The sequence below is a fragment of the Heloderma suspectum genome, chromosome 3, assembly GCF_057233095.1.
Source record: "Heloderma suspectum isolate Gila_16-S chromosome 3, 16-S_ref, whole genome shotgun sequence".
Lineage (NCBI taxonomy): Eukaryota > Metazoa > Chordata > Lepidosauria > Squamata > Helodermatidae > Heloderma > Heloderma suspectum.
The window spans coordinates 321,905,894-322,044,676 of NC_139460.1; the positions used below are offsets into that span (position 1 = coordinate 321,905,894).

The 138,783-nt window shown below is 46.0% G+C and overlaps 2 protein-coding genes across 8 annotated transcripts; both read right to left on the minus strand.

Annotated features, from left to right (window-relative positions):
- Nucleotides 1-4,972: 4,972 nt before the first annotated feature.
- DVL3 (dishevelled segment polarity protein 3) lies at nt 4,973-73,537 on the minus strand. Of its 5 annotated transcripts, XM_084847673.1 has the most exons (17): nt 72,966-73,409; nt 39,198-39,267; nt 25,122-25,243; nt 23,765-23,871; nt 22,852-22,987; nt 21,555-21,648; nt 21,244-21,313; nt 20,049-20,188; nt 16,565-16,641; nt 15,901-15,968; nt 15,214-15,264; nt 14,952-15,101; nt 13,545-13,676; nt 11,701-11,868; nt 11,079-11,291; nt 6,808-7,200; nt 4,973-6,390 (listed from the first exon to the last, which is right to left on the minus strand). In XM_084847673.1, exons 1-17 carry the CDS (start codon nt 73,130-73,132, stop codon nt 6,359-6,361), a joined length of 2,190 nt encoding a protein of 729 aa, XP_084703799.1. In that variant the 5' UTR covers nt 73,133-73,409; the 3' UTR covers nt 4,973-6,358. The 5 variants fall into 5 exon arrangements, with proteins under 5 accessions (XP_084703799.1, XP_084703796.1, XP_084703795.1 ...); XM_084847670.1 differs by lacking the exon at nt 15,214-15,264 and having other exon boundaries at nt 72,966-73,230; XM_084847669.1 differs by lacking the exon at nt 4,973-6,390 and having other exon boundaries at nt 6,619-7,200; nt 22,852-22,984; nt 72,966-73,537.
- A 10,166-nt stretch (nt 73,538-83,703) lies between these two features.
- EIF2B5 (eukaryotic translation initiation factor 2B subunit epsilon) lies at nt 83,704-138,519 on the minus strand. Of its 3 annotated transcripts, none has more exons than XR_014789638.1 (17): nt 138,286-138,519; nt 129,094-129,218; nt 126,354-126,539; nt 126,064-126,241; nt 124,228-124,308; nt 122,485-122,562; nt 120,596-120,908; nt 118,810-118,955; nt 118,175-118,313; nt 116,236-116,337; nt 115,392-115,499; nt 115,085-115,175; nt 112,355-112,478; nt 95,089-95,214; nt 93,383-93,493; nt 91,223-91,409; nt 83,704-84,391 (listed from the first exon to the last, which is right to left on the minus strand). XR_014789638.1 is itself a non-coding variant. In XM_084847681.1 (17 exons), exons 2-17 carry the CDS (start codon nt 137,778-137,780, stop codon nt 91,344-91,346), a joined length of 2,001 nt encoding a protein of 666 aa, XP_084703807.1. In that variant the 5' UTR covers nt 137,781-137,845; nt 138,286-138,374; the 3' UTR covers nt 87,657-91,343. The 3 variants fall into 3 exon arrangements, 2 of the variants coding, with proteins under 2 accessions (XP_084703807.1, XP_084703806.1); XM_084847681.1 differs by lacking the exon at nt 83,704-84,391 and adding an exon at nt 137,754-137,845 and having other exon boundaries at nt 87,657-91,409; nt 138,286-138,374; XM_084847680.1 differs by lacking the exon at nt 83,704-84,391 and having other exon boundaries at nt 87,657-91,409.
- Between the last annotated feature and the right edge of the window lie 264 nt (nt 138,520-138,783).

Consider the following 138,783-nt stretch of genomic DNA (forward strand, 5'->3'; position numbering starts at 1 on the left):
CGCCTCGGTCGGGCAGGTGAGGAGCCGGCTGCGGCAGCAGAAGGGGGGACAGGCCCCTGCGTCATCAGGGACCCCGGGCACGGCCGCAGTCCGTGCAGGCGGAATGGTGCAGGCCCTGCAGCAGGGGTGGGGGACCTCTGGCCCCAGCTCCCAGGCCGGCCCTTCTGGGGTTCTGCCCAGGCAGCCGCCCCAGCCCTTTCCCCAAGCACCCATCACTTGGTGGCTTCCCAGCGTACGCGCAGCGTTTCCCCGGTTCTGAAAGGCTGAGCTGCCTCACCCAAGGCTGAGGTGTTGGCAGGAAAAGCTTGAAGATAAAGCAGGCCGGTATTTTTGTTTTTGCCCCACCCACCATTGGAATCCCCCCCGCCGCCGCCAAGAGCTTCTCCAAAATTGAATTCTGCCCTGGCACCGAAAGGGGTTTCACACCCCTGCGACGCGGTATGTGAGCAAACGGTCTCTTAAAAGTTCCTCCAGCAGCATTCCTTGACCTGGCGCCCTCCAGACTTGCTGGATTGCAACTCCCAGCACTCCTAGCCAGCATGGCCATGTAGAAATGAAGAGAGCTTAAAGGGAACTAACAGAAGCTAAGACACCAATCCTAGCTTTCAAAACAGGGGGGAAAAAATTCTTGTCGATTTTATAAAAGCTGGGAAGTTACGAGTTTCTGTCACGCCTGCAGGTGAGAAAATAGCAGGATGGGATTCTCATTAAAAAAAAAAAAAGGTTTCTGAAATTCTACACATAGGAAACAACTTGCAGAGGCACTGCTGTGTTAATCTGTAGTTTATGCCACAATAAAAGTTAGTGCTCAAGACATGTTGGGTTTGCCCAGGGGAAAGTATCACAGTAGGTAGGTAGGTAGGCAGGCTGGAGGAAAAGAGCTCCATTAGGCTGTCTTTATTTTTAATGATCAACATAGGAAGCTGCCTTATACAGAGCCAGACCGCTGGTCTACTTAACCCAGTACCGACTGGCAGGGACTCTCCAGGATTTCAGAAAGACCTCCCTGGAGTTCCCAGAGATCTAACCTGGAATCTTCCACATACAAAGCATCTCCTCTACACTAATCTACGATCTTGCTCGTACCTCCATTCTGAAGCAGTGTGTTAACAGTTCCAGGAGGGCTGTACCATATGCTTTTCTCAGCATGTAGACTAGCACCATGAAGTTAATAAAGACACAGTTGGTCTGCGCAATCCTATGCACATTTATTCAGAAATAACTCCCACTTATTTCAAAGGGACTTGTTCCCTAGGAAGTTGTATGGGATTGTAGTCTCAAAGCTTTTACAGACTTGCTTCAGGACTCAGATCGAGCTACATTCAACTGTAGTTATGCAGAATAAAAGCTCGTACGAAATATGATCCAGAATTTACAAAAGCCCCAATGTTCTCCTGCTGAATCGTTTTAGACTACTACATTAAACTACTTGAGGCCCATCCAGTGCCCTCCTTAGATAGAACTCTCTTGAAATCAAGGAAGTATCATAGCACTATGTTGGCTGAGCAGGTTTATGGCTTTCTATATACTCGCCCTCACCCACCCATACCACTATGGCCGGGACAAGGCACATTCAGACATTTTAACATCGGACACAGCAGGTTGATTAGCAGTAGACTGAGAATATAGTGCCAGTGAAAGGAGGAACATGTCTTCTTTCCCAATCAGTTGAGCCTAGGATATGAAGTACTGCACATATTCATGGTATTTCACAGGAGATAGAATGCCACTACTAGGGACCAATACAGGCCAAGTTGATATGTTTCTGTGGATCCCCAAGTGCCCAAATAATGGAATGTAACTGTTGAGAACTACTTCATACTTGTCTGCCTTTTCAGGCTCACCCCTCCAAATTTACCATTACTTGTTTTCTTCACCATCTTTTAAAACACACATCCTTCTTAGTCACAAGCCCCCTTTCCCCTTCTATTCCTTTTCTCTTACTTCCACATATTTTCTTCTCCATTCCTTTCCCTCTTGGTTTTTAACATCTCCACATTCCTTTTATCTTCCCTTTTTTCCTCTTCTTCACCTGTTTGCTCCTTTTTCTACAATACCCCTTCCTGGGATACTGGCTTAAATCTGAGCCACAGCCTTCCAGGACACTGCTCCAAAGTCTCTTTCAGTGCTCAGGAAAAGGAAAGTTGAGATGTTAAAAACAAAGGAGGGAAGGAATGGAGAAGAAATTCTGGAGCAGAGCACAAGGAAGTAAAACCATTCATTTCCGGATAGTGTAAGAGTGTGTAGACATCAAAGCAAAATGAAAATACAAAAATGTGAAGTCCTTCTCAGGAAGCCATGCAGCACTTATCGTGCCAATAAGCTTGACAAGCCATAGATGTACAAAGTAGAAAATGAGCCACACGCAGACAACATAGAGTCCAATAAAACTATTTTATAAATAAAAACACATAGGATGGTTTCAATTTATATAAAATCGGGGGGGGGGGGAGGCAATATGTATGACAAGAGAGCACCAAAGTAGGAGGAAGAGGGTTGAAGAAAAAACAAGATGGGGATGTAGTACCAAGTAAGGGAAGGGGCCAGCAAGAAAGGAGGCAGCGGCAAGTCAGGATGGGACTGTAGCACCAGGAGAACAAAAGAAAGGGGCAGGCAACATGACAGAGGTCATGGACAACAGCCTGTCCGCTAATGGCAGACAGAACGAGGGCAGCCCAACTGGCTGAAGTTTTGAAAGAACAAATAAACAGGGCAAAGTGGCAAAGGTGTAAATTAGAAAAAATTATATCGCAGTTATAGGATAAAGCACTAGCAAACAGGGAGGAGCATGAGCCAATCCTGGACTGGAAGTGGAAAAGAAATCAGGAGCGAAGGTACATTTCAGTTTCCAAGAACAAACCCTGCCAGTACAAGATAATCCAAAAATGGTTGACATTGGCACAGAGGACAATGTACATGTCAGAGACTGCCCAGAACAGGGCAGAAAGGCAGAGTCTAATTAAGGACAGAAGGGGACTTGAGTGTACCGTCTAATGGGTGCTGCACAATCCTGATACAGTTAGGGGAGGGTGCTGCTCCCAAGCAGCTCTTTGGCAGGAGCACAAAAGCATGGGATGTTTGAGTAACTAAAGATGCGATGTGACAAATTGTACGCTTGTGCAGGAACAAGGCTAGAGCATGACAACCAAGGACTCTGGAATTCCCAGCTAAAGAGATCCCAACTGTTGCAATCAGGGTAGCTACATCTTCACACATGATGATTTCCTAAAGTCATAGCTGTATTGGGAATTGATTGTAAATTGTATAAAGTCCTACCCAGCAAAGTGTATGTGTGTGCTTTGCAGTTTTACGTAACTGCATTACTGCAGGCTCCACATGTGAAGATTTAATACATTTTGCATTCAACATATAATGTGCATGAGTGACTAAGGAGGATGGGTTAAGGTTCACTGAGGAGTGCTGGAAGGGAGGTATGGTTTATAAAGGGCAAGGGTATTAATTAGAAGCCACAGGGGAAGGAGGGCAGCTGTAGAATCATAGGGTTGGAAGGGACCTACAAGACCATGGAGTCCAACCCCCTGCTCAGTGCAGGAAGCCTGATTCCCAGGCGGTCTCCCATCCAATACTAACTAGGGCTGACCCTGTTTAACTTCCAAGATCAGATGAGATCGGGAGGGGTGGTCCACTATCCCTAGAATACTCAATTATGTCCCTGGACTTCTGGAATCCCTTCCCTCCACCATTTTTTTCCTGTGACTTAGCAAACAGAAACAAGGCTTGAAAAGTTTTCAAAATGATATATTCTCCAAGCAATGCAGACTTCCGGTCCCTGCTTACATCTGAGACCCCATACAATCACTGGGGTGGGGGTTGTTGATCCTCTACTACTTTTGAGCTCAAACCTGCTGCTCTTTCATTCATAATGAAAAGGGAAAGAGACAGTATGAAGTCCAAAAAGCAGCAAAGGTAAGCAGAGCAAAGGGGGGGGGCGCACACCCCATTCTTTTCTACACACACCTTCCTCACTTTCTTTTTTCTGATGTGCCAGAACTCATTCAGAGTTCGAGGACAGCAGAAGTTCTCAGCTCCTGATGTCACATTTTAAAATTTCTTTCTTCCTCACCACCAGCCTGAAAGATAAGTATCCTATTCAAGCCCCACTCAGCATTGGTTTGAGGTGGATTCTGATATGACAGCTGGCATACAATGTACTGGGCTGAATTAAAGTGTGGCTTTAGCCTGCCCTGGGAACCTTCAGGGTATATCTGGTCAAACCAGATCCTCCTAGATGAAGAAAAATAGCTCTACAAGGTCACCCCAAATGCCAGGAAAACAAGTTGTGGTAGGGTCACAGGTAAATAACCCATCTGTCCTCAACTGATAGGCAAACAAATCAAAGGGAAGAGTATGAGATTACATGAGTAAAAGAACAAAAAGCTATAGAAAACAGATGGCTGCCTCCACCGATCCTTAACATTGGCAACAGAGCTGTAGTGAGGCAATATGGCACTGGAGCGAAATAAGCATGTCTCTAGATACCATAATAAAGACATTAAAATGTGCAATCCATGATTTAAAAAACAGATCAGAATTCTGCACCAAGGTAGTCCCATTTCAGCAAGAAAAAATTACTTCTGCAACCCATATTACGCAGATTAAGACAATTTGCATGATTTCCCTTGATAAACACAATCATTCTCTCTGTTTCTGATGTTCAGGCTGCATGTCATTGCTTATGTAGCCAAAATGCCGCCACCTACACAACAGAGCAGGGCTGCCATCAGTACTTTGCATCCTTGGGCAGGTGGCAAGGCCCACTGCTGATGCCTGCCTTCTCCTACCCCCCACCCCCATTTTTCTGCCTCGGCACTCCAAGCAGTCAGGCTGCTAGACTAACCACCATTTACATTTCTGCAATTAAAAAAAACTACAGGGGGGAAAAACTTTTTAAAAGGGGGAGAACAGCCCACTGAGGACTGAGCATGACCACTGGCCACATTACATTGACTGGCTGTTGAGAAGAAAACTGGGTGGGATGGGGAATGGAATGAAGTTATGGGAGGAGACCAGAAGCACTCCACACTGCAACATTTTGTTGCAAGTCCCACTTGTTTATTCTGTTGCTACTAATCATGGTGCAGGGACTGATTGGGGCACTCCTCTAACTCACGGGGAAAAACACGCAGCAACTCTTCTGCAAACCCTGGTGGAGGAAACATCTGAGGCAATCCTCTAGCCCATGGAATACGCACACATGGGAACTCTTCTGCCTTAGGAGATTTCAAAGGCTTTGTCCACACACCTGCAAGTTTATCTTCACAACCATGTAGATCCAGAAACTTGTTTTGCTAAAAATATGAATTGGAAGCTGAATTATTGGGCCAATAGTGTTTTCAAAATTGCAGCATATGTACATAAGGGTTAATCATGCTCACAACCTCCCAGAAGGAAAAATAATTATGCCAGCAATAACTGCATTCCATAGAGATTAGGTCCACCCCCTAATCATTATGAGTTATTCTCTCTCCCCTCTCCCACCCTCTTCCCTCACTTTTTTCAGTTTTGGGATTGTTAAAAGAAAACAGGATGAAAGAGATGTCGTTCTCAAAGAAAAAAGGAGAAGAGGAAGCACCAATGTGCGCTGATCCCAGGATATGTAGTCAGGAGGCATGAAGTTTAAATGGAACAGTGAATGAGATTGGGGATGGGAAGTGACTCAGACCTCTCAAATGAAGAGACACGAGACTGAAAAGCTAACAAAAAGACAGATCTGCATGCAAAAAGGTGAAAAAGGGCTCTACTAGGACACCTGAAGTAGAAGAAACACAGCAAGAAGATGGCTGACTAGCAGTGCTGATGTAGGAAAAGCCTGGTGTATGGAGACAGAGGTTTTCTTTGTGTTTAGTTTGTGGTGATGTGGCATATCAGGAAGCCTTTTCCAGGAGGAGAGGATGGCGCTTGTGCCTGTGCTGCCTTTGGGAGCATGGTCTGACAGTCGATACAATGGGCTGGCACTCTCGCTATTGGCCCCAGTCAAGAGGAGGCAAAGAATCAAGGCAGACTGTGAGCCTCCCAGTAGCTTCTGGCGCTTCCCTGGAGAGGCCCTCAGCACAGAGGCCCTTTCAGCAGGCCTGCCGCAGAGAGCAGGGGCTCACCTTCCCCTCACAGCCTCATGTGAGTGGCCACCGAGTTGCTACATTTATCAGACTGAAGACAAACACAGCTGGATCTTAGCCCTGCTCCCCTTCCGGGGTGATGGACAAGGGGGGCATCTTCCACCTGTAGGAAAAGAAGCCATCTTCAGCCCCCGCATGGGCCCAAGTGCCTGCCCGTAGGACTCTGCGTCTTCCTCTCTTGGGGGGAGCCGCTGGGGCTCTCCCCACCACGGGCGGCCAGCTCAAAGGAAGTCAAACACCCCGTAATTCTTGGCTGCTCAACAGAAAGGAACACAAAAAGGGGCGAGAAGAAAGAGGGTATGTGTTTAGGGCAGGAACAGTGAGCTGGTGCAGAAAACACAGGCGAGCAGCAGAGGCCCCAGGCAGATGCAGATTAATGGGTTAGAGAAAGTGTTAGGGGACTGGCACAAGCAAGGCGGGCTCGCCTCCGCCATCAAGTCCGGGGTGGTCAGGAGAGGCTGCTGGGCCCAATCGCAGGCAGGGATTAGAATCAAAACTTTTAGTTCAGTTTATTTTGTTTTCCCTTTTCATAATTACCAAGACCAAAACAAAAAAGGACATCCCACACAGACTGCGTCTGGGCTGTTCCTAGGAGACACACTGATGGGGGCAGCAAACACGGGGACAGAGGAAAGGACGGTGTTTCACATTACATCCACAAAGAACTCACTGGGGTTGCCCATGGCCATTCGGAATGACTGTCTACTGGCCGTCAGTTCAGGGGGCACAGAGGCCAGGTCTCGGCCCGGGGGAGCACCTGGGGGCCCCAGGGCAGAAGGCGGCGGAGGCATCAGGAGCATGGGGGCGCTGTAGAGAGGCGGGAGGCCGGGAGGCCCATACGACTGCTGGCTGTGATGGCTGCGGATGCTGTGGGCCATCGAGTGGTGGCTGCGCTGGCTGGCCGGCACTGAGCGCTCACTGGCTGCTCGCTCCCGCCGCATGCTGCTGCGGCTGGTGTGGTCCGACTCGCTGCCACTACCGCCCGACTTGGACTCGCCGGCCTTGGGCTCTCGCTCCTTCCTTCTCTCACTGCCGCTGCGGTTTGAGCCACTGCTCCGACTTCCTGCACAGGGAAGAGGAATCAGGGAGGTGCCTGCTATGGAATGTTCTTAGCTGCTTAAGAGGGGTGGGGTGGGGAGAGGGCCAGGCTCACTAGAACAGGCATGAAGAATCTCACAGGAATGCAAGTATCGTTTGGCTGGATCAGACCAGAGGTCCACCTAGTCTAGTGTTCTGTTACCAAAAATGGCCAGCCAGATACTTCTGCATGCAAGGCATGAAGGCATCACTGCTCCTCTGTAACCCCAGCATCAGGCAGATATTCCATTTACCTACACCAGTTCATAGCAAATGACAGACCTAATTCTCCATGAATCTGCCTGTTCCTTTTAAAAAGCTTAAGGGCTTAACATGATCCATCATCCAGCCTCTGCCAAGTTCCCCACAGCAACCCCAACTGGGTTATTTAAAATTTTGGAATATTTAGGGAAAGCTGAGAAACAAATCTGGTTTGATCTACTTTTATAGATGCTTGCTGCTTCAACTTTGAATTTAAAACTTTCATTCAGACCATACTGGCCTGAGCAGAGGAGTGTTTCACAACATCCACTCCAAGTATATGGTGAGCTTTATTTGAAGCAAAGTTGATGGGATTTTTGCAAATAATGGGAAAAAAACAGTCAGAGGTAAATCAATTATTTCTAGATTTTACCCCCCAAAAGCATATGCCCTGAGTGATACTACTTCTGATTTTGGATGTTTTGGATCCATAGTGAAGCAGACATTTGAAGTCTTGTAAATCTGCCACTGAAGACTATCCAGTTGAAATGCATTTGGCAAACACCTAAATTAAATTGTACTATTTGCCCTTATAATTTGAAAGTATGAATAGGTTGTGAAATGTTTTGTCTGCCTTATAATTCGTCCATATTCCTGAGAAGTTGGTTCAAAAATTGACTTTTACTTGCACCCTCTGTTGTGCAATTTTAGCTACGTTTTTATAAATTTTTATAAATATTTTATAAATCTTATTACATTATTGTTACTTGTGTATATTTGCAGTTTTCTCCTGATCTCTTATTTCCCTTCAGTTTTTATTGGCCAGGAAATTATCTTCTTAGTTTTACTTTACGTTCCCCACAGCTTCTATTCACTTGTACCCATCTTACTGAATGTACCATCTCTGGTGGGTGTATCTATGGGCCACCGCCACCAAAGATGTCATTTGGCCCAAAGGGCATTTTCCCAGGGAGAGTACAGTGGAGGAAGGAGCCTCATAATTAGAACCAAGAAAACTGCTGGGTGCTCCTTAAACTTATGTCAGCTCTTGTGATGGGAGGGTAACTGTAATCATGCATATGTGCCCAAGACTAAATGCAACAAAATAGAGATGTCTGTGCTTACGAGTTTCACAGAGAAAGCAAGAAAGCAGGCATATTCTTCTGGAAATATGCACAAGCAGATCTTAATGGAACCTCCACTTTCTGAGGTAGTATATCTCTGAATACCATATGCTAGGGACAAACAACAGGGGAGGATGATTGCCTTAATGCCCTGCTTGTGCATTGTCTGAAGCATCTGGCTGGCCTCTGTTGGAAACAGAATGCTAGACTAAGGAGATCTTGATCTGATCCAGCTATGTCATGCTTATGTTGTCATGTATTTATTTGTCCCACTCATATCCCTCTTTACCAGCTCCCATAAGCTGTCCAAAGCAGCATACAACTAAAAACCATTAAGAAAGAGCCTTGTGGCACCTTAAAGACCAACACATTTATTTTTTGTTAATCTTTTATTATTATTACATTTATATCCCGCCATTTTTCCTCTTTCAAGGAAGCCAAAGTGGTTCACATGGTCATCCACCTCTCCATTTTATCCTCACAACAACCCTGTGAGGTGGGTTAGGCTGGCCCAAAGTCACCCAGTGAGCTTCATGGCCGAGTGGGGAAAAGAACCAGGATCTCATGAGTCCCAGTCCAACACTCTAACTGCTACACCACACTGGTTAAAGTCCCACAAGACTCTTTGTTGTTTTTGCTGCATTAGACTACACAGCTACCCTTCGGAAATTAAAAACAACGAAACACTAATTTAAAACAAATGCATGATCACACAGGAAGTAAAACATTCCCAAAGGGGCAAAAGGCAAATCAATCATAAGAACATAAGAAGAGCCATGCTGGATCAGACCAAGAGTCCATCTAGTCCAGCATTCTGTTCACACAGTGGCCAACCAGCTGTCGACCAGGAACCCACGAGCAGGACATGAGTGCAACAGCACCCTCCTGCTCATGTTCCCCAGCAACTGGTGTACAGAGGCTCACTGCCTCTGGTACTGGACCTAGCACATCGCCATCAGGAAGCCATGGATAGCCTTTTCCTCCAGGAATTTGTCCAACCCCCTTTTAAAACCATCCAAATTGGTGGCCATCACTACATCCTGTGGTAGCAAATTCCATAGTTTAACTATGTGCTGTGTGAAGTAGTACTTCCTTTTATCTGCCCCGAATCTCCCACCAATCAGCTACATGGGATGCCCTGGGTTCTAGTATTATGAGAGAGGGAGAAAAATGTCTCCCTATTCACATTCTCCACACCATGTATAATTTTGTACATCTCTATCATGTCCCTCATTTGCCTTTTTTCTAAGCTGACCAATGCCAGATGTTGGAACCTTCCCTCATTGGGGACTTGCTTTAGCCCCTGGATCATTTTAGTTGCCCTTTTTTGCACCTTTTCCAGCTCTACAATATCCTTTTTTGGGTGCCGTGACCAGAACTGTACACAGTATTCCAAGTGTGGTCACACCATGTATTTGTATAAGGGCAGTATGACATCGGCAGTTTTATTTTTTATTCCCTCCCTAATTGTGCCTAACATGGAGTTTGCCTTTTTTACAGTGGCTGCACACTGGGTTCACATTTTCATCAAGCTGTTCACCACAGTCCCAAGATCTCTTCCTTGGTCGGTCACTGCTAGCTCAGATCTCATCAGGTTATACCTGAAGTTGAGATTTTTTTGCCCCACCCTACATCACTTTACACTTACTTACACAGAAGTGCATTTGCCATCTGGATGCCCATTCTCCCACTTTGAAGAGATCCTTCAGGAGCGCCCCACAATTCCTTTTTGTTTTAACCACCCTAAAAATTTGTTGTCATCAGCAAACCTGGCCACTTCACTGCTCACTCCTAATTCCAGATCATTTATGAACAAGTTGAATACAGATACAGATTCCCTGTGGGACCCCACTATTTACTTCCCTCCATTGGGAAAAGGTACCGTTTATTCCTATTCTCTGCTTTGTGTTCTTTAACCCTCTTATTCCATGACTGCTAAGTTTGCTCAGGAGTCTTTGGTGAGGGACTTTGTCAAGAGCCTTTTGGAAATCCAAGTAAACAATGTCTACCAGATCACCTCTGTCTACATGTCTATTGACACTCAGGGTTGCCGAAATAAAAGCATTTAGGCAGCATCAAACCACCACCGAAGTAGGAGCCAAATAGATTTCCTTGGGCAAGGCATTCCATAATGTGGGAGCTACTACAGATAAGACTCTGTTTTCCTTTATTTCAGCAAGCTTCTCCCACCTAAAGGAAATCCCCCAAAGTCTAATCAATTCACACAGCCTTCAGATCAGCTACTAAAGGTTCAGTGTGCCTTTGTCTTCCAGGCCTTGATCATAAGATACTAAAAGAGGATCACAACTGAGCACATACAGGTTCTAACATACTCAGGATCTTGACCCTAATGGAGGTCTGGCGGAATAAAATAATCCAAAACAGACCGGGCCCATCACTCGTCAGGCAGAAACAAGGCTGCTCCTCAGAGGAAACTCAATTGTTCAAACTCAACAAGCCAAGTCAATTACCAGCAGATACAATGTTCTTTAGAGTGCAGGCAGAAGTCCTGTGCATGTTCTAGCTGGTACACATTTACCTTCACTGTGCTGGCTGCCTGCACTGCCCCCTCCATAGCTGTAGCCTGGATCAGGAAATCCAGGATGGGGGTTGTACGGATGGGGTGGCGGGTACTGGTATGGGAAAGCCATGGGCCACGGGGCAGCTCCTGGGTGGGGTAATGGAGCCAATGTGTCCTGGTCAGATGCACCACTGGATCCATCGTGGTCATGCAAGGACAGGCTGGCCATGTCTGCAAAAAGGGATAGAAAAAGGACAAAGGTTACTAGGAATTGGCAGTTATGCAGGGGCACAAGGCGGCCTTATCTTCATCTCTCACCTATTAAATTACAGCTGAACTAAAAAGTAGAGTGGGGAGGGACAAATGATATGGGAAGATGATTACTTCATGATGAGGATTAGTGCTTGGAAATTAAAGCTCTCCAGAGGGGGTGACTGCCACGTCAAGCTGCCATGAGGCTGGACAAAAGGGAAAGGCTTGAGCAATCTACAGGAGTCCGCTCTGTGTGCCCTTGTACTTCTGCTCACCCAGGAAACAGATTGCCACATGAGAGCTGGCAAGTACCACCCTCTGACGGGGTTTGCTCCACCATCATCCCTCCCCACACCACCCCAGCCCAGTGCCAAAACAGGGGTCATACTGCCGCAGAGATCGCCAAAGATGTAGTAGCATTGCTCCGAGAAGGTAATCTTGTTGACAGTGTGTCGGATATAGCCGGCCTTCAGCAGGTTGCTGGCATACTTGCGGGATTCTCGCCGGTCTGTGAACCCTTCCACATGATGGTACAGCCAATCTACCACATCAGACCCTGTCAAGAGACAGAAGCAACAGGGACTCAGCAAGGCAGGACGGGCACAGCAGGTCATCTGAAAGAAGGGAGGAGACAGGCTGCCTCAAGCCTCCTGTTGCTGCCATGGTTCAAGTCATTGGGTACTACAGCAGTGGAGTGGAAGACCGTGGCCCTCTGGATGTGGTTTAACCCCAGCCCCCATCAGCCCAAACCAGTATGGCCAATGGTCAGGGACTGTGGGAGCTGTAGTCCAGCAACATCTGGAGGGCCACAGGTTCCCCACCCCTGCTCTATAGAAAGATCCATTCACATGGTGTGTCAAGGAGTCCCACGGTCTCCATGCCCAGCCTGATATATGCACCCTTACTTGGATGTAAAGCCCACTGTGTTCAGGGTGTACAAAACTGCAGCCAAAGAACACTAAACTTCTGTCCTATTTTATTAGTGGTGGATATAGATACGGTTTAGGACTACTAAACATATACTACTTGCATGATTCATTCTGAACCTGAAGAATTTTGACTGGGAGCTCTGTGTTAGCAAAGTGGGAAGCATACGTCAGGTAGCAGTTAGTACACATTGGAACAGCATGGGAAGTGGTGAGGAGAGAATCATAGAATCATAGAATAGTAGGGTTGGAAGGGGCCTACAAGGCCATCAAGTCCAACCCCCTGCTCAATGCAGGAATCCAAGTCAGAGCATCCCTGACAAATGGCTGTCCAGCCTCGTCTTGAAGGCCTCCAGTGTGGGAGAGCCCACCACCTCCCCAGGTAATTGGTTCCACTGTCGTATTGCTCTTACAGTCAGGAAGTTTTTCCTGATGTTCAGCCAGGATCTGGCTTCCTGTAACTTGAGCCCATTATTCCGTGTCCTGCACTCTGGGATGATCAAGAAGAAATCCTGGCCTTCTTCTCTGTGACAACCTTTCAAGTACTTGAAGAGTGCTATCATATCTCCCCTCAAGTCTTCTCTTCTCAAGGCTAAACATGCCCAGTTCTTTCAGTCTCTCTTCAAAGGGCTTTGTTTCCAGTCCCCTGATCATCTTTGTTGTCCAAAGGTCTTGGCAAAGCAGCAGTTGATCCAGACAAGGTGCAGAAGCTCCTCCTGACTTGTTTAACCACACCTTGGCACACCTAGTGCAGTGCTGTGGCTCAGAGGGAGAGTTGTGAACTATGAATTTTGTGGTCCAAAATCTCTTCGCAGCCTTGAATTCAGTTTAGACAAGCCATTATTCTCTTCAGCCTCAGCTCCTCGCCCATTCCATCTCTAGACATAATATGGCCTACATAATATGGCCTACCTTACAGGGGTGTTGCATTAAGATGACATGAAGCACACTGAACACTTGAAATGCCCTAAACGAATCCTAAATATTATATATTATTATTTTTTTAATTATTATTCCTCAGCCTAATCACAAGGATTAGAATTATTTTTTTTTAAGAGTGAAAGCGGAGATTCTTAAGAATCCAAATTTAGCACCAGATTCCATGGATAATTCTGCAAGAGAAGCATCTCTGAAGATGAACAGATTTGCATGCTGTTCCCCAGAGTTAACTTGTCCTCCTTACAAGGTGACATTTCATTTATCTGAAATAAAAGTTAACACCGTAGCTGCCTGGGAGACACGCTGAACGACAAGCGTCCCTCCCACAACACTCCCGGGCTCCGTTTGGGCAGAGGCCAAGCCTTACCAATGAAAGCATTGGGGATGGTGATCTTCAGCCACATCCGGTCACGTACCTCCAACCCTGACTCTGGCGAGGCCATGGCTTTGACGATGGTGGCCATGTCGCTGTGGATGGACAGGTGAAAGTCATCGAGGCCTGTGGGTCGGACGGAGGGAAGGGAAGCAAAGATGAGAGGGGATGGAAAGGCAGAGGAGCGCATGGAGGTGCCACACACAGAGCGATGAGGGCCAGGCAACAATACATCACAGGCATGCCCCAAAAGCTATTCCGCTTCTGCAATCCCTCTCTGAACAGAACTCCTCCTGGCAGCCCACCTGCCAGTGCCTTTTGGTATGTACATCTCATACTGGGTGGGTGAGAAAGTTCAGGCCACCGTTTGCCTTTCTCTGATAAATCGTTAGCTGTAGTCTTACAGTCTCCAGTGCAGTCCAGCCTATTTATCCTTCTAACTCAGCTCTTCCTTTAGAAAGCTCAGAACAGGCTAGCCAGGCACAGATCAGGTACACGCTTACCTAACTGCAATAATGCCACAGCATCAGGTGATCCCACTATGCTGAAAGGTTAGCCCCTGGCCAAAACCCAATCAGAGGCCAGCACTGTCCATACCATTGCTGTTTTCTGCACAATTCACATCGTTTCCAACAATATCCTGTCCTCTCTTTGTTCCTGAGCTCTCTTTCAGAACAGAGGTAAGTTCTCCTATTCTGGTATGATATCACATCTACCGACATCTTTCAGCATGTGCAGAGTCATGCATTTGAGCAATCCAAGCTACTCAGGGTTGTTCTGCAACTCTTCCTCATCCTAAATCAGCAAGCCCTTTGTACAAAGGACTCCACAGTGCTTCAGCACCACACACAGTCATTATCTCAAGCCATTCATAGGCCACAATGCATCCCTAGGAAGGACAGCACTCCATCTCCCCCTGCGTTGAAAAGACGATCACACTGCTGCTTGCTGATGTGATGGCTTGTCTAAAGGAGACAAGTCAAGATGTTTGCAGGGGTTCTCTTCCCTTCGTGGAATTCACCTGATTCTCACGTTGATCATATAAACACATCAGGAAAGCTCATAATCCCAAGGTGAGCAATCATATAAACAAACCTGCTACCTTTTGCTTAGTTGAGCATCACACAAGCCACTCCTCCTGGCTACCTCCATGTGCCTCTCTCCTCTAGTTCCACATTTGAAATATTTAGCCCCTAAAGCATTCCAAATGCTTTACAGAAGATGAAACAAACACCCCACACCAAGGAGCTAAGGGGAAAGTCATCCTTTGGGGAGGAGCAGACCCTTCTTCCAACCCTCAAACTGGCTTTTTGCCCATGTGCGTGTATTGCTCCTATCAGGCATGGCGTGCGGGTGACTGGAAGCCAAGCGGGGTGGGAACACACAGGCACAAAGACTTACGTTCGGTTTCTGGGATGGAGCTGGTGATGGAGGAGCTGGTGGAAGTGATTGTGCTCATGGATGGGCTCATACCGTACGCTGGGTAGGTGCCAGTCATCGCTGCGGTGTGGGAAACCCAGGCTGCTGGGTCAATGGGTCGGATGGGCTCACCTAAAGGGAACACATAGGATGTGAGGAAGTCCCCTCCTCAATAGCCATCCCCCTCACCGAACCCAACACCTCTGGGCAGCCCTGTCCTTCCCCACCATCGGCCGGGACTCACCCGGATCGGAGCATGGAGAGTCTGGCCCAGCCCAGATCCGCTGGGGAGCAACTGGGGGAGAAAGAAGAGAGGGAGGATCAGCAACAGGGCTACAGAGGGAGAAGCTCCCTCTGTAGTTGTGGCAGGTGTGGATCAGGAGGCCTGAGAGGTATATGTGGGGTGTTGCTTCCATGCAGGGAATTGGCCGCTAACTTGGTGGCTCAACTCGGATGAGATGAGGGAGGAGAGGACTGACTGGGCACGGGGTGACAGAAAGTGGCAGCACAGAGGGAGATAGGAATTGACAGCAGCACAGAGGGTCAGAGAAAGAACGGTTCAGAACCTCCATAACTTTTCCAGACACTCGGAGCCCATTTATGCAGTCAGCAGAAAGAAGGAGTAAAGTTTCTCCAGGACTGTACCTCTACAAGCTACCGGGGAGGGATCACACCTCAAAGTCTCTCTACATATAGAAAACTAGCATCCCCAGGAAGAGGGTTCAACCTAGACTTCTCCCCAAAGTGCTACTTTTCTAGGTGCAAGGAGTCACCCCTCCACCCCAGAGAAGAAGCATTCAAACATTCAACCTCCATCTGCATCCTTGTAGTAGTATAATCCAGGAAAAACTTTATTACCACTTGATACGATACAAAATCAGCCCTCAAGCGCAACACTAAGCAAACAAACAAACAAAAGCAAAGCACTTACTCCTGGGTAATGAGAAGCAGCCCCTGGGGCTGGGATCCCAACACTTGGCAACTGTCAACGTGATGGGCCTGCAGCAGAAACACAAAGGCTGTCACTGCTACCAGCCTCGCTAAGCCTAGTTCATGGAGTGGGCATCCATGGTGGCATTTCGAGCCTTCACAGAACAAGAAAGAAGAAATCCCACCCAGTTTTCTGCCCACTAAAAATACTGTCTTAAAACTCAGTGCTGGGATACCCTGATAGAACAAAACAGGGAAACTGCTGAGAGACTCTTACTTGCTTTGGGGACTTTTAATAGTGCAGAAAGGGGAAATGAAGTGTCAAGGCCAGAGAGCCTGTCACTCAACATTAACAAAATTCGTAAAACCCAAATTATGGTGCATCTAGAACAAATGATGGCTGGTGACATTCTCTTTGCTCACACATGAATGGGTAGCCTTGGGCTATCTTTTCTGGCAGAACGGTATTTCTTGCTCTGTTATTTCATTAACTGTCCTCCAAGCATGACGCCCTGAGCCTGCTTTGCACAGCCAGCATTCCAAGATGGCTCTAGACCCAGAGGGCACTGCTTAGACAATGAGGAGGGGTTGCATCATCAAACCACAGCACTCAAGCCTGCATTGCAAGATGCCCTGGGGCTGAGGAGGGAGGAAAGGCCACCTACCCTGGCTTGTGCACAATCTCCCTAAGCACTCTCACAGCATCGTCGTTGCTCATGTTCTCAAAGTTGATATCATTCACCTGCAAGGATAGATAAAATGTGTGAGCCCGACAAAAGTGTATATGTAATATACAAACACACAAAGCTGCCTGATGCAGAGTCAGATCATTGACCCATCTAGCCCAGTATTGTCTACTCTGACGGGCAATGGCTTCAGGCAAGAGGCTTTTCCCATCCCTGCTACCCAAGATCCTTTCAAAGAGGAGATGCCAGGGAATGAGCCTGGGACCTTGTGCATGGATATAATGTTGACCCAGCTTGTGGCTGCTGTGAAATTGACAACCTCCTTGTTAGGCATAATTAGGAAGGAAATCAAAAATAAAACTGCCAATGTCATACTGCCCTTATACAAATACATGGTGTGACCACACTTGGAATACTGTGTATACTTCTGGTCATGGCACCCAAAAAAGATATTGTAGAGCTGCAAAAGGTTCAGAAAAGGGCAACTAAAATGATCAAGGGACTGGAGCAACTCCCCTATGAGGGAAGGTTCCAACATCTGGGATTGTTTAGCTTAGAAAAAAGGCAAGTAAGGGGGGGCATGATAGAGGAATACAAAATTATACATGGTGTGGAGAATGTGGATAGGGAGACATTTTTCTCCCTCTCTCATAATACTAGAACCCAGGGTAATCCCATGAAGCTGACTGGTGAGAGATTCAGGACAGATAAAAGGATGGACTTCTTCACATATTTCATAGTTAAACTATAGAATTCACTTCTACAAGATGTAATGATGGCCACCAATTTGGATGGCTTTAAAAGGGGGCTATACAAATGCATGGAGGATAAGGCTATCAATGGCTACTAGTCCTGGTGCTATATAATATAGTATATAATATACTATATGCTACCTTCAGTATCAGAGGCAGCATACATATGTACACTAATTGCTGGGGAATATGAGCACGAGGTCACTACTGCACTCATCTCCTGCTTGTGGGCTTCTCAAAGGCGGCTGGGTGGCCACCGTGGCCCCATCTACATGGCACCGCTTTCACCCCCCACCCCGTCACAACTGCGCAGCAATTCAGCCTCGAACTAGCATCCCCTACGATACACTCGCGATTTACTGCCCGCTTCCCTAACAGACTTGCCATGCCCATTTTTTGCCATTATACTTAAATGTGCAGCAGTGCAGTCCCATGTGCATGGGGGTGCAACACTTCATTGGCTGTTTTGTATTTTAGGGCTTCAGTTGTGTCTTTCCCTCCCTCGTTAAAAATTAGTTGTTCTGTGCTCCTTCATTTCCATGCCATCTGTCATTTCCCCAGCCTGAGACTCTCGCGATGGTTCGCACCCACAAGCGTGAGTGGTACGTGCCTACCTATCGCTCCAAAATGGTGGCCACTGAGTCTAAAGACAACCATTTGCGAATATACGAAGCTGCAAAAATGTGTGGAAGTGTGATTAAATAACTGAAAACACCCTCGCATCTGTGAAGGGCCGGGGGGAAAAGGGGCGTCACAGAGCAATGCAAGCAGTGCACACACCTACAACACGCCCACAACAAAATGCAAAGTCGGTTCGGGGAAAGGACAGATGATCTGCAACTAACCTGCAGCAAACGCAAAAAATCGCAGCAAAACGCCACCCTGGAAATCCGCAGTTTCTGGGAGAAAACCACGGATGGCTGTGAAGTGACGACTGCGTCATCTGTCCCGAGGGACCATGACTAACAGCCGCCCTGGAGTAAAAGGCTCATGTAGATGGGGCCTGTGTGAACAGAATGCTGGACGAGATGGACCCTTAGTCTTATCCAGCATGGCTCTTTGTATGTTCTTAACCATAGGCAGAATCCAATGGGGTGCCTACATTCCTGCTGATACCTTTATCCCCCAAATCTGGTGGATGAATTGCCAATTCTGTTGCGCAAACAGGACCCACCATGTACGCAAGGGACATTTACTGCTTCCAAGGAGAAGCCCCAAAATGAGCGGAAATGCTTCTTTCTGGAAGAAGGCAGGGAAGGTAGAGCTCCCTTATACAAGTTCCACCGACTTCTTTCCTTCCTTCCAGAAAGGAGCATTTGTTTGCTTGTTTAGGGCTGCCCAGGAAGTGCCAAATCACTGTTGTGCAAGCAGTGGGGGCTGCTTGTGCAATGGAATTAGCAGCGTGTAAGAGAATCAGTGGGGGTGTAAGCACCCCGTTGGATTCTGACCCATGTGTCTACTCCAAACTCTGGCCCCTAGGATCAGCAGTGTTTGGTCCTTGCCTCTCAACAGGCAAGTTTCCAGCTTCTGACGCCTCATTTGCACAATCAAAATCTAGAGGTCATCATCGTCTCAGATTTATCTTGAGATAACAACCAAACCATTTATGGACTGCTTACACAACAAGATATTCCATCAGCCATTGTGATTATCTGGGGTCATTCTGAATCCAAAGGGTTTACTGTATCTTAGCAAACTGCCATTAAAGAAAGTTACAGCAAAAAAGTAATCACTTTACAATTTAAAACTCTACTAGTAGACCATCAGAAGTCGAATAATTTTCCATACATCCTTGAAACTTCATAGCACACATCTATAAAGCACTGACAAGAAATTTAGATGTTCTGAAAGATACATATTTATCAGTGTTAGACAATAGGAAACAAACCTTTACAAAAGATGACCTTCCCTTCAATGATTTTAATGGATAAATATATTTGGTTCTAAGATCATTATAGACAGAACATTTTAAAAGTACATGGATAACATCTTCAGTTGATACAGAATTATAATCACATACTCTATCCTTCTTAGGGACCCCCTTATGCCAACCCACCCAATCTGCCAAAGGGAGAACATTTAATCTTGCCCAAGTGAAGGCTGCTCTCATTTTAATATTTGGTAGATCTACCAGATATTTTGGAAGAGACAGGTATGAAGGGATAAAAGAGGCATAGTATTTATTAGACTGACAAACCTTAATCCCAGCCACCTGAGATTGCATCTCAGTATCCTTAAGCCTTTGGAGAAATATTACTTTAGCTCTATCATATCCTTGAGTTAAGAAAGAAGAGGTAGAAAATCCCAAATGCATGACAACCAATTGCATTTTTTGCTTCCATGAGTTTGGACCCATCTCTTCCAGTACCATCAGAATGAATGCTGATTCTTGCTTAAAGATTATTTTTAAGCAAAAAAGGAAGGCTTTTGGGTCATTCATGGGTCACTGTGCTTCTCTATGGAACTGTCAATTCCACCCTCCAAAGATGCCAACACTGCACACTCACTCTCCCCATATATTCTAGGTATAAGTGAAAAGCCTGTCTTGCCAAGGCTGTTGACATACAATTCACTTCAACTTCTACTTTGTCCCTTGAATTGGAATTCAGAGGTTGTTATCACAGGATAACAGATACTACAGCCTGGCTTTTCCCCTTGAAAGCAAGCCCTCTTGGATTTCGAGCTCTCAGAGTAAAGCTTTAAAAAGATACCTGCAACAACATGTCTCCTGGCTCAATTCTTCCATCAGCTGCCACAGCCCCTCCTTTCATGATGGAGCCAATATAGATGCCACCATCACCACGCTCATTGCTCTGCCCGACAATGGAGATGCCCAAGAAGTTGTACTTCTCTGAAGAAAAAGGTGTGTGCAAGTAAGAAAAGCACCAGCCAATTAGCACCATCTAATTAACTAGCGAAGTGGAATAGATACTAAGTAGCTATACAACTTGTTGCTTATGGTATCTTTCAAATGACAGAAAACTGAGACAGACTGCAAACATTTTGGAGGATGGGAGGGTCATTCTAAATTATCTTGTTTTATTTATAAGCTAAAAGAAAACTGCTAAAAATGGGAACTTGCAAAAAAATGGCAAAGCCCATTTGATGCTGCATTATGAAATATTTTATTGATTACAGAAGAAATCCAAGTAGTTTGCTCTTCAGTAATTAGGTCTGAACTAAAATCAAGTATGTGTGGGCTAGGGCACAACATTTTAAGGAGGAAAAAACACAACCTGTATTGTATTCAGTGGAAATAATTAGGCTCTTTTGGGAGGATGGGGGCATGATAATTGCCCTGGCTCTCACACATAGAGGGGCCAGAACAGTACACTCTAAGAAGAGAAAGAAGGGGACTCAAAGACGCATTCAGTCCCTGGTCTAGTCAGAGCCTTTAAAAGGTCCTGGAAAGCACCCATGATGGATGAAGGAGGGTTTAGAATTCAAAATTGGCAAAAAGGGAATTTCAGAAATAGTCACAATACCTTTCTGGTCTAGTAAAACAAAAAGACTGGAAAAGGGAACAACTTGCAACAGAATCAGTTTTTTAAAACAACAATTTTTACCCTGCCCTGCCTATGTTCAAGGGAGCTAATGAGACTAGATTACATGTTTAGGTTAATATCTTCAGGGAATTTTTTAAAAGTTAAGCACAGCCTCCCGATTATATGAACCACTTGGCCACAGAACAAGCTGGAGAGGAAGGGGTGGGGAGCAAGGCTTGGGGGGCGGGGGGGGGGGGTGAGGGGAAACCCACCCAGGTGAACATCTGCCTTGGAAGCTTTTACACACATCTTGCCTGGGTACTGGGTCAGAAAAATGCCAAGGTCTTTCCTAGCCTCAGTGTTATGCAAATCAGCTTGCCCATTTCCTTCCAAAACACTTTAAGCAACCACCTGTACTTACCCATGTTGAGGGTGACCGTGATAATATTCAACGACATGGTAGAATCCGTGATGCTGCTGAAGGACGAGGACTACAACAGAAGGAAACAGAATAAAACCCAAGACATAACAACTTACCCACCAGCCACAACAGTGACGGCAACAGTCTCTGGATCCAGGAACTGGGAAGAGGATGGGGCAACAATGCTCTCAAAGGCTCTCCCATCTGTGATCACACCTACCCCATTCTTAGAATTTGGGCCAAGCCCTAAGGTTTGTGAGGCCACTTGTGGCACCGATCCTTGCCCCAAACACCCTCCCACGGCATCTCACCCGTTCTATACGTGGCACTTTTTGTTTCCGCCGACGCCGTTTGTGCCTTCTCATCAGGCGGGAGGCGCTGCTCTGCTCTGTGGAGCTGCTGAACCTACAATGTAGAAGCAAAAGCATGATTCACAAGCTTGCCAACAGGACAGGGCACAAAAGCCTAGCAGCCATGGAAGACATGAGCTCTGGGTTCTAGGAACAAAATTAGAAGAGTCTGGAGAGCCATCTCCTGCACAAGACAGGGTTATCTCATCCACTAACACACCCAGCAAACACAGATCAAATGATGCAGTAGAAACAGGCAGAGATGTAGATCCATCACAGAAAGGCGTTCCAAGAGCAAATATACCAACTTGGATAATCTGGCGAGAGACAAGCCACCTACTGCAGGGAAAGGTATTCTACACTATGGGACCAATATGACTCCACAGGGAAATTCCTTCCCCAAGCATGGTGATCCATCAAGCCTGTAGGAATTGTGGCAGTTTGGGGCAAGAGATTCTGATAACTCAATGTGGTTGACAATAACTTAGGACATCTAATATAAAGAACCCATTTTAGTCCTGAAAGCAATTAGGGTGGGTACATTGACAGGACCGCAGGGAATCTGCAGGCCTGTCTTAGGATAGTGCTTAGGTGCCATGAACAAGATTTTTCAGAGCCTCACCCCAGGAATATTTGTAGGAAGTACCAGCAACAATCCTGTGTGTGCCACCTTATATGTTAACCTAATGTTCACCTAGGATTAGAATGTCTTTATCCAATGAACAAATCACCATGTTACACAGTAATTTACGTACACAATGCCGAGACATGCCCCAAACTTGTATGAGGTTTGATTAGTTTGATTAGTTGATTACATGGGGTTTTGATTAGTTACTTTGCTTAATACATATTAATATGAAATGCAAAATCCATGGTCAAGCAAGACCTTTATTAGGAACAACCTAATGGAGTTGTGGGCAAGATCTCACGATCTCTTCATTAGACAAGATGTTACAAAAAGCAGGTTCAGTGGAGGAGAGGGAAGGGGAGAAAAAAGGCTGACTTAATGTAGAGGTCATGAAGTCTGTGTGGTCAGAATCTTAAGATGGAGTAGAGCAAATGGAATAGACTTAAATGAGTTATACTCTACTAGGTTTCATGCAGGTTTCAGGTTACACCTACGACTGTTGAGACAACTCAACAGCCCAAACCAGTCCATATCATCAGCCTATGCTCAGAAAGGGAACTGGAACTGAAGTGTCTCTATCATTTCACCAACCTGCAGTCACTTTCTCCCAAACCGTGCACCCTCCTGTACCTGCTGGTGGAATCATCGTCATCTGAGTCAAAGAAGCTGGTGGTCTCCAGTTCACTACTCATAAGGGTGGAGGAGCTTTCATAGCCACCTAGTTCCCGCCGCCGTTCCCCCTTGGCTGCTCCATTCACCCTGGCTGCTGGAGTAAAGGGAGGAGAGGGTCAACAGTTGAAGGGACAATACAAAAGAGGTAGCTTTCCAAACATTAAACAGAGGCAACCAACCACTGACTGTCTGGAAAAGGAGCTGTGGTTCTAGCTCTGAGGAATCACAACCTATCTGGGGACAGAAAGTGTGGTGGGCCTGCAGATGATGGCATCTTCACAGAACACTGTGCAAACTGGACTGCCCTCTGTAGCAACTGCAAACAAAATTAGTCAGCATGCAGCAGGAAAACTATCTGTCTGAGTCTACCCAAAGGGATGGGGAGAATGGCATAGTCAAAGTTTGGGGTGGGGGGGAAGGGATACAACAGCATAGCAACTGATATAAGCAAACTATTTCCACTAGGAGAAAACTAAGTGAACCCAACTTTCACTTCAAACAAGACATGGCTCCAAGGGAGGTTCACTCCCCACACTGGCTTGTCAGATTCATTTTTCGTCTCTATTTTAAAAGAGAATAATCAGCCTGCCCATTTGGTAACATGGCCAGCTGTGTAAGGAGGTAAGCCTTGAAGGGGCATGGGGTTGCTGTAGCAGATTACAGGGTAAGACCAGAGCAAAGACACTTGGGGTGGGGTGGGGGCAGTAGACGTGGAGCTCCCAAGGTAAAATAATCCTTTGACATGGAGATGCACCTCTGTCCTTCTGACACAGGCTCACAGCAACACAGTCCAATGCACAGGCTGCAGAAGAGAGCAGAGCTGTGCGTGGGGCGGGAGACCCTCTGGGAGAATTCTAGGAGAAAACCTCACCGTGCTCAGGCCCATCTTTCCTGCGTGGTCGTTCCCTCTGTATTGACACCACCGAGTCAGTCTCTGTCTCATTATCCAGGTTCTCTCGACTCCCCCCAGTGTTGGGACTGCAAGTAAAGACATATCTAACAGGAAACTGTACATGTACATGCTGGCACCTCCTGCAAATCTGCTCAAAGAAGCCTGGAGCTTAAAAGAAAGGCCAAAGGGCCAACTCAGACAGGCAGAAAGCATGCCATGCAGTCCTTTCTGGATTATACTACTGCAGACTGCAGGATGGGGATTGCATATTTGACTTCATACTGCCCACACCACGTTTAAAAAAAAAAAAAACAGAATCCAAACACATGCTATCCTTTCTATATGTGAAAAGCTAGCATATCAGGGAGAAAGCTAACCAAGACCCTTCTGCCTGCTAACGTTCCATGTACAGAGATTTTAAAAAAAAACTTGGGAGAGCACTCAGACAGGTGAACCCACACTGGCTCCTTGAAGTAGTAGAGTCTAGAAAGGGTGGTACCACACATGATTTCTGCATGTTTAAATTGGCCAGGGCTGATGCCAATGGTTAGCCAAGGGGTCCTCCAGCTGCACCTATACACATCATATTGCGCCGCCAAGAACTACATGCCTACCTATCCCTTCCCACAGGCCCAGTACACTCCAAAGGAACATATGGAAGGAATATTTCCCATCTCTACCAACCTCAGATGTTCTCCCAGTTATACAAATATTCCCTAAAAATAGGAGGGCCCTTACTGGCACCCCCCCTTCCTCCATTCCAGCAGAGTAGGCCTGAAGCCAATCTATGTTTTGTAGTGTAAGGCAGAAACATATGAAATATTCTTATGCTGTGTCAGGCCTTTGGTTCATCTGGCCCACTACTCTTTACTCTGACTAGCAGCAACTCTCCTAGGTCTTAGGCAAGGACATTTCTAGGCTCTCCTACCCAAGACCCTTTTTAACTGGAGTCACTAGGAAATGATGGGACTTTCTGCATACAAATCTCATGCTCTGCCACTGAACTATGGCCCCTCCTATATGTGGCAGAGCTGGGAGTAAGAGCCCAGCATCCCAGAAGACTTGCATCATGCTTGGTGCCTAAAGAGAAAAGCTGCCTGATAGGTGCAACAGCTTTCAGGTTCCTTTGCTGATCCAGTGATAGACAGCAAGAGTTCCTGTCATAAGGCTGACCATTACAATGGCACCCTGCCTCAGGAATGATCCCTGCTGCTTGCCTCAGGCAACGGCCCTGCTTGAGGAGAATGGGATCCCATGCCTACTTCCTGCAGGGAAATCTGCTCAACCTTCTCCCTACTCAAACCAAGACTTCTCCTTGCGCCCCTGCTTTACTTACTGAAAAGAAGGAGGCCTGGAGTCCCCTATACCTCCGGTACGCTCAATGGATGGTGGCAGCTCTGGCTGATTGTCGGCACAGACAGACCCGGCATCTGAATGAGATCCTTCAGCAGACACCAGCTGTAAGGAGAAAGGGCACAAAAGATAAATCAATCTAGACAGATAAGCAAGTTTACCATTTTGGAGGGCAGGGGAAGAGGTAAGGTTCAAAGTTAAGCAACCTGTTAGACCAGAGCATCTATTTAGTGATATCACATGAACAAAGATGTCACTCAGAGCCTGTGTAGTTGGGACAGGAGCCAAGGTCACTCTCTGATATCCAAAGTCTAACCAAAGTATAATGTACTAACAAGGCCCAACCAAAGCCAGTAAACGATCCCACAGTACTCCCAGAAGCACCTGCAAATAGTGGCTTTGTAGGAGGACAAACTAAAAATCAGCTCAGGAAAAATAATCAGATCAGATCGAGGCACTCTTGGATGAACTGTATTTTCAAGATCTGTTTCAATTCAGGTTTAGGCCTGGGTTTGGCACTGAAACTGCCTTGGTCACCCTGTGGGATAACCTCTGCCAGAAAAGATCCTGTTAAGATCCTGTCAGCCAGTGTGGTGTAGTGGCAAGAGTGCTGGACTGGGAGCCGGGAGATCTGGGTTCTAGTCCCCACTCAGCCATGGAAGCTCACTGGGTGACTTTGGGCCAGTCATGGACTCTCAGCCCAACCTACCTCACAGGGTTGTTGTTGTGAGGATAAAACAGAGAGGAGGAGGATCGTGTAAGCCACCTTGAGTTCCTTGCAAGAGGAAAAAAGGTGGGATATAAATGCAATAAATAAATAAGTAATTATCTTGGACCTCTCAGTGGCTTTGATACCATTGACCATGGTACCCTTCTGGAGAGGTTGTCTGGGTTGGGCGTAGCCGTACAGCTTTACAGTGGTTCCACTCAGAATTGAATGACTGTTCCCAGAAGGTGGTGCTGGGTGGTTTCTATCCAACCCCATGGCATTTATGCTTAGCCCCCATGCTATTTAACATCTACATGAAACCACTGAGTGATATCATCAGGAGATTTAGAGTGCAGTGCCATCAGTATGCTGATGACAGAGAGCTTTTTCTCTCCCTTTCATCAGGTCCAGACGATGCAATGGAAGTGCTTCGTACTTCCATTGCTTCGTACTAGCACGTAGTTTGTCTGTCCAAGTGAGGATGTTCAACCTGTTCTGGAAGGGGTTGCACTCCCATAAAGAATCAAGTTCATAATTTGGGAGTGCTTGTAGATCTAGCTTTGCCATTAGAGGCACAAGTGTTCCCTGTGGCACAGAGCTCCTTTGAATGAGTTCAATTCTCCAGCGCCAGATGAACAGCATCCTAGAGTAATAAAGGAACTGGCAGAAGAACTCTCGGAACCACCGTCTATTCTCTTGGAGAAATCATGGAGGACGGGGGAAGTGCCAGATGACTGGAGGAGGACTAACGTTGTCCCTATCTTTAAAAAGGGCAAAAAGGAGGAACCTGGGAACTACAGACCAGTCAGTTTGACATCAATCCCTGAGAAAACTCTGGAGCAGCTTATAAAGCAACCAGTCTGTAAGCACCTTGAAAGCAATACAATGATTACTCGAAGTCAACATGAATTTGTCAAGAACAAATCCTGCCAGACGAATCTGATCTCATTTTTTGATCAGGTAACCTCCCTTGTGGACTGTGGGAATGCTGTGGACATAATATACCTCGACTTCAGCAAAGCTTTCGACAAAGTGCCCCATGATATCCTGATCAGCAAACTAGGTCAAAGTGGGCTAGATGAAACAATGATCAGGTGGATCCATTATTGGCTACAGAATCGGACTCAAAGAGTGCTTATCAATGGGACCTTCTCAAACTGGGGAGAGGTAACGAGTGGAGTACCGCAGAGCTCAGTCCTGGGCCCAGTGCTCTTCAACATTTTTATTAATGACTTGGAGGAGGAGGTGCAGGGAATGCTGATCAAATTTGCAGATGACACAAAATTGGGCAGGAGCTAATATCCTGGAAGACAGAAACAAAATTTAAAGTGATCTTGATAGGCTGGAGCACTGGGCAGAAAACAACAGAATGACATTTAATAGGGATAAATGCCAAGTTCTGCACTAGGAAAAAGAAACCCAATGCACAGTTACAAGATGGGAGATACTTGGCTCAACAATACTACAAGTGAGAAGGATCTTGGAATTGCTGTAGATCACAAGCTGAATATGAGCCAACAATGTGATGTGGCTGCAATGAAGGCAAATGCTATTCTGGGCAGCATTAATAGAAGTATAGCTTCCAAATCCCGAGAAGTACTAGTTCCCCTCTACTCAGCACTGGTTAGGCCTCATCTGGAGTCCTGTGTCCAGTTCTGGGCACCATACTTTAAGAACGATGCAGACAAGCTGGAGAGGGTTCAGAGGAAGGCAACGAAGATGATCAGGGGACTGGAAACAAAGCCCTATGAAGAGAGTCTCAAAGACCTGGGCATGTTTAGCCTTGAGAAGAGAAGACTGAGGGGAAATAGGACAGCGCTCTTCAAGTACTTGAAAGGTTGTCACAGAGAGGAAGGCCAGGATCTCTTCTTGATCATCTCAGAGTGCAGGACACGGAATAATGGGCTCACGTTACACGAAGCCAGATTCCAGCTGAACATCAGGAAAAACCTCCTGACTGTTAGAGCAGTACGACAATGGAACCAATTACCTAGGGAGATGGTAGGCTCTCCCACACTGGAGACATTCAAGATGAGGCTGGACAACCATCGGTCAGGGATGCTCTGACTTGGATTCCTGCACTGAGCAGGGGGTTGGACTGACCCTACATATAGAATAGTAGGGTTGGAAGGGGCCTACAAGGCCATTGACTCGATGGTCTTATAGGCCCCTTCCAACCCTTCTATTCTTTGATTCTAAGATTTTATCAGCTTAGGTTGGTATGCCAGTTACAACCCTACTTGGATAGACACAGTCTAGCTTCAGTGATCCATGTCATGGTAAACTCCTGTTCAGATTACTGCAATGCACTGTATGTCAGGCTACCCCTGAAGACATTCCAGAAACTTTAGTATAAAATATGGCGGCCAGGGTACTGACTGGAATTGGGTGTAATGATCATATGACACCAATGTTCTATTATTTTCACTGGCTCCCAGTGTATTTCCAATCCCAGTCCAAAATACCTGTGTTAACCTATAAAAAAAAGGTAAAGGTGTCCCCAACCAGTCGTGTCCGACTCTAGGGTGCGGTGCTCATCCCCGTTTCTAAGCTGAAGAGCCAGCGCTGTCCGAAGACGCTTCCGTGGTCATGTGGCCGGCATGACTGAACACTGAGGTGCACGGAACGCTGTTACCTTTCCCGCCGAGGCGGCACCTATTTCTCTACTTGCAATTTCTTGCTTTCGAACTGCTAGGTTGGCAGGAGCTGGGACTGAAGACGGGAGCTCACTCCGTCACGCGGCACTCGGGTCTCGAACTGCTGCTGACCTTCCAGTCTGCAGTTCAGTGTCTTAACCACTAAGCCACCATGGCAAGGTCTTCATTATTTGGGGCCACAGTATCTGAAGGAGCACATCTTCCCATATATTCCTACCCAAGGCTAGAGATTGTCATCCCAGACCCTGCTCCGAGGCCCCTCACATGCTGAGAAACAGCAGGTAGCTAGTTGGGAGTGGGGTCTTTTTGGAAGGAGTAGCTCCTCAGTTATGGAATATTCTCCTCAGAGAGGTCTGACTGGCACCCACTTTGTGACCTTTTCAGCACCAAAGACCTTTTTATTCTCTCAGGACTTTTACCCCACTGTTCATTTTCACTATCATTTTGTACTTTTAAGTAGTTTTATTTCTGAGATACTTTTAAATTTTCTTATTGCAATGCCTGTTTTAGCCTCTGCAGCTTTTAATTTGTTTTATTATGCTGTTTTTGTTTCGACTTTTATGGATTGGATTTTGTGTTTTTCCTGTACATCGCCCAGAGTACTACCTGCTATAGGACAGGAGTGCACAATCTGGACTCCCCGCAAGACCTTAACTGCAGCCCCCCAAGGATGCCTTGCCATGGCCCCTGCCGCTGAATTCCCTCCCCCAACAATCCTGATGCAGATCACTTTTTCCTTGTTGGTGGCAGCAGCAGCAGCAAGGATAGAACAATCTGTATCAGGTTCGCTGAGGGAAGGGAGACTCTCTCCTCCCTTCCCCCAGCGATCATGAGATAGATGGAGTGCTCTGTCTTAGGATCAGTGGGATGTGCGCACGTGTGCTTGCATGCGCGTGAGTGTGGTCCCTGATCCCCAAGCCAGCATCACATGCAGCCCCCCTCAGGGCTGAAAAAGTTGTGTGCCTTTGCTAAAGGGCAACTAACAGAAAGAAAGTAATAAAATCACTGCTGCTGCAACGCTCTCCCATACGTCAAGGACACCTTACAACTGCTAAATCATCGCTAATCAGCAACCGCTTAGGGGATCGAAGACCATCAGTGGTATAGTTACTATGCTTAAAGAGTGGGAAAGGATCGTGTAACCAAGGGCCTTAGAAGCCAAAGCTGCCACTACAGGAAAAAAAAGGAGATAAGATCCATTCTCCCAGGAACAAGAAGCTGAAGCAGCCTCCAGAGAATACGCCCACCAATATGCCTAAGGCCAGGATTCCTTGGAGGAAGAGCCTTGCTAATCCCCCAGCCTCTTGAGCCATCTGGACAAACTCTGGCTGAACTCCCCCCACCCCCACTGCTCCTAAAATTAGAGTCAAGCTCCTGAAATAGCTCATCGCTGTCTGGCCCCAGCAGCACGCACGATTCTGAAAGTCATGGGGGATACTGGAGCAGGAGGCAACAGGCACAATGCACAAAGGAAGAGGCCACTCTTTGCTCAAGAGTCCCAGCTGTCCTGCCAAGGAACAGATGGCCGCAGAGCTGTCGAGGATTCTGTGCATACGAAGCCAAGAGGCTGTGCCTAGAAACTTCAGCATTCTGTGACTGCAACAAACCTTGCTCATTTGGAAAGCGGAAAGTCTGAATCCAACATTCTCCTTGGAAAATGTGCAGGGTGTGTGTGTTACAGAATATGGGATCCTTTGGCAAGGGATGGATGGATGGGACCTCTCAAACATAAAAGGGAAACAGTGTGGTGGGGAGATGGTTAAGGGCCTTGCCAGGAGGCAGATGAATCCGTGCAGAGATCTCGTAGCCGGCACTACAAAGCACTACCAACACTCCATCTAGCACAGGTGGTTTAGAAAATTAATACAGTCATATGATTGCATGTGTGTGTGTGTGCACGCGCGCTCATGTGTTTTCCTATCACAGGAACCAGAAGCTTTGTTTATTTCTTTAAAAGTCAAGGCTTCAAGATTCAATACTGGAAGACATATTTGTGGAGCAGCCATTGCTATCCAGGGATCACATGCTACTAAGCATTGTTAATACATTATACCGATACCCAATACCTATTTATTAGCAAAGTGTCTCAACAGGACATGCTACAATTGCTTTAAGAATGAATGGCTGCTGTTGACATCTGTGGGAGAAAACAGTAAGACTTCCATCAGTCACCCTATTGAGGTGAGGCCACCAGATTCTAAGAGTGGGCAGGTTTTGCCACACACGCCTGCCAAAGTCTTCTCAGCCGCAGCCCTGTCAGCATCTCCCGTGGCAATCAATGGGAGCCACTGGTGTCTATGGAAGGAAGAAAAGGGGTCTAACTGGTGCCAGCTAGGACTAAGATTTGGGTTGCTTCCATAGGAGAGAAGGGCTTCTCCCATACCTCAGCTTATGTCTCTCATAGCTTCTTGACTTTCTCCCAAATGCTGACAATGTATTTATTTAAAATATTTCTCAGCTGCCTTTCAGGTGGGGGGGGGGGGCGACTTTCAAAGCTGATGCAGGGGAACACCTGGTCTGTCCCTACTCCCACCCCAGACAATGGCAACTCCAAGGTCAGGTGAGCCAGGCAGGTTTTGTCCCCCAGCTTAACCGTCATCCCAACTGCAGTACCATTCATTTTTCTCACCAATGTCAGTGGGAGTCACTGACTTCTATGACAGAAGGAGATAGCAGGCAAAGTCTGTGATAGGTGCTTGGGAGCAGGGGTGAGGAAAAGAGAGAGAGAATGAACAAACAAATGTGATTTTCCTTTCCTCCATCCTCTGGATCCTTCTCACTCTGGGCTTCCAGCGGTGTGTGCATGTTCTCCCTGCTGCAATGGAAGCTGGGAGGCTATGTGGAGTAGTATATTCAGATGTCACTTTCATGTGCTATCTGCTATCCATTCTTTTGGTTGCCCTCAAAAGAACTCTGATGAGGTACATCACTATTTTCCCTAGGTCACAAGAGTGGAACTGAGCCTGACAGGGCCTTTCCCAGGTTCAAACCAGACAGATATTTGATTGGAACTTAGTTCAAATTCAGGAAATATGTCACTGAGGCTCAGGTCCAATGAACACAGATCAGTCCAAAATGGTTCAGCTCCCTTATCTCTAGCAGCCAACTGCTCCATTAGTCAACTGTTGCCTCCTAGAACAGCCATTTCATCAGTTTTGACTGGAAAACTGAAAAGTGGTTTGCCAAGGCATTTGACTGGATTATCTAGCCAATAGCAGCTCTGTGATTGCCCCAAGAGATAATCTTGGGAGTACTTAGCTAGAAACATCCCCAGTAAAGCCAGCCATGCAAACTGCCACTCTAGAACAGGCAGGGCCAGCATCAAGAGTAGGCATGGTTGGGCATGTGCCAAGGACCCACAGCCCAGCAGGGGCCCAATGGCAAGAACCCCCTGAAGTTGCTCATCTTCGTTACCACTGCAATCTGCTTATTTACCCGACTCTTGCTTTGGCCCAGGCAATGGTGGTGGTGGTGGTAAGGAGCAGTAAAAGGAACTACGTGCTGGTTCTCTGTATGTCAAGCAAGTAGTGCCAATGATGAGAAAAAGGAAGAGGAGTAATAGCATCTGGTGAGAATGGCAGTGAGAAGGTAGAGTTAGTGTGTGTGGGGGGGGTGGCATTAAAGGTGTCTGCCCCAGGGCCCTCAAAAACCTGGAGCCAGCACCTAGAAGAGGCCTGTATAATGTGCTACCTATTAAGCTGACCCAGCCCACCAGCCAGGTACTGTAGCTTTCCAGGGCTTAACCACTCCCCTCTCCAAGTTTTTCTAAACTCAACAGGCATCCAAACATGATTCAATGTCTTTGGAGCCACAATACATAGCTGGAGCGGTGTGTTCACCTTGGTGGGTTGTAGAGGCTGTCACTGAAACCAGAGGAATAAGACTCATCTGGCTGTAGTTCTCAGCCATAAAAGGGGCAACAGACATCGCAGCCCCCAGAATCCAGTTCTAGCATCAATGGCAACCTACACCTGGGCTTATTAGCTCACAGAGCTAACACTTTGCTAGGAACAATGGTATTAGGAGAAAGAGACTGGTTTTCACAGTCAATTCCAGACACATTTTGCTCCCTAAAGCAGAGCACCAAATGGCGCCCCACCACACCCACTGGCTGTCGCAAATCATCGTGGTACTTTTGAAAGCAGGAATTCAGATCATAGCAAAAATTTGGATGTGTCAGAAACTAAGGACATGATTGAGCTGATAAAGAGAATGCTTAATTTGTTGTTGTTGTTCAGTCGTTCAGTCGTGTCCGAGTCTTCGTGACCCCATGGACCATAGCATGCCAGGCCTTCCTGTCCTGCGCTCTCTCCCGGAGTGTGCTCAAGTTCATATTCATTGCATCGGTGATGCTATCTAGCCATCTCATCCTCTGTTGTCCCCTTCTCCTTTTGCCTTCAGTCTTTCCCAGCATCAGGGTCTATTCCAGAGAGTTTTCTCTTCGCATTAGGTGGCCAAAATATTTGAGCTTCAGCTTCAGTATCTGTTCTTCCAATGAGCACTCAGGGTTGATTTCCTCTAGGATGGACTGATTTGACCTCCTTGCAGTCCAGGGGACTCTTAAGAGTCTTCTCCAGCACCACAGTTCGAAAGCATCAATTCTTCGGCGCTCAGCCTTCCTTATAGTCCAGCTCTCACAGCCATACATTACTACTGGGAAAAACATAGCTTTGATTAGATGGACCTTTGTTGGCAAGGTGATGTCTCTGCTTCTTACTATGCTGTCTAGGTTTGCCATAGCTTTCCTCCCAAGGAACAAGCGTCTTTTAATTTCATGGCTACAGTCACCGTCTGCGGTGATCTTGGAGCCCAAGAAAGTAAAATCTGTCACTGCTTCCATTTCTTCCCCTTCTATATGCCAGGAAGTGATGGGGCCAGATGCCATGATCTTAGTTTTCTTAATGTTGAGTTTCAAACCAGCTTTTGCACTCTCCTCTTTCACCCTCAACAAGAGGCTCTTGAGATCCTCTTCGCTTTCTGCCATTAGGGTGGTATCGTCTGCATATCGGAGGTTGTTGATAATTCTCCCAGCAATCTTAATTCTGACCTGTGATTCATCCAACCCAGCGTTTCTCATGATGTACTCTGCATATAAGTTAAATAAGCAGGGTGACAATATGCAGCCTTGTCGTACTCCTTTCCCAGTTTTGAACAACTCGGTTATTCCATGTCTGGTTCTTACTGTTGCTTCTTGACCCTGGTACAGGTTTCTCAGGAGACAGGTAAGGTGGTCTGGTACTCCCATCTCTTTAAGAATTTGCCACATTTTGTTGTGATCCACACAATCAAAGGCTTTAGCGTAGTCAAGGAAGCAGAAATAGACGTTTTTCTGGAATTCTCTTGCTTTCTCCATGATGCAGCGAATGTTGGCAATTTGATCTCTAGTTCCTCTGCCTCTTCGAAACCCCGCTTGTACTTCTGGTAGTTCTCAGTTCACATACTGCTGAAGCCTAGCTTGTAGGATTTTGAGCATAACCTTGCTGGCATGTGAAATGAGCGCAATTGTGCGGTAGTTTGAACATTCTTTGGCATTGCCCTTCTTTGGACTTGGAACGTAAACTGACCTTTTCCAGTCTTGTGGCCACTGTTGAATGTTCCAAATGTGTTGGCATATTGAGTGCAGCACTTTAACAGCATCATCTTTTAGGATTTTAAATAGCTCAGCTGGAATACTGTCATCTCCACTAGCTTTGTTGTTACTAATGCTTCCTAAGGCCCACTTGACTTCACACTCTAGGATGTCCGGCTCAAGTTCAGTGACCGCACTATCATGGCTATCAGGGACATTCAGATCTTTCCTGTATAGTTCTTCTGTGTATTCTTGCCACCTCTTCTTAATCTCATCTGCTTCTGTTAGGTCCTTGCCTTCTTTGTCTTTTATCATGCCCGTCTTTCCACAAAACGTTCCCTTGAGATCTCCAGTTTTCTTGAAAAGATCTCTAGTCTTTCCCATTCTATTGTTTTCCTCGATTTCTTTTCATTGTTCATTTAAGAAGGCCTTCTTGTCTCTCCTTGCTATTCTCTGGAACTCTGCATTCAGTTGCATATAGCTTCCCCTTTCTCCCTTGCTTTTCACTTCCCTTCTTTCCTCAGCTACTTGTAAAGCCTCATCAGACAGCCACTTTGCTTTCTTGCATTTCTTTTTCTTTGGGATGGATTGAGTTGCTGCCTCCTGAACAATGTTACGGACCTGCGTCCATAGTTCCTCAGGCACTCTGTCTATCAGGTCTAATCCCTTATATCTATTCCTCACCTCCACTGTATATTCATAAGGGATATGATTGAGGTCATACCTGAATGGTTTAGTGGTTTTCCCTATGTTCTTCAATTTAAGCTGAAATTTTGCAACAAGAAGCAAAATTCTTTTTTTAGTGTGTGTGTAACTTTTTAGTGTGTAACTTTTTTTAGTTACACACTTGCTAGTGTGTAATTAAGCATTCCCCTTCATGGATCGCTGCCTTGTTGTGGCGAAGGGGCTTGCGTAACTCAGTGAAGCCATAAGCTATGCCGTGCAGGGCCACCCAAGATGGACAGGTCATGGCAGAGAGTTCTGACAAAATGTGGTCCACTGGAGAAGAAATGGCAACCCACTCCAGTATTCTTGCCAAGAAAACCCCATGGAACGTATCACAAGGCTAAAAGAGATGACGCCGGAAGATGAGCCCCTCAGGTCGGAAGGTGTCCAATATACTACTGGGGAAGAGCAGAGGGTATTTCCAAGTAGCGCCAGAAAAAGTGAAGCGGCTGGGCCAAAGCCGAAAGGGCACACAGCTGTGGATGTGTCTGGTGGTGAAAAGAAAATCCGATGCTGTAAAGAACAATATTGTTTAGGAACCTGGAATGTCAGATCAATGAATCAAGGTAAGCTGGAGGTGGTCAAACAGGAGATGGCAAGATTGAACATCGACATCTTGGGAATCAGCAAACTCAAATGGACAGGCATGGGCGAATTTAATTCAGGTGACCATTATAGCTACTACTGTGGACAAGAATCCCATAGAAGAAATGGAGTAGCACTCATAGTCAACAAAAGGGTGGGAAAAGCAGTACTGGGGTACAATCTCAAAAATGATCTCAGTACGAATCCAAGGCAAACCATTCAACATCACAGTAATTCAAGTCTATGCCCCAACCACTGAGGCCGAAGAAGCTGAGGTTGATCGGTTCTATGAAGACCTACAACACCTTCTAGAACTAACACCAACAAAAAATGTCCTCTTCATCATAGGGGATTGGAATGCTAAAGTAGGAAGTTAAGAAATCACTGGGATAACAGGCAAGCATGGCCTTGGTGTACAAAATGAAGCAGGACAAAGGCTAATAGAGTTTTGCCAAGAGAACACGATGATCATAGCAAATGCTCTTTTCCAACAGCACAAGAGGCGACTCTACACATGGACATCACCAGGTGGTCAATATCGAAATCAGATTGATTATGTCCTTTGCAGCCAAAGATGGAGAAGCTCCATACAGTCAGTAAAAACAAGACCTGGAGCTGACTGTGGCTCAGATCATGAGCTTCTTATCACAAAATTTCGGCTTAAATTGAAGAACGTAGGGAAAACCACTAAACCATTCAGGTATGACCTCAATCATATCCCTTATGAATATACAGTGGAGGTGACGAATAGATTTAAGGGATTAGACCTGATAGACAGAGTGCCTGAGGAACTATGGACAGAGGTCCGTAACATTGTTCAGGAGGCAGCAACGGAATCCATCCCAAAGAAAAAGAAATGCAAGAAAGCAAAGTGGCTGTCTGATGAGGCTTTACACGTAGCTGAGGAAAGAAGGGAAGTGAAAAGCAAGGGAGAAAGGGGAAGCTATATGCAACTGAATGCAGAGTTCCAGAGAATAGCAAGGAGAGACAAGAAGGCCTTCTTAAATGAACAATGAAAAGAAATCGAGGAAAACAATAGAATGGGAAAGACTAGAGATCTTTTCAAGAAAACTGGAGATCTCAAGGGAACGTTTTGTGGAAAGACGGGCATGATAAAAGACAAAGAAGGCAGGGACCTAACAGAAGCAGATGAGATTAAGAAGAGGTGGCAAGAATACACAGAAGAACTATACAGGAAAGATCTGAATGTCCCTGATAGCCATGATAGTGCGGTCACTGAACTTGAGCCGGACATCCTAGAGTGTGAAGTCAAGTGGGCCTTAGCAAGCATTACTAACAACAAAGCTAGTGGAGATGACAGTATTCCAGCTGAGCTATTTAAAATCCTAAAAGATGATGCTGTTAAAGTGCTGCACTCAATATGCCAACACATTTGGAACATTCAACAGTGGCCACAAGACTGGAAAAGGTCAGTTTACATTCCAAGTCCAAAGAAGGGCAATGCCAAAGAATGTTCAAACTACCGCACAATTGCGCTCATTTCACATGCCAGCAAGGTTATGCTCAAAATCCTACAAGCTAGGCTTCAGCAGTATGTGAACTGAGAACTACCAGAAGTACAAGCGGGGTTTCGAAGAGGCAGAGGAACTAGAGATCAAATCGCCAACATTCGCTGCATCATGGAGAAAGCAAGAGAATTCCAGAAAAACGTCTATTTCTGCTTCCTTGACTACGCTAAAGCCTTTGATTGTGTGGATCGCAACAAACTGTGGCAAATTCTGAAAGAGATGGGGGTACCAGACCACCTTACCTGTCTCCTGAGAAACCTGTACAAGGGTCAAGAAGCAACAGTAAGAACCGGACATGGAACAACTGATTGGTTCAAAATTGGGAAAGGAGTACGACAAGGCTGCATATTGTCGCCCTGCTTATTTAATTTATATGCAGAGTACATCATGAGAAACGCCGGGTTGGATGAATCACAGGTCGGAATTAAGATTGCCAGGAGAATTATCAACAACCTCAGATACGCAGACGATACTACCCCAAAGTGAAGAGGATCTAAAGAGCCTCTTGTTGAGGGTGAAAGTGGAGAGTGCAAAAGCTGGTTTGAAACTCAACATTAAGAAAACTAAGATCATGGCATCTGGCCCCATCACTTCCTGGCATATAGAAGGGGAAGAAATGGAAGCAGTGACAGATTTTACTTTCTTGGGCTCCAAGATCACCACAGACGGTGACTGTAGCCATGAAATTAAAAGTCGCTTGCTCCTTGGGAGGAAAGCTATGGCACACGTAGACAGCATAGTGAGAAGCAGAGACATCACCTTGCAGACAAAGGTTCGTATAATCAAAGCTATGTTTTCCCCAGTAGTAATGTACGGCTGTGAGAGCTGGACTATAAGGAAGGCTGAGCGCCGAAGAATTGATGCTTTCAAACTGTGGTGCTGGAGAAGACTCTTACGAGTCCCCTGGACTGCAAGGAGGTCAAATCAGTCCATCCTAAAGGAAATCAACCCTGAGTGGTCCTTGGAAGGACAGATACTGAAGCTGAAGCTCAAATATTTTGGCCACCTAATGTGAAGAGAAAACTCCCTGGAAAAGACCCTGATGCTGGGAAAGATCAAAGGCAAAAGGAGAAGTGGATGGCAGAGGATGAGATGGCCAGATAGCATCACTGATGCAATGAATATGAACTTGAGCGCGCTCCGGGAGAGAGCAGAGGACAGGAAGGCCTGGCGTGCTATGGTCCATGGGGTCACGAAGAGTCGGACATGACTTAACAACTGAACAACAACAACAACAGGAAAAGAAAAGGATCCGTTTTTGCTAGGAGCAAATTAATAACACCCACCCACTTCCTGTTTAATCTTTCCCCCCTTCCTTCCATTCTAAGAGTGCAGTTATGCACATTTACCTGGCAGTATGTTCCGCTGAACTCAGTGGGGCTTACTTCTGAGTAGACATACACAGGATTGCTTTACTAGGCAATCTTCTTGTGGGTCTCCCATTTGCGATTTGGATTCCAAGGAGAAAGCCAACAGTGTGTTTTCTGGATTTCATCCAGCCTGATCAAGTGACCCAGAGCACGTAATGTGATCCCCAGCCTCCTTACTCTGTAGTGGCCCACTTGATTGCAAGTGAACCTACACAAAACATTAATTCATTCCCTGGGAAGGAAGGCCCTTGCACTGGACAAAAACCTTTTGAGGAATAGTGGTGGGGTGGGGTGGGGTGGGGGAGTCCTGAATCCTCTGACATCGAAGTACATGCAAGGTGGGGGCAGAACAAGGAGTTGCTTCAGCTCAGTGCTACAGGGAAGCCACATAGCCACTGCACCCACTCATATCCCCCCCCCCCCCCGCATTCAGCCTCTTGCTATCCTCCTCCTCAGACTGTTGGTGTTGGGCTGGGCATGACGTGGGGTGCACAACCTGGTGGGCCAGCCAGTCACTGGGCAGGCAAGCAGATGTGTTGCTTCTCTAGCCATTCCTTTTTCTTTTCCTGGCCAATCCAAGCTCACTGCTGCTATGCCCTCCTCCTCACCGTTAAGGAGAGCATAGCAGCACTTGTGGGGAAGAGGAAGAGTAGAAGTTGGCGAAGGAGGCAGGTTGCCCAGAGATTGAGGTGGGTGGCCACAGAGTCAAAGATGGACCCAGACAGGCAGAGAAAATCTGAGAATCAGGCCCTGCAGCTACAGGCCCTGCATGGGGAGGGGGAGGTGGGTGCTGCACCACTTGAGAGGCACTCCAAATCCATAACCTGAAGAGGCTACTTAACCTTGTTGCATGGAAGAGCCAGCCCTATTCACAGCTGTCTGCAGAGGGAGACTCAGTCAGGATTCCTGCTTACCCAAGACACCACCCGGCCATTGAAACATGGAAGCTTTGCATTGTCATCAGAGATTTCTTCCTTCACAACCCTGAAAAAGAAAGAGAGGGGGGTCAGAGTCCAGGCCAACACACGAGCAATGGTAATGGAGCAGGTGGCCTGATTTTAGAGCAATAATATAGGACCCTGACGTGCTACCATCCTAAAAACTTCCTACAGATATATCTTAAGAGGCAGTGACAGAGCATAGTAAGGAAAAGCATCTATACTCCATATCCTTCAGAGCAGATACACTGAGGCACTGAGGATCAGAAACCCAAGATTCTGCAACTGAAACAAGTTATAATCTGCATGCGTTTTGTTTATGAACATAATTTTGGAACTTTCTTGAAAAACACTACAGAGAACAATAGAGACTTAGAAGCACTTGAATGAGGTGAGGCACAGGATAAAGTGGAGTGGGTAGGGGGAAGCTTCTGTTGAGGAGGAAAGTCCGGTATCCATAACACTGAAAAGCCACACACGTGCGCGCGCACCCATGATAGCTCAGCACTTGCCAAATTTGGAATCAGTTTGAAGTCTCTTCGGAATCGGCATGGCTCCCAACTCTGGTGCCTGCAGCTCTGTAAAAGGAACAATAATCTAATAATTCTCAGAACACTGACAAAGTCTGAGGTGGTGTGACGGTTATGGTATATTTTACTGATAGACATTTGTGCTCAGTTTTCCAACAAGTGGGTAGAGTCACCACTGTGCATTCCTGACAGTAAATGTGCATTCATAGAATCATAGAATAGTAGGGTTGGAAGGGGCCTATAAGACCATCGAGTCCAAGTCTGGACAGCTTGAGTTTTCTATAGACTCCTGTGTTTCTGATGCTGTAGCAGTCATTTAATGTAGTTCTAATCTATTCAGACAATAATTAAAAATTTACCACTGGAGTTTGCTCATAAAATGATAATTTTATGAGCAAACTAAGTCACACATAAAATAATTTTAGGAACAGAAAAGCACCCCCCACCCCAACCTGGTGCCCTCCGGATGTTTTGGACTATAGTGCCCAGCGCTCCTGACCATTGGCCATGCTGCCTGAGGCTGCTGAGAGGGGAAGTCCAAAATATCTGGAGGACACCAGGTTGGGGAAGGCTGTCTTAAAGCAACAAAGTCACTTTAAATCTGTAAAAAAAAAGGTAAAGATGTCCCCAACCAGTTGTGTCCGACTCTAGGGTGTGGTGCTCATCTCCATTTCTAAGCCTAAGAGCCAGCGCTGTCCAAAGACGCTTCCGTGGTCATGTGGCCGGCATGACTGAACACCGAGGTGCACGGAACGCTGTTACCTTTCCCGGTGAAGGGGTACCTATTTATTTGTAAAGAGTGCTAAAAAGTTAAGTATTGCTTATTTTTCCAAAATTTCCAATTTTTCCAAAAAAAAATTTTTTCCCCCAAGCCCCAAAATTTCCGGAAATGTTACATCTCTAGTGCCAATACAGATCCTTGGGGGATCCTGCTGTTTACATCTCTCCATTTTGAGAACTAACTATTCATTAACAAACCTGAAGCTGAGATCTTAGAGCCCCTATCAGGCACAGAAGGGAACAGAGGCATGCAACATCAGGCCCTGCGATTGGCAGACAGCAAGCACCCCCTGGATTGGCTAGGCCTGATGCAAGTACAAGGACCCTGGGATTCTGCCCTTGCCTGGTCAACCGAGAATGACTATCTGCCTGCTCCACTCCAGTGTTCAGCTCAAGCCCTGCCTCTGGCTTAAGCCTCCAGCGCCAGCCACTGGCCTCAGGTTCCCTTGGCTGGAGAACACTCCAGGTCTGAATTTGAGCATGGCTGGACTCTACCTTCCCCTAGCACAGAGCAACAGAGTCATTTGACAAAAGACTTTTAAACGCTTAATATCAAACATCTTCAGCCGACTCTTATTTAATCACTTTATTTACTTCCATGCCAGCAAATAATAACAGCATAGTGTTTGAGCATCCTGTTGCATGAGACAAGACAGAAAATTTACCTTCCTCCCTCAATTTATGGAGAGCCTGTATATATGAATGAAAGCAATCATGCATGTATGTTGAACAGTAGCTGGGACACTGCCACTGCAAAACTCCTTTCTTCAGGGACGGGGGGGGAGACCAGGGTTTAAAAGGTACATTTCTCTCTCTCTCTCTCTCTCTCTCTCTCTCTCTCTCATGCCTGACAAGCTTCAATTTCTTTTATCTACACATACCATTATTAGGCACACCCCTTGTCTCAATACACCAAAAGCACCAGGGTGGTCCAGTGGTAAGAATTTGGGGCTAGGAAACCTAGGCTTATGCCTCACTTCTACCATGATCTCCCTTACTGTATATAATTTATTCCAGATTTATTTATTTTTTATTTTGCATTATTTAGGATTCTAATAGGAAAAGGGAGAGACACAGACATTGGGAAGCCATCAAAAAGAATAAGACAGAAGGAATAAAGAACAATTTGGGAGGGCTTGGAATATTATTTAAGTTGTCACTACGATTTTTATTTTTATTTTTATTTTTTATTATTAAATTTATTAATCGCCCATCTGGCTGGTCACCCAGCCACTCTGGGTGATGTACAACATACAATAAAAACAATAAAAACATTTTCTAAAATACCCTAACCCACCCCAAATGCCTGCCTGAACAGCCACGTTTTTAATGCACAACGGAAGCTCATTAAAGAGGGGGCATGACGGAGTTCCCTAGGGAGGGAGTTCCACAGAGTGGGGGCTACCACAGAAAAGGCCCTCTCCCTCGTCCCCACCAGTCTAGCTGTCCTGGCTGATGGGACAGAGAGAAGGCCATCCGAGGCTGATCTTGTTAAGTGGCCTGTCTGGTGCTGCTGGAGGCGCTCCTTAAGATAAGCTGGGCTTTATAAATAAGCTTTCTTACCACCCCTATTCCCCCGACCAAAAGAAAGGAACCAGGTGGGTTCCAGCTCTGGCTTGTCAGGGGAGAGACAAGCCAGAGTTCTAACTGCAAGCCATACCCACAACGTAGTTATTAAAAAAACACACACAACTTAGGGCACAATCCTATGGCTGCTAGTCAGCGGCTAGACGGCCATAGGATACGTCGGTTTCTGGGAACTGACCTCGGAGCCTGCTTTCTGAGGTTGGTTCCCTGAAAACCGAACTTCCTCCCCGCCACGCTGCCTCATAGGCAGTGCGGAATGGCCCCTCACTTGGAAGAGGAGTGCGGAGTGTCGAAAACGGGGCGTTCTGGTGTGGGGAAGGTGGAAATGCTGGTATGACACATCCAACGTGTTGTCCAACAGCTGCTTTCGCTGCTCCACCTTCCCATGGCTAGACAGCCGAAATTGGCTGTCTAGCCGCAAATGCGGGGCAGCTGAAGCGCAGAGGGGATGATCCCCTCCGCACTTCTGCCCTGCGTTGGATAGGTGGTCGCCTCCGAGTTTGGAGGCGGCCACCTATCTTGGTAGGATTACTCCCTTGGTGCTTCCTTAAGAAAAACACAACAATTTATATTGGATTTTATTTATTTATTATTTATTTATTATTAAATATATTAATCGCCCATCTGGCTGGTCACCCAGCTACTCTGGGCGATGTACAGCATACAATAAAACAGTTTAAAACAATAAAATTCTACAGTAAAAACATTTTCAAAAATACCCTAACCCACCCCAAATGCCTGCCTGAACAACCACGTTTTTAATGCACGACGGAAGCTCATTAAAGAGGGGGCATGAAGGAGTTCCCTAGGGAGGGAGTTCCACAGAGTGGGGGCCACCACAGAAAAGGCCCTCTCCCTCGGCCCCACCAGTCTAGCTGTCCTGGCTGATGGGACAGAGAGAAGGCCATCCGAGGCTGATCTTGTTAAGCGGCCTGTCTGGTGCTGCTGGAGGCGCTCCTTAAGATAGGCTGGGCTGGAACCATATAGGGTTTTAAAGGTCAAAACCAACACCTTGAATTTGGCCCGGAAAACAACTGGTAACCAGTGCAACTCCTTCAGCACTGGAATGATGTGATCTCGCCGGCGGCTGCCTTTAATCAGGCGAGCCGCTGCGTTCTGTACCAGCTGCAGTTTCCGAACCGTCTTCAACGGTAACCCCACATAGAATGCATTACAGTAGTCTAAACGAGAGGAGACCAGGGCATGTACTACCGATGTGAGCAGATGGTCGGGAAGGAAGGGGCGCAGCCGCCGTATCAGATGGAGTTGATACAGCGCTGTCCGGCTCACAGCTGACACCTGAGCCTCCATGGGCAGCTGGGAGTCCAAAATGACCCCCAGGCTGCGGACCTGGGCTTTCAAGGGTAGCCGTACCCCATTCAACACCAGGTCAACATCCCCCAGCCTCCTCTTGTCTCCCACCAAAAGTACCTCTGTCTTGTCAGGGTTCAGCTTCAGTTTATTCCTCCCCATCCAGCCACTCACCGTCTCCAGACATTTGGACAGGGATTCTACGGTCAACCTTGGTGAAGATTTGAATGAGAGGTAGAGCTGCGTGTCATCCGCATATTGATGACACTGCACCCCAAACCTCCTCATGATAGCCCCCAGCAGCTTCACATAGATGTTAAATAGCATTGGGGAGAGGATGGAACCCTGTGGCACCCCACAAGTAAGTGGCCACGGGTCCAAAACCTCCTCTCCCAGTGCTACCCTCTGGTACCTGCCGGAGAGAAAGGACCGGAACCACCACAATACGGTGTCTCCAATGCCCAACCCCTCCAGGCGGTCCAGGAGGATACCGTGGTCAACGGTATCAAAAGCCAATGAGAGGTCGAGAACAAGGAAGGAGCATTCGCCCCTATCCAGAGCCCTCCTGGATACGATCCCTCTGTATAAAAGGTTCTCCTCCTATAATCGTCATGACAGCCTGTACTAAGGAACTGATATGAAGAAAGTACAAGGCACTGGAGCCCCACCCCAAGCTACTGGAAATTATAGCCACTCCTCTGGCTTTGAAGACTTTATCAGGCATTATCATGCACTTTTAAGCATAATGGCTAGACACTTGCTCTTAAAAAAAAAAAAAAAAAACGGTTGCGATCAGCAGGCAGCTGAACTCCTTGTCAAATACCATCTTATGTGGCCTTTCTGTGCTCCTATAAAATCATGGCACACATGAGTCTCTAGCTATGTGAACTGACCAGGTGGCCCTTGAGTTCTGTAAAAAAGGAACAAGTAACTTCATGCTGAGGGTTGTTCTGAAGATTAACCCAGCATATACAATCTTATGCTGTATAGCATAAGGCTGATTAATAAATGCCTACCTTCCTCCATACACACCTCTCCTGGTGCTCCAAGGATCCTTTTACCAAAATGAGTTTGGAAATAAACAAGCTGACCTTTAACAGCCATTCAGCTACAAGAGTTAGTAAAATCAGAGTCAAGGAAAGGAGGGTTAGAAGCCAAATGGGGGCACAGACCCAAAGTCAGGAACTCTTATTTTTGCCTCCAGTAGCGGAACTCCTCTGCAGGCAGGACTTTTCTGCCTATCTGACTAAACAGTGATGGAAAACAAGGACAGAAAATTCCAGGAGGCAAATAGAGTTTTCCATCCTAATTAAATCCACTCCACCCAAACAACGCCTTCCATCCCTACCCTGATGTTTAGATAGATCAAAGAAACCTGTTCCTTGAGCCCTGGAAGGCTCAAATGTACTTTTTAAATCAGAATGGAGCATTTTACAGTGCCACCATTTCTCATATTCTCTGTTCCAGCCAATCAAATACTTGTGTTTAACCAAGATGCAGGAAGGAGAGGTTACAAGAGCTCCAGAAGATACTGTGCCAAGGACTAGATTTAAAGCCAGTATGCAATTCCTTACTCACAAGACCAGGGAGGGTAATTTGTACAGGACCAAGGGACTACCGTGGTGTAATACTACATGATAGAAGCATACAGCAACTCCGCTTTTGAATTTATGCCTAATAATCTGCATTACACATTCATGTACAGGCTTAAATGCTTTGTACTTCTTCTGTAATGACCTTTGATGTTTTTGCTGTGAAACTGCTCACACAGTATATATTTTCGTGGCAGGTATCATGTTAACAGAGTCAGAATAGTACCTGCTGAAGAAACTGACAACCAAAGGATTTCCACTTTCGCTTAGAAATAAACTTTCTACCCTCGTGGATACAGAGCACGGCAGAGAGGGGCTGCCAGACACACACTATTGAGGCTCATCTTCATAACTGGCATGAAATATACCCAAGGAGAAAATTAAGACGCCACTTTTACAGCCACAGAGTCAGGGGCTAACAAGGGCACAACCAGCTTTGTTAGTGTGCATAGGATGGCAGCCTTAATTTTTCAAGGGAGATGTACTGTTCCTGTTGCCTTCCCGGGAGCCCTTCCCATCAACCCCAGAGGAAGAGGGGGTGAGTGCAATTAGTTATTTTAAAACAGTTATACTCTGCCTTATTTCTGAAGAGTTAAAGGCAGCTTAAAACAAGTCAGTAATTTAATTAAAAATATACTCCCAATTTAAAAAATAACACAAAAGCAATTAAAATATTTTGAATAATAAAAAGAGACCAATTAAAATGGCAAAAGTTATCGACATCCAGAAGGGAGGTGAGACAGGCCTCCCTCAGAAGGGAGTTCCAGAGCCTCAGTGCAGCTAATGAAAAGGCCTTCTCCTTAGTCCCAATTAAACATATTTCAGGGGTCAGTAGCAAAGGAAAGGCACTCCCCACATGTTCAAAACCACCTCCTGGTAGTACTTTTCCCATGCTCAGGGGAGCGGGGGGAACCATGGCACAAAATCTTCCTACCGATTAGTAACTGTTCATATTTCAGGAGGTCTGTCCATAGTAAATAGGTAACTTAACATGCCCCTTCATGGATCACTGCCTTGTTGTGGCGAAGGGGCTTGCGTAACTCAGTGAAGCCATAAACTATGCCGTGCAGGGCCACCCAAGACGGACAGGTCATGGTGGAGAGTTCTGACAAAATGTGGTCCACTGGAGAAGGAAATGGCAACCCATTCCAGTATTCCTGCCAAGAAAACCCCATGGAACGTATCACAAGGCTAAAAGAGATGACGCCGGAAGATGAGCCCCTCAGGTCGGAAGGTGTCCAATATACTACTGGGGAAGAGCAGAGGGATTTCCAAGTAGCGCCAGAAAAAGTGAAGCGGCTGGGCCAAAGCCGAAAGGGCACTCAGCTGTGGATGTGTCTGGTGGTGAAAAGAAAGTCCGATGCTGTAAAGAACAATATTGTTTAAGAACCTGGAATGTCAGATCAATGAATCAAGGTAAGCTGGAGGTGGTCAAACAGGAGATGGCAAGATTGAACATCGACATCTTGGGAATCAGCGAACTCAAATGGACAGGCATGGGCGAATTTAATTCAGGTGACCATTATAGCTACTACTGTGGACAAGAATCCCATAGAAGAAATGGAGTAGCACTCATAGTCAACAAAAGGGTGGGAAAAGCAGTACTGGGGTACAATCTCAAAAATGATCTCAGTACGAATCCAAGGCAAACCATTCAACATCACAGTAATTCAAGTCTATGCCCCAACCACTGAGGCCGAAGAAGCTGAGGTTGATCGGTTCTATGAAGACCTACAACACCTTCTAGAACTAACACCAACAAAAAATGTCCTCTTCATCATAGGGGATTGGAATGCTAAAGTAGGAAGTCAAGAAATCACCGGAATAACAGGCAGGCATGGCCTTGGTGTACAAAATGAAGCAGGACAAAGGCTAATAGAGTTTTGCCAAGAGAACACGATGATCATAGCAAATGCTCTTTTCCAACAGCACAAGAGGCGACTCTACACATGGACATCACCAGGTGGTCAATATCGAAATCAGACTGATTATGTCCTTTGCAGCCAAAGATGGAGAAGCTCTATACAGTCAGTAAAAACAAGACCTGGAGCTGATTGTGGCTCAGATCATGAGCTTCTTATCACAAAATTTCGGCTTAAATTGAAGAACGTAGGGAAAACCACTAAACCATTCAGGTATGACCTCAATCATATCCCTTATGAATATACAGTGGAGGTGAGGAATAGATTTCAGGGATTAGACCTGATAGACAGAGTGCCTGAGGAACTACGGACAGAGGTATGTAACAATGTTCAGGAGGCAGCAACTCAATCCATCCCAAAGAAAAAGAAATGCAAGAAAGCAAAGTGGCTGTCTGATGAGGCTTTACAAGTAGCTCACGAAAGAAGGGAAGTAAAAAGCAAGGGAGAAAGGGGAAGATATATCCAACTGAATGCAGAGTTCCAGAGAATAGCAAGGAGAGACAAGAAGGCCTTCTTAAATGAACAATGAAAAGAAATCGAGGAAAACAATAGAATGGGAAAGACTAGAGATCTTTTCAAGAAAATCTCAAGGAAACATTTTTGTGCAAGGACGGGCATGATAAAGGACAAAGAAGGCAGGGACCTAACAGAAGCTGATGAGATTAAGAAGAGGTGGCAAGAATACACAGAAGAACTATACAGGAAAGATCTGAATGTCCCTGATAGCCATGATAGTGCAGTCACTGAACTTGAGCCGGACATCCTCGAGAGTGAAGTCAAGTGGGCCTTAGGAAGCATTAGTAACAACAAAGCTAGCGGAGATGACAGTCTTCCAGCTGAGCTATTTAAGATCCTAAAAGATTATGCTGTTAAAGTGCTGCACTCAATATGCCAACACATTTGGAACACTCAACAATGGCCACAAGACTGGAAAAGGTAAGTTTACATTCCAGTCCCAAAGAAGGGCAATGCCAAAGAGTGTTCAAACTACCGTACAATTGTGCTCATTTCACATGCCAGCAAGGTTATGCTCAAAATCCTACAAGCTAGGCTTCAGCATCATGTGAACTGAGAACTACCGGAAGTACAAGCTGAGTTTCGAAGAGGCAGGGGCAGAGATCAAATCGCCAACATTCGCTGCATCATGGAGAAAGCAAGAGAATTCCAGAAAAACGTCTATTTCTGCTTCCTTGACTACGCTAAAGCCTTTGATTGTGTGGATCACAACAAACTGTGGCAAATTCTTAAAGAGATGGGAGTACCAGAACACTTACCTGTCTCCTGAGAAACCTGTACGAGGGTCAAGAAGCAACAGTAAGAACCGGACATGGAACAACCAATTGGTTAAAAAGTGAGAAAGGAGTACGACGAGGCTGTATATTGTCGCCCTGCTTATTTAATTTATATGCAGAGTACATCATGAGAAATGCCAGATTGGATGAATCACAGGTCGGAATTAAGATTGCCGGGAGAATTATCAACAACCTCCGATATGCAGACGATACCACCCTAATGGCAGAAAGCGAAGAGGATCTAAAGAGCCTCTTGTTGAGAGTGAAAATGGAGAGTACAAAAGCTGCTTTGAAACTCAACATTAAAGAAACGAAGATCATGGCATCTGGCCCCATCACTTCCTGGCATATAGAAGGGGAAGAAATGGAAGCAGTGACAGATGTTATTTTTTTGGGCTCCAAGATCACCGCAGACGGTGACTGTAGCCATGAAATTAAAAGACGCTTGCTCCTTGGGAGGAAAGCTATGGCACACCTAGACAGCATAGTAAGAAGCAGAGACATCACCTTGCCGACAAAGGTCCGTCTAATCAAAGCTATGGTTTTCCCAGTAGTAATGTATGGCTGTGAGAGCTGGACTATAAGGAAGGCTGAGCGCCGAAGAATTGATGCTTTCGAACTGTGGTGCTGGAGAAGACTCTTACGAGTCCCCTGGACTGCAAGGAGGTCAAATCAGTCAATTCTAAAGGAAATCAACCCTGACTGCTCATCTGACAGATACTGAAGCTGAAGCTCAAATATTTTGGCCACCTAATGTGAAGAGAAAACTCCCTGGAAAAGACCCTGATGCTGGGAAAGATTGAAGGCAAAAGGAGAAGGGGACGGCAGAGGATGAGGTGGCTAGATAGCATCACCGATGCAATGAATATGGACTTGAGCACACTCCGGGACAGAGCGCAGGACAGGAAGGCCTGGCTTGCTATGGTCCATGGGATCACGAAGAGTCGGACACGACTGAATGACTGAACAACAACAACAACAACAACAACTTAACAACATGCACCAGGAACACCATTCTATCACCCAACCATAAATTTCACACAAATGATAAATCGCAAGCAATGTATTTGCTACTTTGACTGAATCCATCTATCTGTCCTCTAAATTGTAAAGCACAATCTGCATTATTGTCAACTCAGGTCATTTCGATGATATGTTGCCAGCTAGGAAAATCTGTTTTTTGTTATATCTCAAGTTGTAACCCACAAACAAGCCTGCACATGTCTAACTATATTAGCTTTGGCCTGAAAGGAGGGGGGGCATCTTTTGTAAGGCTGGAGGCAATTCTTACTCACCACAGGTGAGTGGCTACTTAGAAGCCTGCCACACCCTCTCCAAAAACTGAAATTGCTGTTAGGATAAAAAGAGGCTGCAATGGCCATTACTAAACACATTAATGACCTGTTTTCAAGCTCTTAATGTAGTAATTAAAATAGTTAAAATGTTGTGACTAGACGTGATTATACTGTGGCTGCAATAAGCCCTTTAATACCCTCTGTGTTTTGCCCCACTAGCATGATGAATGGCTGCAATTTGCCAAGTGAGCCTTCATTCAAATGCATCCCTACCCAGACTCAGAAACTGGCCTGAAGATGCCTGCTGCAGTCCCATTACTGAAGCTAAACAGCTCTGAGGCTGGCCTTACATACACACCACATGGAGATTCATAAAGATAAAAGGCTCAGACACAACTATAACAAAACATCTTTTTTAAATTAAAGCCCTCCACACTTGGCCTCCTCCAGAGTAGTTTATTCATGCCCAAGAGAGCATACTAAAGGGAATGTCAGACTTCCTCATACATGTTTGTCTGGCCAGAGAGCGCCTGGGGGAGGGCTCCATGTTCCCCAGAGACTGAGGCCTTCACAGGGGTCCGGGCAGAACAAACCACCACGTGAGGAGCTGCACAGAGAACCTCTAATAGCTGCTTTGGATCCCTCTAACCCCAGCCCTTGCAAGAGTGTTGTCACGTTGGTCCTGGCTCTGGCTGAACAGCAGGCAAATGCTTCTGCCAAAAAGGAACTGAGGCTGTGGAATGTGCTTCGCTAGCAGAACAGCTCATTCCTGGAAAAGCCCCAACACAGCAGGAGGGCAAGAAGGGACTAGGGAGAAAAAGAATGCCTTGAGCTCCATCAACTCTGTACACCTAGGAGAAAGAGTCACCACAAAACAGCTGCCTAACCACCAGCCCAGTAATGCCAAAAATATTGTCAGTTTGGTTAAAAAAAAAAAGAAATCCAGAATATCTGGTTCAGAATACAGTGTGCCACGTTAGCAGGATTGTGCCAAATAAATAAAATGTTTGCAAACTGGCTTATTTTGCACAATTTACTTGGAGCACAAAGACTGGGCTTTCTTCATGCAGAATTACCAGTCCTGGTCAGAGTCTAAAATGGCAAACACAACAGCTGGGCCACATGTGTAAGATTTTGATGGCTAGTATGCCTATAAAAGGTCTTACTATCAGCAAAGAGCAAGCCAGCCTTGGTCATTAGTAGCAACCAGCTTCTAAGCCACATTCTTGGATCCTGGAAAGCATTTTTGTGAAGCAACATCAAGAGAACAGGCTCACAGTTTTCAATCCTGGCAGAAGAATTCCACTCCAGTTCTTTCTCAAACAGACCCCTCTTTACCAGTCAGCTACAGTTTTGCTTTGTCCATGACCAGTGAAAGGCTTAGTAAGGCAATGAGTGACATGTGTGGTAGACAGCAAGGTTGTCTCCATCAACAGAAACCACAAATTGCAACGACAGCCACAACAGACATGTGCCTCAGTGGATCCTCTCCCCAGAAAGCTCCAAGTGTTGGGTACATTATGTGACCTTTGAACTGTTTCCCACACCTCACAACTAGGGTTGTCAGAGAAATCCAAAACAAAGTCAATGACTTCGCATTTCTGTGAATTCAGCCTGCAGATTCCACAGCAGACCAGCATCTTCCAAGTCACTTGGACCTGCGGACTGGTTTTTTACTTCCCGGAATTGTACACAAATGTAGCTCTACAAAAGTTAGTGGAAAATGTGCAAATATATACACCTTTTTTTTAACACACACACACGTACATTTTATACATCTCTGATCTTTCTTCAGCCTCTGCTGTGTAGCACTAAGAAAAATACAGAAAATATTGCATACCAGCAAAAGTTATGTAAATTGCAGCAGACTTTTTTGCTGATTTTCCTGAAGGGGAAAATAATCCAATTCCGTCAATGAGCGGACGATGAAACAAAAGACGCCTGACAATCTGCGAAACACACACGGAACGGATTAAACAAAATCCATAAATCCCTACTCACAACCCTGTTTCTCTCACCACATCCCTATCTCTGGGCCACGCCACAGAAGATCAGAAGTCTCTGTGTTGGATTGTATGTTAATTACAACGTACCAGTAGAATAACTGAACAGAAAACAGGCCCATATACACGTCACTCACAAAAACCCATACCCCAACGCAACGGGGGAGATCCCTGTGTGCAATCCAGAAGGATAGGCATCTGCGGTACACACCTAGTTCCCACTGAATTTGATGAATTTGTCAGATGCACTAGAAGATGCACTTTCCCATCCAGGTCAGCTATCTTTTGCAATAAAGCATAACTAAGTACCAGAGCTCAGTAGTAGAGTGCATGCTTTACAGGCAAAAGTCCCAGGTTCAATCCCTGGCATTTCCAGGTTGGGCTTGAAAAACTCTTGTTTGAAACTGTGGAGAGCCACTGCTGGTCAGTGTCAACAATACTGGACTAGATGGATCAAAGGTCTGACTGAGTATAAGGCAGCGTCCTGTGTTTTATAACTAGAGCTAAATCAGGGCCATGAGGCTTCCACTTGTATTATTACTTTTATTACAAATATAAATGAACTTAACGTAACTGATCTACAACTGATTTTTTAAAAACAAGATGAATGATTAAAAGACTTAAAAGATTAATGATTAATCAGTTGCCAGTCAAGTCATGGCACTTCAGAGACTAACAGACTTATTGTGACATGGGTTCTCAAAACTTTTGATGGTTATCAAAACTGAAGGTGAAATGGCTTATAAGCAAAAGGTTCTATCAACTGAAGGTGACATCTTGCACATCAACCCCCTCTCCCAAGTTGTTTGGCATCTACTAAATCTTGAGTCTTTCAGGTCAGGCACACACATATCAGATATATGCTACTCTCCAAAGCCACTCAGAATCTGTACCCCCCGCCGAAATAAAGTGCCATTTATTCTTCAATCTTACTACCCCCCCCTTCACTCACAACCCAGCCTATTTAAATTCTGCAGATTCCAAAGGCAGAGAGAGCTCAGCATCCTACTCCAGTCCTGAGGAATAGGTTCACTCTCTGTGTGTGTGTGTGTGTATGTGTGTGTGTGTGTACGAGTGTGAGTGTGAGAGAGGGGGTGGGGGAGGGAGAGAAGTTGGCATTATTTTCCTTAAAAAGATGGGGAGGCAGAGCCAGAATGGAATACCTGGTATTGAGAGACTAGGATTCAAATGCCACCTCAATTTTTATTTTATTTATTTATTAAAGTTATATCACACCTTTTTTCCTCTTACGAGGAACCCAAACAAGCTTACATGATCTTTCTCTTCTCCATATTATCCTCACAACAACCCTGAGAGGTAGGTTAGGCTGAGAGCCAGTGACCAGCTAAAATCACCCAGTGAGCTTCATAGACAACTGGGGACTAGAACCCGGATCTCCCAAGTCCCAGAGCAGCTCTTTAACCACTAAACCACACTGGCTCCCTGTGTCAATGTGTCTGTCTTGTACAAGACACTAAGCTTCAACCACCTCTAAAAAATACAGGGCATTGTTGACCAGCCTCCTGCGACAGTTGCAGACACAAATGGAATTCGGATAGGGCTCTTCATTAAAACAAAGTTCTGGGCCAAGATAACACAAATCCTGCTCCAAGAAAAGCTGAATTCTACAAAAATTAAAAATTAAACATGCTTCCTTAGTTGACATTATTTACTGCTACTCATGAAGCCCCATTCTGGACTACTGGAAATCATACTAAGCCCCTGCTGAGATTTCACTAGGCATTACTGACACTTTAAAAGGTCACCTTTGCAGGTATAAGCACTATAAACTCTTTTATTTTATTTTATTTTCAAGGAAAGCAGAAATTCTCAGGAATGCTGAACTGTGCGGCCAATTCCAAATTTTGCTGCATGTCAGTACTTGTGCAGAATACACACCATCCTGAAATGCAACAGAAAATATAGCAGCAATAAATCGGGGTGCAGATTTCTAAAAACCAGGAGTGCCCTCCCATCCAAGCTTTGATTGCTGCTATGCCATCAGTTTGCTAATGGCAAGCCCAGTGAATAAAAAGAACTTGAGGATTTTCTGAGTCAGCTAGCAAGCAACAAAAATAAGTGACAAGTATGAGCCAAGCAGCCCAAACTACAGACCCTCAAGGGTTAGCTGATTGCACCCTTTAGATCCTCCACTGAAGGCCAATGCATGCTGTTCCAAGCAGCACAACCAACCTAAAATAGGGCAAAGACACTCCCAGGTGACGTGCTCTGAGCTTTCGGACAGCTACACTCTCTCTGCAATACATGTTTCCTGCATGATGCCAAAGCCCATCAAGCTCTTCCTAAATCCTGTGGGGATCAGAAAAGCCCTCTGAAACTAGAGAAGTGACAACAGATAGGCGCTACAGTTTGCTCTGAAATTCCCAAACAAAACTATTGAGTTTGCTCTGTTTCTTAAGGCACCATTTGGTGGAAAGGTAGGATACAAATTTAATACATAAACAAGGAGAAACTTCTAATCAGGACTAGCTGGCCAGCTACCACCCCATCTTAAGGGCATGTTGCAAGGGGCTGCACCGGACCCTGAAGTGGAAGGTGCCACTATCTTGCCCCGATAAGTACAGAAGGCCAAGTTGCTAGTATTTATACAGAGACGTACCCAATCAACAGGCTACTGCCCACCAATAACAGGGGCTGATGTTGCATTCCGTTATTCACTTCTACTCCTGAAGGGGGCTCTGAGGGCTAAGCATGCACAGTCTCAGGGACTCATACTAGGTCTCTCTCTCTCTTTCTCTCTCTCTCTCTCTCTCTCTCTCTCACACACACACACACACACACACACACCACCTCAAGAAATAGATGTTCCCCTTCTTCCTCTCCAAAATACTGAAAGAGCTAGAAATGGTAACCAAGCCTAATCCTGAATCACAGAAACCCAAGCTGTTGAAAGAAAAGTGTGCATGGCTCCAGCTTGGACTCAGGTCTTCCCTCTAAAAGGTTTTAGGAGCAGGGGCTGGCCACATTTCAGCTTTCAAAAAGTGAGTGTTTCATCCAAAGTCAATAAGCAGCAGCTAGTTTGGAAGCTCCCTAGCTCAGAGGATAGGATAGTGCCAGATCAACAATGTGAAGTGAAATTACAGAAGCCTCAAAATAGTAACTGCCACAAAACTGGCACATTATGAGAGAAAACTCTTTTGCCAAACATGTGCACCCTGGCATGTTACCTTGCTTGGGGCCTTGCCACTCCAAATAGAGGCCCCACATGCCCATAACATTCAGATTTCATTGCAGAGCACAGCATGGATGGAGCTTGCATACAAAATGGGTGGGACCCACTGGTGGTACACATATTTAATTTTTAGAAGATTTTATTCCTGATGCTAAGCTCCACCTATGCTGCACAATGGGACCCATTGCAGCAGAGACTGGGCTAAAATGTCAGGTGTGAGTTTTGACAAACAACTGAATATAGTATGACCCACCCACACACCCCACACATCACCCACACCAGCTACTTAGCTCCCTGGGCTGGGAAGACTGGCTTGGTACAACTGGCAAGTAGTCTTACGGCTTCAAGCCAAGAAGCTCTTGCAGTTGCCAAACTGATTTGCTGCTCACCAGCAGTAAATAGGATTTTCCACATGTTGCTACAGCTCTATCATACATCTGGATACAATTTTGCAATACCTCTGGCTTAATATGAGGGCAACATGTTGTTTCTCTACTAGGACTTAAATCTAGGAGAGCGTTGTCACAAAATTGGAGCATACATCCTGACTACTGTAAACATGAAAGCATGGGCATGCCTTTTCTCAGCCCCACCTTGCTTTCCTTCCTTCAACCATTAGAGGGTTAGGTTTCACCTACTCTCTCTCAACAACATATATCACCCTCTCCAATGGAAGTTCCCTTTTACCTATTAAGTTGCTTAAGCAGCAACCCAAGATAGCAAACTTATCTCCCTTTCATGCAACTATTGGCATCAATGGCTTTTACAGTGTGGACTAAATGCCTTCCCTGACAATAATAGCCCCCCCTTCTGTCATTAGTATCCACGTGATTAAGACCGTGTGGAGAAAGCAGAGCTGTGCTTGCCAGCTCTGTCCCTGCCAAAGCTGCCTCTATGCTGTATGGCCATTCGGGCATGCCTGAAGAAATTCATGGTGAGAGTCAATGCAAATTCAGAAGGCTTCCTGATTGCAGACATGTCCCCAACGCATGGAGGCAGGTCTGGCAGAGGACGTGACAGTGAAGGAAGCACCAGCCGGCATAGCCCCAGTCTCCATATGCCCTTAATCACATGGAGACTTACAAGCGAAGGGGGCTAAAAAGAGCCTATTACAGGGATGCAAAACCATTCTGAGGTTCTCCCATTTTTGGATAGGGGGCACAATTGCCCACACTAGGCCTTCCGTGGAACAGATGAATTCAGTGGACATGGCCATACCCATTGTCATCTCTCCCCCTCCCACACACCCTCTTTTTGCCTCTCTCTGTAGCCGAAAGAACTTGACCAGCACTAGGAAGGGCAGCTGCTCCTACCAGCATCAGCGGAGTCCCCTGCCACTGGCATCCCCACGTTATCTTAAGATCTTGTATGTAATGTCTGTCTTCTTCTTAGGCCTGTGCCTTTCCTGATGACCATAACAGACCTGTTTTAGTGTTTACTTATCTCCATTTCTGAATTGTAATTGCCAGCGAATACTTTGTAACTGAAGTATCTTGGACTTCCATAGTACTTATACCTGCTTGTTGCATTATCACACAGGACACGAATCACAATCATATAGTTTCTTAGATGCAATGGCAGCACAGCATATAGTGACTAAGAAACTAAACACCTCTCTCTTAACTTACTAACCACAGAAGGCTACAGCAAAGACTGTAGAACCCTGCAAAACACTCCCTTGCTTTTCCTAATCTAGTCTGCCAGAGTTCTGCTTCAAAATCCAACTCCTACCCTATATAACGTTTCTTAAATTACCCCTCTCACACAAACATTCCTGACCCACCCCAATTAAAATGAAGCCCCATCGGTACTGTAAAACAAGCTACCCATTCCAGAAAACAATATGTATTAACAAGATTTAACTGGAAAGATATGGTCTGATGTTACCCGCTCCTCAGATCCCCATTTTGAAACCAGCATTAGGTCAGAAACAATTACACCCGCTGGGGCTTTTCAGCCCCCCACCCTTCGCAGCCCAGCAGCCATCTGAATGCATTCATGGCTGTTGGTAACAGATGCCACCCTACACCCCCTCCCCAACAGAAAACCAGTAGGCAGAGCTGGAGGCCAGGTCACCTGGGCACAAAGGCCCATACCACGGTTCCACAACTGGTACTCGGTACTTGCAAACAGCTAGTGAGATATGAGGGCTGAGTTACATACTGTGGTGGTAAGTAAGGCCTGGAAAATAAGGGCTCCTAACCAGGATTTCCCTTTGTGGGAAGGGATGCTGCTATGAGATGTAAGCACCACACAGGAGGGGTCAGTTCATAATCAGTGACAAACACTTAATTTTGTTTTTTCTGCCCTTCTCCCCCTCCCCCCCATCAAACTGATGATCTCACCAAGCACAAAAGAAGACCCAAGCATTGCATCATTTTGCACACTGTCAGCTGTTTCCTTAATTACCAGGGAATGATGCCATGAACAGCAACAGGGGGGGCTTAGAAACTGCCTTGAATCACAGGGTCCATTGTGCAGAGGACACATTGCCTCTCAAGGGCATGCAAGTGGCTAAGAAAAGAATGATTTGTTCTACCCAGCTGCAGCACTTCAGCCTTTGGTCAGGATCACCTAAGAGCTGAGAATATTTTGAGAAAAAGCAGGAATAGATTTAAGGAAAATTTATTATTTTATTTTACTTATTATAATAATAATATTGTAAACTTGGTAGATTATTTGGGGAGGGGAGAATACTCAGAAAGGAGCAAATCCATGTCCAAGTTTGATTACAAAAATCAAAGGACGGCTTTAGAACCCAAACTGTTGTTTGAGTTTCCAAACATATCGGTATCATTGCAATTCAGATTTGCTTGTCTGATTTTTTTCCCATTTGGAGTGGCCTCTGAAGGCAAAGCAATGGCCCCAACTACTGTTTGTCAGTTCAGCCATGAGATATCACATCAAACCATAGCTGCCAAAAACCACAGTTTACAAGCCAACTTCAAGCCATGGTTTATGATTTTGGTTTGTTGGCCAATCACAAGCCATGGTTCATCACTTCATACATCACGCCAAACTAATTATTGTTTCTTAATTATGGTTTGGTAGGATATCTCAATTGAGCCTTTGTATGACCAAACACTAAGTCTTCTGTACTAAACTTCAAGCAAGCTCTTTGATAGAATGTTGTTGCTAGAGAAGCCCTCTTAGCAGTAAACAGAGGTTCCAGAATAGGTGCTTTAACTGGCCAATATGTCCTGCTGGGAAACAAACTATTGACATTTAGACCCAGTTTGTGTGCCAGGTGAGTCTGAATATTCAAGCTGCAGCTTGTCATGTCATCCAAAACCAGGCAGCAGGGGTTATGTGAGGGTCAAACAACCCTTGCATAACCCTAGAAAAGGCCATGGGTTATGCGAGGGCTGCTTAACCCCTGTACAACCACTCCTGCCACCCAGGTTCAGACAACACAACTAGCCATGTCTTGAATCCTCATAAAGCACTGCAGCACACCATGGCTTAAATAATCCATAGTGGCTTATTTGAACATGTGAACCAGCTTTTGCTCTCTGTTCGCAACTGGTGCTTAAGACTCAAATGGCAATCAGCCCAGATCTGAACAAAGTCCTCAGAAATTAATCTTAAAGATGCATCAGCAAATCAAACAATTGCTGTGATAGCTTCATTATTAGCTTAAGAATAAGACAGGAGAGTTCAGGCTAAACCAGAAAACCACGCTAGTCCTCTCCAAGTAGCCAGAGGCAGAGGAGGATGACTCAGTGGTTTAACAAAGGCTGACCTGGCACAGGGTCTATTGGCAATCCTTTGCAACTCTGAAGCTGCCAACTGTGCAGATTTGGTCTAGATGGCCCCCTCAAAAACCACCAAAATATACAGAAACTGAAGCAATCCTTTTCAGAACTGGAAAATGCCTTGCATCAGTAATACACAGTAAAGCACTGTGCTCCCCAAGTTAAATCCGAATGTCCGTTATTTAGAGATCAGGTCGGGCACAGAGGTGGAAGGCAGCCATTTTATTGCATCACAAAGGAGAGCTCCAACTTGAAAGTACATCTCCAGTAGCTAACCCACTTTTAACCTGATGTAAGTGTTACGAACACTGAAAACTGCATTAAAAAAAATCTGCCAGTACTAATTCTCTTTCATATAGCAAAGTGCTTCACAACAATGTTGCATACCCCATGCATTTTTAAAAAATAATCATCATTATCTCTCTTCCAGTTTATAGAAAACAATCCAACCTGGTTGACTGGAGATGATTTGAGCTTGTCACAAACAACTGGCTGTTTATAAGGCTGTTTTTCTTGCAGTGCTTAAGTAGACACTTGAAAACTCAGAGAGAGCTTGCGGCAACGGGACCCAAGATTTGTCTGCACTACAGAGTGATTAATTGTCATGGCTCCCCCTCAAGGCAACCCAGAGAACTGTAGTTCTATGCAATGGCTGAAATTCTGTCTCTAACCAAATTCTCATCACCTGCATAAATCTACAGGTTTCCTTTCCCTACATTCAGATGGATCAGTTCTTTCAGATATACCTTCCCATGAAGCGTCACAGGAAAAAAAAACCCAGTAATTATTTACGAAGTGCCTGTCAGGGGTGTTTCTGAGCGCAGGGAGTGGGATAGCAGTTCAGATTCTGAAGGAGAACCATCAGACATGGGGGAGCAGTTTTCCCAGGCTAGTCCAGACATGAGTAGGCCGGTTTCTCTGGTTACAAACGTACAGATGGCTGAGCTTGAGGGTCCCTCCTCACCCCCCCCCACCCCCCGGTGAGAGGCAGCGACCAGGAGGCTGACCTAATAGATGCCAGGCGCAGGCGCAGAGCAAAGAGAGAGAATGCAAGGGTGGAACTTAGACGGTCTACCCAATTAGCCTTGTGTGAAAAGCTGTTCTTAGAGACCTCGTGACAAAAGAGGGACCTCCCCCGGCTTAAGTTAGGCTAGTGAGACGCCTCCCTTGTCAAATGGCAGGCAACTCTCATAAATTCCATTTGGATCCCTGAAGGCATTCCTTTGTAGATGGAGCATTCTCTAAGAATTTTCATCTGTATGACCCTGTGAAGTAATGGATTAAAAGCTGTAGACTCTCTCATCTGTGTATGTTTAAGCATTGATGTGAAGTGGGGGCCAAGGGAATCCTGACAGTGCCAAAGTACACAGCCATTTCATAAACAAAAAAAACGGTCCTTGCCCCAAGGAGCTTTCTCCCCACAAATCAAAATTAGGGTGTAAGAGGGGAGAGGCAAGGGCAACAATGGATAAATGTGCGCATCCTTAGGCCTTATTTTAGTAGGAGGGCTAAGAGGCTAAGCTAAATGCTTCACAGAAAAAGTGAGGTTTGAGAAAAGATTTGAATGAGAGAGAACTGGCATCGCATTGTTCTGTTAAAAAAAACAGGCCAAGTGCACCTGAGCAGGCATGAGCAGCACCAAAGTAATTAAAGGACAGAACATTCCTGGCTGTTTTAAGGAGCCAGACGACAAAAGTTGGGTGGAGTCAGCAAGTCAGTGCCTGGAGCTCAGAAGCAAGGCAGTCCTGCCACTTAGCCAGACAAGCAACAAGGGAAAAATTAGCAAAACAAACAAGCCATACAGCACATCCAATGCTTGCAAACACTGTTGTCATTTGCTCTCAGCTCTCCACAAAACCCACTCCAAGTGCCAGAGGCATCTATCATCTGCTAGGAATATGGCACAGCCAATGGGCTCCTGCAAACAGCCATCAGTACAAGGAAATGTCAACTTGGGATACAAACAGCTGGCAGTCCATGAGCCAGGGCAAGATTAAGAGTGTAACAACAGCCACTCTTAATAGGCAGGAGATCCATCCTCTATTTGGAAAATATATGTGCTAGAAGGACAGAGGCTCCTGGCACGGATTTCAAACAGGACATATAACAAAAATAAATCAATGGATGTTCTGCCCATGTCAACACATTTCCCTCACACACATGTGTGCGAGAGAAGGCTGCCAAATCCCAGCAGCGTCTGGCTGACACAATAGGAATTCTAGCGGTGCTTTCTTTGTTCTCTTCTCTGTAAAGTCCTGCAAAGCTCAGCCTTGGATGCATCCCGTGAAACCTGGGTGATAATTAAGCAGCCCTGGCTTAATAATCAGACCAGAAATTACTTGGGATACTAATTTTCACTCACCAGCTGAGACCAAGGAATCGCTCAGAACTTAAATCTGGAAACAGCAGCTGCAAACGGGAGATGTAAGAACCAGGAAAGGGAAGGAAGCAGCCGCCCCATTGCTGTGTCCCACTAATGGAAGAAGCTGTAGCCCCATAGTACAGTGTTTGTTTCACAAGAGGAATGAGCCTCAATCCCTAGCCAGGGTTTGTCAGGGCCATATCCAATCTAGACCCAAGGTGAGGGGCTTGCAACACAGGGGTCCTGCTATCCTTTGCTGAAACTGGAAACTTGTGCTGGAGCCAGAACAGGAACAGACAGAAGTTGCCATTTTGATGAACAGGAAGGGACAAATGGCCATTTACACTAGGCCTAGCTATCCAGAGGCTTCATACAGTATGCCAGTTGCAGGGAGCTTAAATAAAATTCACACAAATAATATTTTCTTCACACAAATGTCTTATTTTAGTGCATTTTTAGGCCATCCTTCCTCCTGAAAGCTCATGATAGCATGTATTGTTCTCTGCACTCCATCATTTTAGCCTCACAATCCTTTATAATAGAGACAGTGATTGATGCAAGGTCACTCAGTGTGCCTCATGGCCAAGTGGAGATCTAAAACAAAGGCTCCCTGACTGAAGTCCCTCCTACTAGCTATTATAAGTGGAGCACTTATAGGCCTATGCACCTCACGAAGCTAAGCCCCAGCCTCAGTCCATGAAGTCCCTCTTTCAGCTCCAGAGTCCCTAACTCTGTTGATCTTCATCAAGAAGGAAGTAAAGAAAAGATATGGGAAGCAGGAGAGATGGAGGACCCCAGTGGAGCAACACTGTTGGGGGTGGGGTGGACTTTGGCAACAACTAAGTCTGGGGTGAAGGGGCAGGGGCATCAAGTGTGGTCCACCACTCACAGGATCCTTCCCCATTACTGATAGCAAAACAATGGAATGAATACTACTCCACCTACTTGCATGGAAAAGGTGATGGGTCTGCATCTCTATGCCTTACCCAGCATCCCTAGGCAACATGCTCATCAGTGAGTGCCACATTCAAGACACAGGGATCTGGAACTCTGAGAATATGGCTCCAAACTAGATAAAACTAGACAGACACCCTCCCTACAGCAGATTAACATACCATGACAATAAGTGCAGAGTGACACACATTGGGAGTGGAACATCCTAATTTAACATGCAAAGTCACAGGGCCTAAACTGGATGTCACTACCTAGGAAAGAGATCTTGGGAGTCATGCTGGGAACCCCACTGAAAACAGAGGGACTCAGAAAAACCTCCATACATAACTGCCTTGAATGCCATTTTTCTTGGTAAAAAGGCAGGGTACAAACCAAATAAATAAATAATAAAATACTTAAAGCATGCATGGTGGGACCACGTGGCTGCACAGGCTAGGCTTGCTCCCCGCCCCCAGGCCTGCCAGCTGTGCATGAAGTGGGTGTGTGAAGCAGCCCTACGCATGTATGTAGACTGCCTGCATGCCAAAGGAGGATCCCGGGCCAAGCAGGATCCCCCTTCTCATGGAAGTGGCCTACACGTTTATGTTAGTAAACATATAGGACCACTTCAAAATGCAGATGTATAAAATCATGAACCATATATAGAGAAACAAACTTTTCTCCCTCTCACATAGTACACTCAGCATGAACAAAAGGAAATATTTCTTCACAAAACACATAATTAAGTCACAGATGTCACTAAGCTACTAGCCATCACAACTGAGGGTAGAGGGCCTTTTAAAAAGAATTAGGAACATCCACAAAAGAAGGCTGGTCTATTAGGCCCGAGAGCTACATAGAACCGTCGTGTTCACAAGCATGAATACTGGACACTGGGAACAATCCAGGGAAGACCCTCACCATCATGCCCTATTTACAAGCTTCCAAAGGCATCAAGCTACCTACCATTGGCAAAGAAGCGAGGAGTCAATGGATCTCCAGCCTGACCTTGCAAAGCAATTCTTACATTCCTATGAGATTCATCGTACCTGTTACAGTAGCCCTGTTCCCTTTCCCAGTGGCTAGAGACAAGTTTATAAAGTGCAAGTTTGCTGTACTTTGCTCCAAATATCAAGTGACCCCACAGATGGAGAAAATACTCACAGCCCTGCTAATTTCTGATGATGCATAGGAAAGGCAGACCTTGCCTCATTTCACACACACACCAGCCCACCCACCATTTCTGCACAGAACTCTGAATCAGCAAGGACAAAAATTATATTTCAGGAAGTGATTTGCGCAGAAAAGATTCACTTATGTCAAAACTATTTTCCAGAATGGGTCAGGTTGCTATAGCCAGAAGGCAGGAGAGAAAAGGAACCCAAGTCCTTGTCAGAACCCCATCTGCAGCCTCACTGACCAAAGAATCATCATCTCACCATTACCCTGATAGATCTCAACCTATCCCTCAATTCTGTACTTTCCTCCCATCATTTGCCAGAGACTCCAAAATATGTCCAGAATGTGTCGCCGAAAGCTCATAATTCTTTTTAAAGAGCATCTGACTGTAAATACAAAAGTTGTCACCACAGCAACATAAAGTTCAGGAATCTGATTACTTTGGGGAGGGGCCCAACACACAGGAAGCCCCCCCCCCCGTCTCCACAGGAGAGGACAGCAGGCAGCACAGATTAGTAGCAGCTGAGCACAGATCCACAGCCGCTGTGACCCTGCACTATCTGGCAGCTGTCTGGATAACGAACAGGTTTCCCTACCCCGAGACCCTCACTAGCTTAAGGGTGTGTCACAATGTCTCTATTAAAACATGCCCTCTGCTCCAATTTGCCAGATTTATTGTTTCTGAGCAGGTCTTTACACCTTGTGACCCCAAAACCCAAGCATGACCATGCAATATGGCCTGACAAGGCAAAAACGTTGACAAACCACCTGGTTTTGCTGCCTCCTTGAGGTTGCAAAAACAGGGGCAGGGGGTCGAGCATGTGGCAGGACCTAATACCTAACTGGTGGACTGTGTTTGGCTTGGTGGGCCACAAATTGTGCAGGGCTGTTTTCAAGCTTTCCTCCTCCCCAAATGTGGAGTTGTTTCAGCCCTCTTTTTCTTTTTGTTTTTTCAAAAGCTGGAAGGTAAGATGCTTCTCTTTATCCTGTGAATAGTAATTTTTCTTTCCTGCATATTAAGTGGAAAAAGTAGAAAAATAAGTAAAAAATCCAGCACAGAGAGAGCAGCTGTGCTTGTCTTGTATAGTAGGGATGCTAAATGGAAGGTTAGATAAAGCTGCCTTACACCATCAAACCAATCTAACCTCACATTTGACAGCCATGGCTGTCAGCTGCTTTCAAGGGTTTCTCAGACAGGAACCTTACCAACCATGTGCCTGAAAGCCTTTAAGTGGACCGAGCCTGGGACTTCATCCATGCAAAGCATATGATGGGTGAGGCTATGCCTGAGGAATAACAGGGAAAGGCTGAATATGGGAGGTGCAAATACATCTACCTATGCCTCCCTACTGTTGCACCTTTTTGTAATAATACATGTATTGTTACAGCAGTGTGATCCAAGGAGTTGGAATGCCATCTTGACCAAGGAAACCCAGTGTCAAATTAGCCACAAATATACTGGGAGATATTAAGAACGTCACAGTATGAATCCCCACACTGGTTAAATGTTTTGGAATATGCTCCCGAGGGAGGCTCACCTGTGAGGGACTGTAGCTCAGTGGGAGAGCACCTGCTTTGCACACAGAAGGTCCTAGGTTCAATCCCTGGCATCTCCAGGCAGGACTAGGAAAGAATCCTGCCTGAAACCCTGGAGAGCTGCTGTCAGTCAGTGTCAACAATACTGGGCTAGCCAGACCAACAGTCTGACTCCGTACGAGGCAGCTTCCTATGTTCCTACCTTTTTACTGCCAAGTGAAGGCTTTATTTGCCTTGGTTCTTGCTATGTTTTATCTTCAGTATGAATTTTATAGAAGGGTGTTTTTTTTCTGTTGCTGATCTTTCTTGTGTTTTAGTGATCTTTTGTTTTATTACTGTAAACCAATTTTATTTATACCTGGTATAAGTAGTATATAAATGTTCACAATAAATAAATGGGGGGAAATTCAGCAGCAAGGGGAGGGGGGAGACCTAGACATTTGTAGTTTGCTTTTTTAAACAACAACAACAGCAACCTTTAATTATAAAATCCAAAACTGCAACTAAGGTAATTCAAATTAAGTTAGGCATCTTGGTATAAATGTATGTGAACTACATGCTTGACAGTTTGCAAATGTACAATTGTGGTAGTGGGGTTCATTTACAGAAAGAACAGCGTGTGCCTATGTGGGGGGGCGGTAAGGACAAGGAAAGAGGGCTTCTGGGGAAAGGGGGGAAATGCTACATTTGCAGATTTTTCTCAGCAACCACAAGGACTATCATTTATTTTTAAATGAAAATTGGACTTTTCAGCATACTGTATTAGCAAGCATAGGCTACACTTTGTGGCTCAATTACCACTGTGTAGATTACTAAGCTCCTAACAACAGTGCTGTGCAAAACAGGGCAGAATCGGGAGGATAAACAACGTAAAGATTTATGAAACAGTGTGAGCAGTAAGATTTCTGGAGAAATTACTGTCCATCGTAACAAGATCCCAACACACTATTCATCTCCCTGAGGGAGGGAATATGCAAGGTGAGCAGCGAGCGTTTTAAAAAAATAAAAATAAAAATGTATTTCTCACTCTGAATTAAGCTGGCATATTATCCTTACAGGAAGGACCACACAGCCTGAAGCGAAAGGCAGATTGTATGGAAGAATGAGGAGCTGGTGGTTGTACACCACTCATATAATATCTGTCTTGCTTCAGCTTGCCACAAAGGACCCTAAAGAAAACAGGTTACTGCTAGCACAATAGATAGAAAAGTTGTGACAGCAGATCTGCAGCCAATCCATTACTCTGGGATCCAATTCAAAACAGTTTGCTCACTGCCTGGCATGCTTCCAACGGTAGTTCTATGTACCTTCCAAATTTGCTTAAGTTCTTTTTGTATACTATCATCTTAGACAAGGAGATTCCTTTCTATCTATCTATCTATCTAACCATCTATCCATCCATCCATCCATCCATCATCCATCACATTTGTATTCCACCCTTCCTCCAGTGAGCTCAGGTCAGGGTAATGTATTTATCTTCACAAAAACCATGTGGAGTAGTATAGGCTGGGAGAAAGAGGCTTGCCCAAGAACACTCAATGAGGTCACGGCCAAGTGGAATTTTGGAATCACCGCCCCCCCCCCCCCAGATCAAGCCCAACACTCTAGCCTCCACATCACACTACCGCCCATCAAATTCCACTTTTAACACACTCTGACTGGGTTCACACGATCATGACAGGTAAAATAAGCCATGCCGCCCATGCTGGCAGAACTTGTTTAATTACCCTCACCGGCGTTGGTTGCCATGTCACGTAAACCTGGGCACTCACCATGGTAAGCTGGGCACTCACAGGTGCCCGGCACAGTGCAACAACCCCCACAGCTAAATTAAGCCACGGTGGGCTGTCATGTCATGCAAACCAGCCCACTGTATCATCTTTATTTCTCCTAAGAGAAATCTTTATTTAACCTAAGATGCTTAGCCCAACTGAGACCTGGGTGCAGTTCCCAGTTCCTCCTTGAGCAAATACTTCTCAGAAGTGAACAGGAACCCCCATCTGTAAAGCATGAATTCTTGCAAGTAGCCCCACAGGATTGCAACAAGTACAAAAACAGATACAAAAACGCGGTCCATCCTAAATCTGGGGAGAAATTGAGATCAATACATTTGCAAATCTGCACTTCTTTTTTTCTTTGTCCCTCTCAGCCTCCTAGCCAAGCCAGCCTCCGTTTTTATGTTAATCTCAAGTAGAGACATCAGCAAGCTCTTTTCCAAATTAGTACTTAATTCCTCTTGTGCAAGGAGCCCAGGCCTGAACACAACAGCATTCCAGGCCTGGTGTCCCTATTGTCATGTAGAGAAAGATAGATTCTCCTCTGAATAGGCCTAGGCACAGGCAGTCTGGGCCACATTACACATAACTGACTATTATTACTCATACACGGGCCATTATTAAATTGGCATCTTATAAAGTTTGCTTTGCAATCATCCCTCTTCTTGAGAGGATTAGGGTATGGGATGAATTTTTTCCACAGCTGTTTTTATCCTCGTTGGGTCCCAAATCAGTGTGGTTTGCTGTCCATTCTTAAGTGCTTCACATTTGCTCTCCCATTTGTGACCAACACGGTCAAACCCATCCCTCTCTGTGGAATACATTATAAAACTCCTAACACAGACCTCTTTCCAAAATTTACTACTGCCTATTTTTTATATAGCACCTTTTCAATTTGTCGTGTTTTAGCATCTTTGCTTAAATATTTCACCATTAGTGAAATCTGAAAAACAATTTTATTTGCCTTACTTAAAAGAACATATGTAACAACTTAATGACCCAGTCTGCACAAACAACCCATGGTTTGATAACCATGGATTGTTTGTGAGCACACAGGAGCAAGCAAGCATGCTGGTTCCTGCTTGTTCACCAACTTCCATTTTCAATTAACAACCCAGGAACACCCCATTCCTGGGTTTCTCTCATGACATGTGAACTCGGAAATTCTGGGTTGTTTAGGGGTTCAACAACCAAGAGTTAACCCAATGTTTCCAGATTCACACATCTCAAAACAACCCTGGGTTAACTGAAAGCAGAACCAGTTGTTTTCCGAGCCAAATTAAAGGTGTTGGTTTTGACCTTTAAAACCCTATATGGTTCCGGCCCAGCCTATCTTAAGGAGCGCCTCCAGCAACACCAGACAACCCACTCAACAAGATCAGCCTCGGATGGCCTTCTCTCTGTCCCATCAGCCAGGACAGCTAGACTGGTGGGGCCGAGGGAGAGGGCCTTCTATGTGGTGGCCCCCACTCTGTGGAACTCCCTCCCTAGGGAACTCCACCATGCCCCCTCTTTAATGAGCTTCTGCCACGTGTTGAAAACGTGGTTGTTCAGGCAGGCATTTGGGGTGGGTTAGGGTATTAGGGTTGCGGTGGCGACCAGGGCCTCGGTGGCTTAGTGGTTAAGACGCTGAACTGCAGACCGGAAGGTCGGCAGGACAGCAGTTCGAGACCCGAGTGCTGCGTGACGGAGTGAGCTCCCATCTTCAGTCCCAGCTCCTGCCAACCTAGCAGTTCAAAAGCAAGTAATTGCAAGTAGATAAATAGGTACCACTTCGGCGGGAAAGGTAACAGCGTTCCGTGCACCTCGGTGTTCAGTCATGCCGGCCACATGACCACGAAAGCATCTTCGGACAGCGCTGGCTCTTCGGCTTAGAAATGGAGATGAGCACCACACCCTAGAGTCGGACACGACTGGTTGGGGACACCTTTACCTTTTAGGGTATTTTTAGAAATATGATGTTTTTAACGTAGAATTTTATTGTTTTAAACTGTTCTATTGTTGTAAATCACCCAGAGTGGCTGGGTGACCAGCCAGATTGGCGATAGATAGATGGATAGATAGATGGATGGATGGATGGATGCAGGCAGGAGGCGGTGCCCCTGTTCGCTCCCGCATGACCCCACCAATTCCTGGGTTAAACAACCCAGGAATTGGCCATAACAGGCAAACCAGGGGAGTCTTAAGAGAATTGGCCATGGATCTGCAACACTTGCGAAGAGAAAACTCTCTGGAAAAGTCCCTGATGCTGGGAAAGACTGAAGGCAAAAGGAGAAGGGGACGGCAGAGGATGAGATGGCTAGAGAGCATCACCGATGCAATGAATATGGACTTGAGCATGCTCCAGGAGAGAGTGCAGGACAGGAAGGCCTGGCGTGCTATGGTCCATGGGGTCACGAAGAGTCGGACACGACTGAACGACTGAACAACAACAACTGCAACACTTGGCCTCAAATGCAAGCTCTGCCACTGATTCATTCTATAGCGTCATTTCTCCTCAGTTTCAGTTCCCCAATCGTAAAAGTGTACCTCATAGCACTGTTACAAAAGTAAAGGTTGATTATGTAAAACACTTTGCAAATTATTCTAAACAACTATGCTAATTAAATTTAACCTCTCTGTTTTCCAGAGCTTTCACAGCCAATTATCCATAGCTAGTGACACAATTCTTTGGTTTATCAATTCTAGCAGTTGTTAATACAATTATAATTGTTTCTATATTGTCTCCTTAGGATAATATTGTTCTAGTAATGCAAAAAAAATATTAACAGAAGGTCAAATACCCAACTACATTGTATATTACAGCTATTACATTTTTCTGATATTATTTACATTATTTAACACCCTGGCAATCTAATTGCTAACACTGGCCCTTTCAAAATAAAAAGAAAATGCCAAAAGATTACCAAGATTTTGTAAACACACGGCTCTCCCATTCACAACCAAGCACGCAAATTGAGCAAGTATACAAATTTATATCCTATTTATTTAGATAATTCCTTCTGCGTGCAGAATTTGAGCTTTGGGGCCCAAATTTAGTATTTTATTATTGTGTCACATTTGTATTCCATCATTCTTCCAATGAACCTAGAGTGGAAAACGGCGGCGGGGGGGGGGGGTCTTTCATTTTATCCTCACAATAACCACGCAAAGTAGCTTGGACTGAGATATAGATACTGGCCAAGCAAGGGTTTGAACCCAAGTCTCCCCAGTCCAAGTCTGGCACTCTAGTCACTTCCCGCCCTGGCTCTCTGTTGCTCTAGTCCAGAATACAAATGAAGGCCAACATTACAGTATGATTTGTTTTACAGGAGCCCCCCTCGTGCCCTCCAGATGTTTTGGACTCCAATCCCCATCAGCCCCAGCCAGTATGGCCAATGATCCGTTAAGTTGGGAGTTGTCGTCCCAAACATCTGGAGGGCATCAGGCGGAGAAGGCTGGTTTATAGCTATACATTTTCAGCCCATATGGCAGGGTTGCAATGAAACTGTGTCAATTATTTTCCAGTGTAAGATTTCAAAGATCCTAATGTGCTGGTTTATAAACAATATATCCACATCATGTCCTTCACTAATGAAGAGGCAGCCCCACTGTCCAGAAGACAACAACTGTTTAGCAACATACAGCTGAAATACTAGAGGCTAGGAAGAAACATAAAATATACTGAAATCAACAGAAATTGAGAATGACAAATCCACTCCCAGCAAACACTAAGAGACACAAATTTTTCATCATCTCTAGACCGTGTGTATCTTGGCAAAACATCTCATACAGAGTAAAACCAGCATATCAAGGCTATCATTTATATGGGACTAATAAAATTACCTCTCACTGATTTATTCCCTACACTTTCCACAAGTCTTTAGAGATTTCTGTACATTTCTTGTTAGGTCCAAACCAGTCTTTGGGGCCATTCAAAGAAAACTATGAGCCTGCATATCATTTCAGAATGCAACTGAGGAAAGTTATAGCAACAAATGAAGCACGTATCAAATGCTTCCTGCTCATGGAAAGGTAGATGATCAGGAAGAAAGATTCTAACTTAGCCTTCTTGCTGTAATATTTTTTAGATGGAGGCACATAATACACACACTTTGCTATGAAGCAACAGAGTACCAAGAGTGCTGGTTCATACACTTTTTCTGAGCTTGTAGATCAGCCCTTGTAACAGGAACTTAGGGGAGGATACAGCCTGGGATAGGCAGGAGTGGCTGCAACAGGAATGTATCTGTTGGGCTACAAAAACTCTAACCAGCTTGTTGCCCAGTTCACATAAACAAGACATAGAGTAAGTTATAAGCCGGCGTACAGAACCTCAGGCCCAGGGGAGCAAATCTGGCTCTCCGTGGGGAGCAAATCTGGCCCTCCATAGTTTCCCAGAGGGCCACACCCTCTTCGCCTGACCCCCACCCCCTTTTCCCCAGCCACTGATCGCTTGTTGGTTTCCTGCCTCTGGGGCATTTTTCCCTCCATCTAAAAAGTTGAAATGACCCTCCTAAGACTTTGTTACTAGCAGTAAGAACGTTAAGCTTAAATATGCTGGTATTTTGGGCTCTACCCCATTTGCCTTCAACTCCACCCGCCACTGGAATGTGGCCCCCCAAAGCTTCTCTGAAACAGAATTCAGACCTTGGGCTGAAGGAGGTTCTGCACCCCTGTTGTAGGCTTTAAAAAACAAAAGCTCAACACTTGAATCTTGGGAATACCATGGCAGCCAGCATATTGGAGTTCTAAGAGCAAAAGGAAACTAGAAGACATTAATATAATAGAAACTGAATAATCTAAAAGACAGCAAGATGTGAGGTATGTGTGTATTTCCAAGAGACAGAACAATCCTACAAAAGGGAGGAAGGAGAAAATAAGTGTGTAACATGGAAAGAAAGAAAAAAGGTCAGGGCAGGGGGGAGTGAAGCAGCAGCCATACATGGCTGATTCCTTAAAGAGGAATTTATTTGTCTCTTAGGACATACAATCAAACTGGAAAATTACAGGGCCTTCAGAATAAGGAAGGACTGTGGGAGGAGCCACAGAAAAAGCTAGGGTCCCTTAGAAATAGATTCTAGGAGACTAGACTAGCCCAAGAGAAACAACCTCTTATACAGGTTTCTCAGAGATAGCAACTCACTCTGCAAAACATTAGTGTGCATAGGGAGAAGAGAGAATGGTTAACATCCCCTGGGATGTCAGGGCCTCAACATACCAAGGTTGTGGAAGGGAGTGCTACAGGACTAAAAGAGTAGGAGTTGCTCCTTCTGATGAGTTTTACAATGTGGTGTACAACAGGCCTCAGGATATCCTCCTCCTCCAGACGGTGACACCACCCAATAGAAGAAGAGCATCCCACAGTGTAAAGCAGGGGTGTTGAACCCCTTTCAGCCTGAGGGCTGCATTTCAGTTCAAAGAAGCTCTTGGAGGGCACATTCCGGGGTGGGGTGGGGCAAAAGAAGGCAGGGCCAAAATACCAAAAATACCGGAATATTTTATTGGAGAACTCTTACTGCCAGTAACTAACCCTTAGGAGAGGCATTTCAACCTTTCAGAACGGGGGGGGGGGGGACTATACAAAAGCCAGGAAACCACAAAACATCCAGTGGTGAGGGGAAATGTGTTGGCCACCTGGGGACCCCTGGAGGGCCAGGTTTGGTTCTGCACTCCTGTTGTAAGGATGCTAAGAAGGAGCAACTTTTGAATCCGTTCCCTTGATGCAGCAAGGGATCCTGGGAGCACAAGTCTCAGGTCACATGCTAATTCACCGGTGCCCCTAAAGCAGCCTTCCCCAACCTGGCGCCCTCCAAATGTTCTGGAGAGCACTAGGTTGGGGAAGGATGCCCTAAAGTCTTGTCACTTGGGTGAGAGACATCGGAAGCGGCCACACAGTGAGTGAGTCACAACACTGGTCCCTCTAGCTCAGTACTGTCCACACCAGAGGTAGGCAACCTGGTCCCCTCCAGATGTTTCAGACTACAACTCCCGCCAGCTTCAGCCAACATGGCCAATAGGGATTATAAGAGTTGCCCTCCAGGTGTTTTGGACTACTGCAGGTTGCCTCTCCCAAGCCTACACTGTGTTTCAGGCAGAGGGTCTTTCCCAACCCTACCGAGCCGTGCCACGTCCTTCCCCATGCAAAGCACGGGCTTCACCGGGGAGCTGCGGCTCTTCCCCTTGTGAGCAGCCAGCTGGCCCGGGGGGCTCTCCCCTCCTCCAGACCGAGGGGCCTTGGAAGAAGGGGGCAAACCCCCTTCTCCTGGGAGATGGGGCTTAACCATGGTGGGGACTCCGGACGCGCCGCATTCAGCTTCTCCGGGGAAGCTCAAGGGCCCTCCTCGCTGGGGTGGGGATTCTCCTCTGCGGGAGGGGAGTGGGGCTGGGGCTGGATACACCGAGTTTGCTGCCGGCTGGCCCTGGAAGGGCCGCCCCAGCTGGGGAGAGGATTCACGGCTCAGCGGACCCTCCCCGGGGGAAGCGGACGGGGCCTTGCCGTTCCCCCCCGGCGGCTGGGGGAGGGAGAGGCGGGGTTGCCCCTCGGGGCGCCGGCTGGAGATGGGCCCCCCCGGGGGCGCCGTGCGCGGGGAAAGCGGGACCAGCGAAGGGGGGCGGCGGGAGGAAGGCGAGGGGGACGCACGGGACCGGCCACCGGGGCCATTCGCGGCACAGCCGAGGGGCGGCGAGGGCTCCGCGGGCGCGGCCGGGCGTCCTCACCCGAAGTCGTCGTCCATAGACTTGAAGTAGAACTTGTAGCTGGGCCGGTTGAGGAGGGCCTTGAAGTCGCCCAGCGTGACCCGCTCGGCCGGGATGGGCAGCTTCACCAGGTACGGCGTCTCCTGGTCGTCGAGGTGGTAGATGATCTTGGTCTCCGCCGCCGCCATGGCCGTCGCGGCCGCCGCCGCCAGCCAGGGCCGCGCCCCTCGAGCACAGCCGCGCGCGGCCGGCCGAGCCCGGGCCCGGGCCGAAGCGCAGCAGCCCCGGCGGGCGCCTCCCGGCCTCTCGCTCCGGCGGCGGCGGCTGCAGCCAGGGGGCGGCTCCGGCAGGCCAGGCAGGCCTCGCGCGCCCCGGTCTCGCCCTCCGCCTTCCTCCAGCCGGGCTCCAGCGCCGCCGCAGAGCGCAAACTCCGGCCACGGCAGCGCCTCCCGCGGCGGCGGCGGCGGCGGCTCCTCCCCTCAGCGGCCGCCCGGCGGCCCTGCGGCCAGCTTCCCCGCACCTCCGGAGGGCCCGCGCTCGTCCGCCCGGCCCCCGCCGCCCCACGCCTGCCGCGAGGGCCGGCTTAGTTGGCCGGCTTCTTCTCGGGAACAGCCACGACGGAGGGGAGGTCTTCTCACAGCCCCCAGAGAAGGGGGCCGAACAAGCGCGAGCTGCTGGAGGGGCGGCCGGGCGGGCGGCAGCGGAGGCCTCGGAGGCGCCCTTCTCATCCTCGCGCCGCGCCACCCTCGGTCGCCTTTATGGCGCGCCTTGCCGAGGCAGCTTGCTTTTACCCCCGACCCACCTCGCACAGCGGCCCTGCGAGGGAGGCTGGGCTGAGAGAGGGGCAGGCCCCAGGCCGCCCAGTGAGCGTCGCGGCTGGGCAGCGATTCGAACCCACCTCCCCTCGCCCCTACTCCGATGGTGTACGGCAGGGGCGGCAAGAGGTAAATCCCTCGCTGAATCGCAGTTCACAAGAAGAGCCCTGCTGGGTCAGGCCAAGGGCCCGTCTGGGCCAGCATTCTGCTCGCACAGTGGCCAACGAGCCACTGAACCGCAGTTCACAAGAAGAGCCCTGCTGGGTCAGGGCAAGGGCCCGTCTGGGCCAGCATTCTGCTCGCACAGTGGCCAACGAGCTGTCGCTGGGAGACCCCCAAGGAAGACGTGAGTGCAACAGCACCCTCCCACCCATGTTCCCCAGCGATTGGTGTACATAGGCGTACTGGAGGTAGCACGTAGCCATCAAGACTAGTAGCCATCGATAGCCTTCTCCATGAATTTGCCCGGTCCCCTTTTAAAGCCATCCACATTGGGGGCCATCACTCCATCTTGCGGAAGTGAACTCCATAGTTTACCTATGTGCTGTGTGAAGAAGTCCTTCCTTTTACTTGTCCTGCATCTCCCACCAATCAGCTTCAGGGGGTTAGGAGAGAGGGAGAAAAATGTCTCCCTATCCACTTCCACACCATGCATTATTTTGTACACCTCTATCATGCCTCCCTTTACTCGCCATTTTTCCCAGCTAAACAATCGCAGCTGTCATAACCTTCCCTCATGGAGTTGCTCCAGGTCCATGATCATTTTACAGTGCACTTTCTTCTTTCACCTTCATCATGGGGTTCCTCAGCTCCTCCTCGCTTTCAGCCATCGAAGTGGTATCATCTGCATATCGGAGATTGTTAATGTTTCTTCCAGCGATTTTAACTCCAGCCTTGGCTTCATCAAGCCCAGCACGTCGCATGTCAGTTCTGGTACTCAAAACAAATTCCTGGGCTCAGAATTCTTTAATTCTATGTCTTTTGCATCTGGCTGCAGTTTGTGGCCCTCAAGTCTGCCCATCTCTGCTGTAACCACAAGACCACACTGCCTCCCCACCGCACACTAGCAGCTTTGAGCACTTCTGAAATTAAGCTGAAATCTGAACATCCACCACCACCACCACTATTCCTCTCCATATTTGTATTCACAGTTCCTAGAGAGGATTGGAGACCCTGCTTCTCTCCATAAGTATTCATTGTAGCAGGAAAAAATCAAATCCCACCATTATTGTGAAAGTACAACACAGAAACTAAGCAGTTAGCTCTCATCAATGTAAGTGTAGACATATGCAACATTCCTTCTGGCACTCAGACCAGTTACTTCCCTCACTACGCTTTCATAAAATATATATACACAAAATTACCCAGAACCCTATCCTGGCTTTTCCAATATCCTCCCTTCCAATTTCCTTATTACATCTCACCAAATGTTGTGAGAGTGTTGGACTGGGAACTGGGAGATCCAGGTTCTAGTCCCCACTTCGCAGTGGAAGCTCACTGGGTGACTTTGGGCCAGCCACAGACTCTCAGCCCAACCTACCTCACAGGGTCATAGAATCATAGAATAGTAGGGTTGGAAGGGGCCTACAAGGCCATCGAGTCCAACCCCCTGCTCAGTGCAGGAATCCAAGTCAAAGCATCCCCGACAGGTGGCTGTCCAGCCTCGTCTTGAAGGCCTCCAGTGTGGGAGAGCCCACCACCTCCCTAGGGAATTGGTTCCATTGTCGTATTGCTCTAACAGTCACGGGTTTTTCCTGATGTTCAGCCGGGATCTGGCTTCCTGTCACTTGAGCCCATTATTCCATGTCCTGCACTCTGGGATGATCAAGAAGAGATCCTGGCCTTCCTCTCTGTGACAACCTTTCAAGTACTTGAACAGCGCTATCATATCTCCCCCCAGTCTTCTCAAGGCTAAACATGCCCAGTTCTTTCAGTCTTTCTTCATAGGGCTTTGTTTCCAGTCCCCTGATCATCTTTGTTGCCCTCCTCTGAACCCCCTCCAGTTTGTCTGCATCCTTCTTAAAGTGTGGCGCCCAGAACTGGACACAGTACTCCAGATGAGGCCTAACCAGTGCTGAGTAGAGGGAAACTAGTACTTCCCGGGATTTGGAAGCTATGCTTCTGTTAACGCAGCCCAAAAGAGCATTTGCCTTTTTGGCAGCCACATCACATTGTTGGCTCATATTCAGCTTGTGATCGACAACAATTCCAAGATCCTTCTCGCTTGTCGTGTTGTTGAGCCACGTATCCCTCATCTTGTAACTGTGCATTTGGTTTCTTTTTCCTAGTGCAGAACTTGGCATTTATCCCTATTAAATGTCATTCTGTTGTTTTCTGCCCAGCCCTCCACTCTATCCAGATCACTTTGGATTTTGTTTCTGTCTTCCAAAGTATTAGTTGTCCCGCCCAATTTTGTGTCATCTGCAGATTTGATCAGCATTCTCTGCACCTCCTCCTCCAACTCATTAATACAAATGTTGAAGAGCACTAGGCCCAGGACTAAGCCCTGCGGTACCCCACTCGTTACCTCTCCCCAGTTTGAGACGGTCCCATTGATAAGCACTCTGAGTCCGATTCTGTACTGTGGATCCACCGGATCGTTGTTTCGTCTAGCCCACTTTGAACTAGTTTGCTCATCAGGATATCATGGGGCACTTTGTTGAAAGCTTTGCTGAAGTCGAGGTATATGATGTCTACAGCATTCCCATGGTCCACAGGGGAGGTTACTTGATTAAAAAATGAGATCAGATTTGTCTGGCAGGACTTGTTTTTGACAAATCCATGTTGGCTTCGAGTAATCACTGTGTTGTTTTCAAGGTGCTTTCAGATGGATTGCTTCAGCATCTGCTCCAGAATTTTCCCAGGGATTGATGTCAGACTGACTGGTCTGTAGTTCCCAGGTTCCTCCTTTTTACCCTTTTTGAAGATAGGGACAACATTAGCCCTCTTCCAGTCATCTGGCACTTCCCCCGTCCTCCCATGATTTCTCAAAGAGAATAGACAGCGGTTCTGAGAGTTCTTCTGCGAGTTCCTTTATTACTCTAGGATGCAGTTCATCTGGCCCTGGAGATTTGAACTCATTCAAAGTAATGAGGTGTTCCTTGACCATATGCCTATCTATCTCAAGCTGCAATCCTGCCCCTTCAGCCTGTACTTCACCTTTGCCCGGGGGGCCATAGTCTTCATAGGAGAAGACTGAGCCAAAGTAGGAATTGAGCACCTCTGCCCTTTCTTTGTCATCTGTTATCATTTTGCCATCCTTATTTAATAGCTGAACCACCATTTCTTTCCTCTGCCTTTTACTATGCATGTAGCTGAAGAAAGCCTTTTTGTTTTTAGCATCCCTCGCTAACCTAGCTCGTTCTCAGCTTTAGCCTTCCTGACCCCATCCCTGCAGTTCTGTGCTACCTGCCTGTACTCTTCGTTACTTGGCCTTCTTTCCCCTTCCTATATGTGTCCTTTTTTGTTTTCAGGTAATCCCTAAGCTTTTTGTGAAGCCACATTGGCTTCTTCTGTTGTCTTCCACCTTCTTGTTGGAATTGTTTGTAATTGCGCCTTGAGAATTTCCTTTCTTAAAAGCTCCCACCCATCTTGGACACCTTTTCTCGTTAGCGTCGCTTGCCATGGGACCTTACTGATCATTGTTCTGAGTTTATTAAAATCAGCTTTCCTAAAATCCAGGGTACACGTTTGACTACACTCGGCTTTTGCTTCCCTTAGAACCTCAAGTGCAACATGGTTGCTTTCCCCCAGAGTTCCTGTAACTGCTACTTTATCCACTAAGTCATCTCTGTTGGTTAGGATCAAGTCAAGGATAGCCGATCCTCTAGTTCCTTCCTCTACTTTCTGTAGGAGGAAGTTATCTGCCACACAAGTCAGGAATTTCCTGGAGGGGTCATGTTTTGCAGAATTTGTCTCCCAACAAATATCGGGGAAATTGAAGTCCCCCATTACTACTACATCATGCTTCCTTAAAACATTGGCTATTTGCTTTTCAAAAGTTTTATCCTCGTCTTCTCCTTGATTGAGTGGCCGGTAGTAGACTCCGACCACCAGGTTCCTTTTATTCTTTGCTCCATTTATTTTGATCCAGATGTTCTCGATGGGGCTACCAAGCTCCTCCTCCTGTATTTCTGTGCAGAGATATGTATTTTTCACATACAGTGCAACCCCACCTCCCTTTCTGTTCCTCCTCCTGTTTTTGAACAAGTTATATCCTTCAATTGCTGTATTCCAGTCATGAGAGTCATCCCACCAAGTCTCAGTTACACCTATCAAGTCATAATTTCCCTCTTGTATTAAGAGTTCACCCCTTCATGGATCACTGCCTTGTTGTGGCGAAGGGGCTTGCGTAACTCAATGAAGCCATAAGCTATGCCGTGCAGGGCCACCCAAGACGGACAGGTCATGGCAGAGAGTTCTGACAAAATGTGGTCCACTGGAGAAGGAAATGGCAACCCACTCCAGTATTCTTGCCAAGAAAACCCCATGGAACGTATCACAAGGCTAAAAGATATGACGCCGGAAGATGAGCCCCTCAGGTCGGAAGGTGTCCAATATGCTACTGGGGAAGAGCAGAGGGTATTTCCAAGTAGCGCCAGAAAGAATGAAGCGGCTGGGCCAAACCCGAAAGGACACTCAGCTGTGGATGTGTCTGGTGGTGAAAAGAAAATCCGATGCTGTAAAGAACAATATTGTTTAGGAACCTGGAATGTCAGATCAATGAATCAAGGTAAGCTGGAGGTGGTCAAACATGAGATGGCAAGACTGAACATCGACATCTTGGGAATCAGCGAACTAAAATGGACAGGCATGGGCGAATTTAATTCAGGTGACTATCATATCTACTATTGTGGGCAAGAATCCCTTAGAAGAAATGGAGTAGCACTCATAGTCAACAAAAGGGTGGGAAAAGCAGTACTGGGGTACAATCTTAAAAATGATAGAATGATCTCAGTACGAATCCAAGGCAAACCATTCAACATCACAGTAATTCAAGTCTATGCCCCAACCACTGAGGCCGAAGAAGCTGAGGTTGATCGGTTCTATGAAGACCTCCAACACCTTCTAGAACTAACACCAAAAAAAGATGTCCTCTTCATCATAGGGGATTGGAATGCTAAAGTAGGAAGTCAAGAAATCACCGGGATAACAGGCAGGCATGGCCTTGGTGTACAAAATGAAGCAGGACAAAAGCTAATAGAGTTTTGCCAAGAGAACACGCTGATCATAGCAAACACTCTTTTCCAACAGCACAAGAGGCGACTCTACACATGGACGTCACCAGATGGTCAATATCGAAATCAGATTGATTATGTCCTTTGCAGCCAAAGATGGAGAAGCTCCATACAGTCAGTAAAAACAAGACCTGGAGCTGACTGTGGCTCAGATCATGAGCTGCTTCTTGCAAAATTTCGGCTTAAATTGAAGAACGTCGGGAAAACCACTAAACTGTTCAGGTATGACCTAAATCATATCCCTGATGAATATACAGTGGAGGTGAGGAATAGATTTCAGGGATTAGACCTGATAGACAGAGTGCCTGAGGAACTATGGAGGGAGGTCCGTAACATTGTTCAGGAGGCAGCAACGAAATCCATCCCAAAGAAAAAGAAATGCAAGAAAGCAAAGTGGCTGTCTGATGAGGCTTTACAAGTAGCTCACGAAAGAAGGGAAGCGAAAAGCAAGGGAGAAAGGGGAAGATATACCCAACTGAATGCAGAGTTCCAGAGAATAGCAAGGAGGGACAAGAAGGCCTTCTTAAATGAACAATGCAAAGAAATCGAGGAAAACAACAGAATGGGAAAGACTAGAGATCTCTTCAAGAAAATTGGAGATCTCAGGGGAACGTTTTGTGCAAAGACGGGCATGATCAAGGACAAAGAAGGCAGGGACCTAACAGAAGCAGATGAGATTAAGAAGAGGTGGAAAGAATACACAGAAGAACTATACAGGAAAGATCTGAATGTCCCTGATAGCCATGATAGTGCGGTCACTGAACTTGAGCCGGACATCCTAGAGAGTGAAGTCAAGTGGGCCTTAGGAAGCATTACTAACAACAAAGCTAGCGGAGATGACAGTATTCCAGCCGAGCTATTTAAAATCCTAAAAGATGATGCTGTTAAAGTGCTGCATTCAATATGCCAACAAATCTGGAACACTCAACAGTGGCCACAAGACTGGAAAAGGTCAGTTTACATTCCAATTCCAAAGAAGGGCAGCGCCAAAGAGTGTTCAAACTACCGCACAATTGCGCTCATTTCACATGCTAGCAAGGTGATGCTCAAAATCCTACAAGCTAGGCTTCAGCAGTATGCGAACCGAGAACTACCGGAAGTACAAGCTGGGTTTAGAAGAGGCAGAGGAACTAGAGATCAAATCGCCAACATTCGCTGCATCATGGAGAAAGCAAGAGAATTCCAGAAAAACGTCTATTTCTGCTTCATTGACTACGCTAAAGCCTTTGATTGTGTGGATCACAACAAACTGTGGCAAATTCTGAAAGTGATGGGAGTACCAGACCACCTTACCTGTCTCCTGAGAAACCTGTACGAGGGTCAAGAAGCAACAGTCAGAACCAGACATGGAACAACCGATTGGTTCAAAATTGGGAAAGGAGTACGACAAGGCTGCATATTGTCACCCTGCTTATTTAACTTATATGCAGAGTACATCATGAGAAATGCCGGGTTGGATGAATCAGAGGTCGGAATTAAGATTGCTGGGAGAATTATCAACAACCTCCGATATGCAGACGATACCACCCTAATGGCAGAAAGCGAAGAGGATCTCAAGAGCCTCTTGTTGAGGGTGAAAGAGGAGAGTGCAAAAGCTGGTTTGAAACTCAACATTAAAAAAACGAAGATCATGGCATCTGGCCCCATCACTTCCTGGCATATAGAAGGGGAAGAAATGGAAGCAGTGACAGATTTTACTTTCTTGGGCTCCAAGATCACCGCAGACGGTGACTGTAGCCATGAAATTAAAAGACGCTTGCTCCTTGGGAGGAAAGCTATGGCCAACCTCGACAGCATAGTAAGAAGCAGAGACATCACCTTGCCGACAAAGGTCCGTCTAATCAAAGCTATGGTTTTCCCAGTAGTAATGTATGGCTGTGAGAGCTGGACTATAAGGAAGGCTGAGCGCCGCAGAATTGATGCTTTCGAACTGTGGTGCTGGAGAAGACTCTTACGAGTCCCCTGGACTGCAAGGAGGTCAAATCAGTCCATCCTAAAGGAAATCAACCCTGACTGCTCATTGGAAGGACAGATAATGAAGCTGAAGCTCCAATATTTTGGCCACCTAATGCGAAGAGAAAACTCCCTGGAAAAGACCCTGATGCTGGGAAAGACTGAAGGCAAAAGGAGAAGGGGACGGCAGAGGATGAGATGGCTAGATAGCATCACGGATGCAATGAATATGAACTTGAGCACGCTCCGGGAGAGAGCGCAGGACAGGAAGGCCTGGCGTGCTATGGTCCATGGGGTCACGAAGAGTCGGACACGACTGAACAACAACAACAACATTAAGAGTTCAAGTTCGTTCTGTTTGTTTCCCATACTCTGGGCATTAGTATATAGACATCGAAGACCATGTGCTTCATAGTCTGGCTTTCTTCCTACATGTGTCTGAAGACTATTATTGGGTGCTATCAGAGCTGTTCTTGTTGTTGTGAGGATAAAATGGAGAGGAGGAGAATGTAAGCCGCCTTGGGTTCCTTGCAAGAGGAAAAAAGGCAGGAGATAAATGCAATAAATAAATAAATCTTTCTCAGTTTTTCTTCAAGCCCCACAGCTCTGACAATAGCCCAATTACTGCTTTTCAAGTGCCATCCACTCCTTGTTGTCATATCCTCTTCCTTATTCCGTAGGGACCTTTATTTACAAAATTGGTCACCTTTGTATACAAATTGGGCCCAAGGGCATTCCTTGATAAGCCAATCACGTTCCCCAAAACCAGTCATGTTTACAGGAGTCCTTTCCATTAACACTTCTGCTGCCCTTATTGAGGACTGGTTACTCAACACTTCATGAATGACTGAACTAATTCAGACTGAAAAACATTTGGCTTGAGGTATATAAAAGTTCTGTGGTGTGAGCTGCGATATCTCATTCACACATGCAAGTCATCACCTTGAGATGTATATGTAAAAAAAAAAAAAAATACCTTTGACTAAAAATAATGTTGTTGCATCTCAAAAGGGACAGTCTCCCAGTCATGGAGATGTACAAATATGGTCTTTGGGCTTTAAAAGAAATTGGGGTTCTTGATCAACTACAGACCATAACACTGCTGGTAATTTAGGCAGGAAATCAATCAATGAAAGTTTTAGATTAATAGATGAGACAGTGAATATCTTGCATAGATATACAAATCACCTGAAGTTAAGACCCAGTTAGCAAGCCCATAGCTGCTGACAAGATCAGGCACACCCAACCCTTTTGCAAGCTGAAGCTGACTCTGAGACTGCACAGCCCTGCATGTGAGGGGATCAGTGTCTGTGATAAACTCCAGAGGAGTAATTACATTAGTCTGTTGCAGAAAAAACAGCTGAGTCCCAAGCCTGCAGTCCTATAGTTGCGCCCCCACCTCACAAAAAACAGGGCAGGGAAATGTTATTACAAAGTGAAACTAAGCCCAGCAATGCGAGAGATAGGCACAATCCTATTTATTATGCAAATACAAACAAGATTAAATAAAGAGTAAAAGATCAAATCAGAGTAGATAGGATCCACTCACAACTGGAAAAGAACTGGCAATTCCAGATGAATAAGACCTAAAAAAGAGACAATTCCTTTTCATTCTGAGCTAGCCCCTTTCAGTCTCAATTCAGTGGCAAATCTAGACGTACAATCCAATTTAGCAGCTTGAGTCTTCATCGCCTGCCCACAAAAGCTTATGCAGTTTGATAGTCCCTAAGGTGCCCCAGGAGTCTTTGCTGCTTTTGCTGCAGCATGGCTGCCCCACTGGAATTTGTTACAACCTTACATAGTCTTTTTATCATTTCTACTCCAGAACATGACCAAAAAAAAGCCCTTCATTCTCTCTGTCTTCAGGATGTGCTCCTGTATAGCTTACATTTACCTAATAAAAAAGATGCCGCCCCATTCAGATATATATGTAATGTCCAACACCTTCAATCAACACTTCATGCACCTGATGAAGCAAACTCCTGCCAGTGAAAGCTTGCGCTACAATAAATGTTTGTGTCTGTAACTGCCTTCGTTGCCATGCTGTCTGGGAATGATGGCAGTTGTAGTCCAACACATATAGAGGGCACCAAGTTGGGGGAGGCTGGGCCTGCGATGTCAAAGGATTCTTAACATTATCGTCTGTATCTTAAAGAAATGTTATAATTCCACAAACACGGCCTCCACTAGGATAATCTCTCTAATAGCCCAAATCATACTATGCACTCTATGCATTGGCCACAATTCAGAGAACTAAACAACTAATTTTGGGTATTTAATAAGGTATTGGATTCCTCCCACCCACCCACCCCCAAACCCCAGATGACAGCTACTCATACAACCTGGCACACTGCTTGTGTCACTCACAGGAATTGTACCAATTTGTGATGGGGGCATGAGGAGTTACTGCGGAGAAAACTATCGGAGTTCGTGGAGAGTGGACCCAAACTCTTGGCTGCTCCTACAAGAGCTATCCGAATTGTGGCCATAAAGCCTCGAAGTTATGAACGGTACTGCTTTAGGACAATCCACAGGGCTAGACAAATGGTGAACAGCCTGCCCAAATTTGTTTGGATTCTAGAGACCAGCACCCAAACCAAATGCACCTTTGCATTCTAGTCCAAGTTTTTCCTCTTTGTATCTCAAGCTGGGATTCCTGTAAAAGCTTTTTAATATATTCATCAAATACATACAAGAGAGGTTATGTTAGCAGAATTCTCAGCCCAAAGTTCACACTGTCCAGAGGCTACATTTGGGAGGAGGTTTTTTTGTTTGTTTTAATTGTTTTTGTAACTGATAAATTCAAGGAAACTTAAAATGTATTTGTAAAGAAAGGTAGGATATATATACTTAAAATAAATAACATGTTGCACCAAGGTGAATTCAGCAGTCTGTTTAAATTACGCAAATTAGGCACAATTGCATAATTTCTTGCTTTGCATAATTCATCCTGCTTCGACCAATCATGTAGTAGGACAAAAAGATATGTGACTCTGAAGAGTCTTCCCTCACCACAGCAAATCTTATTTAGCTACACCTCTGGCTATGATTTCATCAGGCTTTACATACGATTTGAAGCACATCTTCAAAACCATGAAGACTAAAACCTTTTTAACAAACAAACCAACAAACAAAAAGAGCAAATGTTCTCAGGAAAGCAGTATTATATGTCCAATGCTGCACACACATTCATTCATTCATTTGCAATTGTGTGGAGCTCCAGTTTTCACACAGCCCCAAGTGTAAACACATCTGTGTTTTAAGTGTGGTTGATATTGTAATTCATTGTCACCATTGCTACATATCCATCCCCCTAGAGTGGATTCATTCTGCCAATGAAAACAGGCGGAAAGGAAGGAGTCTACTCTCTAGTCCACACTCCATTGCTGACCAAAGGGATTTCAGCAACTGGTCTTGCTTTCTTCTGTTCTTGCATTGGCAACTGTATGAACAGCAACACAGAAACAGTTGAATGTGACTTCTGACCTCATTAATACATTTTATATTAAATTGTATGCTTATGTACTTTTAGTACAAGCTTATGATACATCTACAGCATGATTCATGTCCAAAACTATTCATTTTTTTTCTCGACTAGCAAAATGCTTAAGGTGTTGACAGGGCCATGGCAGAGATGGGGAGGAGGCCCAGATACTGCAGGGAAGCGGGGGGGGAGGGGTCGGGGGGTTATATCATTGTGCCTTTTGCTCACTTACAGATTGTACATAAGTAGGTTAGGCCCACCTGTGGTTGATCCTGTTGTATACCAGCCTCAAGTAGCAATACCAAGTCTTATTCAAGTACAACGGTAAGTTTAGCTTAATGTTTTAGGTTTAAAAATCAAGATTTTAGGCTTGGCATTGGGTTTCAGGAATGAAAGAAAAAAGAGTAAAGAAAATTGGTACTTTTAAAAGTATTATTACGGGACACAATCTAGCAAGTCCAAAGGTCTTCTGATATTCTGAAGCTATTCATAATGCCTTCTTTTTCATACTAGCAGGCTGCTGTCCTAAATATACTTACTTAGGAGTAGGTCCCATTGAGTTTAGTAGGATTTATGTCTGAGTAGACATGCATAGGATTGCACTATCAGCTTCTTTTGTTCAGTGAATCCAGAGGAAGCTCCAACCCCAGCATGATCCAGTGTAATAACCAACACTTAATAAAACATATTCTGTTGTTTTGGGCTCTTTCCAATACACAAAGGTTATATTGCTCTGGCATTTCTCATGATGGTGATGATTAAAGCTTCACTACCCAGGCTGAGAGCAATGGAACAAAATAGGAGACAGGTTGAATGCAGATGGAGGTAAACTATTGACAGATGCAACTGAACGATAAGCGGCAGTGAAAGTGGCAAAGAAACAGTATCTCTGTGCCTCTGCTGATGAGCTGCCTAGAGGAGCTTTTCAGGGCTGTCTGGGGCATATTACATGATGGCCCTAAGGACACCGTGGAACTATCAGAGGCTCACTATATGTTTGCAAGATGAAGATAAAATCTCTTGCCTCCACCAAGACTTAGACTCCAGTGTTACAGCAGATGAATCAGGTGAGGTATCTAGAGCACAGCTTTGTCCAGTTTTGTTGGATGAGTTTCGGTTGGCACAGCTTGGGGACATTGACAAGGTGCTTGGACAGGTTTGAGCAACCACTTCCATATTGGAACCTTGCCCCTCTTGGCTCATAAAAACTGGCAGAGAGGGAACAGCCAGCTGGGCCAGGGAAGTGATTAATGCCTCCTTGCGAGAGGGGGTGGTCCTGGGCTGCCTGAAAGAGGTGGTGGTGAGACAACTCCTGAAAAATCCTACCTGGAACCAGAAGACTTTAACAGCTTTAGGCCAGTAGCAAATGTTCCTTTCCAGGGCAAGGTTCTTGACTGGGTGGCTGCACCAGCTCCAGACACTCTTGGATGAGACAGATTATCTGAATCCATTTGTCGGAGTTCAGGCCAGGTTTTGGCTTGGAAACAGCCTTGGTTGCCTTGTATGATGACCTATGCCGGGAGAGAGATGCGGAGTGTGACCCTATTACTTCTCTTTGACCTCTCAACAGCTTTCAGTACCATCAGCCATGGTATCCTTCTGGGGGAATTGTCTGAGTCGGGAGTGGGAAGTACCACATTGCAGTGGTTTCACTCCTGTTTGGATGATCAGCAATAGAAGGTGGTGCTTGGGGGATATTGCTCAGCCCCATGGATTCTCCAGTATGGGGTTCTGCAGGAATCGGTTTTGTCATCCATTCTATTTAACATCTACATGAAACCACTGAGTGAGGTCATCGGGGATTTTCTAGTGTCATCAGTATGCTGATGACATGCTGCTCTATTTCTCCTTTTCATCTTCATCAGGTGAGGCTGTGGCTGTGCTAAAATCAGTGCCTCATGACAATGGACAATAAACAGACAAGACTGAGATGCTGTTCATGGGTGGTTTCTCTGACCAGATGGAGGGTTTTCAGCCTGTTCTGGATGGGACTGCGCTCTTCCTGAAGAAGGTGGTTCATAGCTTGTGGGTTCTTCTGCAGCCACCATTGTCACTTGAGGCTCAGGTGGCCTCAGTGGCAGACTGCCTTCTACCAGCTTCGGCTTCAGCTACACCCCTATCTGGGATAACCTGGCTTCAGCAGTCTATTCTCTGGTAACTTCCAAATTAGATTACTGCCACGTGTTCTGTGTGGGGCTGCCTTTGCTACAGCTTGTGCAAAATGCAGCAGCCAGATTGACAGAAGGGACCAGGAGATCGGAGCATATAACACTGATTCTGGCCCACTTCCACTGGCTGTCTGTATATTTCTGAGCCTGAGTGAAGGTGCTGGTTTTGACCTATAAAGCTTTTCTAAGCCTGTTTAGCTTAGAAAAAAAGGTAAGGGGAGACATGACAGAAGTGTACAAAATTATGCATGGTGTGGAGAAAATGGATAGGGAAACATTTTTCCCTCTCTCATAATACTAGAACCCAGGGTCATCCTATGAAGTTAACTGGTGGGAGATTCAGGACAGATATAAGGGAGGACTTCTTCACACACCACATAGTTAAAGTTATGGAATTTGCTACCACAAGATGTAGTGACAGCCACCACTTTGGATGGCTTTAACAGGGGATCGGACAAATTCCTGGAGAAGGCTATCAATGGCTACTAGTCTTGATGGCTATGTGCTACCTCCAGTATCAGAGGCAGTATGCCTATGCACACCAATTGCTGGGGAACATGGGCAGGAGGGTGCTGTTGCGCTCATGTCCTACTTGTGGATTTCCTGTGGGTAGCTGGTTGGCCACTGTGTGAACAGAATGCTGGACTAGATAGACCCTGGGTCTGATCCAAGATGGCTCTTATGTTGCACAGCTCAAGATGGCAATACCTGACAGACCGCTTCTCCTAGTATAAACCTACCCGTACACTATGATCAACATCTGAGGCCCTCCTCCAAGGGCCTCCTCTGAGGAAGACTCAAGAGGAAGCAACAAGGGAGAGGGCCTTCTAGGTGGTAGCCCATGAATTATGGAATGATCTCTCCACTGAGGTCTACCTGGTGCCAAAATTGCCATCTTTTTGGTGCCAGATTAAGGCTGTCCTCTACTCACAAGCTTTTGATTGCATATGATGGGATTTTAATATCAGCTTTATCAGGTCCCAGTATCTCATTGTAATTGCTTTTAGCTGTTTTAAATTGTTTTTAAATTTTTTGTGTTAACTTTTTTATATTTTGAAATTTTTGTGAATGCCCAGAGAACTTTGGCTATTGAACAATATAGAAATGAAATAAATGAAATGAAAGTCTACAATGCCAAAGAATGACCCAGGAGAGACTAGGGAGGAAAAAATCGAGTCAAAGCCAGCCGTGTATGAATTCCTACTTTTGAAACAACTCCTATTTGCATGTGTCCCTAATCATAAGAGTGTGTGACTTGCAAACTGACAAACCTGCACTTTCAGAGCACAGAATTCAAGCAGGGGAATGAAGACAGAATTATTTGTTACTTGGTAGAAAATATGCTCCACCCTAGCAAAAACAAATCAGATCTAGAATTACAAGCCAAGCCCACCTTCAAACCATCTTTACACTGCTGAAAGAGAAAAACCTCAGCCATCCAGATAATTTTTTTTAAAACCTGTTTTATATCAAACTTGTAAGCATTTGGGGGGTTAAGAGGACTTTGTTGTATTTGCCTCCCTAAGCAGGATTGGGGAGGGGGAGTGACAACAAGCAAGACAACAGCACATATATTGTCAGCTTGTAAAGAGTAGCAGGAGGAGTAAGTATTTTATCAAGTCTGAAAGGTGCCCTCTTTTCACGTTAATGCTGAAAGAAGGACATTTTAATAAAACCAGACATCTCCAAGAACTAGGGGAGAAGAAATTTCAAAACCAGGAAAATTCTTCCCTGGCTCCAAGATTTCTGGCCATTACCCTTGTTTTCTCACTGGACCAGTTAAATATTAATAAGGAGCACTATATTTAGTCATAAGGTCAGTTTACATTCCAATTCCAAAGAAGGGCAACGCCAAAGAGTGTTCAAACTACCGCACAATTGCGCTCATTTCACATGCCAAACTCTCTGGAAAAGACCCTGATGCTGGGAAAGACTGAAGGCAAAAGGAGAAGGGGACGGCAGAGGATGAGATGGCTAGATAGTATCACCGATGCAATGAATATGAACTTGAGCACACTCCGGGAGAGAGCGCAGGACAGGAAGGCCTGGCGTGCTATGGTCCATGGGATCACGAAGAGTCGGACACGACTGAACAACTGAACAACAACAACAATATTTAGTCATAGTAAGCATAAAATGTATATCACAGCATAGCAGGAAGAAACCTATCTTCCAATTCTAGAAAAATCCATCACAAAGGAAAACAATAGCCTATTCCACATGTTATCCTGGCGTATGGCTACCACCAGGAATCTGAACTGGGTCTGCCTAGATGGTGAGCTGCTGCAGCAAAGCCATGCCCATGAGGTTTGGTCCAATTTCAACTACTCCACAGAAACTCCTGATTTTTAGGGACCTAAGTTACAAAACTAATTGTGAGTCAGCAGTCGTCACATGAGGGCATGTTGGCTCATATAAGAGATTCTTCCAAGATTAATTTCCATTCTTTGTTGTACTGGACAACTCACCATTAATGTTATCCCAAACAGGCTGGCTAATATAGGTCATCTAGCAAAAGCACAGAGGAAAATTGATCTCACTTAATTCAGCCATTTCCCCCGCATCCCTATCACGCAGTTAGAATGCCTGCTAAATTACCCACTGGAATCCACTCAGAACATTTTGGAACTGCCAGAAAAAAACACAAAACAAGCAACGGACAGTAAGACCCCCACTATACAGGCCTGGATCAGTTAAAGACTTCCACCCACATAGTTTAGCTTCCTGACATGCTTACTAACCATGGACTAGTAGTGGACCTCCCAAGGGTTCAGACTTCACTTGTGTGGCTTGTAAACCTGTCAAAGAATTGAATCACATTGGGTGGAAGTCTTTACATGCACACATGCTGATGTGGAAGCATTCTCAAAGGTAACAGCAACCACATCAACTGAACTATGTGAAAAGGAGAGTTAAGAGAGTCTGCTTATCTGGGATAAGCTGTGAGCCTCATTCTAGTGCCTACCGAAACTCAAGACTTTTGCTCTGATTCCAACATATTACAGAACAGACAGCCCATTCTTTAGAGCAGGGATGTTTAATTGCTCCCCAAATTAAATACTGGCAGGCACAGAAAAAGCACTTCTTTCCCAACATTTACAAGAGGATGGGATGACAAGAGAAGCCCAACACTGGTGCCAGTGTTCGAGCTCCTCCCTCCCAACAAGCAATGTTTCCTGACACTTTCATAACTTGACCTGTGCCCACATGGAGCAACAGCACTGTCCAATGGCTACAGCTCCCCCAGACTAGCAGAGCTGGTGTTCCCTTCCTCCTCAATCTGCTTCAATCCTTTTCCAGAAGTGACACGATCAGCTTAAGCCAAGCTGTTGCCCACTGTACCCTCCTTGTTCCCATTAGCAGAATGATGGATGCTGAACTGCAACTCTCAGCGATGAGAATGGTGCATGGTGAAATGGAATGGAGAGAACATGCTACCACGCACTCTTATGCCAAACCCAGAACCACAGACCTTCTAATGTCAACATGTAAGAGGAAACAGAAATGTTTCCTAAATTATAAAAAGCACTGTTTGAAAACTTCTAGAATTATCACAGGAGCTTACGTGGGGAGCATGACTGACCTAATTTGCATCTGCACTCTGCCAGGGTGGTCACAGAGGGCCAAGGCAGAACTCAAAAAAGGTTCTGAAGTGATATACATACTTGTCTGCAGTCGCAGGGGGACAGACTCCAGCAGCTTCTTGATAGATACCAAGAATATCTGTTCCCCTACAACAGGGTGGGGAAATGGACCCGCCCTCCCACATCCAAAGAGTCAGAATAGTCAGGAGGATGGACGGACCTGGACAAAAGGCTCCCACCATCAGGAGCGCAAGAACACTTACTTGTTACCATTTTTTTCAATTATGAACATACTCCTTGTGAGGTAGGTGAACATTTTCCTCATTTTGTACAAACAGAAGCAAAACAGAAAAAGCTCCATGATTTTGGCAAAGGCTGCAGTGCCGAGTGGACATCTGAGCCAAAACAGAAGCTAGTCTGACTGTAAAATCAAACCTTTTCTTCAGGAAAGGTGACCGTTTCCCATGAAGCTGAATCTCTCAGCATCAAGAGACAGCTCTGCTGCCGACAAGAGCACCTTCTCCTATCAGTCTGGAGCTTGGGCTTCTGACCTGTTTTTCCATCTCTCCTGCTTTACACCAGGCGGCCTTGAACCACAGAGTGGGACATCACACAGCAGCACTCCAGGAAGGCCAAGGGCCTCCTGTAATGCTGATCTCACAGGACCTCTTTTACACAACTCAGAAGTGGTTGAAACCCCAACAGTTAAGGCTGACTTAGAATCTGCTTGTATTTGCCTCTGTCACCAACTACATCAGCAGCCAGCCCCCCCCCCCCGCCCCGCCACCCCCATGGATAGTTTATTTATACATCACCATTTATGTATGTGTGTGTGTGTGTGTGTGTGTGTGTGTGTGTACGCACACGCGCGCGCGCATCTCAGAAAGATCTTAAACATTATACAGGTCTCTGCCTCTTCCAAACAGTTGCTCCCTTGCTGTCCCACGTGAGGTGACTTTCCAGGGATAGCTGCTAAGTACACAGATAAACAACAATGGGATTGTCAGTCAACTTGGACTTTCAAGTCCTACACGTACACGCCATGCACTGGGTCTTGCTCTTGCTCTGCCACCTCATCAGGCAAAGCCTGACGCTGTGGCACTTTTTCCTCTTGGAAGCAGGCAGCAGGGGCATCACTTTCTGACAGAGGTTGCCAAGTCAGTTTTGCTCTCCCTCAGACGACTCCTCTTCAGCCTCCTCCAACCACTGGATGAACTTCTGAAGCTGCAGGAAGGAGATGTGGTAAGTGATTATAAAAATCAGAGGTGGTAGCTACCCAACAAACCATCAACAGTTTCAGACATCTTCATGATAAACAGCTGGAACGGAGAAAACCAAGGGTGGCGTACATAGAAAGGCTGATAAACACACACATGTACATCACTCAGTCTCTCATTGTTTGATGATTTGCCACTCGATGACCCACTACATCGAGTATGAATATACAGAATGAGTTGGCAGAATGGATTGCACCATTTTAGACTACAGAGAAGAGTGTATACCACATTTTAATGCTTTAAAGACACCCTGTAAATAGAAGGCTAGTACAACAGGGACTGAGCTAGGACAGAACTTTTCTCCCTGTTGTGTTAAGTCATTTTATGTGAGGAACACATTATTTAAAAATGTGCTCATCTTTGGCTTAAACTGATACAGTCCACTTTTACCATGTCAGGATTCCACCACCTCATTCTGATGCATGTGCAGACCAGGCCAAATGTGTCAACAAACTCCATTTAAAAGTATTGTGCATCAGGTGAGCTGAAAGTTCAGTCAACGGTGTTTTATCTGTAATGGCTGTTTTACACGAGAACCATTACTTTGTGCTGCAGTCAGTAAGAGGGGAAGATACAAATGTGGGCTTATCCCAAGTGCTGTGTACAGCAGACTTTTTAGACCCAAAAATGGAACTTCATAAAGACTCTGGTGAAGGAAGTCCACACTGAAGATGTTGAACAGTTTGGACCCAGAGAAGCCCCATCAGCAGAGGGCACAAAGCATCTGGATCACAGGCACACAAAAATGAGTTCTGGCTGGCCAAAGCATACAAAACAGTAGCTGATCTCACGTGCCTTCTGCCAGAAAGCAAACCTTGATGTAGAGCTCTCCACCAAAAATGGGATGGCCTCCACTCCGTGTCCAGCATGTTTCTTCAAATGGAAGTCTCTTCCCATTGTAATAATACTCCAGAGTGTGACAGCAATGACACTCACATGCTTTAGAATCAAAGGCAAATGCTATTTTGGGCTACATTAATAGAAGTATAGCTTCCAAATCCCATGAAGCACTCGTTCTCCTCTACTCAGCACTGCTTAGGTCTCAACTTGAGTACTGTGTCCAGTTCTGGGCGCCACACTTTAAGAAGGGTGCAGACAAACTGAAGAGGGTTCAGAGGAGGGCAACGAAGATGATCAGGGGACTGGAAACAAAGCCCTATGAAGAGAGACTGAAGAACTGGGCATGTTTAGCCTTGAGAAGAGAAGACTGAGGGGATACACTAGCTCTGTTCAAGTACTTGAAAGGCTGTCACAGAGAGGAAGGCCAGGATCTATTCTCGATCATCCCAGAGTGCAGGACACAAAATCATGGGCTCAAGTTACAGGAAGCCAGATTCCGGCTGAACATCAGGAAAAATTTCCTGACTGTTAGAGCAATACGACAATGGAACCAAATACCTAGGGAGGTGATGGGCTCTCCCACACTGGAGGCGTTGAAGACGAGGCTGAACAGCCATCTGTCAGGGATGCTTTGACTAGGATTCCTGCATTGAGCAGGGGACTCATGGTCCCCTGCTGGACTTGATGGTCTTATAGGCCCATTCCAACCCTACTATTCTATAATTCTATGAAATCCCACCCCAACAGCCAGGCTAATGTACCAAAGCTACAGTCCTGAGCTGACATTACTGGCACTAACAGGCTTTGCTTACATAGGCACAGAAGTACTTCCAAGCAGCACTTTCAAACGAAGAGGGCTCAGCTTTCTTGAACTGCAGACCAGGGGTGGGCAAAAGGTAGATCCACAGATGTCTTGAACTTCAATTCCCAACATTCCTGACCACTGGCCATGCTGGCAGGGACTCCTAGGAGTTGGTCCAAAATATGTGGAGATCTACCTTCTGCCTACACTGCATCTAGACAAAGGAGTGACCACAGTAGCTGGCAAAAGCTTACTCCCACCCCACCTCAGAGACTCACCCGCTGGTTTTTACGAAGCTGTCTGCCTTTATCAGATGTGTCCCGCTGAGAAAACCAGGTGAGGATCATCTCTTCCGCTAAGATTTCCAGCTGGTAGAAAGTCATCAGTACCTGCAACAACCAGAGCACAGGCACTTGGATGCAATAGGCCATTTATTCTGGATCAGATACTATTATGGTCAGAAGGCTACAGCAGTCTAATTTCAGCATCTTAGCTGGCTGGGTGGGAAAGGCACTGGGATGCAAAGCGACGAGGCTGAGGCAAGAAGGGAAGGATAGCGAGTTGCACACAATAGAAAAGACTCACACAAACATATTCTAACTTCTGAGGCTCCATAGAACAGTCAGCTTATTAAACACACACACACACACACAGAGTATTCTCCCAACTATCAAATGCTAGTGTGAGAGCAACTGGTAGCAGAAAATGGTTGTCTCCCTTGTGCTGTTGGAGGGGTACACAGCTCAATTACATTATCGGCTGTTGAGACAGCTGGGATCCTTGGAGGGAATATGAGCTTCCTTGCCAAATATGTGAAAGGAACAACCCCTCCCCACTCCAAACCCAGAAGGCAAAAGTACTCCCGGAGAATAAGGCATAACTTTGCTTCCCAGCAAATCAAAGATGAGATAAATGTAGGCCCTGGAACTCAAGGGTGTGGGTGTGGGAAGGGTAATGGCAAGGTGAAGGCATCCTCTCTTCTGCAAGGCGATAGGGTATGAGTTCTGCAAAGAGGGTCGCTGGGTAGTCATACCTTCCCTTTATTTCATGTAGGTACAATGCCTGCCTAGAGGAGAAAAGGCCTATCTAGCTCATCACAGGAAATCAGCTGGGGAAGGTAAAGAGTTAGCACAGGGGCATTTCTGGCCTGTATAGAGAACTTTAGGCTGCAAGTTCTAATTCAAGCTAAACGTAGCTAGAAATAGCTGCTCTCACCAAGCCAGTCTCATCCAGCCCAATACTGACAGCAGCCAACGTCTTCAGAGACCCACAAGCAGAAGAACTTCCCTGACTCTTACCTGAAATCACTTAAGTGGGGATGGTAAGCACTGACCCTGGTTATCATACATAGCAAAGCAGACCCTCTACTACCAACTCCAGCCCACCCACCCATGTCCAAGAACGTAAATCGAGGAATTTAGAAATATACCCAAGAACACACACATGCGCAAAACATGGCACTCGAAAAAAAATCCAGCAATGAGGAGAATCCCAAAAGTCTCAATTTTCACTTAACACCCCCTTTTCAAGCTTCTAGTCATTGTAGCTACAGAAAGTGTGGTTGCTTTTGCTAAAAGATATAGTGCACCCCGACGATTTTATACAGACTCTTGTCACCTGAGTAGCTCAGATCTCCGAGTCTTCACAAAAACTTGCTTTCCGTTTTGTGATCTGATCTGAAGTTGGTGTTTTCTTGCTATGGAACAGGGGTTTGAATCTGCATGTCTAGGAAGCAGCACACAGCAGCACTAGTCTGCCGACTGCACTAACCAAGAGCCTTGGCAGCACAAACAAGGCCCTTTCGATAATCAGCAAAGCAGCTTCTTAATCAACTCCTGCTGACAGGCACACGGGCACTTCCTTTCCTGATAAGAGGCAATGCTAGGCGCTGGTTCAGAAAACAAGTCATAATTCAAGCAGACCTCTACCTCTGTGGCGGAAACACAGACACACGGACACCCTTCCAAGTGTCATGGAAACTTACTTTGGCCATGGACATGCACAAGCCTTCATGTTCCAGGAAGAACTCTTCAATGGCGCGCAAGGCATCCAAGTGATCTGACGCCCGCTTTATGTAGTTCTTGAAGACTGGAGCCCAGTTCTTCAGTAGCTGGTAGGGGGAGAAGAGAGACAAAAAGGTGGCCACTTTAACAAATGTATCTTATTACTAGAGAATTTGGCCCTGCTATGCTGGCACCAGCTCCTGACCCTGACATTGTTAAAATTCCTGGAAAATATTAAGGCTAAAACACCCTGTCTGTCACATTTTATGCATTTACAATGCAAAAATCTAGCTACTTCCTCAAAAAGATAAGACAGTTTGAGCCAAGAACTTTGAATTGCCCTTACAAAACAATGGTTGAATTCTTCGTTAGCATCTGTAGCAACGTCCACATTTGATAGCAAGATTAAAACTCATACAATTCAAGATTGCACATTGGTCCTGTTGGACCCCAGCTGGGGTCCTGTCTAAAGGGTTGGCAGCTCATGAAAGAAGGGGCCCTAACAGCACAAATCTATCACCTATGTTTAGCATTATTTTAGCATTATGGCAGGTAGTTAAATAAATAAATATGTATGTATGTATGTATGTATGTATATACCTGATGCTCTCTTCTTTTGAGTTTGCAGTACAAGGACTCCTATCAGGAGCCAAAAGAAATAAAACTACTTTTAGATTAGCCCTTATAGCTATGAACACTATTTTTAAAACCTCAAAGGCAGCCACCAGAATAATACTTCACTTTCTTCCACGTATCAGAACTGTTTGCTTATGAACAGGTATCCTGTAAAATTCTAATAATACTTGGACTATTTGGTTTACTTTTTGTTTGTTTGTTTTTTAAATATCTTGATAGTTTATCAGGTTGATATTTATTGTGTAAACTTAAATATGGATGTTGAGTGTTTTTTGGCATATCCTATAAAAGTGCATTTTTCTAATTGGGGAAAAAATAGAAAGAGGGTATGTTTGGCATGGCAACTCAGAATTCATTCTCAACCTTTGTTTACACTCAATGCCCTCCACATTGCAAGAACGAACAGCAAGTTCTAGGTAGCCAGCCTCATTTTAGACGTACCATGAAAAGGCATTTAAAAAAATATTTACCGATGTTTCACCTTTTGCAAGTAGTCAAGCCAATATGCAAGGAGTGGAATAAAACCAGTTAGACATGAAAAACACTAAGCTGATAGAAGCACTCAACAATATCAAATATTAAAAGAACTGGAAAAGAAACAAAACAATGAAGCTTTAAAAGGTGGTTCCTCCCTGAAAAGCGAAGTGAAGCAAGGGCCTGGCTGCCCTTCTTGAGGAGGAGACTATTCTGTAGTTGCAGTGCCAGTACTGTGAAGAAAGCACTACTCCAAATACCACTCAGCCTAATCTCAGAGCATACATGAGTTAAAGAAGTGCTGCTAGACTGTAACAAGGACCCATCTAGTCCAGCAGCCCATTTCCAAGAGTGACAAGCTAGATGCCTTCAGGAAGCCCACATGGAAGGCATAAAGAATAGCAGCCAGAACAAGATATTCCCAGATGAACCTAACGTGGGAGCTACATGGAGGAGAAGCCTCTACTTTTAGTAGCTAGGTTGGACGGAACTACCTCAGAAAAGGTCTTAGGGTGAAAGAAAGCTCAAATTGTGCTGTTAAGTACTGCTATTTAATAGGGGCATAATAATATTCTAGGGCAGGGGAACGTCAAAAGCCCTCTGTAGCATTCAGTTCAGACCCCTGAGAAGAGTGGAATATTAGAAGAACAGAGGTCCTTAAAATGTTGACTCCAAAGACTCTGTAGACATTTTCAGAGATGTTACCATTTCTCCTGCAGATGACTGAAAATGACCCTTATAAAACACATTAAGAATGCAAGCACTGTTAACGCACAAGATGCAGACAATCTTATGCTCTTGCTTTTATCTCAGTTTTTCCCCTAAGCCAGGGTCCCCAACATGGCACCCACAAGCATCTGCAAAACTGTTTACATTATTTTTTTGTTTTTTTAATAAATGTATATGAGTTTGTATATATCCATAGCAATGAATACATATGAAATTCATACAACTGTCTAGCAATTATACATAGCCTTCGATAAAAGTGGACCAAATATCAAAATAAGTATCCATTTGAAGGTGGCGTCTATATGCCACCCGTTCAAATATTGAACGTCTTGTAGGGTCCTCAGTCCATTGCATTACAGGAGGTTTTATCCTTCCAATGTTGTAATGTCTTTTGCCTGTTAAAAGGGCATGGAGAATCCATTTATGCTGACCAGTCATTAATTTTCATGAAGCAGGTAAATAATTTAAAAGGGCATGTAAATATTCAAGCCTGTGAATATAAAGACTGTTCCAGTACAAAAGTTATCTGTGTCATGAAGTCTTCCCCCAAACAAGCAACTACTGGACAATGCCAAAGCATGTGTTTAAAAGAAGTATTAGCTATACTGCATCATCAGCAATTACATGGATTAGACAATCCCTTATTAAAGAGACGATGTGGTGTCCAAAGACACAAAAGTTTTTGCTGAATAAGATACAACCTAAGATCCACAGATGCGACAGGCAGACATCAAGGTGATGATCCACTGGTTAGGCATTTTGTAGTGGCGCCCACAGCACTTTCTCAAATTCCCAAATATGCCCACAGGTCCAAAAGGGTTGGGGATCACTCCCTAAGCAGTACAGTCAGGAGAAAGGCAAAAGGAGGGGATAAGGGGAGTAGAAAGGACAAGAGAAGGGGAAAGAGGCGACACAAGTGATGTGTGCATGTGTGAGAGAGAGCAGGACACAGATGGGAAAGTCATAAATCAGTGGTAGAGCATATGCTTCGAATGCAAAAAAAGTCACAGGTTCGATCCTTGGCATCTCCAAGTCCATCTGAGAAAGACTGGGGCACGGCTGCCCCTCCTTGTAGCCCCAGGGTAGGCAACGTGTGCCCGCCAAGGTGCCCCACCCCGCCCACTTCTTAGCTCACAGTTTCTTAACAGCAGGAGGGACTGCTTCAAAGCAAAGTGAGGGCGCCCAGCTGCTGCCATTTCATTTCCCATTAATGCCTTTAGGCCTCCTGTGAGGCTCAGAGACATTCTTTGGAAATGAAGGTGGTGGGCAGCTACAGGCCAATGTGTGTCTCTATGTATGTATGCATGCATGCAAGCAGAGATGATGGAAACAAGGAACAACTGAACAAGGGAGGGAGCGTGCGTGCGTGTGAGAGAGAGAGAGAGAGAGAGGATGGCTGGAGGCAGGGTACGAGGGAGAGTGTTGTGCATATATCTGTCTACCTATGGGTGGTGAGCTGATATGGGGGGGGGCATTCACACACCACGACAGCCCACCGTGGGTTATTTAATCCACAGTGAGGCTATGATGTGTGGCTGCCATTTTGAATATGCAACCTCCACTCAAGGGCTGTTGTGTTGTGCAAACCTGGCAAGCATGGGTTATGTGAGGGCTGTTTAACCCTCACATAACCCATGCTTACCGGGTTCAGACGACACAACAACCCCTGAGGTTGCATATGTAAACTGCCACCTGTGGGCACTGCATGCTGTCATGGGTTAAATAACCCACGATGAGCCACAGTGTGTCATCTGAACCAGGTTGGTGTTAATGGGTAGTGATCCAGAGTGTGACAGAAAAAGATAGGGGGGAATGAGTTGGCAGGCATCAGGGGGTGGGGGACATTTGCTCTCTATGAAATAGGTTTCTGTTGACACTGATAATTGTGGGTTCAAAGGTGCTGAGAGCGTTGGGGCTCAGGCCTCACTTCTCCCCTGTACTCAAGTCTTTTTCCTTTGTGGCTAGCCATGCTTCCCATGGCAGCCATCTTGTGGTAGTGCCCAGAACAGTTTGTCAAATTGCCAGATATGCCCCTGGTGTAGACCATACCAACCAATGCTCCAACACAGGCGAAGGTAGATTGCCATGTTCCTATTACACAAGAGCAGGAGTGGAAGAATGGACAAAGATGGCCGAGCTCTGCTAAGTAGCACTCCAGGGGGATTTGCCCACAGAATACTCTAAGAGAGGCTGCTTCCTGAAAGCAGTCATGGTCTAAATGTCTCCCAGAAGCCCCATCTGTGTTCACCCAAGGCAAGTCAGGACACTGCAATGATTACCAGAACAGACTGCCAGGAACAGGAGGACAGATGAAAGACAGGAAGCCTTCACATTCCTGGCTGATCTACCCCCTCAAGGTTTAATTAACACTTTGAAAGCAGCAATGCAGCATCATTAAATATCCCGTTTCTTTCAAAGCCCATTAACAGCTTTTGCTATTTTACACTTCCAGGAAAGAGGAGTTACTGGAGAAATTATCAAGACTTTTGCAAGGGGGGAAAAGAGTGAGAGATTCAGCAGAACAGAGGAGGCGGCTTCTCAGTTTCTGGGACCAGCTTTGCTATCAGAAAGGGTGGTCTGGGAGTCCAGGGCTTCAATTTGTGCTGAATCAAAGACCAGAAGGTCTGAAGCATGAAAATACTGGTTATGCCACTCCAAGAGAAAGTCCCATCACTGATACCCACACCTAGGGAACCAAACTCCCAGCAGCCCTTGCATCTCTTCTATTCAGAAGCACCCTCTGCTTGCAAGGAGGATTAGCGCATCCTTCCCCAATCTGGGGCCCCCTGATGTTTTGGACTACAACTCCCAAAATTCCTGACCACTGGCCTTACTGCTGAGGCTTATGGGAGTTGATCCAAAATCCAGAGGGCACCAGGGAAGGCTGGAATACTTACTGCATTTCTATACTCCCCAATAGCCAAAGTTCTCTGAGCAGTTCAGAAAATAAATAGGATCATTTAGAGCGTAATCCTATGCATGTTTAGACCGAGAAAAGTCCTACAACTCCCAGCATTCCCCAGCCAGTATAACTACTATGGGGTGGGGTCTAGTTCTATCCAGAAGGTATCAGCACATGGAATTCAATACCTTGGAAGCAGTGAGTCAGCTGTTCCTGGGGCACCAAGCTTAAACTGGAGGGCCAGGGAGAAAAAGAGTGAAATCTGTCACCATAGGAGCATAACAGCAGGCATGCCACACCAGTTCAAAGGCCTCTCTAGTCCAGCATTACGTTCCCACAGTGGCCAACCAGACGCCTATGGGAAGTCCACAAGCAGGACATGAGTGCAATAGCACCCTCCCATAACTTAAGAGATCTTAAGTCTGCTTCCAAAAATCTCTCCAACAACCATCAATCTGGAACCACTGATAGAAGATTTGCTGTTTTTTCAAAATGTGAATATTCTGTACAAGGGGGCTGCATGTGTACATTCGATGTTTTACTAGCTGTGCAAGTGTGTGTTTGTATGATTTTTCCATGGCCAGCACCTCATCCTACAATACATACACACAAGATGGGACACAGCAATGACTAGAATTCACGAAGACACACTGCTGTAAATGGTCTCCTCTGTAGTTTTCAGAACAAATGGAGGTGCCTGACAAAACCAGCCTCCAGTCTGGCAGCTGCTCCCTGCCCACAACTCTAAAATCCCACTGAATTGATCAGGATGTCAGATAATCCACAAAGAGCCTTCTGCAATAAGTTGAGAAAGTGAAGGACACCTTGCTCAGAAGGGAAGGAGTATTCATGACCATCAAGCAAATTCTTTGCGAGGCTACTTGGTTTCTCTCACAAAAAGTTACCACGGATTCTTTTCGCAGTTATGGCTGTTTGCATTTCTAAATAGAACTCTGAAGGTTCTGATAAGAATCATTTTTATTTTGCTAAAGTATCATTTTTAGCTTGTCTGCTATAACTAAGAGCAAGGGTCAGACGCACCCTAGCAACGGGTCTTAAGAAAACGGGAACCTAAGAAAAGAAACTTGAAATGCTTCCATAATGTGCCAGACATTTTCTGGAACATATTCGCTTTTGTGTATGTCAAAACTAACAAATACTGCAGTGGTGTCTTTTGTCTTTTTGAGAATATTAACACCAAGCACAGCTCTTTTAATAGCAGTAGCAAATCTTAAGATTTTAGAGTATTATACCTTTTGCTTAACAACTTTTCTTTTACATATTAATTTTATTCTATGTTAGAGTAATCTGACCACAGAAAATGTGGGTCTATATTCTGGTAAGGTTGAGTTAGACAAGTCCAGTTGTCAAGACTTGTCCTACACACCCTCATCAGAAGCCCTGGAAGTATTAACAGAAGGAGAAGGAACAGGGTTAAAAAAAACTGTTGGATATGTGAGAAGTTGGTGGCACAAGAAGAACCCCCCATTGATGGGTATTCCAGCTCCCCTAACAAGATGAGTGTGGGGGGGGCATAAATTCACAGGGTAGGGACCTAGCCAAGTCAGTCCAAGAGAGGAGTACTTAGAAAGGGTATAGTATGATCATGCTCTATTCCTTTTGCTGAAGTGGAACCTTCTACAGTTATATTTCCAATATGCTTAGAACACAACAATGAATCAAGAAAAAGTTAGGGTGGGTTCCAGAAAACCAATGTGCTCACATTCTCTGGTTTGACTCTGAAGATAAAAATAGAAATATTAGAGAGCTGAAAGTTGAAATAAAATCATTAAGTGATATGGTCCTACAAAATAGAATGGCTCTAGACATGATGTTGGCTCAGCAAGCAAGAGTATGTGCTATAATTAACCAATTTTGCTGTTTCTATGTCAATCATGACAATAAAATAAAAACAGATTTAACAAAAATAAAAGGGGCTGTACATGTTTTACACCAAGTAAATACTGACCAAGTGGGAGGATGGTTTGATTGGCTAGATGACCTTCTCCCAAATACTAGAATAGCACTGAAACTTCTGCTAGCCAAAATCTTAATGAGTATACTAAGAATTACTCTGTTGATTGTCTTAGCAATTCTAGTGTGAAAAGTATCCTTCTGTCTCTGCCAGAAAACAAAAAAGATAACAGATAACCCCTCAACGCAAATACCTCAGTATGGTAGCTATAGAAAAAGAACCTGACTATGCAGCATTACAGGTTGAATATTAAGAAATGCATGCTATTAAAGGGACAGAGGGAAATGGAAGTAATATCTTAACTGAAAAAAAAGCAAATAGGCTAGGCCAGATCAAAGTGTGATGCTTCCTTTAGTATGGAAGCATCAAAAGGGCAAATGATAAGAATCATTTTTATTTTGCTAAAATATCATTTTTAGCTTGTCTGCTATAACTAAGACCAAGGGTCAGATGCACCCTAGCAACAGTCCTTAAGAAAAGGGGAACCTAAGAAAAGAAACCCCTTCATGGATCACTGCCTTGTTGTGGTGAAGGGGCTTGCGTAACTCAGTGAAGCCATAAGCTATGCCGTGCAGGGCCACCCAAGACGGACAGGTCATGGCAGAGAGTTCTGACAAAATGTGCTCCACTGGAGAAGGAAATGGCAACCCACTCCAGTATTCTTGCCAAGAAAACCCCATGGAACGTATCACAAGGCTAAAAGAGATGACGTCGGAAGATGAGCCCCTCAGGTCGGAAGGTGTCCAATATACTACTGGGGAAGAGCAGAGGGTATTTCCAAATAGCACCAGAAAGAGTGAAGCGGCTGGGCCAAAGCCGAAAGGACACTCAGCTGTGGATGTGTCTGGTGGTGAAAAGAAAATCCGATGCTGTAAAGAACAATATTGTTTAGGACCCTGGAATGTCAGATCAATGAATCAAGGTAAGCTGGAGGTGGTCAAACAGGAGATGGCAAGATTGAACATCGACATCTTGGGAATCAGCGAACTCAAATGGACAGGCATGGGCAAATTTAATTCAGGTGACCATCATATCTACTACTGTGGGCAAGAATCCCTTAGAAGAAATGGAGTAGCACTCATAGTCAACAAAAGGGTGGGAAAAGCAGTACTGGGGTACAATCTCAAAAATGATAGAACGATCTCAGTACGAATCCAAGGCAAACCACTCAACATCACAGTAATTCAAGTCTATGCCCCAACCACTGATGCCGAAGAAGCTGAGGTTGATCGGTTCTATGAAGACCTACAACACCTTCTCGAACTAACACCAAAAAAAGATGTCCTCTTCATCATAGGGGATTGGAATGCTAAAGTAGGAAGTCAAGAAATCACCGGGATAACAGGCAAGCATGGCCTTGGTGTACAAAATGAAGCAGGACAAAAGCTAATAGAGTTTTGCCAAGAGAACACGCTGATCATAGCAAACACTCTTTTCCAACAGCACAAGAGATGACTCTACACATGGACATCACCAGATGGTCAATATCGAAATCAGATTGATTATGTCCTTTGCAGCCAAAGATGGAGAAGCTCTATACAGTCAGTCAAAACAAGACCTGGAGCTGACTGTGGCTCAGATCATGAGCTTCTTCTTGCAAAATTTCAGCTTAAATTGAAGTACGTAGGGAAAACCACTAAACCATTCAGGTATGACCTAAATCATATCCCTTATGAATATACAGTGGAGGTGATGAATAGATTTCAGGGATTAGACCTGATAGACAGAGTGCCTGAGTAACTATGGACGGAGGTCCGTAACATTGTTCAGGAGGCAGCAACGGAATCCATCCCAAAGAAAAAGAAGTGCAAGAAAGCCAAGTGGCTGTCTGATGAGGCTTTACAAGTAGCTCACGAAAGAAGGGAAGCGAAAAGCAAGGGAGAAAGGGGAAAATATATCCAACTGAATGCAGAGTTCCAGAGAGTTGCAAGGAGAGACAAGAAGGCCTTCTTAAATGAACAGTGCAAAGAAATCGAGGAAAACAACAGAATGGGAAAGACTTCGAGATCTCTTCAAGAAAATTGGAGATCTCAAGGAAACGTTTTGTGCAAAGACGAGCATGATAAAGGACAAAGAAGGCAGGGACCTAACAGAAGCAGATGAGATTAAGAAGAGGTGGAAAGAATACACAGAAGAACTATACAGGAAAGATCTGAATGTCCCTGATAGCCAGGAGAGTGCAGTCACTGAACTTGAGCCGGACATCCTCGAGAGTGAAGTCAAGTGGGCCTTAGGAAGCATTACTAACAACAAAGCTAGCGGAGATGACAGTATTCCAGCTGAGCTATTTAAAATCCTAAAAGATGATGCTGTGAAAGTGCTGCATTCAATATGCCAACAAATTTGGAACACTCAACAATGGCCACAAGACTGGAAAAGGTCAGTTTACATTCCACTTCCAAAGAAGGGCAACGCCAAAGAGTGTTCAAACTACCGCACAATTGCGCTCATTTCACATGCCAGCAAGGTGATGCTCAAAATCCTACAAGCTAGGCTTCAGCAGTATGCGAACCGAGAACTACCGGAAGTACAAGCGGGGTTTCGAAGAGGCAGAGGAACTAGAGATTAAATCGCCAACTTTCGCTGGATCATGGAGAAAGCAAGAGAATTCCAGAAAACGTCTATTTCTGCTTCATTGACTACGCTAAAGCCTTTGATTGTGTGGATCACAACAAACTCTGGCAAATTCTTAAAGTGATGGGAATACCAGACCACCTTACCTGTCTCCTGAGAAACCTGTATGAGGGTCAAGAAGCAACAGTAAGAACCAGACATGGAACAACCAAGTGGTTCAAAATTGGGAAAGGAGTACGACAAGGCTGCATATTGTCACCCTGCTTATTTAACTTCTATGCAGAGTACATCATGAGAAACGCCGGGTTGGATGAATCACAGGTCAGAATTAAGATTGCTGGGAGAATTATCAACAACCTCCGATATGCAGACGATACCACCCTAATGGCAGAAAGCGAAGAGGATCTCAAGAGCCTCTTGTTGAGGGTGAAAGAGGAGAGTGCAAAAGCTGGTTTGAAACTCAACATTAAAAAAACTAAGATCATGGCATCTGGCCCCATCACTTCCTGTCATATAGAAGGGGAAGAAAGGGAAGCAGTGACAGATTTTACTTTCCTGGGCTCCAAGATCACCGCAGACGGTGACTGTAGCCATGAAATTAAAAGACGCTTGCTCCTTGGGAGGAAAGCTATGGCCAACCTAGACAGCATAGTAAGAAGCAGAGACATCACCTTGCCGACAAAGGTCCGTCTAATCAAAGCTATGGTTTTCCCAGTAGTAATGTATGGCTGTGAGAGCTGGACTATATGGAAGGCTGAGCGCCGAAGTATTTATGCTTTCGAACTGTGGTGCTGGAGAAGACTCTTACGAGTCCCCTGGACTGCAAGGAGGTCAAATCAATCCATCCTAAAGGAAATCAACCCTGACTGCTCATTGGAAGGACAGATACTGAAGCTGAAGCTCAAATATTTTGGCCACCTAACGCGAAGAGAAAACTCTCTCGAAAAGACCCTGATGCTGGGAAAGACTGAAGGCAAAAGGAGAAGGGGACGGCAGAGGATGAGATGGCTAGATAGTATCACCGATGCAATGAATATGAACTTGAGCACACTCCGGGATAGAGTGCAGGACAGGAAGGCCTGGCGTGCTATGGTCCATGGGGTCACGAAGAGTCGGACACGACTGAACGACTGAACAACAACAAGAAAAGAAACTTGAAATGCTTCCATAATGTGCCAGATGTTTCCTGGTACATATTCGCTCACTTTGCCAGCTGTTGCTTTGCTAACTTTGCTAATTGTTGAGACTGTAAAAGCTTTACAATAAAGCAGTCCTAATTTAGAATAATCATATGATTTAGAAACTGCTGTAAATAAAAGATATTAGATGTCATATATGGTGATATATTGTGACTGGTCCTCGGGCCAGTTTTTCCTCAGGTATATGAACATATTGTTCTGGAAAGAGGGCTGTTGTTTCCCCTTCGTTGGCGGCCAACCTTCATGCACGAACAAAGGATTTGTGTTAACTCAACCTTGACCTCCAGCCTCATTCCTTATTGAGCAAAGAACCCGACAGTTCCACGCTCTTCACCTGTGGTAGGTCAGTGCTCTCTGCACACGCAAACACACAACACTGGGGTTCTAAACCCAAACAGGTACTTAAGGCCGGGCTGCCAGAGGCAGCGCCTCAGCGTGCACCTCGGCGTCGCACCAAGTGCGACGCTAAGTGCGCACTTAGCGTCACACTTGTAGTCACGTAGAACAGGACCTGAAGACCCACCCACCTGCCTCTCCAGAGACACCAGCAGCCACAATACCAGCAGCAAATAGCAGCAGCAGAGGGCAGGAGCTTTAAAGATGAGGGAGAAAGGGGCAAACGTGGACTTTATCTGCTCCTTCTTAGCTGCTGTTCTCTTTTATCTTTTATATTCTTTTATACTGTTGAACATTTTATACCCTAACATTTTAATATGTGCCTGGGAGGACTATTGGGTAACTCAGGGGGTCGAGGAGGTGCCACTATAACTGTGGTCACGGGCAGGGGGAGGTATGGTGTTGGCGGATTAACAGGCCAGCTGAGGAGAAGAGGGGCTAGACACCTTACAGCCGCCCCCTCTTCTGGTTCTTCCCCCAACCTGATGTTCCTGGCAGCCTTACCAATCTGCCCTCGGGTCTGGTGATGCTGCTGCTGAATGCCAGGTCGGCCCAAAATAATATCTCCCTCATCCATGATTTGATTGTGGATGAGGCGGCTGACCTGGTACGTATTACTGAGACCTGGGTGGGGGAACAGGGAGGGGTCACTCTCTCCCAGCTGTGCCCTCCTGGGTACTCGGTGCAGCACCAACACCGACTCGAGGGTCGGGGAGGGGGGGCTGCCGTGGTCTATAGGAATTCAATCTCCCTCTCCAGGCTTCCTGCTCATTCAAGTGCAGATCTTCAGTGTTCGTACCTTGTGTTGGGTACCCGGGACAGATTAGGGATTCTGTTGGTGTACCGCCCACCCCGCTGCCCATCAGACTCCCTGCCTGAGCTGACGAAGGTCGTCTCGGACTTGGTGTTGAGGACCCCCAGGATGATGGTCCTGGGGGATCTCAACTTCCATGCCGAGGCCGCTGTATCCGGGGTGGCTCAGGACTTCATGGCCGCCATGACAACCATGGGGCTGTCCCAACATGTCATCGGCCCAACGCATACAAAAGGACACACGCTTGATCTGGTTTTCTCGACTGGGCAGGAGGATGGTGATCTGAAAGTGGAGGAATTAATACCTGTCCCTTTGTCATGGACAGATCACTTCCTGCTGAGGTTTAGACTCCTGGCAGCCTTCCCCCTATGCAAGGGTGGGGGACCTATTAAAATGGTCCGCCCCCGGAGATTAATGGATTCTGATGGATTCCAGAGGGCTCTGGGGGATTTTCCTGCTGGTATGGCTGGTGCTCCTGTCAAAGCCCAGGTCGCTCTGTGGAATGCAGAGATGACTTGGGTGGTTGACACAATCGCGCCCAAGCGCCCTCTCCCTCTGAGCAGAGCCTGGCCAGCTCCTTGGTATACACCTGAGCTGAGGGCAATGAAGCAAGAGAGGAGACGGCTAGAACGCAGGTGGAGGAAAACTCGTGCTGAGTCTGACCGAACACAGGTAAGAGCCCACTATCAAGCCTTCTCTGTGGCGGTGAGGGTGGCAAAGAGACAGTTCTTTTCCACCAGCATTGCATCTTCTCAGTATCGTCCAGCAGAGATTTTCTGAGTGGTTCACGACCTGTTACATTCTGGGCCAGGGAGAGAGATGGTGGAACCCTCGGTGGCACGCTGTGACGAGTTTGCACAGCACTTTGAAGATAAAGTCGCTCAAATTCGTCATGAATTGGACACCACCATTAATGCAGTTCCATTGATAGAGGCGTTCAGAGCACCATCTGGTCCAGTTTTATTGGATGAGTTTCAGTTACTGAGGCCTGAGGATGCGGACAAGGTGCTTGGCCAAGTCCGATCGACCACTTGTGTGCTTAACCCTTGCCCTTCATGGCTTATTAAATCAAACAAGGAGGGGATGTCTGGCTGGGTCCAGGAGGTTGTAAATTCCTCCTTGAGAGAGGGAGTGGTGCCTGCCGCTTTAAAAGAGGCGGTAATTAGACCACTCCTGAAAAAGCCTAACCTGGACCCAGAGGATGTTAACAATTATAGGCCAGTGGCCAACATCCCCTTCCTGGGCAAGGTGCTTGAGCGGGTGGTTGTAGGACAGCTCCAGGCACTCTTGAATGAAACGGATTATCTAGATCCATTTCAATTGGGCTTCAGGCCTGGTTTTGGAACGGAAACTGCCTTGGTCGCCCTGTGGGATGACCTCTGCCAGGAGAGGGACAGGGGGAGTGCGACCCTGTTGATTCCCCTGGACCTCTCAGCGGCTTTCGATACCATCGACCATGGTATCCTTCTGGATAGGTTGTCTGAGTTGGAGGCACTGCACTTCAGTGGTTCCGCTCCTACTTGGATGGCCGATTCCAGAAGGTGGTGCTGGGAGATTATTGCTCTGTGCCATGGCAATTGTGCCATGGGGTTCCACAGGGCTCTATTTTATCCCCCATTCTGTTCAACATCTACATGAAACCGCTGGGGGAGGTTATCCGGAGGTGTGGGCTGAGGTGCCATCAATATGCGGATGACACCCAGCTCTGCCTCTCTTTCTCATCAAACCCAGGTGAGGCAGTGGCTGTTCTGAATCAGTGCCTGGGCACGGTAATGGACTGGATAAGGGCCAATAAACTGAAACTCAATCCAGACAAGACGGAGGTACTGTTAGTGGGTGGTTCGTCTGCCTGGCTAGGTGATATTCAACCTGTTCTGGAGAGGGTTGCACTCCTCCTAAAGGATCAGGTTCGTAGTTTGGGGGTGCTCTTGGATCCAGAACTGTCACTTGAGGCACAGGTGAACTCAGTGGCACGGAGCACTTTTTATCAGCTTAGGCTGGTATACAAACTACGCCCTTATCTGGACAGAGAGAGCCTAGCTACAGTGATCCATGCTCTGATAACTTCTCGTCTGGATTACTGCAATGCGTTACACGTGGGGCTGCCTTTGAAAACGGTCCGGAAACTTCAGCTGGTCCAAAATAGGGCAGCAAGATTGTTAACAGGGACTGGCCTGCAAGCTCATATTACTCCAGTACTTTTCCAGCTGCACTGTCTGCCAGTCCATTTCCGGGCCCGATTCAAAGTGCTGGTGTTAACATTCAAAGCCCTTAACGGCTTGGGGCCAGGTTACCTGAAGGATCGCCTCCTCCCAGATGTGCCTGCCCAGACCTTAAGATCGTCGTTAGTGGCCCTTCTCCGTGAGCCCCTGCCAAAGGAAGTGAGGCGGGTGGCTACTAGGAGGAGGGCTTTTTCTCCTGTGGCACCCCGGCTCTGGAATGAGCTCCCTAGTGAGGTTTGCCTGGCACCTACATTGTATTCCTTTCGGTGCCAGGTGAAAACCTTTTTATTTTCCCAGTCATTTTAGCATTTTAGCTTTCTAAACTTTTAGCTTTGCTGTTTTAAGTCTGTATTTTAAACTCCTGCATTGCTGCTAGGTTTTATTGTGGTTGTATTGTTATATTGTGGTTTTAATGTTCTATATATTTTAAATTGTTTTATTGTGTGCTGTTTGGTTTTAATTTTTGTGAACTGCCCAGAGAGCTTTGGCTATTGGGCGGTATAGAAATGAAATGAAATGAAATGAAATGAATGAATAAAATCCATTAATAACCACATGCCACAAGCTGCCCAAGGCAGTTGCACAATCTACTTCTTTGGAGATTAAAAAAAGCTGGACAAGCAAATTGCCAGGAATGGTTCTCTCCAAGGCCAGCTATGGCCACAAAATGTCTCATGAACTTCATAGGCTGAAAACTAAACAATCAATAAATCCTTTTGCACACAGACTCCCAATGGCTGGGATGGAGAATCTATGGTCCCCAGATGTTGCTGGACTGCAACTCCATCATCCCTCATTACTGGCTGGGGCTGATGGGAGCTGCAATCCAACAATATTTGGAGGGCCATGCACTCCCCATCCCTGCCCTAGGGAATATCAAGAGGGCACTTTGTTACACAGCACTGGCTAGAAAGGGGAGGAAGCAATCTGATTGATCGATAGAGACTGGAAATACTAAATCTACACAAGCACGAGGCTCACTTGGTGATCGTGGACCAGTCACTCTCTTGCAGCCTAAACTACCTCACAGAGTCATCGTGAAGATAAAATGGAGACAGACACACCTGAACACCATGTCTGCCACTTGGAGATACTTCAAGGAAGAACAGGATAAAGATTAAACACGCTGGCACTGGAGGAGAGAGAAAGGTGGCAGCAGAGAAGCAGCAGAGCAATTGACAGGTTCTTCCAGGAAGTGTCTAGAGGGACTGCAGATGATTAAGCACCGGTTCCCCACAAACATGCGGTGCACTATGGACGAGAGGTGGCCTCCTTCCGGGCACGCCCCTTGTGTCGAGGGTGGACTTTCAATAGAACGCAGTGAGGGAGTTGCTCCACTATGTACGAAATCCTGACCCAGAATCAGGTTGACTACAGACCAGGTGGGGGATTGGCAGGCAGCAAGAAGGGGGCAGCTACGGGGGCCAGTTCTCTTAGTAAGCAGCTCATGGGCCACACCAGGCCTGCAGAGCCCACCAGCTCAGCAAGCACCTGCCTTTTCCCTTTCCTGCTTCCATCATGCTCCCCTCCCTTCCACCACCTTCCTTCTGCTCCTGGGGGCTGTCAGCCTCAAAAGTCCAATCCTCCACATACTATACTTAGTATACGACAATATTATATGTTCACATACAGTACTCTGTACAATACTCAGAACAGCGTAAGAATATTAAAAGCTAAAAATAAAGAATAAGGCTATTGCCGCAGCTATGCAAAAGCCACAGAGCCTCTTGGGACCATCTTGGGAAGCTTCTGTCCCATTTCGTTTTGAAATGGGTACTACGGTCCTGCCCAGAAACACCTTTAAAACAGCACTTCTTGACTTGCTACGTTTTCATGATCGGGGTAGGCCAGGCGAGATACACATGGACAGGCAAAGAAGTAAGGGCAGACCCAGCTGCCTGCCTGCCACCTTCTCCACTGTGGTCCCAACACTGCAGAACTCAGTTTCTACTGACGTATGCCTAGACCCTTCTGGGCAGGTGTTTAGGCGAGCATTAAACACCTTTCTGTTAAAAGCTGCCTTCAACTGAATTTGTAACTGGTTGTGTGTTTAAAGCAGCTTTGCAAGATATTCTGCATTTTTTAGCAACATGCTCATTACTGCATGTTTGTGCATGCACCAACGTTGTGTTGCTTTCGGTGCCTCCTGAAGACATTGTTATTTCGAGAGGCCTTCCTTGAGTGACCAGCAGCGGTTTATTAGGTTCAGAATCTGTTTAATTTAAAATGTGTTTTTAATAGTTTTAATACGGTGTTTTATCCTTTGATCTTGTTGTTCACCACTCCGAAATCTTTGATGTGGAGCAGTATATAAATACTGTAAATAAATAAATGTTTGCTCCTGTGGCTGTTACGTCTTGTATCTATCCATGCTCTTGTCTGTATGCTCCTTTGTGAGGGCATAGCCCTGAAACACTGCTAAAAATACTTCCAATAAATAATGCGTTTACAAGTCACAAAACCCAACACGGGAAGTCTTTTAGCAATGTACCATCAGGCAACTGGCTCAGATCTGTTATCTCTGGAACTTCAAATGCCACCTCTCTCTGAGCTAACAGGTGTGAGGTCTGGCCCAAGCATCACAGTGCACCTTAACATTGAGGAGTCTGGGTCTGACTCCAAATCAGAGGGGGATGATTTAGACTAATGGAAACCTCAAGGCCTGGAAACCTAGTGCAGCCTGACTCTGCAACGGAGGGAGCGTAACTTCAGATCTGGCTCAGCTCCAAGATAAGGTGTCATGTCACACCCATGATTTAGTGCCCCAGACAGTGGAGAACAACAGGATACTCAGGTGAGACGTCAAGTGTGGTTCAGGTAGGGGGCAGTCCTTGGAAGAGGGGCGTTAACTAGGCCTACCTTGGTGTTTAAAGTAGGCCCTAGCTTCTGGGAGATATCTTTTATGCTTGGATATCTACCAGATCTGAAATCTTTCCCATGCTTGGATATCTACCAGATCTGAAATCTTTCCCGGAACTCTTGCTTATGATAACTGGGGAACAGGTTTATGTATATCAGTCTTTTGTAAAGAACTATACTGCTGAAAGGATTTTAGCCTGAGGCCACCTTCTCTAGAGTTAAGCAGATGGGTTCCTGCTGTGAAGAAACCAATTGTTTGTGGTGTAGACTTAAGCGTGGCAAGCTACTTTACATGTCTTTGGAATCAGTATCTGTGTAACCTGATCTATGGAAATAAAAGCCTGAAGCCAAAAAGGCCTCTCCTGTTGTATTCAGTAAGAGAACCAGGGAGCCAAGACAACAGGTGAACTGGGTTAAAGAGTTGAAAACAGATACTTTGAATCAAGCAAGGAAGGAAGGAAACTCACTTGGACTACCAGCATGCAGTAGTGTTGGGGATCTTTTTCTGTGTTTATCTGCTGCAGAGGGAACTCCAGAACCACCTTGCTGAGCACCTCCATGACCTCTTTCAGGCCAATATTATAGGCATATCTGTAAGAAGGGAAATCAAGTCATTATAGGACATCCTTAGTCCTTCTCCCCTGTGGAAAACATATCTATTTCCCCTATCTGATCAGCTACTCACTATCAACATGAAAAGCTTAAGTAAAATGTGCAGTGTTTTTAACCACACTGTGCAGTTAGTATGGTACTGTGTACTCAGGTGTGATCCCCAAAGAGGTACACTTTCCAGACCTGGCTCTAAACATTTAATCATGCCAGTGAAGTCCACAACCAAAACTGCCATAAAAATAATCTTACAACCAGTATGTTGAGAAATGTAACTTGCCAATTTGAGTTCACAGCTCTTCCCTAGCCCAACATTACCATTATATAGTAACAACACCAGGGAGCGGGGGATTAGTTCAGTGGTAGAGCACAACTCTGCAGGCAGAAGGTCCCAGGGTCAATCCCTGGCATCAAGGGCTGGGAAAGACCCCCTACCTGAGATCCTGGAGAGCTGCTACTGGTGTAGACAATACTGAGCTAGATAGATTAGCCTTCCTATCTAGGTACAGTGTTATGCCTGTGTGTGAAAACCTCCAGTTTACATACTCTCAAATTCTGCTGCTTATAAAAAAGCAAGCAGTGTTCAAGATAGGAATGTACAAAAGTCACTTACCTTTTCGAAGGGTGACATTCATGGTGGGGGGGAGGCGCTCCGTCCCTCCCCCCAAAATTCTGGCCGGGGGGGGCGCTCCGTCCCTCCCCCCCGAATCCTGGCCGGCTGGCTCCGCTCCACAGGGATTCTGAGGAGCCGCCGGCCGGCTCCGCCAGCAGCCGGACATCCAGCCGCTGGCTAGCAGGGACGCAAATGGCGGCGGCTACATTTGCGTCCCTGCAGTCAGCCGTGATACGCTACGTAAATGTTTACGTAGCCTATCACGGCTGATTTCAAAGAAAAAAAAATGCGCGTACGCAAATGGCGGCGCCCATGGGCGCCGCCATTTGCGTTCCTTATTTTGGCACGTCTTAGTCTACGTAAACATTTACGTAGAAGACGGCGAAAATAAGGGGAACGCAAATAGCGTAGCGTGTACGCTATTTGCGTTCCCCTTATTTTCGCCGTCTTAGTCTACGTAAATGTTTACGTAGACTAAGACGTGCCAAAATAAGGAATGCAAATGGTGGCGCCCATGGGCGCCACCATTTGCGTACGCGCGTTCGTTTGTTTTTTCTTTTAAATCAGCTGTGATAGGCTATGTAAATGTTTACGTAGCCTATCACGGCTGATTTAAAAGAAAAGAAAAATGCATGTGTACGCTATCTGCGTTCCCCTTATTTTCGCCATCTTAGTACGCTATTTGCGTTCCCCTTATTTTTGCTGTCTTAGTCTATGTAAATGTTTATGTAGACTAAGACGTGCCAAAATAAGGAACGCAAATGGCGGCGCCCATGGGCGCCGCCATTTGCATACGTGCGTTGTTGTTGTTGTTCTTTTAAATCAGCCGTGATAGGCTACGTTAACATTTACGTAGCCTATCACGGTTTTTTTTTTTAAAATCTAGCCGTGATAGGCTACGTAAATCTTTACGTAGCCTATCACGTTTTTTTGTTTGTTTGTTTTTTTAACTGGAAATGGCGGCGGCGGCAGCTGGTCGTAAGACCGGCCGCCACGGCTGCCGCCGCCGAACTGCCGCCGGCGCCAGAAAGATCTGCCCAAGGTAAGTCCCGTCCCGGGGGGGGCAGACTGTTCCACCACCGATTTCGGGGGGCCAAATGCGCTGGCATTCAGCCTCCCTGAGATCCGTGGCGGAATTCTCTGACATCCCTCGTTCAAGACGGGGGCAGTTAGCGAAATGAATACAATTTGCCTAGAATATAGACTCATGAGCATAAATGTTTACTGAAGGATTCTGAGTCCCCTCAGTTCCGAATGTCATGATTTACTTATTATGGTTTAACAAAACACTTGCTCTGACTATTACGGCTGTATGTAAGAAAAGAACAAAGTGTTTGCAGGATCCCTTGCTGCGGTTCTCAAACTATGAGGCAGCCCATCCCCTTTGGGAGTACATGGGGAAAGGATATAAAGTTCCAGAGCAGGAGAGGATCCTACCCTGTGGCAGACAGACTTACTGCCACTTTTCTCCCAGAGATTTAGCATCGCAGCCACCCAAACAACCCTGCTTACCATGGAAGCAGCAGAGATGCACGGAAAGTACAGGAGCGTCTGACCACAGACGCTCATAGAATCATAGAATAGTGGGGTTGGAAGGGGCCTATAAGACCACTGAGTCCAACCCCCTGCTCAGTGCAGGAGTCCAAGTCAGAGCATCCCTGACAGATGGCTGTCCAGCTCCTACCCCTCCTGCCTCCTTCCCTGGCTGGCTCGTTTTAGAGGAGAGTCTGGGATGCAAGAGGACTAAAACCACGCAATCCAAGTGCTGGATCAGTGGCCCAATTTTACTTTATATCCTTCTTTAAAAATATTAATCCATAGTCCTTGATGCATGTAGCAGTGGGCAGCATACATGCAGCTATGTGCAAGGACTGTGCACTTGCCTGCCTCTGGATTGCGGGATTTGGAATCCCACCCATAACCCTCACCATCACCACTTGCTGAGCTCAAAAAGCCTTGACAAAAGTTGCCTTACTTGAGAGAGTTGATCTCCAGAACCAGGTTGTCACAGGATATGTTTTCCTCTTCACCCCTCTGCAAAGTACCCAGCACCTCATTCTGGAAAACTGTAATCAAAGTAAGAGCAGATCATTAGCTCAGACAAGGAGAAGGGCAGTACACACTAAGAGCCAGCAACAGCAGTTGGCATCAGTTCTCAAATTTGGAGAGTCTAGGGGCCAAACTGGGATTGCTTCATTCAACAAATTGGTTTCTAAGCACAGTGCAAGGAGGCACATGCCTGCAGAGGTAGCATCCTACACGCGAAGCAAAAACGTTTTTACCTTTGATGTCATCCAGCTGAGGGGAAGCTGACCGACTGTCTGGCTGCTCAGACCCCAGACTCATATCACTTTCTGTCTCGCTCTCTTCTTCTGCATTTAAAGTGGGGCCTAGTGAAGATGGAAAAAGACAGCTTCTGGACACCAAAGTTCACCCATTTTCATTTTAGCCATGCATCCCTTCCCAAGTTCAAATTCCCCTTTAGCCTCTTGATGCTATAACCTAAAACAACCTTCCTCAACGTGGTGCCCTCCAGATGTTTCAGACCAAAACTCCCAACATTCCTGACCACTGGCAATGCTGCCTGGGGCTGATGGGAACTGACATCCAAAACAAATGGAAAGCACTGGATTGAGGAAGGCTGATCCAGAGAATGATATCCACCACCACATTCCACTGCTGTTGCTCTCACGAAGCTAGGGAGCCACTCAAGAACGGCTCTTTAATATGCCCTTCTTCAACCTTCCAGGGAGCACACTTAACAGGGTGCTCTCATTTGATCCTGGACATCACACCATGTTATAGAAAAGCAAGTTGTTTTTTGGGTAGGCATGATCCTGCCTGTGGAGGGCACCAGCCTGGCCTCCCATGTAGGTGCGCATTCCGGGCGTCTGCCTGCCCATATCATCCCAGTGCACCAAGTGGTGCTATACTGAAGTGGCCTTAACACAGGGCCAAGGCAACAGTATGCACGGCTACAAAGAAGAACTCCTTCCCCATCTGCATTCTTGCAAACAACTCCCATTCATTCCAAGGGGAAATGCACGGAGGAAATGCTGGTGAAGAGAGGATTCTGCCAACAGGCGCCTGCGCAAACCCATCTGTCTGAGCTCCGGTCTTCCTTACCCCAAAGACTCTGTCTTTGCTCCTCTTGGTCCATGTCATTCGCATCCTCTGCTTTCCAGAGGTAACCTCTGCCCTCTGAGCCGACCTCAGCAATACTGTAACCTAGAAAAAAGAGGTAATGTTGGCTGGATTTCAACCACTTCAAGAACAGGCTTTCAGAGAAGGAGGCAGACAATATGATCTGCAGGAAGATGTGATCCACGCACTGGACGGTCTGTAGAACAGGGATAGCAACCTACTGAATATTAAAAATGACCCTGTACAATTTCTCACATTTTTATCTTCCACGGTGAGCACTAACATATTTTTTTTAATTGAAATCCTCCGTAAGAGTAGGCAGTTAAAGCAGTTTACGCATGTTTTACACAAAAACACTCAAAAAGACATGGTTATCAATGGGACTTTCCTTTTAAATTGATCCTTTTAAAAACAATCAAGCTATTTATATATCTGTGCCAGAGGGACAAACTTTTTAAGAATCAGTTTGGCACTCAAGGTAAAATAAAGAACTCATAGTAGATGCAGCCTGGACTTCTCAACACTGAGAGTACTATCTGGGATTGAAGTTCATCAGGGAGTTTTAGAATGGATTTACAGATGTTGTATGTAGGGTATGGTATTGATTGCATTATATATATTTGCTATTTGTTGATCTATGTTAGGAATCTGAGTCTAGGTGCGTGCACACTGGATCTCCACTGTTTGTGACCTTCGGTTTCTGTTAAATATACATTCAAACTAAGAAGAGCACTCCTGGATGAAGCCAAAGGTCCACCTGATCCAGCATCTTGATTCTCACAGGGACCAATCAGATTTATTTAAGGCACAGTCCTATGCATGTATAGACAGAAAAAAGTTCTACAATTTCCAGCATGCCCCACCCAGCATGGCTGGCTAGAGGGATGCTGGGAATTGTAGGCCTTTTTTTCCTGTCTAAACATGCATAGCACTGTGCCCTTATTTATTAAATTTATATCCTGCCTTTCCATCAAAAATGGTGCCTCCCAGAACTGACAACTGTGGAACGAAGGCAACAGCCCACCCCCACTTTTCAGCCACTGGCCACACGATATTTAATGGCCTAGTGCCTCTGAACATGGATGTTTCATTAGCCATCATGAAAGGTTATGGAGTCCCTTTTTTTAGAAGACACTAAAATAAATTCTCTACCCATTTTCTCCACACCAATCATAATTTCACAGAATTCTATTATGTTCCCCTTAGTTGTCTTTTTTTCTAACCAAACCACCGCCAGACACTTTAACTTTTCTTCAGATAGAAGATGCTCCAATAAAAATGATACAAGCCATTCTAAGAACTCAAAGGCTGCAATAAAGAGCTTTACGGCCACATCTGGTTCCAGGTCTCCCATCCCTGTTGTAAAACCTATTCGCCCTCAAGCAGTGAAAAATGGCTCAGTATGTCTACATTTTCTTCTCCCAGAAGCACATTCCTGCCCCCAACCAAGAATCTCCATTTCCCAGCAGAACCAAGCTAAACAGCTACACCTTACTGAAAGAGGATACAAATTTTAATTCCAGGTTGCAGAAGAAGAAAAAGCTGCCACCACGTATCAAATGGGACACTGACTCCAAAACGTAAGCCACCCTTTGCACTTTAAAGGTGCAAGGGCAGAAACTGAAGAACATGACTGAGCTGGGATGTGAACCCAGTATCAGTTCAGTACTCTATCCACTCTATCACCACACTGCAAAGGAGGGAGCCCACATGCTCCCAGCCATCATCTGTCTCCTCCCCACTGCTCCGGTACGGATGGGTATTTTCACTAGTGGTTTAATGCATTACAAAGAGTGCTGCATTTTCTACTTCTCAACAGAAAGCAAGCTCCAGAAACAAGACAAAGTAAACACAAGGCAGAGGATTATAGAAGGGAAGTCCCCTCGCTATGCAGCCAACCCAGAGAGAAGGGCTCGCCCACCTTTTAGCTTCACTTTGCTCTCCTCTTTGTTCACACCAGAATCATCGCTGAACTCGTCATCATCATCTTCTTCCTCATCTGTGGGATGCAGGGAGATTACAGTGCCTTCCGGAAGGACGATGTCAGGGCCCACCACCACCTAGAAATGAGGCAATGTTTGCATTTGTGTCAGGAACATCTGGGGCTCAGGGTCCTCCGGGACATAAAAACATTTGCAAATTCCAATCCCAGAATTCCAGAGCATTCATGTGGGTGGATGTTCCAAATACTGAATCCATATCCCTGCAGAAGGGCCAAGAGGAGTCCACTAAGTAGCCAAGCTACCAGCAACTCTGATTCTTGCCATGCGGCAGAACTGACACCTATAATTCACTTATATGCTGCTTTCTAATATGCAAAATGCTTTGCAATCTTGATGCCACAAGGACCCCTGTGGGGCAGGTCACCATAATCCCTGTTTTTCAGATGTGGAACCAAAGTTGGGTTAGTGACTAGACCAAAGCTTTCACAAGCAAATCTAGAGCTGATGTTGGATTTGAGCAGAGGTGTCCTGGAGAAAGAGGCCCAACATGCTATCCGCTGAACTGTCACACAAAAAATAAACCAGTGGCAGAGCAGCAGCTCCTCAAACTCACCTGGGAAGTGAGAACGCAGTGAGGATTCAACGCCACCCCTTTCTTCACCTCAGCCTCATCGCAAACGATCGACTGCTGGATTTTCACATGATCTCCTACACAGACACCATTCCATAGGAAGGCCCTGTCCAGAGTCACCTCATCGCCTGCCAAATACCAAGAAGAGCACACGGAGAGAAGTGTCATCTTATGCTATGTACACGCACAATGACTAAAGATAGCGGATACACTCAGCGCTGCCTGCCACTAACCCCATTGGTGTTTAGTCCAAAAGCCTGAGGGGCACAACGGCGCATATGGTCCAAACCATCTCAGCCCTCCCCTTATTGACCTCTCTGCTGCCATGACTCTCCTATTTCGCACCCCTACTACACACTGTCCTTCTCTTGTGCAGCTGTTGTAGACTGTAAACTCTGCGTCACCTTCCATGTTCTGAACAATATTTCACATGCCGGTACAGCTCTGTGCTTAGCTAGCAGCAGCATTGGGAAGCTGGTACTCTTATTTACTTACTTACAACATTTTTCAGGTTACAAGCAACGATACAAAAAAAGAACAATCTCTCTTGCACACACACTGAAAGTTCCCCAAGTGCCAGAACCTAGTACTTAAAAGAGAAAACCTTGAGCTTAGTTTCCCCTCTAATGTGTTAACTTTCCAGATGCACAGAAATTTTGGTGTCAGGGAGCCGCCACACCCCGCATACACCCCTGTATTCTGAAGTGAAGAATGATACATTAGGTTTTTGTACAGTTTGGGGTACCAGCAACCTTTTATGCAGAGTAAACTCATAAAAGTGAAGACACACACGCACAAATAATCCAAACCAAAAGCAGAATCAAGCTTAACATACCAATATGGAACAACATCTGAAGAACCAATCGGAACAAGGGACAGTGGAACTTTTCTACCATTGATCAGAAGCTCAAATGACACAAGGGTAGAAGAACTGTTTATTTAAACTGGGATGTGCACCAATCGTGTATAAAGCAAATGTGTCCACCTGATGGTGATCCAATTTTTAGAGCAAAGAGATGCACTGGTAAGAAAAAATGAAGTCTACCCACAGCTTACCTCCCCACAGCCTTTTCTCCTGGCATTTGTCTCCCAGATGGGGTCACTTGTGGTATCAGAGCCCACCTGGGGGAAAGCGGCACCAGGAAAGAGGCTGTGAGGAAGTCCCAGACACAGGACAAGTTAAACCCGCCCCATTTCACCGATGCACTCCTGTGCTTTAAAAATCAGGAGCCCACCCCTCACTTGAGGCAGACCCAAGTTTAGCCAATATCATATGTAGCTTGAGCCTAAACCAACATAGATCACCCCAAACCGTCCTCATCCGTGGTTTGTGTCCTGCCTGTGTTCACTACAGCGAATCACTAGCCGCACCAAATCTTGGCAACAGGAATGAATTGTTCTGCCCTTATTTCTCCCCTCCCTGGCTTCTGACTTCACTTTGCCCCCGCTTTGCCACTAGATGGTTATTTACAGTTCCTTCTATCAAAGTTCACCCAATAAATGGTGGATCCTAAGAACATAAGAAGAACCGTGCTGGATCAGATCACGGGTCCATCTAGTCCAGCATTCCGTTCACACAGGGGCCAACCAGCTGTTGACCAGGAACCCACAAGCAGGACACAAGTGCAAGAGCACCCTCCCACCCATGCTCCCCAGCAACTGGTGTACATAGGCTCACTGCCTCTGGTACTGGTGGTAGCACATAGCCATCAGGACTAGTAGCCATTGATCACTCTTCAGTCCAGCCCTCCTTGTCTACAGAACTCACCTATCTTGCAGTTGAGGCCAATGACACTGTTGGTTATAAAGCATTTTCGGCCAACGGACGTTCCCTGTCCGATGAGGACATTCTCTTCCAGTAGACTGTCATGGCCCAGGCTCACCTCCGCCCCCCGGTAGATATTGTGCCGAGAATGAGAGCAACTTTGCTTCCTGTCATTAGTGAAGTTCATCTCCGGAGTCATTGGATAGACCCAGCGTTGCAGGACATCGGAGGACACCGATTCGTACATCAGCAAGTTGGATACAGGGGCACCATACTCTTCTGATGTCACATGCATGTGGATCTGGTTGCCCAGGACCTGGAGAACAGAGAGATAGTATTCCGAAAGCCAGTCTCACAAAACAGGCCTTGCCCCCTGTTTCCCAGTGAACGCAGATGTTAGTTCTACCTGCTCCCCCAACTAAACTGTTTCCCAGTGAACGCAGATGTTAGTTCTACCTGCTCCCACAACTAAACTGGAATCTGAGTCAGACTGTATTCTTGAGGGTTTAAGCGGTCTCATGATATTTCTGTCCTCCAAGATATTAGTTGCACACAGCTGTGATGTCCATATGCCATCGTATTGTATGAAGCCACACTGTCTGCATTTCATTTCCTTCTTGTCTATCTGTATGCAATCCTCCCCACAATATGTACTGTACTGGTGCAATATGTACCAGGAGCTCTTGATAACATTTCATGCATCTGATGAAGTGGACTGTAGGTCCATGAGAACTTAAGCCAGAATAAATTTGTTACCTTTATTTAAGTCTCTTTCTTGTTTTATCACAGGTTAGGTTGTCAATCAATATTTAGCCCACTCTGCAAGCTGGGCATAAAACAACACATGTATACCCCCCACCATGCAATTTGCATGAACAGGTTTACTACATGCAGATCTAAGTGTATTGCAACCTCACACAGGATGGGCACACATCCCAAATGGTAGAACATGATATGAAAAATCAGCATCCTGGAACTTCATCCTTAAACACATATACAACACACACACCCAAGTTTAAAGGCTGCTTGAGGTGAGGATTAAAGCCCTACCTATCCCCTGACCAGAAAAAATACTGGAAACTGCACAATGTCGTACACAGAATGTAAGAAATTATGCAAATTTGGTCAATTATGAACATAAAAAGCTGCCATACCAAGTTAGACTATTGGTCCATCTAGTTCAGTATTGTTTACATTGTGTTGCAGCTTCTTTTCAGGAAAAAACCCTTTCCAAGCTCTACGTGGAGTTGCTGGGGACTGAACTGGTACCTTCTGCATGTAAAACAGGTGATCTCCCACCGAGCTACAGCCCCTCTTCCATAGTCATACACAGGTTACAGAATTCAGCTTTTTGCAGTGGAGAATCTGGATTACTTGGATGCAGATTAATGTTCTTTTGAGCATGGAGTACATTCAGTCCTGACAGTACTTGTGACCTCAGATAAAATCTCTGAAACTACATGGATCATGTCTGGTGAAATCTCTGCAGCAGAAAGAAGGCTGGGCAGAGTGACCACTGCAGACAGAATGCAACTCTCCCCCATCCCACTCTCTTCACTTCCTGGACACTATTCTCTGGCAAGCAACTGATTTCCAAAACCTTCTTACTTCCTTTCTCCTAGTCCTTGCCAAATTATTCCAAAGTTGCTGAAAATCTGCATCTTTAGAGATAATCAACTATGCAAACCACATGCATGCAAGTCTGAATGTACATAATGTACTCTAACCGAAGAATGCAGGTTATTTTTGCACAGAACACATAAAGCCCTAGCAACACATCCAAGAACTTCCTCCTACCTCCAACCCACCCCTTTCATCAGTCCCGGATATCACCATCACACAGCCATGTTGGCGGTTGAGCCTCTCACTGCAGACTCCCACCATACGCTTACCTCTTCGTTCACCAAAAGGCCACGCACAAAGTCATCCCGAGTTTGATAGTCAAAGTTATCTGTGAACAGCTCAGCCACCTGCAAGAAGAGGAGAAGAAACATGAGGACAAACTAGCTACAAGAGAAAGTCAGAGCTCCAAATAATTATCTTAAGAGAGCTTTCGGATGAGATAAGGCAGGAACACTGACTTTCTAGAACACCGATACACTTTGTAATTATGTATAATGCGAGAGAGATTTAATGCATACACCAAGGAACTTAAAAGTTTACAGCCTGTCTGCCGCCTGTCCCATCTCAAAGATAATCTCCTTCCCCTTTATAAAAAAATACACACACCCTCACTGGGTGTTGAAACCCACAGCCTTAGTGCAAGGCCCTACAACATTTTGTGGGGAGCTCAGCACTTAGTGACCAAACATCAAAAAAAGAGATCATACTTCTGGGATGGTCACAACCCAGAAACTCCAGGAGAATCTCACTTCACCCTGCAAAGCTTTGCAAGTTGAACTTGTCCAAATTATGGAACCAGAGAAGGGGGGGGGGGAGTCATTTGCTAATTACATAAATTCTGCATAATTCAGTAAGATTCTGCTAGCCTGTAGGAAGAAAGAAATTAAATTCTTCTCAGCACACACATATTAATGATCTGAAAGATATGCGCAGTGCTGGGAGCAGCATAACGTTGTTCAGAATGACATTCTAGTTGCTGCACGCCATGGTGGCTTCCAAGTTCATGAGCATGCCCATCTGCCTCTGTCTCTTGCATTCTTGCCTGCTCATGTCAGTTCCTGGCTGTCTCCTATGCTTCCCTCAATCCTTCTTCCGTTGGAAGCTGCCACTTCAACGGGACAAGGGAAACATGCTCCATTAGGAGCCACCAGTTCAAGCATCCTGAAGAAGTGCCTTCCCCACTCCCGGGTAAGTGTGAGAGAGTGGATATGCATATAAGAGATAAGAAGACCGTGAGCCCCACACGCCACCAGTTCTGCCTGCTGAAACACTACTCCTGAGCGAATGTGGCCCTTGGCAGAAAAAATGGTTCCCCACCCTTTCCGTAACTGTATATCCTGCTTTTCCTCCTTTATGTAATCGCCCAAAGCAACTACCACCAGATAAAAACTGCTAAAATAATGTTTAAAAATACTGTGGATTTGTATAAAAATCCATCAGTTTTACCAGTAAACCTAGTATTTGGAGAGGTGGGACCAAAGAAAATACATTATTCTATCATTCATCTACACATCCATCAAACAAGATGGGTTTGCTCTATTTTTAGAAATCTGTTGGGTTAAGGAGAGCCTCTCTTGGTAACAAGCTTCCGAAGCGAGAGCCTTTGCAGGCTTAGCTATCAAACTTTATGACATACAAAATCTCACCAGGGGATTTTAAAACAAGTGAAAGTTCATGACAGATGAATGCATTACCATTTCTAGGGCTCTAACTGCAATTATCACAGGAGCAACATGTACCAACAGCATATCCTTTGCCACTTTTTTCACTGTAGAATGAAGCTCCCATTCCCCTCAGCTGAGGAGAAGCTAAACATCCTTTTACACAAACTATTTTCCTAGCAGCAGATATCAGACAGCCTTAGCCTACAGCCTGGAAGTCAAGCTACCACATTCAGCTGTAATGCCACTCAAACATAAAGCAACTTTAAGGAAGACTGAGGCACAGATTCTCTTCCCCAGGCAGTCAGACACGGCCTGCCTGTGACACCCGCTGCATTTTGTAGAACTTACCTGGGTGGAGCAGATGCTAATGTGACAGTCCAACAAATCATGCCGTACTTGCACTTCTTCAATATTGCTCTGGAACAAACTCTAGAAAAAGAAGGACATGGAGAAGACCTTGTGAGCCTCTCACATAGCACTGGATACCCAAATTTCTCCCTAGGCATTCATACCAAGAATCTGGCATGAGAAAGGACTGGAGAGGACCAGTAGAGGATCACATGAACCTATCCTAACACCCAGGCCACACAGGAATAACTGCAGCAGCAGTTAGTGCGTACACAAACAACATATAGAAAGGAAAGCACAGGAAATCAGACTGTCCTCTCTATAAAACACACACATACACACAGATTACAAAACAAGCCAGAATCATAACTATGTAAATCCCAATAGGTTTTCAGATTTAATATATCTATCAATGCCTTTCTGTTTATGTGTTATAGTCATCATTGTGACTTGTTTTTCTTCTTTCTTTCTAATGAGGAGGTTTATATTGCAAATAATTTTTCAAAAGCAATGCCTTTCTGTTTATGAAAGGCCACAAAACCACACAGGGAGTCGAGAAAGCTGTGGAGCATTCCCCTGTGACCCCACTGGCAGAGAACTGGGCTATGGGTTGGGAAACTCAATTTCAGTTCCCCATCTGTGAAATGAGATTTTAAATCATTAGCATCTCAATGGGTTCTCAATGAGGATACAGAAGCAACATGTATATCCTCTTTATGAACATATGAAGCTGCCCCATACCTAAAGAGAGCATAAGAGCATAAAAAGAGCCCTGCTGGATCAGACGAACAGCCTATCTAGCCCAGCATTCTGTTCCCAACCAGATGCCTATGGGAAACTCACAAGCAGAACATGAGTGCAATAGCACTGGTCCATCTAGCTGAGCCATCTAGCCCACTCCTGTCTGCTCTGACTGATAACAGCTCTCCACGGTTTCAGGCACAGCTATCTTTTCCAGCCTTGTTACTACCTAACATTCTTTAAATGGAAATGTCATTGACTGTAACTGGGACTTTATGCAAAGCAAGCACTGGACTACGGGGTCCCACTAAAGATGAGAACTGCCATCTCTTCCCCAGTTGTGTGAGCTTATCTAGGATTTGAATCGGATCTCTCTGAAATCCAAAGCAAGAATCACACACCTAGATCAACAGTCCTCTTTCCGCACTTCCAAGGTGACACTTGGGCGTCTCTCCAGCAAAGGGTATACACTCCTACTTGGGAAACAGCAACTTGCATTTTGCCACAGGGGAAGATGTTCAACTCTCCCCCCGACTCCATGTTGCCAAAGAAGCTTGTGAAGAAGATGCACAATCCATGACACCTGCACATTTTCTCTCAGCCCTTGCATGTAAAACATAAAGCTCCCCAAAAAATTAGGGAAGCAATACTCAAGCTTGCTATTTTTCGAAGCTTTATTGGGATCCTTTCCTACAGCCTCCTGTACCTGCCTTCCCACAGCCGACTGAAATATTCCTAATCATCCCTTCTGTCAAAGTCAAATACACCTCCACGTTTTGGAAAAGTTAACACCAATTCAACTTATAAAAATAAAAGTGATAATCTAGTGTACAATCAAAACATTGCATCTATAAAAACAGGAGCACAAAAACATTTTGTTATTCAACTATCAGCTGGTATTGTGCCCATTCTACAGCTGGCAATCTAAGCCAAAAATACAATGAATTGCCCAAGGCCAGTAGCAAGTCCAAGACTGATCTAGTATTTCAAGACCAGCTCCTAGTCTAGCCCTGGGTCTTCAGGGGAACATCACACCTTCCCTAACCATGGATTCTTGGGAGAACTGACTTGCTACTTGCTCCCTTTTTAACACACCATGGGAAACCGGAAGCGCTTCAGCCCTTGAGTTCTCTGGTAGTGCAACACTCGTTTTGTAGCACTGTCCATGGCAAGGATAATGTCGTCCTCTTGACACCTGGCTCGATGACCTGGCTCGGACTCTTTGAAAATCATTGTCATCACAGACACATTCTTCTCCAGCTTACGCCGTACCCTGTACAGGAGGGGGGAGGAAGGGTTATCTTTTAAGTGATCTCTCTCAGGAGGTCCCAGGCACAGGCAATCTCCACAAGCAAGGTTATTACATCTTCATTCTGGATACCCACCTGTGTTCCTGTAAAGCTGTGGAAATGTTAATATTGGACACCACATCTCCAGAGACAAGGATGAAGTCAGAACGAACAAGCGACTTGGCATCAACATCCCTCAGTACATCACCAAGTGAGCGGTAGAGGTCTGATGTCACAAAACGCACTGTGTTTGGAGAGGTTGGACGCAACCACTTTGATTTCCTGGCAGAGAACACAGAAAGGAATAAATGGGAACATCTGCATAACGTGGGCAATAGAATTCCTCCTTGCTGTTTTTATGACATGAGTAAAAAAAAAACAACTACATTACAAATCAGGGGGGTTGAAGTATTAGCACAGCCACGGTCATGCAGGGAGTAAGTATGGAATATGGAATCCAGCAGCTTGGGCAGAATCATTTCTTAAAGACAAGATTTCATAGCTGTTGAGGAAACAACCTGCAACCATTTTGAAAGTTACTGTTAGTATTTCAGAGGCGATTCCATCAACTGATTAGAACTTCTCCCCACAAAATAAATCCCCCTGCAGCACTCTTACGATGGGCCTGTTGTGCCTCCTACCACGATCCTGTACAAGAACCAAGGAGTTCAATTTCTGTACAGTGAACACGTTTACACTGTGTCCAGCGTGAGCCGTGGTTCTAAAATTCCACACTTCAAAGTTTCAAATTCTATGCTCACAAAATCCTGCAACTTCAGAAAGTTACATAGATTTCATCTATTTGCAACAATTATAATGCATGCTTTGTACACTCTGCAGAATTTGAATTCTCTTCATAATAGAGATAGAAAGATTTCATTCTCATGGAAAAGTACAGCAAATTTGGCCTGCAATGGCAGCAAGAGAGAAACTAGTAGTCTCTCCTCCCGTGTAAAGGCAGTCACTCAAATCTCCTACTCTAGGTGAGGGGAATCTGTGGCTCTCCAGATGCTAATGAACTACTACCCCCATCATCCCCCATGGTTGGCCAGGATGGCTGGGGCTGATGAGAACTAGAGTTCAACCAACATCATCTGGACATATTTTTCAGCTCTTTCTACACACCCACAAGGAGAAGAGCCATGCTTATGAAAAAGAAAAGTCAAGATAAACAGTCTGCATAACGTACTAACATTTACAACCTATGGCAACAACACAGCCATGCCCATTCCATGATCTTGCTGCTATCTAAACCTTTCTCTGGAGAGAAGAAAAATTCATCTTTATACATACAACATTAGTTTGTAAGATAAACTGTGACACACATCAAACATGCTCCCAAGGCCAACTGAAAGTAGCACCTATCCTTTTATACACTTCCATGTAGTTGCAACATAAAGCAGCGGTGCCCAGACCTTTTGGCAAGTCACCCAAGGTAAGTACAGGAGTCAATGCCATTCTTATCATCCCAATTTACTGCACTGCTCCCCCGCCTCCTCTTTTCATCACTTGTACACAGACTGACCACCTCAACAGCCATGAATACCCAACTGCCCTGAGAGTGCAAAATAGAAAAGTGAGGCAGGGAAAGACACCAACCCACAACCAATCCTGGACAGCTCAGAGTTGCCTCTTATGCTGCTTCCTTCCCATGTCAAGAGGAACTAAGGCTGCATTTCTATGCACAGTTACTTGACAGGAAGCAGGACTTACAAGTGAAAATATGAAGATTAAGCTATAAGGGTTCTCTATGTGTGGGCGAGTTATTACTTTGAATTTATTTGTAAAGCTATTTCTCTTTCTCTCCCGCACCTCCATTTCAAGTCCCTTTAGAATCTAAAATTTAGAGAGTCTATTCCCCCACCCAGTGAACCCTTTAAGAAATGCAGACCTGTATGTAGTACTAAATGGATGTTTGTCATCCTGAGCCTTCAGCACAAAGAATCAGCATTATAAACCCAAATCACTACATTTATCTAATGAACAGCATATAAAGACACATACACAAGGTTGCTTAGCCCAGATTAGTTATTCTTTATAGCACTGTAATTTGGAGTGAGTTCATAGCTATTTGAATACCGAGTTATGTTATGGAAAGTAATAATGTTGTCTTGTAAAAGGAAGCATCTGCCAGGAACCACTCCTGGGTAGGCCTCACGGAAATAGAGTTTGCACAGGATCATTTGCTTTTTAGAAACCATTTGTATATTCACCCACCCCAATGGATATAAGGAATGTTTACTGTAGACTTTGGGATAAGGTCTCAAATCATTTTTTTACTCTGCTAACAATGCTCCCTTCTCCCTCCTGCCACATCTCTCTCTCTGCCTCAGTTTCCTCACAATAGTGCAGTCACAAATGCAGGCCCCACGCCAGCACAGCAAGTTCATGCAGCTGGAATTCTGTGCTGGCCAGGCCACACCTGGAGTACTGTATACAGTTCTGGGTGCCACAACCAGCTGTCAGGGATGCTCTAGCCACGAGGTTTGTGCACTCAGCAGGGAGTTAAGACTAGATGACCCCTAAGGTTTCTTCTGACTTTAAAATGTTACGGTTCTACAAAAACGGAAAGAAGCACAAAGTGGTCTTGTAGCAGATCTGGTTGTGGCCCATCCAGGCCCAGGGGACCCTCCAGGTCCCTCTCATGCATGCCACAAACCCCTCCTGCCTATGTCACTTGAAGCACGACGTTCTGGGGGCTGATCACCTCTGACCTACAAAACTACACGTTCATCATCAGCGAGAGTGGCCACCATCAGAGAAAGCTCAGAAGGACTGACAGATGAAGGGAAGATGCTCCTTGCTTGGGTAAATCAGAAACGGTGTCTGCTCTTACTGTAAATGCTCCTTGATCTCTGCTGACTTCCAACAGCAGAAGACGAAAGTTTCCTCTACCCCAGATGCAGTTAGGAATTCCAAGGTATAGTCTATCATAGCCACATTTGCCAGAGGAATCAGAGCCTAGGGAAGCAAAGAAAAGTCAGCCAAAAATACATGCCATTTTACAATTCTGCTAGTAGTATGGCACAAACAGCCAACACATCTGATCAACAAAAAGACCAGAATTGGGTCAAACTACACATCATATTAAATGTGTGATGGCCTGTTGTGATGGCATGCAATGTGCCTTTTTGTCATTTTTTAAATAAAAAATACCCACTATGCTGCAGGGAGGGGTGTGTGGTTAGGATCAAGCCATAGCAAGGGGTGGCTTAAACCCCTACCCTTTCTTCCCACAATGGAATCTTTAAAATCCCACCCCCCTCCGCTTGCTATTGGTGCTATTCCCTCTCATGGCAAATAGCAGCTTTAAAGGGATGATATTCATCCAGACTACAGCATGAGGAGAACAGGTTAATCTCTCCTCTCTGCAACCCCAATCCTAATCAGGTCCCTCATGGCTGCTATTTAAAAAGACCTAGATGCGTTGAAAGTAATCAAGTATTCAACGTAACATATAGTTTGACCCTGAAATTAACAACCCAATCATCAACCTGCCCCAGGGTTATAAAATTCATGTTACTTAAACAGCCCTGGACATCTATGCTCTTCTTTAACACCACATCTAAATTCAAGTTTTTTGTTTTGGAAGTTTAGTCAAATATCAGTTATATCCAGAGGCAGAGAAAGCTCCAAGAGTCTCAACTGGTTATCTTGCACACTATTTTGTGACCTCTGGGTTGGCCTAATAAAGATGTTGCAGAGATATGGCCATGCTACCTGGGCATAATGGGAGTTGCAGTTCAACACATCTGAGAGGCATCAGATCAGGGAAGGCTGGTTTAACTGATGACTCTATCAATTAAACAGGATTACAGCCTCAATCCTTTGCACACTTACTTGGAAGTAAGACCAATTTAACTCAATGGGACCTCCTCCCAAGGGAAAATGTAAATTGCATTGTAAAGAAAGTACTCCCAACTAAAGTTATGCATGCTTTAGTTTTGTTTAATCTGTCTCTACAACAAAACATGTTAATACCCTGACAGTAAACATATGGGCTGGCACAAAAGCCTGCTATGTCATCTTCTAGTGTCTTGTTCTGGAACGTTTCACTGATGTAGCAGTCAGTATGCCCCACCTTGTAATTTCCTGATCAGAATCTTAAGATTAAGCTGCTCATGATAAATTCAGGAACAACACTTGTTTTGTCCTTAGCCAATTCAGATATATATAGCATGATTATGCCTGCCCTGAACATTAATCAGTTGCCAAGGGCATCATCAGGCAACACTAAATGCACTCTCCCAGGCTGCCACAACCTCAAATTTCAGGTAGCAAAAATGCTCTCTTGCCAAACTAACCATTTCAATGTAGGAAAGCAATGCAGTTTTATGTGGCAGTTTTGCCCCGTTCCACTCTCCCGTCATGGAAAGGCATAAATTCCCCCACCCAGACACACATGACAGCAGCAGCCCCTACATCAGCAAGTTAAAGAGCAAACAGCATCCAAAACACTTGCTGATACCAAACAGTTTTTTAAAAAACTGACCAGAGTCTGGATTTGCAGTTTACTTTTCCTCACTGTACAACCCATCTGAATCACTTAGGGAGCAATCATATCAGATCCACCCTGGGTACTCAGAGGCTTAAGAGTATTCAGTGCAGAGCAGGAGGCACCTTGCCCCGCCTGCTCTGCATTTTAGCTAGATGGGCAATTTCTCCTATCTAGCAGAGGCTTCAGGGAGAAGGAGGGAAGGGGGCTGGGGTGGCAACAGGATGTCTTGTATGGCTGCTGCCCCAGTTTCCTCCTCTCCCCACCCCTCGGAATGCCTCCTTTCCCCCACCTCTGTGCTCCATTTTGCGAGCATGGAGATGTAGCCAGCACGGTTCTGTCCATTCTGGCTATGAGGCAGCAGGGGAGGGAGTGGGGAGCGCGGTTTCCTGGCTCCAAGCTCAGAGCCAGGAAACTGAACAATCCTATGTCCCACAGATGCTGTCTGGGGATTGCTCCCTAATGTATATAAACCAATTAACAATCCCACACATTCCCTGCTTAATGGCTCCATTCCATAATGTCTAGACATTTTGGGGCAAGGTGATAGAGTGGGTGGTGGCGATGCAGTTGAAGGCACACTTGAAAAAAGCCAATTATCTAGATCCATTTCAGTGGGGCTTCAGGCCTGGGCATGGGACAGAAACGGCCTTGGTCGCCTTGGAGGATGATGTGAGGAGGGCTCTGGATAGGGGCGAATGCTCCTTCCTTGTTCTCCTCGACCTCTCCGCGGCTTTTGATACCGTTGACCACAGTATCCTCCTGGAGGGGTTGGGCATTGGCGACACCATATTACGGTGGTTCTGGTCCTTCCTCTCCGGCAGGTACCAGAGGGTAGCACTGGGAGAGGAGGTTTCAGACCCGTGGCCACTCACTTGTGGGGTGCCACAAGGTTCCATCCCCGATGCTATTTAATATCTATATGAAGCCACCAGGGGCTACTTCAGGAGGTTTGGGGTGCGGTGTCATCAGTATGCGGATGACACGCAGCTCTACCACTCGTTCAAATCTTCACCAAGGTTGGCCGTAGAATCCCTGTCCAAATGTCTGGAGATGGTCAGTGACTGGATGGGGAGGAATAAGCTGAAGCTGAACCCTGACAAGACCGAGGTACTTTTGGAGGGAGACAAGAGGAGGCTAGGGGATGTTGACCTGGTGTTGAATGAGGTACAGCTACCCTTGAAAGACCAGGTCCGCAGCTTGGGGGTCATTTTGGACTCCCAGCTGTCCACAGAGGCTCAGGTGTCAGCTGTGAGCCGGACAGCACTTTTCCAACTCCATCTGATACGGTGGCTGCGCCCCTACCTTCCCGACCATCTGCTCCCATCGGTAGTACATGCCCTGGTCTCCTCTCGTTTAGACTACTGTAATGCGCTCTACGTGGGGTTACCCTTGAAGATGGTTCGGAAGCTGCAGCTGGTACAGAACGCGGCGGCTCGCCTGATTAAAGGCAGCCACCGGCAAGATCACATCACTCCAGTGCTGAAGGAGTTGCACTGGTTACCAGTTGTTTTCTGGGCCAAATTCAAGGTGTTGGTTTTGACCTTTAAAACCCTATATGGTTCCAGCCCAGCCTATCTCAAGGAGCGCCTCCAGCAACACCAGACAGGCTGCTTAACAAGATCAGCCTCGCATGGCCTGCTCTCTGTCCCATCAGCCAGGACAGCTAGACTGGTGAGGACGAGGGAGAGGGCCTTCTCTGTGGTGGTCCCCACTCTGTGGAACTCCCTCCCTAAGGAACTCCGTCATGCCCACTCTTTAATGAGCTTCCGCCATGCATTAAAAATGTGGTTGTTCAGGCAGGCATTTGGGGTGGTTAGGGTATTTTTAGAAATATGATGTTTTTAAATGTAGAATTTTATTGTTTTAAATTGTTTTTTATTATTGTACATTGCCCAGAGTAGCTGGGTGACCAGCCAGATGGGCGATAAATTAATGGAATAAATACAATAAAAAACAAGTGAACCAATGAAACCTTTGCCAGAAACCTCTGCTGCTAATTTCATTTAAATGTAAGCTCAGCTTCTCATTTATAGGAAGCATAGGAAGTAAGACAATATAATAATATACTCCTGCTGCTATAACCTTTGTATTTCCCCTTCTCTTCTTGCTGTACCAGGGGGGCGGGGGGGGGGGGGGCTCTTGACATCTGGTGACATCCACCCAGGCCACCACAGTCTCAAATTTCAGGCAGTAGAAATGCTCTCTTGCCACACTGACCAGCCATCTGTCCTTTCTCACACACACAGATACACGCTGCTCCCAGGCCGACACAACAATAGCAACTCCTACATCAATAAGTTAAACAGCATCCAGAATGCCTACCAGTACAGATTGCTTTGTTATCAACCTCAGCCTGGATCTGTAGTTTTTTTTCTTCACTGTAGAATCATTGTGGGTCCTGCAGGAATCTCCCACATTAAAGTTTCAAGACACAAGAGTATTTGCACATCTGAAATGTACACTACTACCTCCACGTTAAGTGTCTGATTTATGCATCCTACATGAAGCTAGTTATGCCTTTGGGAAGTGTGCCTTCTTAACATAACACCATTTTCAATTAACTGCAGTTTCCAGGTAGCTTCTGGGAACAATTAAAAATGCTGATTGTCACCTCAAAAACTCTTAAAGGCCTGGACGCAGTAACTTGAAGAAATGTATGCTCCCATACATTCTCCCTCAAACTCCAAGAGTATTAGGAACTGGGCCTTCTCAGAACTGGCACCATTCTGTTCTTTCCAACCCAGATCCTATAAGTTCATCTAGGAGAGTTCCTGAAGAACAATGCCATCATGTCCATCAACCCCTGCAAAAAATCAAGTTCAGTTCCCTTCCCAGCTATTCCCACAAAATCCTGACAGCAACTTGACTCTAATCCAATGAATTCCTGCCAGTGATACATGGCAACTCTCATGGAAAGTATCTTGTTGGAGTGAGTCCCAGGGTCTCTTCAGGTGTTACTTCCTAAGCATTCGCCCATTATTGGGTATTATGTGCATTGTAATGTACATAACAATGTACATTATTGTACATGCTAAAAATGTAAAGTGCTCATTCAAGAACAAGTGTTGCAATACAAATATATGCTGCTTAGAACTCTCAAGCTGGCTACAGTTCCTTGTAATGTTTACCCACATGGAAAAATGCCCTTTCCTGATAGATTAGCTGGGTTTGGACCCATGATGAGCCATAGCGCCTGTGGGCACCAAGTTACTTATGCAGCCTCCGCTCAAGGATTGTCATGTCATGTGAACCTGGTAAGCATGGGTTATGTGCGGTTTAAACAACCCTCACATAACCCTAAAAAAGACCATGGGTTATGCAAAGGTTGTACAACGCTTGCATAACGCACACTCACCAGGTTCGCAAGACACAACAACTCCCAAACAGGGTTTGCATATTCAAAATGGTGGCCGCACATGCCCCACATACGCTGCAGCTTCACTGTGGGTTAAATAACGGCCCCAGTGTATCAGACCTTAGTTCCAAACACTGTGAAGACTTTCCTTGTGGTGAATTCTCAAATAAACCAGGAGAACTGCTTAAGAGGTGGCTGATTCTCTCTCTTGTGTAAAGCCTCTCCCAATCTCTGACTGAGCCCAGCTACTATTTTCACATGGTAATAATGGATGTGTGTTCTTAATGAGATTTTTTTGCCAGCTAGAAAACGAGAAATCGCACCAGCAATTAACTCTGTGCCAGTAAGCAACTCACTACAGAAGACTATCCAGAAAAGCCTGTTTACCAGCAATGAGGCAGAATATAAGTACTCCTAATATCGGCATATTTCCCCCACTTACAAAAAAACAAGATCAATGGGTGAAACATCTTCCATACTGACCATTAATTTCAAAGGAAAGCATGCTGTTCAAGGATCATAGAAATTACTATCCCAGAGAAACAACTATCTCCACCAACAAACAGGCAAGATCTAAAAATGCTTAAGTTTTTATTTTATTTTATTGCATTTATATCCTGCAATTTTTCTTCTTGCAAGGAACCCAAGGTGGCTTACATTATCATCCTCCTCCTCCTCCCCATTTTATCCTCACAACAACAACCCTGTGAGGTAGGTTGGGCTGAGAGTCTGTGACTGGCCCAAAGTCACCCAGTGAGCTTCCATGGCTGAGTGGGGACTAGAACTTGGATCTCCCAACTCCCAGTCCATCACTCTAGCCACTATACTCAGGAGAAATCCTTCTACTGCAGTGAACATTATTCTCCCCACTTTAAAAGATACAAACTAATCATTCTGCTGAGGGAAGAGGATTTAAACAAGTCTTGCATTCACCTGGCACAGGCAATAAGGAATCCCATGCAGGTGAGTGTGTGAGCAAACCGGCAGAAGGAGGACAGAGTGCTCACTAAGCAGGTTGCCAGAGGAAAAAAACCCCTTCCTCTATGCCCAGCACAGAAATGCAACAGGTTTCTGGAGGAGCAACAGAGCTCTCCATACTTCCTCTGCCAGCCCTCAGCAGACTAGTAATGTTGTAGGCATGTTTACAAGGCTGACTTAATCTGTCTCTCTTTAAATGAAAACAATGGAATTTCTATAGGCCTCAGAAATTATCCCAAAGGCCTACAAGACTCGATGGCCTTGTAGGCCCCTTCCAACCCTACTATTCTATGATCCTCTCAGATATTTTTATTTTTCCACAGTTACTGGCATGAATATGTGCACCAAATGTTTGTGGTTCTGATGTGGAGTGACTAGAGACCACCACGTTCAGTATGTCCTGCAACAGAACATGAAGGAGCAGAAAAGAGAATCTAACTCTCTGATTAGAGAAGAGTGTTCTGAATGAAATCTAAAGATACGCTACAAGTCATCTTTCAGAAGATGGACATTGCAAGTCTTTTAAGCAGAATCATTTACATGGAGTCTAACCATGTGATAGGATGGAAGTAGATGGCTAAAATGTCCCCAAGAAAACAAAAACAATTCATATCTAAACTTTCCTTACATCCTTTCCTCATCTCTTTAGCACTCTACAGGTCAGGCAAAATAGGGACATTTTATCTGGCATTCTAAATGCTGTAGTTGAAGAAAAAGATAGTAATTGTGATAACTTTGGCACAGATTATGACTGACAGAATGCTGAGGATGGATTCAGGAGAACCAGCTTCAGAGTCCTGCTTACATAAGGGTGTACACTCAAAAAAACAAAACAGAAATGAGCACTGTTCCTGTGCCTTGAACATATTAAGCTGCTCTATATGGAGTCAGATCATTGGTCCATCTAGTCCACTATTGTCTACTCCAGTCTTCCCCAATCTCATGTCCTCTAGATGCTTTGGATTTCAGTTCCCATCAGCCTCTGCCAATGGCCAGGAATGATTCAGGTTGTAGTGTAAAACATCTGGAGGTCACCAGGTTGGAGAAGGCTGGTCTACTCCAACTGACAGTCATTCCTCAAAATCCCAGAGCCCTTCAACAGCTGCAACATGTGCAAAAATTAATTAGGGCAAGAAACCTGAATTTCCTGTTAGATTTCGGCATGCGAAGCCAATCTTAAAAGCATAGGGGTAGAGCCAGTAAAAATGTTAGCAACCCTACACTCAGCTGATTTTGAGCAAATCAGCCATCCTTTTCTACCCACATGAAAAGAATCTGCTATTTAAGTGGACAAATAAAACCTTCCCCACCATGAAAATGCAGCAATGAGAAAAATACCTTCTGTTCATTTTCATGTCTCTCAGTTATCAAAAGCAGAGTCCCTCTATCCACAAGAAGGTGGACACTTAAGTTACGGATGTGGACACTTACGTTATGGATGTTGAAGGGGCCTGACCCAACTTGCCCACTGCTGACTGCAAGAGTGAATGAAGTAAGGCTATTCTTTTCCTTACACTGATGAATGAAAAAGGATACAAAACACCAAAAACTATATTGTTTCGCACACATCATTAATCCTATCACTGATCAGTTGAGCTGATATGATCGTGCGGAATTTTCATGTATATTCCAAGTGCTTCGGGCACAAAGCTGTGAGAATGTCAGTGACCCAGCTTGCATGAGAAAAGCACAAGTTGTCAGTCTGGTTGGGATTCAAACCACAAACAGGTCTTAGTGACTAGAAGAGTATCTTTGCAGGGCAGGCTGAGGACTGGGAAGAGGCTCCAGGAGATAAGGAAGCTAAGCGTGGGAGGGCTGAATGCATGGGGCACGTTAGGCAATGGACTGAGAAACAAGAGTTCGAGGGGAAGGGGAATGGAGCAAAGGAACACTCAAGTTGTACCAAAGCAGTATTCTGCCAGTTGTTCCTTTTACTGCTACTTCACAGGGAAATCATAGTTCAGTGGGTTCCCAGGTGCAACCCTTGCCATCTCCAGCTCAAAGGATCAGGTAGCAAGTGATGGGGAAGAACCCTGCCCACGACCTTTGAGAGCCCCTGCCAGTCAGAATGGATAACAGTGAGCTAGATGGACCAACAGTCTGACCTGGTATAAGGCAGCTCCCTATGTTCCTAAAGGAGAGTGGTGAAAAGACAGGCTTGAGTTACACCAGGGGTGGGAATGTGAGGCCCTCCATGTTGCTGGATTGCAACTTGCATCATCTCTCACCACTGGCTATGCTGGCTTGGCGAGATGGGCGTTGCAGCCTAACAACAACTGGAGGGCCACATGTTCCCCACCCCTAAGTGACACAAGAGGGTTGTTTGGTTGAACCTACCTCACAGGGTTGCTATGAAAACAAAATGGAGAAGAGGAGGACCACATAAGCTGCCTTGCAAGAGGGGTAGGGGGGATATAAATGTAACGATGACTATATTTTGCCAGTTGCTCTTTTTAGGGTAGGGCCACGGTGGCTTAGTGGTTAAGACGCTGAACTGCAGACTGGAAGGTCGGCAGGTCAGCAGTTCGAGACCCGAGTGCCGCGTGACAGAGTGAGCTCCCATCTTCAGTCCCAGCTCCTGCCAACCTAGCAGTTCGAAAGCAAGAAATTGCAAGTAGATAAATAGGTACCGCCTCGGCGGGAAAGGTAGCAGCGTTCCGTGCACCTCGGTGTTCAGGCATGCCAGCCACATGGCCACGGAAGCGTCTTCGGACAGCGCTGGCTCTTCGGCTTAGAAATGGAGATGAGCACCGCACCCTAGAGTCGGACACAACTGGTTGGGGACACCTTTACCTTTTACCTTTTTAGGGTGCAACCCTATGCATGGTTAGACAAAAAGAAAAAACTCCTACAACTCCCAGCACCCCCCAGCCACCTGGCTGGGGAATGCTGAGAGTTGTAGGGCTTTTTTCTGAGTAACCACGCACAGGATTGCGCCCTTAGTGGCAGCATATCCTGGCAACCGTAGCTGGAGGCGAGGAGCACAAGGGAGTGGCTGCGAGGGAAGGAGGGGTGGGAGGGGGGATCGCAAATGCTGGCCAGAACTAACTAGTCCTTCTTTGCCGGGGGGGTGCCAGTTTTACAGAGGCGCTGCAGCCCCACGAAGGCCGACCGCCTCCCCGGCCGAGAACCGGGGGGAGGCCGAGGCCTTCGGCGGCAGCTGCCCGGAGCCCCTCCTCCGCCTGCCCGTCGCTCACCCGGGGCCGGTCCTTGGAAACGGGGAAGAAGCGGCGGTTGAAGCTGTCGGCGACCAGCACGGCCTGGAGCGGCGGGGGCGGCTCCTCCTGCGGCTCAGAGCCCCGAGAAGCCCCGGACCCGGCTCCACGCTTCGCGGAGGGGCCGCGCGCCGCCATCTTCGCTCACGCTTTCCTCTCACGCGCGGCCTCCTCGGCTCGCCGCTTCCGCTTCCGGAGGACGCCGGAGAAAGAGACGGCGCCTCGGAGGGGACAACGCGGGACGGCGCGCGAAGGCGCCGGGCCGGAGGGAGGGGAGCCGTGGGGCGCATGCGCGCGCTGAGCAGGCGCGGCGTCGGCGAGCGGCTGGGCGCCGCCCGTTGAGCTCCGCCGCAGGACAAGGCGGGTCGCCCTGGCGTCAGCGGCGGCCGGTGGCTCCTATTCCAGTGGGGCGGTGCATCCGCTCTGGGTTTCAGCCAGAACCACTCAGGACTCTAAAGGAGCGGTCCAGGGCCCTGAGCC

Bases quoted from the DNA above. Each gene is read 5' to 3' on its own strand.
- DVL3 (XM_084847673.1), bottom strand. From the start codon at position 73,132: ATGGCGGCGGCGGAGACCAAGATCATCTACCACCTCGACGACCAGGAG. The intron at 15,969-16,564 runs GTAGGTGGCCTT...TTTCTGCTGCAG, and splicing joins GAGATTGTGCACAAGCCAGG to GCCCATCACGTTGACAGTTG. The intron at 11,869-13,544 runs GTAAGGCTTGGC...GTCTCTTGACAG, and splicing joins CATCCCCAATGCTTTCATTG to GGTCTGATGTGGTAGATTGG.
- EIF2B5 (XM_084847680.1), bottom strand. From the start codon at position 138,441: ATGGCGGCGCGCGGCCCCTCCGCGAAGCGTGGAGCCGGGTCCGGGGCT. The intron at 118,956-120,595 runs GTGAGTTCTGTA...GGTATTTGGCAG, and splicing joins TGGCCTCAACTGCAAGATAG to GCGATGAGGTGACTCTGGAC. The intron at 118,314-118,809 runs GTGAGTTTGAGG...CCTCATTTCTAG, and splicing joins ACTGCGTTCTCACTTCCCAG to GTGGTGGTGGGCCCTGACAT.